Source organism: Cyrtonyx montezumae, unplaced genomic scaffold, assembly GCF_038088225.1.
Source record: "Cyrtonyx montezumae isolate F1298 unplaced genomic scaffold, pur_monq_1.0 scaffold_16, whole genome shotgun sequence".
NCBI lineage: Eukaryota > Metazoa > Chordata > Aves > Galliformes > Odontophoridae > Cyrtonyx > Cyrtonyx montezumae.
Window position 1 is genome coordinate 1,160,643 of NW_027071892.1, and position 141,577 is coordinate 1,302,219.

The following is a 141,577-nucleotide window of genomic DNA, read 5'->3' on the forward strand; positions in this document are numbered from 1 at the left end:
AATCCAAAGGCGGATCAGCTTATCTTCACTCTGAGAACATATATACAAGAGTACAGGTAAATACTGCTCCGGCAGGACGTGTTGGAAATGTTCACCTGAACCCTGCTACATCTCATACTGAACTTGGTGGGAATCTTTCAAGTCACTGGCACATGGCTCAGCATCTGCACACTTGACTTCATTTTTCTCGGCTGTATCAGACCTCCCCACTCCTGTGCATAAAGTGAAGAACAGCTCTTTCCAAGACGTGTCCTTTAGCCCTAGCCCTGCCTGAGCCTGTCACTGAATAGCTAGCAGTCATCTTGTTCTATTCCTGACCAAACACATTCCCCCAGTAGAAATACAGCTTTTAGTATTCCTAGAAATTCCCCAAATCCTCCATATCTGTCATTATACTTTTGAAGTGTTTGGCCCAAATTCTGGGCCAGCTTACTGTCATGCTTGCTGGCAAGTTCATCTACTTTAAAAGAAACACTGAGTCTTTTCCCATGCATCTGCAGTAGATTTTGTTTGAAAGTACAAGTGGCGGGACAGTTCAACTTGCCATACAGGCCGTAACAGATCAGCCTTGGACCTCTGGGCCACACATGTGAAGAATATGTGAGTCACACATGTGAACAAAAATTACAGCTGTTTCCCTCCATCAGAGACAGACAGAAAACATACAGCAAGACACTCAACTGCTATCTCGACAGTAAATGCAAATCAACTGAAATTGTAACTCACGTATTTGGGATGTTCCCTCTGCAATATTATAACTTACTTTTCCCCTGCCCTTTCCTACAGCAACATTTTGTTCCTACAGAACAATTTACTTGCAAATGAGTGCATGGACAGAGCATCACTCCTTTAACAACTCGGGAAAAATCTCAGAGATTAAAGATGTAATGGGATTTTGAAGGAGTTGGGAGAAAATTCTGAATTGCCATTTTGTAAATCTGCATTGTTGCTTGGACCATTAACTTACCCAACCTGAAGAGGGAAAAGAGAGACAATATAGGATCTGCAGGTAAGCTGCAGGAGAAAGCACGACAAAGGTGATGCAGGAAATGCACCAGATTACCTTAGAAAGACTGACTCAAAAAACCAGACAAATTCACAGCTGGCTCCAGCTCCACAGGTTTGCTTCTGTCTGATTTTTACCCCAGCACTGACACCGAAGGAGTACAAACAGGTCCATATTTTATGTCAGTATTTCCCTTTAAATTGACTGCTTTTAATGGGGAAACCTCAAATCTCCACCACAATATGGCCACTATCACCCAAATTTCAATTATATGAGCTCTGACATTCATGATACGGCACAGTAAAACTTTCCAAAGGCGACGACCTTCTCAGATTTCACCTAAAAGAATTCAGATTATATACTACGGAATGTTAAAAAGTCAGCAGTGTCACAATAGTTATTTTAACAAAGCCTCCTCAGAGTGCACTCAGACGTATGAGAATGTCCATAGAGGCGAAGTTCTGCAGTGGTGTAGCTGTAGCTATAGTAAGGCTCCCCATTAGAAAATGCCACATCCCTCACAGCAATTGGCAGGAATCACAGCTTTCTGAGCAACATGCCTGCAGGCGAGTGCAGGCAGCACATCTCAGCGCGAGGTGGAAGTTCAGATGAGAACCGGTAGTGTAGCCAGAGAGTGCTGTCAGGAAGATCTGTTCTCTTCCCTTTCCAAAGAGGGAAAAGTGGGAAAGGTGCTGATTTCTCAAAGTTTAGCATCATTTATTTCCTAATGTTGACTGAATTCATCCTGGAATAGGGACAGTTTTGACCTTGAGCGTACATACTTGTATTTGGAGCAACCAAGTGATAGATAAATGTAGAATCTGTCATCAGCAAGATGACAGCTGCCTCTTAACTTCAGCCAATTAGATAAGAACAGATGACAGGATGAGGGGAAATGGCCTTCAGTTGCGCCAGAGTGAGTTTAGGTTGGATATCAGGAAACACTTCTTTACAGAGAGTTTTAAGCACTGGAACGGGCTCCCATGGAGGTGGTACAGTCACCATCCCTGGATGTGTTTAAAAACCATTTGGATGTGGTGCTCAGGGCCATGATTTAGCGGAGGGTCATTACAGTAGGGCGGTATGGTTAGGTCGTGGTTGGACTTGAGGATCTTTGAGGTCTTTTTCAACCTGAGTGATTCTATGATTCTAACTCTCCAATGCGATATATTTTTTCCTCATGCACATGTAGGCTGTGTACTACACTTGGTAGATTTCCTACCTGAGATATCATTCCTGCCTCCCCCAGGCGGACCCATAGCTGACAGAAGCAGCATGTCCAGGATATTGATCTTGGATGCATCTTTGTGGTCGTACCAGTGACCGTGATCAACCCGCTGCCTCAGAAGCTCGATGGGTGGCGGGGCTCCTTGGCTGGCATGTTGAGGTCATCTGTGGAAAGCACAGGTACTAAGGAAAAACGCCTCCATGTTTAGGAATCTGATCTTTTTTATGAAGCCAAGAACAGAAAACAATGGAAATAGCAGTAGAAAAAAGGTTGCATGTTGTTATTTTCATTTTGTATTAAGACCAGAATCAAACGACATTATTCTGTGCAGGCGTTACACTGATGGTTAATTTAGCATGGTTAGTGATTTTATATTGCATCACGTTGCAAACACATTTAAAATGAGTCATTTAACTATTCTGAAGACAAGTAGCACTTCAACAGCTAGAAACCCTTCAGCAGCGGCAGTGCTAATCTTCCTTTGGGTGCCTGAAAAGACAAGGAGCACTGTGGCAAACCACGGCTCATCTCTGTGAATTCCTTGGCCTAAAGCCAGAATTTAAACGATAATAAGAACATGAGAAATATGTCTTACCTACAAATATTACAGCCCTTGTCCCCAAAGGTGGCCCAAATAATCCTTTTCTTCTTCTGTCCAGCTTGGACATGATAATGTCCTGGGTTTGGTTGGCTGAGGTCCTTGCAGAGAAGTTGATGAAAACTGGGATATATGTTGTCTTGGGAAGTCGTAGTAGGAAATTGTTATAGCTGATTTTCCAGTACCAGTTGGACCCACAAAAAGCAAAGGGATGTTATGTTCCACGTATGTTTTAAGAAAGAACACCTGTCTGGCAGTTTCCATTGTAGGAGTGATTAGTTCTGACACCTGTTGCATGGGAAAGGAAAACGGCTCATGAAAATCAAACACTGCTGCCACCGACGCGAACGCTTTCACACGGCTACAAGGCGCCTATAGCACAAATGTGTGTCGATGAAGTTCTCCTCTCTGAAAACCCAGGTTACAATGAGAGCTGCCACACAGTGTGAATGGCACCGCTTTTGCAGCGTTCATAGAGCACACGGCCCAAGTGGAGTTTACCTGCTACACGGCTCATAGGCACTGTGTGAAGCCGGAGAGCTGTGTGCCTAAGCACGGCTCACTTCTGTCCCCTACTGTGCAAATAGGAAGGGACAGTGCTGGAAGAATTTCCCCCTAATAAAAGCTGAACAAACATCAATTATTTTGAAATTACACCCGCAGAATAGGTACTCGTTTCTCTAATTAACGCATACTGATACTGTACGGTGACATCAGTAACACCAGAACTAATACACAGGGGCCTACAGTGATTAAACGTTGCAGTTGAAACATTAAACATAGCAGGAGTTAGCAAAGGTAACTAATCTATACCTCTAAATCTTTTAACCAAACCACTGTTTTCTGTAAGGAAAGGTATCAGTGTAAACCTTAGCGCCTGTGGAGCTCTTCTTGTGTGATGTAATCTGTCCACAGGTTCCGCTGCCCACTTCCACGCTTGTAAAAATAAAAGTCATAAACAGTCCCTGTTAATTAAAAAAAACAGAACATGAGAAAACACACTGATTAGAATAAACCTCTACGGTGTAAGTGAGAAGCCCGATGTGTTGAGACAACGAAGGCCTTTCTTTGTCAGGGGAGAGCCCTGTCCCCGCTCTGCTGTGGTCAGCACGCAGCCATTCAGGTCATTCAGTGCTGGAGCCCACGGGGCGCACGCTGCTCCGTGCCAAAGCAGCACGAGGGCACTGCGCACACCTCGCGCCGGACACCCCCTGCTCCCGCAGGGTGCTGAGCGCACTCAGTGCCTTACAGAAAGCCAGCCGAGCACAGCTGCTCAGTACCTTTTTCTGGGAAGATATTGTTTCTGGTAATGTTCACATTTTTAGGGCGTGGGTTTCCATCATCAGTTCCCGTTAACAAGTGACGGTAAAACAGATCAAACTTCTTTCTGCTGTCTGCATCGATGGTCCCACCAATTGTCCAAACCACAGCCAAAAGGAAGGGCCCCTGCAGCCACAAGATGGTCTGCTGACTGGACACGCTTTCCTGCCCCTCTTCCTCAGGTCGCTTCACTTCATCTAAAACACACTGTGAATTCCAGTTAACTACTAACAACAACCGATAACCCCAACTCAAAACCTATTTTTGCAAAACGTATTCTGAGACAAATTAGAGCACCCACATGGGGAAGAGCCTGTCTGTAACGTACTACAAATAATTAGAGATGGAAATGAATGAGAAGCAGCTTTCACAAAGGTCCATTTTTCCATATGTTCCTTCATAGTGACACCAATGCCCCGCAGGGAAGCTCGGTGTGCCAGCCAAGCACTGCCATTCATACTGACCTGTGAGAAAGGACTTCTGTCGCAGGAGCTGAAGCAGCAAGGAAACTGCTTGCAGCTCACAGCCTCCATCTTGCTACGGAACAAAGGGGAATAAAAAGGAATAAAAAGATTGAGGTTTAGGGAACTTACCAAGCAGACAAGTGTAGAGTTTCATCAAGCTGTGAGTCAGATGCATAGAGGACGTTTGTACTATGGCTTTGCAATGATGGTGAATAAAATCTAAACAGGGATCAACTAGCCACATAAACATGTCGTTGATCTGCCAGGAAAAAGGAAAACGGCTTTGTAACAATGCAGCAGTCGCCACACTTCCCACTGTCTCCAATTCTCCGTCAATAAAACATAGCCAAAATTGTCCAAGGTGGCAGAAGGAAGATCAGGAAATGACCCCTGTGAGGCAGCAGATGTTTTCACAAAGTCACACTGTCATTGCCTGATGGCGAAAACAAGCTGCCTCTGACACACAGAAGTTTTTACCCTTTAGAAATCCCAACCACGGAGCAATGGCTCAGCCTAGGGAGGCTGCTGCTTTGTTCAGGCAACAAAAAAATTATTCCAAAGTGAACAAAGAAAAGGGCCTCAACCTCCCTTGAAAAAGACTGGCTTCTATGGAGGACCCAGCAGAGATACTGTGCCACAGCAGGAGCTCCAGGAAGCAGAGGCTGGTAACTGTGGGAGCACTAGGGCATGCAGGAAGGCTGGCAGGATCTGCCCCACGAACTCAAGAGGGAAAAAAGAAGTGGAATCATGACCTAGACTCTTCTCAAGGAATTGTACACTAAAGGGCCAAGCCAGCTGCTGACTCAGATATAACTACTTCGTTCTGATGAACTAAGAGGTTTGTGTCAATAAAGAGCTCTGTCATGGTTTTATGATTTTTGGTACTGGTATTCCACATCATAACATCATGTAGTGCATTTAGAGTTAAAGAGTTAACTCTTAATCATCGATAGTTCCAGGTATGCCTGTCTCAGAAGAGAAGAAGAACTCCATTCCCCAGAGGACTTTGCGATGCTTTGCGTTCTTACGTGTTTACGCTCAGAGGGAAAGATAAAAACTGTCTGCGGTCACGGGACACTCTCTTTCCTTTGGGATCCACTCAGCAGTGGGTGCTCGCTGCCATCCGCCTTCAGCGTTAGCGTAAGGCCTTTGGTTTATTGGACACTCTCTCTTGCTCATTTTATTTGATTTATTAGCCTCAATTCCAATTATATTGTATTATATTGTGTTATTTTGCTTTCTGATATCTTATTTAGTAAATTAGCTTTCCTCCTCAGATCGTTGCCGCTGTTTTGTTCCTAGGCCCATCTCCCTTTTCCCTTTTCCTTTTCCCCCTTCCCCTTTCTTGGGGCGTGGGTCTGTGGGTCCCCCACACCAATCGTCACAGAACCGGGCCGAACCTGCCCGTAAACCGTTGACAACCATTGACAAACCGTTCCATGGTCATGACATCTCGCTTTCTGTAGCTTTCCACTTGTCTATCGTAACCTTCCAGAGCTGCCTCAAACTGCAAGCACCTGAGGAAAACACAGCCGAGGTGATGCGCTGCTCCACTCCGCTCCTCCTCAGCTTTCAGTTATTTTGGGAATTATGACAATCACTGTTGGACAAGATGTGCTCCCCGTGGTGGGACGAAGGCGTTGCAGTCAGCGCCCACTCCTCGTGTTGCAGCAGTACTGTGTGCTGCAATCCCAGGCTCATTCTCAGACCTCCCAGCTGATGCAGCTCACCTACATCTGCCACCTCTACCACTGAAAGGAGACGAAGCAGCAGTGCAGAAAGAGGCACAACGTGGGAAGCGATGCGGAGCATTGGAGGCGGTGAGCAGCATGCTCTGCGCGGGGCTCAGCACACAGAGTTCCCACGGAGAGATGAGAGCTGAGCTGTACCTCCCTCACCTGCTCCGCGTGCCACCACCAGCTGTGTGCAGCTCCTGGGAGGGGCGAAGCCAGCCCAGCCGCAAAACCCTGCTGTCCCCTCGGCCAAAGCTTCAGGGGATGAGCGCATCCCGAGCACACACGGCAGCACTCAGCAGGACCTGCCTCTGCACCCCACGGTGCAAAACAACGGGCACAAGGAGCGGCACCGAGCCCACTCACCGGGTCCGGGTCCGGGGGGGCTGCGCTCGGCAGTGCCGGACCGTGGGTCAGGGCTCCCAGCCGCAGGCCCCGCGCTGTGGGGCTGTAGCTGTTGGCGATGGAGTCGCTGGGGCTGCGGTGGTAACGCTGCTCTCTGAACGGAGCTGCCAAGGTCCGCGATGCATCCCGCACCAACTGCAGGATGCAACGGGCAGGAAAGGCCACGGTGACACAGCACTGATGGGCAGCAGTGCCACCCAGAGCCATCCCAACACCGATTTCATTTCAATCCCAATGCTCTGCGCACGGAAACAACACTCGGCAGCTCTTCAGTGGGGGACAGGAGGGAGCTGGAAGGCAGCGGGGTCGGGGCAGCAGCCTCGTCCTCCCCTCTCGTCCTCCCCTCTCGCCATTCTCGAGCGACCTGCCCGCACTCGCCGCTCGTAACCGTGGCACGCAACGCACAGCCGCAGCTCCGCGCTGCGCACAGCAGCTCCGTGCCCGCGGTTCCCCGCCGTTGCCGTGCGGCGGTGCCACGGCCGCGCAGGAGGGACTCACCGTCTCTGTCCTTCGCCTCTGCTCCGCTCCGCGGCGATGTTCTGCTGCTCCTGGGATCGCTCCACGCGCTGAGAGCACGCGCACACGCACACGGACACGCACACGCAGGAGGAGGGGAGCGTCGGGTCGCGGCAGACGGTGTCACCGCCATCAGCTGCGCGCAGCGACCGCGTCCGTCCCCGCACCGCTCTGCACCGCTGTCCCCGACCCCGCGCTGCCCCTCCCTCCGCCGTCCCCAGCCCCGCATCGCAGCCGAAGCCCCCGGACCCCCACGGGTGTCACGCAGCCCCCGCCGCACCTCCGCCCGCCCCCAGACCCACGTTCCCCCCCCGCCCCCCCCCAGCGCTCCGTCAGTTCCGCGGCACCGGGGAGCGCGGCCCGAGGAGCCGCGATGCGCGTCCCCGCTCACCGACCGGCCCGGCCCGGGGCCGCGGGGCCGCGCTCCGCCACCGCGGCCACGGAACCGCTCAGAGCGCTCCGCAACGAAGGACTCCGCACCGCCGCTGCGCTCCGGCGATGCGGTGCCGCCCCGCGCAGGAGCACTTTGCGGTCCCGTTCTCTCCGCCGTCGGAGCCGTTCCCGTACGCACCAAATCCGCCCTCGGGCGGCACCGCGTGGGAACGGCCCCACAGGTGGGCCCAGTGGGAGGTTGTGGGGAGGAAGTGGACAGCCCCACACGTGTGCGATTCAGTGGCAGCTGACGGGGCGGCCCCACACGTGGTCCCCAAGGGAGGATGTGGGGCAGCCCTAGTGTGGGTCCCCACGGGGAAGTTGTGGGCCACCGAATTGCTGAGGTTTTGGATTCCTCTAGGGGGCCAAGTTCCCCTATGGGGCTGGAACTGGAACCCTCTATGAGTCCTGGGTTCCTCTATGGGGCTGGGTTCCTCTTGCTGTGAGTGCAGGCTCCTCTATGGGTCCCACTATGGGTCTGGGGGTGTGCTGTAGGTCTGGTGTTTCAGGTTTCCCTATGGGGCTGGAGATCTACTATGGGGCTGGGGCTCCGTGGTAGAACCCAGACCCACTGTGGGACCCATATGGGGCCCTGACCCATTGTGGGGTCTGACCAATAAGCAGGACCCATAACAGGATCCGACCCATTGTGAGACCCATAGAGGGAGGGACTCAGACCCACAGTGGGTATGACCCACAGGGGGGCCCATACAGTGAACCTGCCGCATAGCAGGACACAACCCACGGGGGAGGTGTGACCCATAGCGGGACACCCAGACCCACGGGGAGCCCCGATCCATGGCGGCTCCCCCTGCTGCCCCCCTTCCCCCACTCCCCAGTCCCATAGAAGTCCTCAACCTCGTAGTGCTGTGGGGCAGTGACATTTATTACTGACAGAGCAATAGGGTGGCCCCACAGCAAGACCCACAACGGCCCCATATCCACCCACATCAGCTCCACAATGCTCCCAGCACCAAAGCAATCCCAAGCCCCATAGCAGCCCCAGCCCCACAGCACACCCAGCCTCATTGCTGCCCCACATCTCCTCGTAACAGTCCCATTGGATTCCATAGCCCTATAGCAACTCCACAGCAGCCCTGCAGCACTTCCAGCCCCAGAGCTGCCCCATACTCGCCCCATAGTGCTCCTCGACACCATGTCTCCCCATATCAGCCCCATAGCATCCTCCAGCTCCACAGCTACCCCACATCTCCCCACAGCAACCCCATAATATTCACCAGCCCTACGGCTTATCCCACATCTCCCCATAGCATGCAACAGCCCCACAGCAGCCCCATAGCGTTCTCCAGCCCGGCAGCTCCCTACAGCACACCTCAGCCCCATTGCAGCCCTATGGCTGTCCCGTAGCAGTACCCCACACCCCTCAGCCCTTCTGCGTCTCCCCAACGCCCTCCATGGCCCCGCCCCCATCCTCGGTCCCGGCCCCGCCCCCATCCTCGGCCCCGGCCCCGCCCCCATCCTCGGCCCCGCCCTCACGCATCTCTTTGTAGCGCCGCCGGAAGAAGCCGACCTGAACGGGAGAGGGCGGGGTCAGCACCTGGAGGGGGGGAGGGGCCTCCGGGAAGTCCCGCCCCCTCCGGAACTCCCGCCCCTCCCGTTCGACCCGCCGTCTCAGCCCGCCCTCACCTGGCGCAGCGCCACCCCCGCCGCGGCCGCCAGCAGAATTCCCGCGAGAACTGCGCCCAACGCGGGACCCCACGGCACTGCGGGCGCTGCGGGGCGGAGCTCCGTGCGGACCTGCGGGACGTGGGATCTGCGGGCTCTGCGGGGCCTGTGGGGCTCGGAGCAGGGGCCTATGGGATCTGTGGGGCTCTATGGGGCTCTGGGTTCTGTGAGTTCTGTGGTGGATCTGTGGGGCTCTGTAGGATCTATGGGGTCTGCGGGGCTCTGAGCGGGGTGCCTATGGGATCTGTGGTGCCTATGGGGCCGTGTGGGATCTATGGGCTGTGTGGAACTCTGTGGAATCGATGAGGTCTGTGGGGCTCTCAGCAGCGGTCTATGGGTTCTATGGGGTCTGTGGTGACTGGGGCTCTGAACCGGGGTCTATGGGGTATGTGGGGATCTGTGGGGTTGTTGCTATGGGGCCGCCCACCTGCGCTCGGTCCCGCCCCACGTTGCGGTAGCGCCCATTGATGCGCAGCTCCGCGGAGCTCTGCAGTTCCACGTGGGGGAGGGGCAGCTGTGGGAGCAAAGCAGACGTGTGGGGCACTGCGCGCGGCCCCGCCCCATAAGCCGCCCACACCACAACCCCGCGGCCCCACAGTGCCCCCCATAGCGGCCCCCGGAAGATTTTCTGCCCCCTCACGTCTCCCCATAGCGAGCCCACCCCGCAGCACCCCGGCCCTATAGCAGCCCCATAGACTTCCCCAGCCCCACTGCGTTCCCGTGCCCCACGCCCCCCAGGGCCCCATAAGCCCCACAGATCCCAACAGCGGTGCCCACAGCACCACGCAGCCCCTTTAACCCCGCCCCCACCTGCTGCACCCACTCGCGCCGCAGCCGCCCCGCAATGCTGAACTCGGCGCCCTCGCGCGGCAGCGCGCCGTCCCACGCACAGCGCCACTCCCAGCACACGGCCACGGTGCAATCCTATTGGTGGAGAGCAGCGGGGGGCGGGGTTATTTGGGAAGGGGCGGAGCTACCGGGAAGAGTGAAGATCGGAACGAGTGCGTGGTTATAAGGGGCGGGGCTATTTGGAAAGGGGGCGGGGTCAGAGAGTGCTGGGGAAAGAGGCGGTGCAAGCGGGGTGGGCGGGGTTACATGGCCATGAGGGCGGGGCTATAGTGAAAGGGCGGGGCTACAGGTAAAGAACGGAGGATCTAGAAGGGGCGTGGTTATAGAGCAATGGGCGGGGCTAAGTGGAGCAGGTGGTGCTCTGGGCGTGGCTAAAAGGAGGGGGCGGGGCTGCAGGCACTCACCACCACCGGGTTCTGCTCCTTGAGAGCGGTGCGCTCCGGGACGGACGGGGAATGCTGTGTGCAGTTACAGCACTGGGGGATGGGGCACAGTGGGGTCAGGGGGTTGTGGGGCACAGCTCCCATCGCTGGAGAGCCCTAGACCCCATAGCAAAACCCCAGCCCTGTGGGAACCCCACACCCAGAGCAAACCCCCAGCCCTATAGCAGATCCCACACACACTTGGCCTCGTAGCGGCTCCAGCCCCAAAGGGAGCCCCCAGCCCCATAGAGAACCCGGAGACACACAGCTGACCCCAAGACCCATCGGGAAACCCCAGGCATAGAGGAATCTAGCCCTATAGAAGGACCCATACCCATAAGGGAGCCCCAAACCCCATAGAAAAACCCCATCCCCATGTGTCATGCCCCCTGACGATCCATAGGAGATCTCCAGCTCCATAGCAGAATCCAAACCTGTAGCAGAACCTGGCCTGGTAGTGGGACCCACTCCCAAAAACAACTGCCAGCCCCATAGCAAACCCTCAGGGGATCCCCCGGCCCCATAGCGGGACCCAACCCCATAGGGAACCCCAAACCTGATCTCGGGGGCTGGGGGGGTTGGGACCTCCGCAGAGTGGGGGCAGAGCTGTGCTGGGGGAGATGGCAGGCATGCGGAGCTGAGGGCGCTATGGGGCAGCAGCTCTGCGGGGCAGGGCGGACACTGTTCGGGGACCTATGGGGTCTGCGTGGTCCATGTGGTCTGTGGGGCAGCGGATGGGATACAAGTCTCCACGGGCTCTATGGGGCGCAGCGGCACGTTATGGGGCCCTGAAGGTTCCGGGGGGCTGACGCGCACTTCCGGTTCCCACCGCCCCCCGCCCCCACCTGCGATCCGCGCACGCGCAGTTCCTCCCACAGCTCGGCCCCGCCCATCTCGGCGGGCACGCGGATGATGACGTCACCGGGGGGGCGGCGCGCGCCTCGCGCGGTCACGTGGTACCGGTGGGACAGCGCCGCTTCTCCCGCGGGAACCGCGCGCGTGGACGACGGAGAACTGCGGGGACAGCGCGGGGACGTCGGGGGGGGGAGGGGAGGGAGTGGGGGGGAGGGGCGGGGAGGGGAGCGCACCTACTGAGCACCAACACCGCGGTGTACAGCACCGGCAGCCGAGCGGCGCTGCGCGGGGACACGGCGGGGGGGGGCACGCTGCGGGGACACAAAGCAGTGTCACGTGGTGTCATACTGCGTCACGCGGCGTCACACAGTGCCGTCCCCACCTGCTGGCCGACACCTCCACCTCCACGCCGTCCCCCAGCTCGGCGTCGTGGGGCACGTCCATGGTGACAGCCAACACCAGCTGGGGACACAGCGCGTGGGGCTCAGCCCCATAGCACCCCACAGAGCTCCACGGGGTCTCACAAAGCTCCATGGAGTCCCACGCAGCCCCACATCACCCCACAGAGTCCCACAGCACCCCACAGAGACCCATGGTGTCCCATAGATCCCACAGGATCCCAGAGCACCCCATAGAGCCCCACAGTGTCCCATAGATCACAGAGAATCCCATAGCACCAACAGAGCCCACAGAACCCCAGAACGCCCCATAGCACCGCATAGAGCCCCAGCGCCCCACAAATCCCACAGAACCCCAGAATGCCCCACAGCGCCCCATAGAACCCGACAGAGCCCCGCAGCATCCCACTGAGTCCTTAGAGACTCAACAACCCCCATAGAGCCCCACAGCGTCCCATAGCAGCCCATACATCCCACAAACCCCACAGCATCCTGAAGAGCCCCGCAGACCCCGCAGACCCACAGACCCCGCAGACCCGCAGACCCCACAGACCCCGCAGACCCACAGACCCCGCAGACCCGCAGACCCCGCAGACCCGCAGACCCACAGACCCGCAGACCCGCAGCACAGCACCTGCTGTCCCGCCCACAGCACGGGGTGGCTGACGTTGCAGCGGAGGTGTCCGCCGCGCGGTGACGCTGCGCTGCAGTGCTGCGCCAGGGATCTGCGCTGGGGCTGTGGGGTACGCGGTCAGCTGTGGGACGGGTGCGCGTGGGGGACACGGAGTGGGGTCTGGGGGCGGGGGTGGAGGGCTTTGGGGTCATCTGAGTGGGGCTTAGCATTATCGGGACACATGGGATTGCGTGGTCTTGGGGGTGTTTGGAGGAACTTTCGGGGTCAAATGGATGCAGAGGGCACCTGCAGCAGGTCTGGGGTGTGGGGACGTATGGGATCCTATGGGATCTTGAGGGGATTTGGGGTCCTGGGGGCGTCTGGAGGGGAATCTGGGGACCTCGAGTGTGTCCAGATGAAGTTTCAGATGCCATAATGACATCTGTGGGGCCTCGAGAACATCTGGGGTGGGATTTTGGGGTCCTGAGAGCATCTGGAGGGGCTGTGTGGGGTGGGACCCCGCTCCCCGTGGGCACCTGCAGCACGGTGGCCTTGCGGTACGACAGCACCCCGGGGTGCCACAGCTCCACGTGGGCCCCGTACGCATCCTCCCCAGCGTTGTGGACGGTGATGGTGACGGTGAGCTCCTCGGTGGTGCCCACCACCAGCTCCTGCAGCCTGTGGGGCGTGGCCGTGGGTGTGGGGCAGGGATCCGGGGCGCCCCTTGTGGGGTGGGGCCGTGGGGAGGGACGTACCCCGAGAAGCTGAGCGCCACGTGCAGGTCGGGCACGCACTGATTGTCCTCACCGCAGTTCCTCTCGAAGGGCAGCTGCATCCCAACCCAATGGCCCCACTCTGCTCCACCCCACAGCCCTCCACCCCACACGTTTCCATCCCCTCTCCATCCACCCCATGGTTCCAACTTTTACATCTCTACTGTATCTCCAACCACCCCGAAGTCCATCCCACCTTCGCCCACTCCATCCCTCCATTGCCCCCAAATGTTTCACCCCAAATCCCCATCTCATTGCCCATCCTCCACATTCCTCCAGCCCAACTCCCATCCCACCACATCTACCCATGCCATGCCATGCCATCTCATCCCATCCCATTCCATCCCATGCCATGCCATGCCATCCCATGCCATCCCATCCCATCCCATCCCATCCCATCCCATCCCATCCCATCCCATCCCATCCCATCCCCATCTCCATCCCATTCCCTGCCCATCCCATCCCATCCCATCCCATCTTCTCCATGCCATCCCATCCCATTATCCCATCCTATCCCATCTCATTGATCCCATCCCACTGATCCCATTCATCCCATCCCAACATCCCCATCCCATCCCATCCCATCCCATCTCCCCGCCCCATCCCTCTGTCCACCTGTGTTGCTCCCACATCTCCATCCCACGCTCCCCACACACCCACCCCACGTCTCCCACTCAACGCTTCCCGTTGCACCCCATCTGTCCCAATCTCCCACCCGTGTCCCCACCTCTGTCCCTCACCCCACCCACCCACGCCGCCCCAAACTCCGCCCCGTTCCCCCGCGGTACCGCAGCGGTGACGGAGCGCGGTGAATCGGCGCTGAGTGCCACGCGCAGTCCGTCCGCGCCGCGCACGGCGTCGCCCCGCGGCTCCAAGGCGGCGCGCAGCAGCACGGGGCTCACGGTGTCCGCGGGGCAGCCCTGCGGGGCCACGCGCCGCGTCCGGACCTGCCGCGGCTCCGCAGCTCGGGCCCCGCGCCCGCCCGGTACGCACGGTCAGAACGATGGGGAAGCGGAGGCAGCTGCGCCCCACGGTCACGCGCGCGGTGCCGTTCGTGGCGGAGCCGCCCGATGAGAACGCGGCGCGCGCGGCCCGGCCCGGATCCAACTGCAGCGCCAAGTGCAGCGCGGCCCCGACGGACGGACCTGCGGGCGGCGCCGGGCGGCTGCGTGAGGCGCGTGGGGCTGCGTGAGGCGCGTGGGGCTGCGCGGGGCTGCGCGGGGCCCCGTGGGCCGGCCCGGCTCACCGTAGCGGTCGCGGCTCCTCTTGCTGCCCACGAAGCACAGCTCCGCTGTGGACACCGCCGCGGCGCCGCTCCGCCGCTCCTCCTCCGCGCACTGCGCCGCCCACGAACGGATCACCGCGGGAACGAACGACAGCGCCGCGTCCACCGCCAACAGAGGGGGGGATCTGCGGGAACGGAGCGGGGGACACGGGTGGGGTGGGGTCAGTATGGGATGGGATGGGGGATGGGATCAGTGGGATGGGATCAGTGAGATGAGTGGGATCTATGGGATGGGAGAGGATGGGATCAATGGGATGGGATGGATCAGTGGGATCTATGGGATGGGATCAATGGGGTGGGACAGGATGGAATGGGATGGGGATGGAATAGGGTGAGATGGGGATGGGATCAGTGGGATGCGATGAGATGGGATCCATGGGACGGGACAAAGGGATGGGATCAATGGGGTGGGGATGGGAATGGGGATGGGAATGGAATAGGATGAGATGGGGATGGGATGGGAGCAATGGGATGGGATGGGAATGGGATGGGGATGCAACAAGGTTGGCGCTGAGATGGGACTGGGGTTGGGCTGGGGATGGAATGGGGTTGGGTGAGTTGAGTTGGGTGTGGGGTCGCGTTGGCCATGGGGCTGCGGTGCGGTGCTCCCACCTGAGCACCACGAGCTGTCCCTGTGCCCCCACGGCCACGTCCGGCAGCCCATCCCCCGTCACATCGCGGCCCCCGCTCAGCGCCCACCCGAAGTGCTGTGGGGCGCTGCGGAATAGAGTGCCCACGATGCGCTGTGGGGCAGAGCGACACGAGTGGGACCTCCGCAGCACCGGGACCGAGTGCGCTATGGGGTCTGCGGGACATGGGGGCTCCATGGGGCTCTGAAGGGGTCTTTGGGATCTATGGGGTCTACGAGGACCCTACAGAGATCTATGAGGCTCTGTGGGGTTCTGTGCAGCTCAATGGCATCTGTGGGCCCTACGGTGTCATGAGGTTCTGTGGGGCTCCGCGGGGTTCTATGGGGTCCCGGAGGGCTGTGTGGGGCGGCCCTACCTGGCTGTAGTGCTCACTGACACTGCCCTTCTCCCCACGGAAGACATAAACGGCGCCGCGCTGCTCATCCTCCATGGGGGCCCCCACGGCCACGTCCTGCAGTCCGTCCCCGTCCGTGTCCCCGAGCCGCGCCACGCTGGCCCCAAAGCGCCCCAGGGGGTGCCCGGCCTGGCCCCGCAGTGTCCGATGGCACTGCAGTGTGCGGCCCTACAGCGGGAAGTGCAGGGGGGGCAGGATGGGGGGCGGCGGGGGGTGGGGTGGGATACGGAGCGGAATGGATATGGAGTGAAAATGGGAAGGGGTGGATATGGGATGGGGCGGTTATGGGGTGGTTATGGGATCGGAAGGGATGGGGATGGGTGGGGATGGGGTGGGGATGGGGTCGGGGTTGCAGTGGGGTGCGCTGTTGGGGTGGGGCCGCGCTGACTGTACCTGTGGCTGCACCGCACAGAGCTCCACGCGCCCCCCAGCGCCGTCCCCATAGAACATGGGGGCCCCCACCAGCAGCACCGCGCCGTGCCCCACCGCCTCCAGCGCACACAGTGCTGCCCCGAAGTAGGAGCCCACCTGTGGGGAGGACATCAGCTCCGGCCGCTCCCGCCCCACACCGCACCCCACACGTGCCCCCATCACCTGCCGCCCCACGGCGTCGTTGCGCAGCTGCCACGTCCCGCGGTGCAGCACGAAGAGGAGCACACGGCCCACGTGGCGGTGCCGTGGGGCCCCCAGCGCCAGCGCCCGCAGCCCCCCCACGGACAGCGACTCCGCGGCGTAACCTGCGGGGGGGGGGGTGGGGGGCACGGCCCCGCGGACCCTCGTGGGGCGGCTCCGGGACCCCCATGGGAACGCCGCCATCCCCACGCGGGGACCGCTGCGTCTCCACGGGGATCCCATCACCTCCCGGAGCGCGCCCCCACGGAGAGTGCCCCCACCCCCCCACGGCGGTCACGAGGACCCCGACGTCCCCGCGGGGCCGCCCCCCTCCGCAGCTCCGCCGTGGGGCCGGACCCCGCCCCTCACCCAGGTACGCGTCGCTCACGCCCCCGTCCCCCTCAGACGCGTTGACGAAGGTGACGCCGCCGTCGGCCCCGTGGACGAAGACCCCCCCGGCCCAATCGTAGGCGCCCACCGCCCCCAGCACCGCGCCGTCCTGCGGGGGGAGGGGGATGAGCCGGGGGGGGAGGTCCTGGGGGTCTCAGATGGGTTTGGGGGTACACGGGGAGGGGTCCCGGGGGGCTCTGCTGGGTGGGACTCTGCTGTTCTGTGGGGGTCTGTGTGGGGCTCCGTGGGCCCTATGGGGTTATGTGGGGTGACGTGGGGCTCTGTGAGCTCTGTGGGGATCTATGGGGTGATGTGGGACTCCATGGGTTCTGTGGGATGCTGTGGGGCTCCGTGGGCTCCATGGGGCCCTGTGGGTCTGTACGGGGCTCTGTGGGTCGCAGTGGGGTCGCAGTGGGTCACTCACGGGGCCGAGCAGAGCGCTGAATCCCCTCTGTGCCATCTCCGTGTGGAAGGAGCTCCCGAAGGCCGCGTGTGTCCCTGGGGCGGTGTGGGGTGAGCGGCGTCCCCGTCCCGCCCCGCCCCACATGGGGCCGCCCCACGGCCGTACCCTCGATGGCGAAGATCTTCTCTTGCAGCTGCTCCTGGATCCCGCGCAGCGCCTCGAAATTGTCCACGCGGAACACGTGGGCGTCCGAGGGGGGGGACGCGATGGTGTGCAGCTCCTGAGCGGCATCGGGGCTGCGGAACGCCGAGCCCACCTGGGGGCGGCACGGCCGCGCTGACACTGTGCCCCCGGCGCCCCCAATGTCCCCGCGGCGTCCCCACCCCCACTCTGTGTCCCCGGGTGCACTCTGTGGGGTGCGGCGTTTCGGGGACCGCGTGTGGGAATGGGGCGGAACGGGCTCTTCGGGGTCAGCGGGGGCGGCCGCAGCACCGTGGGGCTGTGGTGGGTGGGGGGGGCGGATTGGGGTGGGATTGGGGTTCGGGGCTCCGTGACGGGGGGGGTGGAGGCGGGGGTTGGGTGGGACTGGGCTTTGGGGTCTTGTTGTGTTTGGGGGAGGAGGACTGAGGGGCTCGGAGGGGCGGACGTGGGGGAACTCGGAGCGATGTGGGGGAAGGGTTTGGGGACCGCTGTGGGGCGCTGTGGGGCGCGGTCCCGTCTCACCCCTATGGCGTAGCGGATGACGCCGTCGCGCTCCGCCGCGGGGATGATGTCCCCATAGCGCAGAGTGTCCCCGTACATCCGCCCGTCCGTCACCACCAGCAGCACTTTGTGCGCGCCCGCGCGGCTCCGCGGGAACACCTCCGTCCTGGGAGCGCAGCGCCGTCAGCGTCGTGTGGGGCGCTGCGGGGCGGCGCTGTGGGGCGCAGTGGGGCGCAGTGGGGCACGCACAGGACGTAGCGGATGGCGGTGGCCGTCTGCGTGATGCCGCCGCTCTGCTCCACCCCGAGCACCGTCCGCTGCAGCGCCGCTTCCGACAGACGGTCGAAGTCGGAGAAGGACACGTGGAGCTGCACGCCCGTGGAGAACTGCACCACTGCGAACTGTGGGGCGGCCACGCTGACCCACAGCGCCCCACTGAGCGCCGCGGAGCCCCATAGAGCCCACAAACCTCCTAGAGCCCCACAGCGCCCATAGAGCTCCACAGAACCCATAGAGCCCCATGTCGCCCCATAGAACCCAGCTTAGAACACAGCTCCTCCCAGCATCCGAGTGTGCCCCACAGAGCTCCACAGAACCCATAGAGCCCCCAAGTCCCCCAGCACCCCATACATTACACCAAGTGCCCACATGTTATGTGGGGCAGCCACAGATTCGGTGGCGCACCCCACAGACTCAGCGAGATGCCCATAAATCCCACGGGGCAGCCATAGAGTCTGGGGTCGCCGGCCTCACAGCACAGCCCCATAGCGCCGTGGGTCACGCACGCGGGTGTCGGTCCCACGGAAGCGCGTGATGACTTCCATAATGAATATCTTCATCCGCTGGAAATCGAACGGCGCAACGCTGCCAGAGCCGTCCATCAGGAACACGATGTCGGATGCCGATGTGGGGCACGCTGTGGGGCAGCAGTGGGGGGGGGGCTTCAGTGCGCCCTATCTGACCCACATCCACCCACAGACCCCACTGAGCCCCAACATTGGGCCTCCTGCGCCCCATGGATCCCGGTGACAATGACATTGGGACTTCCGTGCCCTATAGTGACCCAAGGAACCCATTGACAATGCCTCTGGGTCTTCTCTGCCCCATAGAGCCCCTCTGCCCCACTGCTCCCCCCCAGGTGCCCCATACCTTGCAGAGTGGTCGTTTCAGAGCGCCCCGAGAACAGGAGGAAGCAGAACCCCGGAACCTCTGCGTTCACCCCACACGTCCGCTGTGCTGCTGGGCCACAGGCCTGCACCCCACAGAGCCCCATAGTGATCCACAGTGACCCACAGAGTCCCACAGAGCCCCATAGAGACTCATAGAGCCCAACAGACCCCATACAGCCGTTAGAGCCCCACAGCACCCCACAGCACCCACCAGGAGCTGGGATCCGTTGGCGGCCACAGACATTCCCAGAGCCATGGGACCCATATCCGAGCGGTCTGTGGGGCAGGAAACCCCATAGCACCCACACTTGTGGAGCAGCCCCAAAACTTGCCGTAGGACTCCCATGCGGGGCTGCCCCACACCACCCCATGTGCCCCCATAGCTCTCACCACCGACGCCTGCGTCGCTGCAGCTGCTCTCCCCCACACGGCATCGATAGATGCGGCCTCGGCCCTCCAAGTCCAGGGGAGCCCCGACCAGCACCCTGCAATGGGGGATGTGGGGTTCAGCCCCATAGATCCGGTGCAGTGATCACTTAGGTACCCCATCGATTATGTGGGGTGCCCCAGAGATTCTGTAGTGCCCTGTAGACACCATGGGGGCCCCCACAGGTCCTGTGAGCCACACTATACATAAGTTCATAAGTTCATAAGGTTGGAAAGGACCTATAAGATCATCTAGTCCAACCATCCTCCTATCCCAAGAGCCACCCCAAATATTCTACAGGGTGCCTCATAGGTCCTGTGGGGTTGCCCACGGAATCCATGGGGCGCCCCACAAGTTGTGAGGCAGCTCCGTACCCATCGTCGCTCTGTGCCACACTGATGCCGAAGGAACCGGGACCCTGAAATGTCACAGCGGAGTCCACGTCGAGGGCAGAGCTGCAGCTGTGGGGCAGAGCTGTGGGGCAGGGACACCCATGGGGACACCTAGATCCCATAGACTCAGCAGAGACCGTACTGCCTCAAAGAGCCCCACAGAGCCCCACAGACCCCATAGAGCCACTCAGAGCTCCACAGGGACCCACACATCCCACCCTGTCCCTCTATCTCCATACGTCCCCACGTCCCCCCACCCCTCAATGCCCCCATGTGCCCCACGTCCTCAGTGTCCCCAACCCCTCCCCCCGCAGCCTCATCCCATCCGACGCCCCCTTCCCCAACGGGGCTCTCTTGCCCCACACCCCCGCTCCCCCCCCCGGCGCCAAAAGCACCACAGCCCCATGGTGAGGAATGGGGGCTGCCCCACCCCCACACCCCACGCGCGGCCGTGGGGAGAGGAAGTGGGGAGAGAGGGCGGGGAAGGGCCGAGAGAGACAAAAAAGGGCAAAAGCCAAATGGGGCTGCCCCATAGCGCTGCCCCACATCCCCACTTCTGCCCCCCGTGCCCCAATGTCCCCATGGGCAGAAGCACTGAGGGAACAGACCCCTTGAACTCAGAGCTCCACTGCCCCGAGAGGGTCGGGGGGGGGGGGGGGAAGGGGCAGAAATGGGGAGAGGGGAAAGGGATGGGGGGAAATGGAGGAAAGGAACGGGAGAGGGAACAGCGGCGGGAGGGAGCGGGAATGAGGTGTGAAAGGCGGCGGGATGGAAATGGGTGGACGTGGAGGCGCAGAAGGGCGCGGGTCGGGTGAGCATCGAAAGCAGAAGTGGGCGCAGTGTGGAATGGAACCGGGAAGAAATGGGCGAACACAACAGAGCCGCCGCAGTGTGGCCCCGCAGCGCTGCCCCATAGCACTGCCCCACGGCTGCCCCACAGCTGCCCCGTGTCCCCACTGTCCCCCGGGACCTCTCCACGTCCCCGTGTCCCCAAAACGCTTCCCTTCCCCACGTGCCCCCAACGGCCCCGATATCTCCGTGGGGCTGTGGGGCTTTTTGCCCCCTCCCCCCGCAGCCTCATCCCGCCCGATCCCCCCTCCCCCGCCGGGCTCTCACGCCCCACACCCCCGCTGCCCCCCGGCCCCAAAAGCGCCGCGTTCGGCCCCAGACCTGCACCGAGCAACAGCAGCAGGCACGGCCCCATGGCGAGGAATGGGGGCTGCCCCACCCCACACCCCACGCGCGGCCGTGGGGAGAGGAAGTGGGGAGAGAGGGCGGGGAAGGGCCGAGAGAGCCAAAAAAGGGCAAAAGCCAAATAGGGCTGCCCCATAGCGCTGCCCCACAGCACTGCCCCGCATCTCCAGTTCTGCCCCCCCCACCCCCCCCCGTGTCCCCAATGTCCCCGTGGGCAGAAGTGGACCCAAAGTGACAGAAACGGCCCCAAACCGAGAGAGCTCAGAGCCGGAGGAGCGGGGACGGACCCCAATGGGAAATGGGACAAAAGCGGCGGAGCGGACAACGGCGGGGGGCCCCGCTCTGCCCCACACCGCCCCACACCGCCCCACACCGCCCCGGGGGGCGGGAATGGGGCAAACGGGGAAACGCGGGGAAATGGGGCAAAAAGAGCGGGGAGGGGGAAAAACGGGAGCGGTGAAGGAGGGAAAACGGAGCGGGGAAACGGGAAACAGGATACGGGAAACGGGCGGAGAAATGGGCTCAGGTGGAGAGAACGGGAGCGGGACGGAAAGAGGGAACGGGAAGGAAACGAGTGGGAAAGGAAGGGAAAAAGGGGAAACGGGAAAAGGGGAAACGGGGAACGGGTAAAGCGATCGGGAAGGAGCAAGGGGAGATGAAGAGAGAACAGGAAGAGCGGTTATAACGGTGGGGAACGGACACGCGTGGGAACCGCAGGTCTGGAGGGGAGGATGGGCGGAGCTCAAACCGTCCCGCGGGGCGCGGACACGGAGCGCTGACCGGGGCTGACCGGGGCTGACCGGGGCTGATGACCGGGGCTGATGACCGGGGCTGATCAGCCGCTCGGGGCTGCACCGCACTGAGGTTTCGGTGTCGGTTTCGCTGCGGTTCGGTCCACGCGGCGCAGATCGGATAGGGTCCGCTCGGTCCCGTGGGCCCCGGGACACCTCGAGGAGGGATCGCGGCCCCGCTGCTCCCGGTCCGGCGATGGGAGGGACGGGCGGGGGAAGGCCCGGGGCGGTGCAGCGCCGGTGGAGCTCCGCGTACAGCAGCGATCCCCCCGGCTCCGCCGGGGGAGGGGACCCTCAGCCCCATCCGCTCCGCGGGCGCGGAGCCCGACCCACGGCGGCCGGAGGGACGGAGGAGATCGTCCGAAGCTCCGGAGCCGCTCCGCAGTGCGGAGCTGCGCTGACACTGCGGCACTGAGAGCGGCGGCAGGGAGAGCAGGACGCGCTGAGACCCCATCGCCCTTCCAGGACCCGAAGGGCAGGAAAGCGGGGGAGGGACATCTGTAGCGACAGGACAGAGGGAAACGGCCTTAACCTGGAAGAGGGTCGGCTTAGGGCAGATGTCAGGAAGAAATTCCTTCCTGCGAGGGCAGCGAGGCACTGGCACAGGCTGCACAGCGAGGTTCTGGGTGTCCCTCCCTGGGAGCGCTGCAGGCCGGGCTGGATGTGAGCAGGGGGGGCTGGGGGGACGTGTCCCTGCCTGCAGCGCGGGGTGGGGTCGGGTGGTCTTTAAGGTCCCTCCCACCCCGAAGCGTCCTATCGTTCCGTGCAGCGGTTCCAACTCATCTTCAGAACCACTGGAGCCCGCAGCCTCCGCAATCAGGCGCATTCATGGGGCGGCTCCGGGAAGCTCTGCACCTCTGGGCAGTGCCAGCGGTGCCCCTCCAGCACAGAGCGCTGAGGATGAGGATGGCAGTGGTGTTACGGCCGGGGCAGCGCTCGGGGGAAGGAAAGCGGCACGGAGCACGGGAACGCAGGGCTTTATTGCTCGGCAGGAGCCCCCCGCTGTTCTCCCCGTGGACCGAACTCATAAATAACATAAATCGCCGATCCCTGGTTGGGTGGCGTGGCCGCAGCCGGGCCCGGCGCTGCTCTCACAGCTCGTCAAGGAACGGGGTGCTCCCCAGGTCCCCGCTCACCGCCATCGATTTCCTCCCGCTCACGAACTTCTTCGCAGCCTGAAAGTACGGCAGAGAAATCGGCGTAAGGGAAGCCCTGCAGCACCGCAGCACCGCGCGCGCGGGGACGCACTCACGTTCACTACGTCGGCGCTGCTCACGGAGTCGATCTTCTGAGCCGCGGCAGCCGGCGCCGTGTGTGTGCCGCGCAGCAGCGACTCGGAGCCCACCTCGCTGAGCAGCCCCGCCGCCGTCTCCACCGCCATGAGGTGTGCGGCCTGCAGCTGCTGCCTGCGGGCACCGCACGGACACGTGGGCTCACGGCCACGCGGTGCCACGAGCCGCGCTGGGCTGAGGGAGGCACAGAGCACCACAGCGCGGGACGGCTCCCCACATCACAGAGCCCCACAGGGAACGCATGTATGGACACAGCCCCGCTGCTGCATGTCTGCACAGCCCCGTGGTCACTGTCCCTCCCAGGCTCAGAAAAGCACAGCTGCTCAGCACAGCCGTGGTAGGAGTGCTGCACCGACTGCAGAGGGGACCGGTGGCCGTGCAGAGCTGCGCTGTGCTGAGAGCACAGCCAAAGCGACCTGCCAGGACCTGCTGCCTTCTGAGGGCACCTGACAGCACCAGCACGCACCAAACACGTTCCTGCGGGGAACACTGCCAGCAGAAAGCACGCACGGCTTCTCAAGCATCACTCAGCTGAAGCACACCGCTGGTGCTCTCACTACACCCCATGAGCACAGCACTGCACACAGCAGCTGCAGCCCCACGCAGCCCCACTCACTTCGCCCTTGCGATGTCCTCCTCGGTGACAGCGCCCTGAGCAGCCGCCTTCAGTTGGTTCAGCGCAGCCCTGAGGACCTGAGGACAATGGGAGCACATCACACATCTTCCAGCCCTCAATGGAATGCAGGGCAGAGCTCAGCAGGGCAGGGCATGGCACGGCGTCGCACAGCCCTCGTGCCCTGCCCGCGTCTGTGTGAGTGTGGCACTGCCCCAGGTCCTGCTCCCCGCACACACACGGATCCGGCCGTGCCCCGCTGCTGTCACTGCCGCACGCTGCAGCTCACCTCCCCAGTGTGCGCAGCCTGCGAGATGGTGTAGAACCCGAAGAGCCCGGAGTCGGAGTAATTCACGTTGAACGCAGCAGCCTGCAACAGAAACACCATCACTGAGTGCAGCGCAGCAACGCAGAGCTGAATGGGCCGAACCCTCCCACTGCGGCACAGCAGCACGCTGCCACAGCGCTGTCTGACGGGGAAATGCTCGTGCTGGCTGCAGTGCAGCCGGGCTCGGCTCTCCCCAACACTGCCACTGTGCACCCAACGTCATCTCCACGCAACGAAGAGGCAGCGTTTCCCTCAGCACAGCCCCGTAGCCATCTGTGATCCCAGGTGGGAATGGCAGCATCGCAAAGGACAGCACGGCCCTCACTCAGCCCACAGCCCTCCCCACTCACATCGAACGGAGCAGAGGTTGCTTTGGCAATGCCCTGGTACAGCTTGCTGCTCACGTTGCTGCCCCTCTTGATAAGTGGCCCGGCACCCAGAACGTGCTGAAGGACACTGAAAGCATTTGCTTCTGCACTTCCAGCAGCAGCTCCTTCAGACACAATTGCGGCATGGACAAGGCTGTGGCTGTTCTGCTCTCGGATTTCTCCTGAAAGTACAACAGGAGAAAAAAAGCAATGCATTATTCCGTGAAAAACTCCCGTGCATTCAGAGGAATGAAGCATCTGCAGCCAAGAGGTTCTTCAGAGGGGAACCAAGGTGCGGATTTCTACATCTCCACTCTTTTTACCTTAGACTCATTCCTCCATGTCCTATCACTGTCTGTGCACATAAAGTCAGTCCCTCTCCTGTGTGTAATCTCTCTTTGAGTACTGGAAGGCCACAATGAGGTCTCCCTGATCCTGCTCTTCTCCAGGCTGCACATCCCGGCTCCTCAGCCTGTATCCACAGCAGAGGAGCTCCAACCCCCGAGCATCCCTGTGCCCTCTGGCCCTGCTCCAACAGCTCCCATCCTTCCCGTGCTGGGACTGAGCACAGCCACATCCAAGCAGTTCCTTACCCACCAAGCAGTGCACCCTTCACACCCATCTCTCTCCCACTCAGAGATGAGGATGTGGTGCAGGACCACGTTGGAGGCCTGGCACACGTCCAGGCGGGTGACACCCGTTGCCCCTCCTTTGCCCACTTCGTTCCACAGCAGAAGGCCACCGGATGGGTCAGGCACGACCTTCCCTTGGTGAAGCCGTGCTGGCTGTCTCAGATCACCTGCTCATCCCTCACGTGCCTCCGCATCTCTTCCAGGAGGATCTGCTCCACGGTCTTCCCAGGCACAGAGGTGATGCTCACCAGCCTGTAGTTCCCCAGGTCCCTTTCTTGTACGTGGCAGAGCTGTTCCTTTTTTTCCTGCCCCCACAAACTTCCCCTGGCAGCCACAACTTTTCAAACACAATGGAGAGCAGCACGGCAGCCTCAGCCAGCTCCCTTGGCTCCCTGAGACACCTCACCCAGCCCCACATCTGCTGGGGGGAGTTCTCCCTTTTCATTTACCAGAGAGGGAACACTGTCCCTCGTCTGCCCCTTCTGAGCAGTGCACCTACAGAGCCGTTGTGTACGTGGGGGGGGACATCACAGCCCTCACCACGCTCAGCTCCAGCACTCTCAGCTTTCCTAATCCCACCTGTGCAAGGCTGGACAGAAGCCCACGGCCCTCAGCATCCTCCCGAGGTACAACATGTCTCACCACTCTGCAGAGTCACTGCAGCCTCCTCCATCCCAGTGGAAGGAGGAGCTCCTCTGGCTCGCAGTGAGGCTCCGCAGACAGCCACAGCACTGCCCTGGAGCCATCAGTGTGCAGGTGAGGGGCATTTTGCTGCCCCCCAGTTGCTCGCCTACAAGCACTGTGAGCTCCCACCCGCTCTCTGGGGCCTCCTCCACTTCCAGAGCTGCGTGTCGTGCCATCCCCGGCCGCACTGCAGAACGTGCTGTGCTGGAGGTGATGCCTTGGGGAAACGTGCCATGTTTGTCCTATTTATCATAAAAACGTTTACCTTGCTTTTCTAGAAACTGAAGTTATCCCAATCAAACAGCAAAAATCTCCTATTTTCCCATCTGAACGATCTGCCACCCCAGCTGAGGAGCAGCCTGCAGTGCTGCGCAGTGCAGCACAGCTGTGCCACGAGCAGCTCCAGGCAGTGCCCAGCAGTTCCCCGCTGTGTAAGAGAACCCTCCCAACCTCGCTGTGCTCGAGCAGATGCACCCCACGTTCCCTTTCACATATGAGTGTGTGGGTCAACTGCTGCTGAACATCTGGGTTTTGTTTTACCTCAGAACAGTGGGGGAAAGGAAATCCTCAGCCCACACAGAAGGAGACCCCTGCGAAGGCTCACGTGCCACGCAGAGCACCCAGCAGTGGTGCGCAGCCCTGAGCAGCACAGCACCGTCCCAGCACTGAACGGCCCAGGGAGCGCGGTGCGGACGCACTCACCCCCGCGGTACACGGCCCTGGGGCCGGAGCTGCCGGAGCCACTTCGGATGTTCAGGAACTGCTCTGCGACTCGCTTCAGGTCGGAGTGCCTCACACCTGCAGGGCAGTGGTTTGCAACAAGAAATATCACATCGACAAAAACTGCCCGGTGCAAAAGATTCCTGAATGCACCGTAACAGAAATCCTACAGAGTTCTGTGCTGTGCCACAGAGCCACACTGTGACATACCCACCTATCCCCACGAGAGCCATCCGCCCACTGGTGAAGTTGTTCTGCACGAAGTGGTGAAGCTGCAACAGCAAATCACAGCTTCACATGTCAGAACAGAGAACAGAAGCAGCAAAACAGCATTTCTGACATCACACATCTGCAGTGACCAGCGGGCGTGCAAGCAGCAGGAACAGCCCCACAGCAGCACCACAAACACCCTGCTCTGCTCCTGCAGGCACACCCTGCTCTGCTCCCGATGTGAACCCCATGCAGCCGCACAGCAGCTGTCTCCTGTGTGTGAACAGGAGCTCTGTGCTCACCACCAAAAGCCCTACCGAGGTGAGATAACGCAGCCAACAGCGACCGTGCATTCACTGAATTCATTTTCTCTGTCAAGTGTTTGTCAAATGTTCCCTATCCTCAGCAAGGAAGCAGAGAGACGAACAGCGGGAGAACCATACCTGCTCAGATGTGATTTTCCCAATCCTGTAGTCCGGGCAATACAAGGGGTTTGCCAGAGCAGTCTTGTAGGCTGCAGCATGCAAGTTTTCCAGCACTCCTAGGAGGAACAAGGTTTCAGTACTGATGCTCCAGTGACAACAGTCAGCAGTGAATCGAAATGCAATGCTGCCCAAGCAGAGCTGTGCTGCACCTTAAAGCACCTGTCCTCGAGACCTGGACACGTGGCACTGCAACAGCCCCGCACTACCGACCTGCACCTAAATCCCCAGGGAACAACTCTGCTCTGACCTTATAAAAGCTGGCAGAGCTGCAGGGCAGCGCTCTGTGCTCAGCAACAAGGCGTAACACAGCCTCGGTTTTGTTCATTCCTGGGGGAGGGGGGGCAGCTGCAGTAAAAACCTGTAACCTTGTCAACGTGGGCTGCAAGAGCTGCTGGGTTTATGGGGTAAGTCGGGCAATGACAGAACGAGCGCGCCTACTGCTGGGGGAAGCTGGAGAACAGCACGCCGGGGACAGAGCAAAAGCTTCCCGAAGCTCTTCACGTGTGACACGCACCTGTGACAGCGGATCAGAAATGTACGCACCGACTTGAGGGCTCTGAAACGCCACTGCTTTGTCGACTTTTAACTGCGGCTGAAGGTCGGTGACCTCCCACGGCCTGAACTCCGGGGCCGTGGTGACGTTAAGCAGGTACTCCATCACGGTGTCACTGCAGAGAAGCAGGGAAGGCACTGAGTGCGGTGCAACCAGCAGGTGATTCTGTGGAAGCTGGAAGCAGCTGCAGCCAACCCACGGGCAGCACACCCACATCGGAGCACGGCCCCGGCCCCCGGCACTAACTAGCACTGTGCGCGGGGCACTGCAGCTCCCTTCTCTTCCGCAGCACTCAGGTGCTCGGCAAGGCAGGGTTTCTTTGTCGCCAAGCCATGACAGCTGGCTCTGCACCCGCAGCTGAGCACTGCCCCGCGTCCGAGCAGAGCCACACGAGCGCAGCACGTAGGAACACCTACACGTCATCACGCAGGCACTCCACGCAGTACATCATCTTCTCTCTCGTCGAGTGCACGCTGGAAGAGAATGCACACAGAGGGTGATTCAGCAGAGTACACACAGACGTGGATTCCCACGCGTGTTCCCCAGAGACTGAAGTTTTCAGTGGGGTGCCGGGGGAGAACCGGCTGAAAGGAGCGGGAGCAGCTGAGCGCACACAGCCCTGCTGTACACACCGGGATCCACCTGGAACGTAAGGTTCCCTCATGGGAAACATGGGACTGTGAGAGCCCGTGGGAAAACAACAGAGCACTGCAGAGCAAAACCTGAACGCTGCAGAGGTCGCTCTCTGTGGCAGAAAGCTGTCCGTCTTTTCCTCTCGAAGATTAAAAATCCCCAGTTGGGAAACTCACCTACTGCCCACATTGCTCTCAACATCGCAGCAGGAGTGTTATCTACTTCACAAGGAAGAGAAAAACAACACCTGCAGAGCTCAGGAGGTCTCATGTTCAGGACGAGGAGGGCAGGAGGCGCACGGATGTGCCCTGTATGAGTTGTGCTTTTTCCAGGCTCACTCCCACCCTCGCTGTAATAATGCTTACGGTTCCCCCAGGAACACAGCTCACGTTACTCTTCCCAGGCCATCACAAACCTGAGGCTGCCCCCAACAGCTTCGATGCCACGAGTAATCCTGAAGGAGGACGCTCCCTTCGTGGTCTATGAAAAAGAGAAATAATAACAATAAAGAAGAGGTGCTTACGAGGACAGCTATCTGAAGAACAATCAGAGAGACCTGTGCAATCTGTGCTCTGTCCAATCTGAGATCAGGAGGGGACCCGCGAGGCCCATGGAGCACAGGTTAGGAGGAAGGCAGTGAGCAGCAGGCTGTTATCTTTATGCCTGGAAGCACTACAGAGCCACGCTGGCCACTCCGCTCCAACGTGCCTCATCCCGGCTGGAACGTGAGCAGCCACAGCCACACAGCACAGAGCACGCGAGGCAGCACCACAGTGCGGCACCCAGAGCACCCAGCACTGTTCTTGCACAGCCTACAGCACCACGCTGGGCACGGCGCTGCCTGTCCCCTCCAGGGCTGCTTTAGCACTGCTGGCAGTGAACATGCCCGAATCCTTCTGGGACCCGCTGGTACACACCACCGCCCCACGTCCTCCGTCCTCCTCCACCCCACCCTCCAGAGCAGTGCTGCACACCACTGCGTACCAGCGGGGACGCGAGGCGAAGCAGGTGGGCAGTGCCCAAGTTGCCGGTGGTTTCATATCTGCTGCCCGCCTTAATGAACACGCCGATCCGCGAGGCCGGGGAGAAGTTCTCCAGCGATGCGATAATTAATCCGTTCGGTAACTTGGTGATCTGCATTCAGAACAACACGTGTGCGGTCATGGAGCCACCGCCGCTCCGCCCGACTCAGAAACCGAACAGAAAAGAAATATCCACACTGCACCGACCTCCAGATCCTCGGACTCCGGGGACAGCTTCACCCGCTCTGCAGCTGCTGGCACTGCAACTTTAGGTGCGACTTTAAGCGAGTACAGCCTCTGTTGGGGGACAGAGCAGAAGAGAAAGGGCTGCTGGCTAGCTGCTGGTCAGCGCAGTGACTCCAGTGATGGCGCTGGAAGTTGACAGAGCAGCAGCTCAGGACAGCTCGCGCGGTTTGCTTTTGTGTGGCATCCACCTCCGCAGCACAGTCTGCGGGAGCACCGTGCAGGGGTTAAAGGAATGAGCTCCTGCATCGATTCTGCAGGGAACCGCTCCCATCGGGTGCAGCAGCTCAGCCCTGAGCCGGGACATCTCCGGATCTGCACAGCAATGCTGAGCGACACCTTCCAGCTGAGAACAATTTGGGTTGGGAAAGACCTTAAAGACGACCCAACCCCACCCCGCGCTGCAGGCAGGGACACGTCCCCCCAGCCCCCCCTGTTCACATCCAGCCCGGCCTGCAGCGCTCCCAGGGAGGGACACCCAGAACCTCGCTGTGCAGCCTGTGCCAGTGCCTCGCTGCCCTCGCAGGAAGGAATTTCTTCCTGACATCTGCCCTAAGCCGACCCTCTTCCAGTTGAAGGCCGTTTCCCTCTGTCCTGTTGCTAAGCGCCCTCCTCAGAATCCCTCCCTCGCTTTCCTGCCGGCCCCTTCGGGTCCTGGAAGGGCTATAAGGTCACCCCAGAGCGTTCTGTTCTCCCGGCTCTGCCCCGCGGGGTTGTGCTCCGTGCTCCGTGCCCCGACCCCCTCCGGGCCCGCTCCGACAGCTCCCCGTCAGTGCGGTGCTGGGAGCTGCTCCTCGGCGGGCACGGGGCGGGGCCGCGCACCCCGCACCCACCCCAACCGTCAGCATCGCTACTCGGCCCCGCGACCCAAAACCGCCTCACGCATCGCATCGCATCGCATCGCGTCCCGTCCCGTCCCGTACCGCAGCGCCGCTGACCGCGATGGCTGTGGCGCGCAGCAGGAAGGGCCGCATGGCTCCGCGCGTGGCGAGGACGGCGGACGAACGTTCGCAGGGAGGACTGCGCCGTCCCGGCGTGCCCCGCGCCGCGCGGCGCTCTGGTACCGCAGCCAGAACTCTACTGCTCTCGGGGCGGCGCTGCGGGGGGGGGCGGGGCGGGGCGGGGCGGCGCGGCCGCGCGCTCCTTAGAGGCGGGTTGGGGCCGCGCGGTCCGCGCCGCTATGGGCTCCGCACCGCCCGTCTTCATCGGCCCCGCGGAGGTGGAGCGGCTGCTGCCCCGCGCCAGCATGCTGCTGCCGGGCCTGGAGGCCGCGCTGCGCGACTTCTCCGCGGGCGGAGTGGTGCAGCCCCTGCGCGCCGTGCTGCCCGTGCGGCCGCACGGAGGGTGAGGGGCTGCGGGCGGCCCCGCCGCCGCGGGCTGGGGGTGCTCCGCCCCGCGCCGCCGCTCAGAGCCGCCGTTGTCTCCGAAGGTACCTGGGGGTGATGCCCGCGTACAGCGCCGCGGAGGACGCGCTGAGCACCAAGCTGGTCACGTTCTACGAGCGCCGCGGGGACTCCGCGCCGTCGCACCGGGCCACCGTGCTGCTGCTCGACCCCGCCAGCGGCGCGCTGCGAGCGGTGCGTCCGCGCGTGCCCGCGGTTCCTCACGGAGCTGCGCAGCGCTGCCGCGGTGCTGCTTAATGAGTGACGGTAGAGCGGCGTTGCACTCCCGAAATGCCTCTCCTTTTATTTTTATAGCCGAGCCCCTCGCCGCGCGGCCCCGTTGCGCGGCCCCCTGCGTTGCTGCCCGCTCAGTCCCCTGCGCGGTGTGCTCCGGGCCCCAGCGCTGCCCGCGCCCGTTGTGCCCCCTGGGCGGGTTGGGCGCGTGCTGTGCGTGTCTCAGTCCGGTGGTGGTTTTCTGTTGTTTCGGAAGGTTCTGGATGGCACCGTCATCACGGCGAAGCGCACGGCGGCGGTTTCTGCAATAGCCACCAAGGTCAGTGCCCGAATCGGGGCGCAGTCCCACGTGTCCCCGTGGACGGTAATGCTGGGGCTCGCCGGGCTTGGGGCGGAAAGGGTTCGTTTCGTGTGGGTGCTCCCAGTGATGGCAGAGGTGGCTGTGGGGCAGCCGTGGGGCAGCCGCGGTGATGTGGGCCTCCATGTGCGTTGCCCTGTGTTGTTCTACTCGGATGCGGCAGTTTCAGGTGCTTGTAGGACACGCTGTGCTGAGCTGTGGGGGTGTGGGGGCAGCGCACTGCTTTCCATCCCACGGCATTGCTTCTGCTCCCCCTGACAGCAAGGCAGGAGGAAGGGGGATTGGCCCCCTCGGCCTGGTGCCCAGGTGGGGCTGGTGGTCACACGGAGCAGAGCTGTGAGGGCTCAGCCTCTGGAAGTGACTGCGTTGGTTAGGAGATGTGCGGGATGGGGTCGGGGTGGGTGAGGAAGGGCTGTGGCCCATAGGAATGCTGCAGGATAACGACAGCCAATGCTGCTGGGACCGGGATCTAAGGGAGCTGTGCTTTGCTGGGTGTGGCAGGCCCCTTGGCATGCTGGATCAAGGCATTGATGTGCAACCCGTAGGGCACTGAGATCTCTCGGCCTGCGTTCTTTGAACAGGCCTGCAAAGCCTTTCATGTTCTGATAGCAGTTCTGTGAAATGTGCCTTCTAATTCTCCCCAGATATCACACTAAATCCATTTCACTTCCTGGTTTCTGTATAGAAGTGCAGTAACCCCCATCCGTTTTCCACGCTTGCAGCAATCTTCGTGCCAGACTTTGTGTCTGAGGCACCAGAGCAGAACCAGCACGAAGCCAGGCTGAGGAGCGTGCCCAGGAGCTGCTCCCAGGGCAGGGCTTGCAGCAGCACAAGGCTGCTGGTGTGCTCCCTGCCGTGCTGCACGTGGGCAGGTCTGGGCCCTGTGGGCTCGGAGGAGCTTGGCTGTCGGAGGGGCCTCGTGCTTGGACCCCTCGCTGCTGTCTCTGCTCTGGGAAGCTCAGCTGAGCTTGGCTCGTGGCTGCTCCCTCTGCGGCACTCAGCGCTCAGGGACTCTGTGCTTTTATGTGAGCGGCCTTTGGGATCGGTGCTTCAGAGCCTTTGAAAGGAGCGCTGGGAAGAGCTGTTTGTTGCTACTGAAAAACACAGTCGTGGAGCGCTTTGCCTTCAGTTTTCTTGCACTGAGAGCCTGCACAGCTCAAGAGCTTTTCACACAGAAGTGAGCGGCTGTAGAGACAGCACAAACATGAGACAAAGGCAGCATGGGGCCGCGCTGCAGCAGCCTGCACCTCCTGCCAAGTGCTGGTGAATCGCAGCTGAGAGCTGAACCAGAAAGCCAACATCACCCCCAGAACGGGCTGTGGCAGTGCGCTCCTCGGGCACAGTGCTCTTACTGCTCGGCGCTGCCGGCGTCCGCAGCTCTGCCACCCCTGTTGGGTCTCGATCCCTTACGGAGGTTACTGGGTACAAATGCGCGGTGATACGGTGTCTGGGGAGCGGCCTTTTTCCTGATAGGTTAAATTGCACGGGCTGTGCATGTGGGGGGCAAATGCAGGCATAAGCAAAGCAGGAAAAAAGCCCCCCCAGAAATTGTGTCGTGACTGTGCTTCTGTTGGTGCCTAGCACGTAAACTTCAAGTCCATGCACCAGTCAGGTGTGGAAGCTGCCAGGGTACAAAGGCCCTGAAAGCTCCAGGAGCATCAGCAGCAGGGAAGGGGAAAGGGTTGTGCCAGATCCCTGTTGGGCAGGGAGCCTGGCTGTTGCCCGGCCTGCTGTGCTTGCTGTCCCACTGTGTCGTTATTGCCTTTGCTTTCTCAGCCCACCAGAAAAGGGGTGGGAGGATGCTGAAAGCACAGCGGGCTTGGTGCGTTGTGGGGGGCAGGAAAGGAGCAGGGGGCATTGCAGCAGAGAGCCAGGCTGAGGCGGGGGGTCATCCCTCCCAGGGGGGGCTCAGGGTTGCACTGTGGTCTGTGGCTGTATGGCTGCAGGAGGAGCTCCTCGTTGGGCTGCCCCGTTCTCAGCAGCACAGGATGGCGGTGTCACCGCTTTGCACCGCACTCCTCATGTGCTATAGCACTGCTGTGCTGCTCTGTGCTGTTGTACCTTAATTCTGTGGGCCGGGCATTGAGAGCCACTGAGCACTGCGGGCAGCCCCGGTGCTGTTGGCACGAGCTGTGTGTGCGCGCAGAGCTCTGCGTGAACCTGTGGCTCTTTTCCCTTTGGGGACCCCGAGGGCCGCTCGTTTTTGTGCTGTCTGCGATCCACTTGTTACAGCAGCTGGTGTATTTTGTGACGTGACTGCTTCCTTTGGTGCCATTTAGCTGTTCATGCCGAGATCTGCAGAGGTGCTGTGCATTTTGGGAGCTGGTGTTCAAGCACGCAGCCACTACGAGATCTTCACGGAGCTGTTCCCGTTCACAGAGGTAACGGGCGCTGCAGGGTGGGCTCGTTGCTGAGGGATGCAGCTCTGCAGGGGCTGTGCTCACGGCTGCAGTGATGGTGGCGGTGAAGGCGAACACCCAACGCCAGCTGCTGGGAGTGGAGCAGTTGTTAGCCCTGCTCCAGCGGCCCGGGCTGAGCTGCTCGTCCTCTTCCTGCAGGTCAGGGTGTGGAACCGCACGGAGGAGAACGCGGTGAAGCTGGCGAGCTCGGTGAGCGGCGCGGTGCGGGTGTGCGCCACGGCCCAGGAGGCGGTGGTTGGGGCCGATGTGATTGTAACAGTCACCATGGCAACGACACCGATTCTGTTTGGAGAATGGGTAAAGCCCGGCGCACACATCAATGGTACTGTACCACGTTCTGCTCCCCTGTGGGTGCAATTCCATGTGGCCTTGGTTCTGCACGGCTGCTTGCTGCACGCTGGTGCCCACCGCCTGCAGAGCGGCTCGAGCTGTTGCTTCCCTGGGCACTGCCATCCTTCCTTCTCCTTCCCCACGTCTCTGTTCCCTTCTGTGCTGTCCGTGTGGGTCTCCCTGGAGCCAGCAGCCAGGCGGGGCGGTGGCCGGGAGCTGCTGGATTGCACCTCCCGTCGTGGGAGGTTCAGAGGCCGTGGCTTTCCCTGCTGCACGGCGATGCTCTCCGCGTTGTGTGGGGGTGGGCAGGCTGAGCTGCTCACTGCTGGTCTGAGCAACCCATGCGATGGTGCTGAGACAAAGGGGATGATTGTCGGTGTGTGATGCGAGGCCGCTCCCACATTGGCAGCACCCCATGCTCCTCCTGGCTCCGCTCAGCGCCGTGCCCACGCTGCGGCGCTGCAGGGAGCACCACAAGTAATGAAGGCCCTCTGTCATTGGGGCCACATGGACACAAAGACCCGTCTTTCCTCCTTGCTCCTGCACCAAGGCACTCGGGCAGCGTGGAGCTTGTTACTCCACTGATGGGCACTCTTCAAAAGCATTCAACTACAGCCCCTTCTTAGTTAACCTAGAAGTTTTTGGTGATCTTTCCATGCTCAGAAGGTTAAACTCGTACATTTGTTCTTGCTGCACATAGGTACCCGTAACCTGCATGCTTTGCTCACGTGGTTACGCAGGAGCTGTAGGTCCGAGCAGCCCTACAGGTGACACTGAGCTCTTCCTGCACGTGGGTCCTGGCAGTAAGATCTGCTCAGGATAACTGCATAGGCCTTCGGGGCTTCTGCTCCTTCGTAGGCACAGTGCGTCACGGGAAAGGATGACAAGATTCAGGTGCTTTGGTGCTGGTGTGATGAAAGAGGAGGTGGGGGAATGATTGCCATGGCCTCAGCCCTCTTGGATTTGCTGGCAGCATACATTTCAGAGGGGGCACGTTGATTAGCTCTGCTTGAGAGCAAAAGCCACCAAAAACACAAGTTGTTCTGGCTCACGTTGCTCTGGTTTTGCTTACGAAGAACACTTGAGCTCTGCCAGCAGCAGCCTGGTGCCTGGGGTGGGTTCCTGTTCGCAGCACGAGCGCCGTGCCGCGCTCCCATGCCCGCGTCTGCTGTCGCTGCGCTGTGTCTGGCAACGCGTGCTTTGAGTTTGCTGTGAGTTTCTCCCAGGTTCATCGCTTGTCTTGTCTTAGCCGTGGGAGCAAGCAGGCCGGACTGGAGGGAGCTGGACGATGTGCTGATGAAGAGCTCTGTTCTGGTCGTGGACTCCAGGGAGGCAGCGCTTGCGGAGTCGGGGGATGTCATCCTGTCCGGGGTGAGTCCCCTGGTGCCCACTCTCTTTGAGATGAGGCAGCCTGGAGCGCAGGCTGTGCTGGAGCTGCTGGAGCATCGGGTGGGCTTGCAGCCAGGCTGGGGCTGTGAGGCGGGTGGGTTTCAGGTGAGGAATTAAGTGGAGGTGTCTGTGTGGAGCCACGTGACTTCACATCAGCTGTCCCAGTACTGTGCCTTCAGTGCTGCCCCAGTGTTCAGTAACCAAGTGCTGCTTTGGAAGGTGTACGTTTCTCGCGCTCTTTTTTAACTGCTGTAAGCATTTCACGTCTGGATCAAACCCATCCCTCTGTTCCTGTGAGATCTCAGTGGAAGCCGTGTGAACCATTGCTTGGGATGAGGACGAGCTGTAACTCCGCAGTGCTCCGCGGGCGCTGCAGTGCAGCTCTGTCCGAACAGGAACGGTTTCCCCCTCTGATGTTGGACTCAGTGGTTTGGATGCAGTGTGGGTGTGGGGCACCGTGGCTTTGCATTCCTCGTGGGTGCAGCTGCCCGTGGCAGTGTGCTCTTTCCCTCTGGCAGCTCTGGGTGCTGACTCCTTTCACCACAGGGAAGAGTCCATTATAGGATAGCAGAACTGGAAGAGCTGCACTGATAACTGCTTAGGATAGAGGTGCTGATGTAAGCATGGATGTTACATCTGAGTTGCTGCTTCACAGGCGGAGATTTTTGCGGAGCTGGGCGAGGTGCTGGAGGGCACAAAACCAGCGCTGCCCGACAAAACCACAGTCTTCAAATCTCTGGGTAAGAGCAGCCCCTGGGCCGTGTGGGAGCGCTGCTGAGCGGGATCTGCTGCGATTGGTGTGGGGGGACTGTGCAAGGGGGGGTGATAAGAAAGCAAAGCAGCAGTGGGGAGAACCCAGGGGTGCTGGGGCTGCCGGGTGGTCGCTCTCCAGAGCTAACCGTGGTTCTGTTTCAGGGATGGCAGTTGAAGATACTGTAGCTGCGAAGTTTGTGTACGATGCATGGTCAGCTGGTAACTGAAGAGCGGAGTCTGCGTGCCAGCGAGGCCGTGGAGTACCAGCATACTGCTGCACTCGGTGCCCTGGTGTTTCTGGTTATCAGCACGGGCAGCGATCTCGTCTGGATTCAGCCCTTTCAAGAGTGAAAACTAACGCTTCCCCGGGACTTGGTGCTGCATCTGTATGTGTTATGTTCCTGCGGCACTGCTAGCAGCCATCCCACACGTGCGTGGATGGGTGTCGGCACTTACACTAACAAGGATGTTCTCCACGCTGTGCTTTGTTGTCCCTAATTATTCCTGGCGGGGCTGTCCAGGGGTGGACCCCATGCTTCAGGGGCTGAGTTCCCACTGGGGTATGTGGAGCTGTGGTGGCACTCCCAATCCAGCAGTGGTCTCTGCAGTGTTGGCCGCGAGCAGCTCGGCCCTTCTGGGATCAGGCCGTGCAGGGGTTGGGCAGCAGGGGAAAACTGCACTGCGTCCACGCGTGGCAGCTCTGCTCCTGCTGGGCTGCTGCTCCCTGTGCCTTGCTGCGCTTGGGGAGGAGTGGGTGGGGGTCCTCTGTGGCGTGGCGGCCCTGAAGGGCTCAGGGGGAGGGGAAGGAGGTTGGGAAGCGCCGCATGTGGATGCGTGGGGCAAGTAGATATGTGAGGAAGGGGTTAATGAGGGCAGTGAGAGCTGTAGCTGCAGGTGGAAGGGTGGTGGGCAGCACGGGGCGGGTTTGGTGCTGGGAAAGCCAGGGGGGAAGGATGTGTTGGTGTGGGGGGAAAGCTGCAATGGGGCTGCTCGTGCTGCTGTCAGTGGGAGGGACAGCAGACGTTTCTCTCCCAGGTTCTGTTACCCTTGTGCTTTTAGAGCACTTTGTTCTTTGTGTCGTTGGTGAAGTGCTGAGGAATGCCTCTTTGTGGCTGTTACTGCAGTGCTGGGAGATGCAGTGGTGTCTGAGAGCCCACATCTGTGGGGCAGATGTGAGGAGTGCTGCTTGTGGCACTTCATTTGCACGCAGGCTCTTCTGCAGAGCGCTCTCAGCCCATCAGCAATGGGAGCTGCTGCCAGCCCAGCCCTGTGCTGAGCTCCTGCTGCCCAGGGGAGCTGCTCTTTGCCGTGGGGTGACTTGGATGTCCTTTCCAGGTCCCTGCAGGGCTTTAATTGCTCTGCTTATTCTCTTGCCAACTAAAAGTCTTGACACTTGTAGCGCTCATTTATGTTAACATTAAATAGCTCCTGTTTGACTTGCACTCTTTCGTCCCCTTCTGTTCTGGAGCGGGTTTGTTCTCCGTTCCTCCGGACCAGGAGCGCAGCGTTGCCGCTGTTCTGGTAGATGTGATCACGGAGTGTAAGGGGGAACTGGGAGCTGCTGGGCAGGGATGCTCGCATCCGCAGCCACTGTCCCATGCTGCACATTCCCTCCTTTTGCTGTCTGTCCCCATAAATCCATGAGAAAATGGCACTGAGGTGTTCTGAGCTCTGCTCCTGTGGGATCCTATGGCTCTGAATTTGGGTGGGATTGTAGGACTGTGCTGTGTGCACAGTGCAAGTGTTGCTCAGGAGCTGCGTCTATGATTTCCTAAAGAAAAGCATTGAGAAGCTGTGGAGAAATGGCAAAACACAAATGGGGGAAAAGGAATGGGATGTGGCTCGTCTCACTGATTGCCCCCTGTTGTTCCATGGCTGTTTTATAGCAGTGCTCCATTTCCAGGAATGCCTGCAGGAAAAGGGGCTGTCTTCTTTTCTCCCCATCAGGAAATGCTGAAGTGCAGATGGGGGGGCTGACTCACCTGCCTGAAAGCCAAAGCCATGTGTACTTCTGTGGAGGGTCTCCCTTCTTTTCCTTTGAGGTCTTTTCCCCTGCTCCTGTCGCTGCTGCTGCAGTCAGTCCCTCTCCTGTGTGTAATCTCTCTGAGTACTGGAAGGCCACAATGAGGTCTCCCTGATCCTGCTCTTCTCCAGGCTGCACATCCCGGCCCCTCCGCCTGTATCCACAGCAGAGGAGCTCCAACCCCCGAGCATCCCTGTGCCCTCTGGCCCCGCTGCAACAGCTCCCATCCTTCCTGTGCTGGTGCTCCAGGTCTGGATGCAGTGCTGCAGGTGGGGGCTCCCAAGGGCAGAGCAGAGGGGGATGATCCCGGGCTGCTCTCAATGAGTTGTTCTCAGTCTGTACACATCTGGGATTGCCCCAGCTCAAGTACAGTGTCCCGCACTGGGCCTTGCTGGACCTTGTGGGGAGAGGGTGAACTCTGGGGGATGCCCAAGTGGCACTGCAGAAGAAATGGCAGTGGGGCTTCAGCAGGCAGGGGTGGGGCTGGTGGCTTCATCCTGCACTGCACCTCTGCATCAGCGGTGTGGCAAACAAGGAGCAGATTGAGCCCTTCAAATCCACTTGTATACCTCCATGTGTATAATGCTCATCATTTGCTTCTTGCTTTGTTAGCTGTTGACTGCCAGCCAATGCTGGTGCTGGGCAGTGCTGCCCATCCCCGTGCTCATGGCGTCAGCTGATGCTGTGCAGTGTGGGATGGCTCTGCTCAGCACTGGGACCAACAGCAGCCCACAGGGCAAAACCAGCGTGAAGCACTGCCAAGGAAAGCAACCCTGAGCAAATCAGAGAAGAGGAACAGGTAGGAAGAGGGCAGCATGGCAAATGGATCATTAACAAGGATTCGTGTCACAAACACTGCGTACTCCAAAGGAGAAAGCCCGTGCTCACTGCGTGCCCGTCTCCTTGTGAGCTGGGTGCGGTGCTCCCGCGCTGAGGCTGGCAGCCAGCAGCAAGCACCGGCTGCAGGGTTCTGGATCCTGACCCTGTGCAGAAATGTGTGGGAAACAGAACCTCAGCTTGCTGTCGTTGCAGGGATTGCCTCTCAGTGCTGCTCAGGAGCAGCAGTGAAGCACAGAGAAGCATGAGCGACAGCACAGAGCTGTGAAATACTCTATTTACTGAGTTCAGACACCACCGGAGGCAATGAGCTGCAGCTGGAACCAAGGCTTGGATTTTATTTCTAGCAGAGCAGCAGTACCAAAAAGAGCAGTTCATCTGTGAATATCTGAGGAGTGGAGTGCAAAGGGACAAGGCTGGACTCTTCTCAGCAGTGTGTGCTGATAGGATGAGGGGAAATGGCCGTGAACTGAAGCATAGGAAGTTCTGTACCAGTGTGTGTGGGAACTTCTTCACAGTGCAGTGACGGAGCACTGGAGCTGTACACAGAGGTGGTGGGGTCTTCCTCTCTGGAGATGTTCAGGACCCACCTGGGTGCCTACCTGTGCAACCTGGGCTGGGAGCTGCTTTGGCAGGGGGTTGGACTCAATGATCTCTAGAGGTCCCTTCCAATCCCTACAATTCAGTGTTTCTGGGAATCCCTGGAACCCGTGTGCTCTGGGAGCACTCAGTGTGCTTTCATAGAAGGATGGAGTGGATCGTAAAGCCGGGCAGAGCACCCAGCACTCAGCGAGTCGTGCCCAGAAACCACACTCCCCATAAGCAGAGAGAGCAAGCTCTGGATCTAGGGCTCTAGGTTCTTGCTGTCGCATTCTCTCTTTCTGGTAGAATGTGCTTGAATCTGCACCCTGAGCACCACAGCCACCTGCAGCAAGAAGCCCTGGCCTTGCTGCACGTCCCAGAGCGATCGGTGAGCTCCTTCCCCTTTGCACTGCAATGAGCTCTTCCCCTTTGCATTAGTAGTGCTCTGAGAAGAGTTGCGTGCTGTTTTGAAGCAGGAAAAGATGACCAGTGAGCAGATGGCAGCGTTGGGGCCACTGGTTTACAAGCAGGTATCTGCAGTGGTTCCGGGATTCTGGAATGCCTGTTTCCTTTTACTCACAGCATTCAGGACCTTCTTTCTTGGCCCCAGCTCCACCTGAATGCTCTGTAGATCTTCATCAGAACACAGCATCAGGGCATCTAAATCCATTTTTTCCCTCATGAAGACTGGTAGAAACTCGTCCAGCATCTGTGAGGCCAGAAACACCTCGAGGGGCGTGCTCTCCGCTTCCTCATCATCCCAGAGCAGCTCCTCGTCCTGCCAGGGAACCTCAGCACCGCTCCCGGCTTCGCCTTCCCCATTGCCCTCAGCGCTCTCATTCTGGAAGAGCTCGCTGGACATTTTAAAGCTGATGCTTTCCTTCTCAGAAGACACGGTTCCAGGATCTATACCCGCAGCCAAATTCCTCCCAAACACAATCTTGCCAAGACCTGGCCGTGTGAAAATGGAGAGCTGGCTGTCATCGGTTGGTATGTCGTCCTCCTCTTTCTCATCAAACAGGTGCATCACACTTGCCCTGTCCCTGCTGTCTGCCTGGCCGTTGCTGTGTGGCTCCTGGCTTCTCGCACTGCCAGACGTCTGTTTTGCCTTCAGTTTGAAGGTATCTTTCAGATTTTTGGAAAAAGGAGCTGTTGCATTTGAAGTGAAGAGGGTCGACACCTTCACCCTGGAGTGAGTCCCTCTGGAGGAGGAGGACACCGAGCTGATCTTCTCCTTCATGTAGCTCCTGTTCATTTCATGCTGGTGTTTCTCTTGTCGCCTCTCGCACTCCTTGATCTGTTTCTCCACGTTCCTCTGAGCCTGGGCCTTCTGCTTGGAGACCTTCCTGGGGTTAGCCACGTTCTGCTCTGTGGCAGCTCTGTCCAGGAGTCTGACGCACTCGTGGCGATCTCTGCTGGCAGCCACATCCAGGGCCGTGCGGAGCTCGTTGTCCAGAGCGAATATGTTGGCGCCGAAGTTGACCAGAAAGGAGACGCAGTGGATGTACCCATTGCACGCGGCGTGGTGCAGGGGGGTGTTCCCCCAGATGTCGCATTTGTCCGGATCACCTCTGTGGAGGAAAATGGCACAGAGTGAGTGGGATCCTGAGGACAACACCACAGCAGAACGCAGCGGGTACCAAACTCAGGCTGTGCCCTGAGGAGCACGGCCTGAGGGCAGCAGGTTGGCCCTGCTCCATCCTGGAGCACGCAGTGTGGGCACGCTCTGCTTTCTGCTCACGCACAAGTTAGACCACTGCTGTGTGCTGGGATGGGCCCAGATCCGGGTGTGGGCTCACAGAATGGCCTGGGTTTGTTGGGATCATCAGCTTCCACCCCCAGCTGCAGGAGGGGCTGCCAGCCATGGGGTCAGTACTACACCAGGTTGCCCAGGGCCCCATCCAGCCTGGCCATGAGCACCTCCAGGGACAGGACATCCTCAGCCTCTCGAGGCAGCAGTGCCAGCACCTCACCACTCTGCCACTGAAAAACTTCCCCTGACGCCCAGTCTAACTCTCCCCTCCTTTATAATCATAGGATTACAAGATGGTTTGGGTTGGAAGGGACCTTAAGAACCATGTAGTTCCAGCCCTGCTATAGGCAGGGACTCCTCCCTCCAGACCAGGTGGATCCTCCTGTGTATTATCTCTCTTTGAGTACTGGAAGGCCATAATGAGGTCTCCCTGGATCCTGCTCTTCTCCAGGCTGCACATCTCCGTCCCCTCAGCCTGTATCCATAGCAGAGGAGCTCCAACCTCCAAGCATCCCTGTGCCCTCCTCTGGCCCTGCTGCAACAGCTCCCATCCTTCCTGTGTTGGAGCCCCAGGCCTGGACGCAGTGCTGCAGGTGGGGGGCTCCTGAGGGCAGAGCAGAGGGGGATGATCCCCTCCCTGCCCACTGCTCCCCCTCTGCTGCTGGGATCTTGCATTCCTTTGGCCTTCCTGCATGAGCTGCTGGCTCATGTTCAGTTTTCCTTCTACCAGGACCACACATCCCCCTGCCGCAGTGCTGCTCTCGCACGTGGGACTGTGCCGACCTGAGCACAGCACACTGCTCTTTGTTGCGGTGAACCTCATCCTGTTCGCCTTTGAGCTCCTCAGGGTCATTCTGTTGGGTGGGACAGACTGAGCCCCGGCTCGGGTCCGAGCCAGAGTGGCTGTGGCCACACAGCGTGCAGCCTGGAAGCACCACCACCAGCAGCTGCCAGGCTCTCCTGGGATGCTCGTCATTTCCACGCCGTGGAGCAGTGCTCCATGGCAGCTGTACCGTGGATGGGCCACATGTCCCAGCATGAGGCATCCCCCCACCCTGAGCTCTGCCACAGATACCTCCGAGAGACAGGGCCATGTTTGGGGGGAGCCCCCTCGGCTGGGCACTGCAGGCAGGGCTGGGCTGAGCCGGCTGTGGGCAGCACGGCAGCATACAGGAACCACACGTGTGTGTTTGTGCTGCCATGGCCACGGCATGAACAAGACATCCCCCCGCCCAGTGCCCTGCAACCTTCAGCCCCAGCAGGGGGCTGTGCTCCGCTGCTCTGTCAGGAAAGCTCCTTTGCTTCAAGGGAAGGATGAATTCATAAGAAAAATTAAAAAAAGGAAAAAAAAGAATTTCCTAAGAAAGTGTGGGCTGCCTGCAGAGCAGATTGAGCACGTCCTGAACTCAGCTGCCCCCAAGAGAAGGGCCGTGTGCTGCTGGCACTGTCCCCCGCCACACTGGGATGGCACAGCACGGGGCAGAGGCTGTGCAGCCCCAGAGCTGTGCCCAGGGAGCAGGAGCATGGCACAAATGCATGCGGCTCTTCTGCCCTTCGTGCCGCCTGCCGTGACCTCTTGGGTTCAGTTGGAATCGTGGCAGAAGACACATTCAGTGCTCACAGCTCCTGGTTACTCCTTTCCCTATGCAGCCGTTGTCTCCCAGGTGCTCTATGGACTCTGAGTGCCCCGTGGAGCTGCCTTTGTTGCATGAGTTAATTTTTGCTTTCCCTGCAGGCGCAGCCACAGCAATAGAGTCCAAAGGCCCTTTTTATGGTACTGCTGCAGCCACGCCTGTGCTGAGCCGGCTGTACCCTGGTCCTGAGACAATCCCATCTGCATCTGATGTCAAACCCATTTCTAGGAAAGAAGAAACAAACTCATCCAAGCAGGGAATCAGATGTTCTCCCCAATGTTCTTTAAGCCATTCAGACTGAAAATACAAACTATGGGACAACGTAACCTCCATCTCATCCCACGGTGAATGTTTTCTTTACTCTGTTTCCCCTCTACTAAATCTTGCAAGAGAACCACAGTGCACAATGTTGGCCCCGCAGTGAGCACGGTAGCCATGGGGACACATGGCCCCTTCCGAAATGCTTTGGGATGGAGCCCTTCCACCAAAACAGATTTCCACGGGGAAAGCAGGGGCAGCCCTGCTGCACCATGCCTGGCACTTTGTGGGTGCATGGGCTGATGGCACTGCCACAGCTCCAGCAGCTCCTTTGGAATCACCATGGCGGTGTAAAGAGGCACTAAGTGGGGTTCAGAGCTGCAGGCCCCATGGGCTGGAAGCTGATGCACTCACCCTCTGCGGCATATGATCTCCAGAGCCTCCAGGTGCCCGTGGTACGCCGCCAGCAGCGTGGGCGTCATCCCGTCTTCATCAGAAGCATTGAGGTCTTTCCGCGTGGCTTCTTTCAGGAGATCCAGGTTGCCATCAGCTGCTGCCTTGTGATACCTGCTCGACATCTTCGGTGCTGTCAGCAGCCTGCCAGCCGGGACGGCCCGCCCATGGCTGCGGCATCGCCCGGGGGAGGGTGGCCGAGAGGGGCAAAGTTCTCCCTCGCACACTGCAGACCAGTTTTCCTTTCCTTCTCTCTCTCTTCCTCCGTTCCACCCTCCCTCCGTTCCACCCTCCCTCCCTCCCTCCCTCCCTCCCTCCCTCCCTCCCTCCCTCCCTCCCTCCCTCCCTCCCTCCCTCCCTCCCTCCTTTCCTTTCTTCCACCTTTTCTCCCTCCCTTCCTCCCTCCCTCCCCTCCTTCCTTCCCTCCCTCCCTTCTTTTCCCTCTCCCTCCCTCCCTCCCTTCCTCCTTTCCCACCCGCCTTTACATATCAACAATATAACTTCCCCAAACAGTCCTTAACGGTGCATACAGGTGATGATCCAGTCAGGGCTGTGAATCTTCCCAAGCCCTGCACTCTTCCTCCAATTAGGGCCTGCCATCACACAGCTTACTTGAACTTGTTTTCCTCTTCTTCTGGAAGTGTCCTTGGTTCTCAGCCTTCCTTTCTCATGCTGTTTATCCTGTTCCACAGCTGCAGCTCTAAATATACTTTCTGTATTCCCACAATTCCCCCTTTTTTATTTATTAGCGAACTATTAACATACTATAAATTAATAACACTCTGTAACAGTATTTCTGAATGCATTTTGGCTATCACAATTTAATCAAGGCTTCAATTAATAAGACGCTGAATGTAAGGAAAGAGACAAGGTTATCATATCGTAAGGACAAGAAATATTCTTAAACTTAATAAGAAGTGAACAAACACACCTTTCACCCATGGCTTTAGGTTCCTGCAACCTGGAAAAGAATCCCTGAGGGTCCCATTCTTTGTGTACCAGTAACTGATTAGAAGATATAAAGTTGCATGTCAAATGGAATCAACATCAGTGGCTAGGCCTGCTAGAGTATCACTAGGGGTATTGCTTTCCTTTGCCAGCTAACATCCTAACTTGGTGATTGTGGCTGAAGCTTGAGCGGTGCTGTTTCACGGTATCCTGGATCTGAGAGACAAGACATCTCAAGAGCAGAAGCAAGCAAATTGTGCATTCAGAGCAACACAGAGGGTTAGGGTTTTAGCCAACATACACACACTTACACACATGCAGACATCCATTTTAGATTAGTGTGAGAAGCAGAAACTCCCTAAGCAAACGCATTATTAGCTATTGACCCTTGAGAAATGGCAAACCACCAGAAAGAAGAGAGAAAAGGAACATGCCAGTGGTGGACGCGATAGGCAGTGCCAGCAGGGCGTCCCCTGCTTCAAGGTGCACTTTTCCTCTCCCATCCACCACAGACTCCCCCCTGCTCCTACTCTTCTCAGGGTCTGCAGAGTTTTTTCCATTTGTACACCAAATCCGCGTGGCCAGTGCGTGATGTGGAGCCCAAGTGGAACACCTGCTTGAAAAACAGAATAAACTATCCAGGTTAGCTCTCTTAGCATATGCCTTTGTCTCAAATGATGCATGGTTATAAAAAACTATTTTGATTAGCGAATTGAAAGAGAGTTGATCATTCTAAAACACAAAATCATCCCTTTGCCTAGGATTCTTTTCCAGGTTTTTGTCTTTGCAAATTAGAAAAAAGGCTAATTGATGGGCTAATAACATCATAACTGCACATTAAAAGTGCTATTTCCATAAACTCCAGCGTTGGTAACATCAAATCCTGTCTAATTCACACTTGATCTACTACTGAAACAGAAGAAGCACACAACAACCTAGATAATGCCTAATAATTCTTCACACTCGATCTACCACTAAAATAGCAGAAGCACACAATCCCAGTAATCATAAAGGCTGGATGCTATTTTCTGCCTTGAGATGAGGCCGAACACATCATGCTGGAACCCATGTAGGACCAGTCCCTGTGGAAACACAAGCATATCCACGACCCCAAGTTATCAGTGGTAAGGGACCTTCCCAATGCCCTGTGGCCATATTCCGAACGTTAACCATTGGAAATTCCTTGAGCATTGGGAAGGCCCCAAAATGACGGTCCACAGGAGTTGTATCTGTATGATCACAATTCAAAAAATTCAGCACAAGCAAAGCCTTACATAATCTTTCTTGTGGTGGATCTCCCGTATTCCCCCTTTTTTGTTTATTAAGAATGGATTTCAGTGTTTGATGAGCACGCTCAATGATAGCTTGTCCGGTGAGAGAACGAGGAATGCCTGTAATATGTTTAATGCCCCATTCTTGGAGGAAAGTTCGAGTGGCCTTAGAAGTGTACGCAGGCCCATTATCTGTTTTTATAGTATGTGGGATCCCCATGGCAGCATAGGCAGATAACCAGTGTTTGCGGGCATCGCGACTGCGTTCACCTGTACGTGCTGTGCCAAATATGTATGAAGAATGAGTATCTATTGTTACATGGACAAATTTTAGACAGCCAAATTCGGGAACATGAGTAACATCTGTCTGCCACAGTTGAAGAGGCGCTGTGCCACGGGGATTTGTCCCAATTTGAGGCAAAGGGGCAATTGCCTGGCAGTCTGGGCATGTTAGAATAATGTTACGGGCCTGATCTGCTGTCAGTTGAAATTGTTTTTGTAAAGCTCTCCTATTCTGATGAAAAAAATGATGAGAGAGTCACGCTTGCTGGAACAATGGAGGTGTAGCAAAGGCGACAGTGATCAGCCTTACGGTTGCCCTCAGCTATAGGACCAGGCAACGTAGTGTGTGATTGAATATGCATAATAAAATAAGGGAGCGTACGGTGAGAGACATAATGTAAAACTCGATTGAGCTGCGCAAACAAAGCAGGGTTGTTAACTTCCTTAAGAAAAGATCCTTCAATCCACTGAATGATACCTGTAACGTACAAAGAATCAGTTATTATATTAAGCTTTTGATTTGAAAAAAGTTGAAAAGCTCGGGCTACGTCAGCGAGTTCTACAACTTGAGGTGATCCATTAACAACATGTACATCTGACTGCCACTGTGTAGCAGTCGCGCGCCAGAGAACCACTGCTCGATGTGTCTTGCTGGAGCCATCTGTAAATACAGTAACAGCATTACGTATTGGAACATGTGAAAGTAAAATATTAGGAGAAAGGGACAGATCACTCAAATTATGCAGTAACTGATGTTTGGGGGGATGGGTGGAGATCTGTCCTGTATAGCCTGCCATAGCAGTTTGTAAGGTGAGTGACTGTGCAAGCAACCAATCTAAATCTTTTTTAGTAGCAGGTATGTAGATGCAATCAGGGTCAAGAGTTCGTAAAATTTGTAAATGATGACGACCTCGCTGTATTAGCATTGCAAACATCTCCACTCGTGATGTAAAGGTTTTTTAAAAGGTATGTGGTAAGAATTTCCATTCCAGGATAATGAGAGGATCTTTTCTTGAGGTATCCCACTGACATAACAAGCTATATGGCTGATAGGTATTTGATATTACAAGAGATACTGGTAGTGATAAACAGACACGATGGCAATATCGATGTTGCAGTTATTACAGAGTCTAAGTACTGTAACGCTTGTGGTGTTAACTGTCTTTTAGAGGTTAAATCTGGGTCTCCTTTGAGTAGCTGGAACAGAGGGTGCAACTCTTGAGTAGTAATACCCAAAAGCGGTCGTAACCAGTTGATGGTTCCTGACAATTTTTGCAGATCATTCAATGTCTGTACGTGAGGTATTATTTTGAGGATTTGTGGCTGAATGGTGTGAGATGTAATTTTCCATCCTAAATATTTCCATGGAGAACTAAGTTGCACCTTTTCTTCTGCTATTTGTAAGCCAACAGATTGAACTGCCTGCCTTACGAGCATTAAAGTGTCCTTTAGACTCTCTTCTTGTTCTGCTGCTATTAATATATCGTCCATGTAATGATAAATAAGGACGTGGGGTCTAGCTTTTCGTACTGGTTGTAATGCATTTGCTACAGACAGTTGACATATCGTTGGATTATTAAGCATTCCTTGTGGTAACACAGTCCAGTGATAGCACTGAGCAGGGCTTTGTTGGTTGATGGAGGGCACTGAGAAAGCAAATCGTGGTGCGTCTTTTGGATGAAGCGAAATGGTAAAAAAAACAGTCTTTTAAATCAATGACTGCTATAGGCCAATTTGATGGTAACATTGGAGGCGAAGGGAGGCCAGGCTGCAATGCCCCCATGGGCTCAATTACTGCATTGACAGCACGCAGGTCCTGTAGAAGCCTCCATTTTCCACTCTTCTTGAGGATAACAAACACTGGAGTATTCCAAGGGCTGGTGGTAGGCATTATGTGACCAGCAGCCAGTTGTTCTTGAACTAGCTCATGTAAATGCAGCAACTTTTCCTTTGTTAAGGGCCATTGATCTACCCAGATTAGTTGTTCTGTTTTCCAAACTAGGGGTATAGGTTGCTGCCAATCAATGGCCCTTATTGAAAATTTGTTTGCAAAATCATGCCACATTGACTTAAAAGATCACGACCCCACAGAGTATAGGGAACTGGCAAGATGTAAGGAGCAGTGTGAGCAATGCGACCATCAGGCCCTTCAAAAGATAAAATTCGGGCACTTTGGGCTGCTGTAAGCCCCCAACTCCTACAATAGCAGAACTAGGGTATTTTAGCGGCCATTCAGAGGGCCAGTCGCTTGAATTAATGATGGTAATATCAGCTCCGGTATCCACTAGGCCTAATAACTGCCTGCCATTTACTAGACATGATAATAGTGGTTTGTCTTCTGATACTTCTGTAGTCCATAGCACGGCAGGCTTGTCTGTGCTTCCAAATCCCCCAGTTCGATCCCCAATACCAGGTTTAGTCATAGAATGAAAAGGGATTAATTGTGCTATTTTTTGGTCTTTGGGGATAAAGCAGGGGGGGGAGGGTGTCCATGCCATTATCTTAATTTCCCCAGTGTGGTCAGCATCTATAACTCCTGGTAAAACAAAAAGTCCCATCCGTGTAACAGAAGAACGTCCTATCAGGAGGGCACTGCGCCCGTCCCCAAGGGGGCCCATTACCCCTGTTGGAATAAGAGTTACGTCGGTATCAGTCAGCATCACTGACTGGGCAGTGGCCAAATCCACTCCTGCGCTGCCGGCAGTGGCTGGTCTGAGTGAGCTGGACAGGCAGCGGCCGGCTGATTCGGGACTGTATTTACTGTCATAGCGCGTGGGCTCACGCTCTTCTTCCCGTTTCCTGGGGCCGTGCAGCAACAGGGAGCTTAGACTGGCAGTGTCTTGCCCAGTGTAGCCCCTTCCCGCACCGGGGACAGGGTCGAGTAGGAAGAGCAGAAGCATTTTTATCTGCTTTTTTAGGCTTTTTACAGTCCCTCTGTACATGACCAGGTTCCCCACAGTTGTAGCACTTTATGTTTTGAGCTGTCCCTGCACCAAGTCGGGCTGCCAGGGTGTCTGCTAGCGAGGCCATTTTATGGCTTTCTGTCCCTACATCCTGACAGGCCTTAATCATGTCAGTAATGGATGGATCTGCATTCTTTAAGGATTGTAGGACCTTTCTACAGTCTGCATTTGCATTTTCTATCGCTAATTGCTTAAGCAAAGCCTCCCGGGCAGCCTGATTTTCGACTTGTCTCAATAGCATATTTTGTAAACGGTCAAGAAATTTAATGTAGGGCTCGGCAGCCTCCTGCCTAATTGATGTAAATGATGTGTTAGATGAATTAGTGTCGGGTATCCGACGGATAGCACGCAACACCAAAGTCTTAACTTGTTCAAAGCATTGCCTGTCCATCTGTGCCTGAGCATGAGGTATTGCCCGGACCCCCTCCCCCATGTGTTCCTCTATGCCAATGTGATTGAGGTTATTCAGATTATTCATAGCCTGGATGGTAGCCAGCTCCCCGTACTCAGTCATAAACACGGTGTATTGCATGGGAGACAGAATTGTTCGTAACAAAATTTTCCAATTGTGAGGGGTCATAACGTAACTGTCACCAATTGCAGCCAAAAGATGATATGTAAAGGGAGACTGAATTCCATAATCTCTCACTGACTTCCTTAGTTCCTTCACTGCCTCGTAAGGCAGGGAGTCCCACTGGGGGGGCTGATTTGCATGACAGAACACAGGAAAGGCTTGCAACTTATCAGCATCACCCTGTAATATTGCTTCTTTTCTGCACTGCTCTAAAGCACCATAGTATGCTGTAGAAAAAATTTTGTTTCCCACTCCCTTCAAGTTATCATCAGGGGGGAAAATGTTCGATTTGTCGTCCGTATCTACTGAACCAGGATCTGAAAGATCCTCTGGTTCTAGTTCGCTCTCATTTTTTTCCAGGTTACAGGCAGGCTGCGGAGCAGCAGCAGTAAGCGACGTAACCGGAGGGAAAGGCGGCAGGGGAGCGGCGACCATCGGGGGCGGAGCGGAGGGCGGAGCGGAGATGAACGACGGACGCGGAGGGGAGGGCGGGAGCGCGGGGGATTGCGATTTCTCTTCTCCCCGGTCGCGGGGGGGGTCGGAGCCGCGGATCGGGTCCGGGCAGGGGCTGCTTCCCGAATCGGAAGGCAGAGGCGGGGGTGGGAAGGAGGGCGATAGAGAATAGCCGGAAGAACTTCTTCCTTGTCGAATCTGTTTAAGCCTTTCCATTATTTGGTGCCAAGCAGATAGAAGTTTGGCAGCCGTTCTGTCTTTAGTAACAGAAGCCTCCCAGAGTTCTGTGCCAATTTTGTCCCAGAGTTCTCCATCAAGAGAGAACCCAGTTTTCGGAAATTCGGGGACATTTTTGCTTATCCATTTAAGAAAAGTAGCTAGTTCCGAATTAGATACAGGCTGATCCTGGAAGTTTAAAACTAACCGTAGTACTTCGAGATTTACTTGTTGCTCCTTCGTTAGTGAACTCCCCATGGTTCCCGACTGCTCACTTTCTGTGAGCTCAATTTCTGAAACATGGAAACTTTCTGAGGATCCTGGAGTCTCCTCCTCCAGGAGGAGGAGGGGGTAGGCCTCTTCTCCCTGATAAGTAATGACAGGACGAGAGGGAATGGCCACAAGTTGCGCCAGGGAAGATTTAGATTAGACCTCAGGAAGCATTTCTTTTCTGAAAGAGTGGTCAGGCACTGGAATGGCCTGCCTAGGGAGGTGGTTGAGGCACCATCCCTAGCGCTGTTCAAGAAGCGTTTAGATGAGGTGCTTAAGGACTTAATTTAGTAGTTGGGTAGAGATAGTGATAGGAGGATGGTTGGACTAGATGATCTTATAGGTCCTTTCCAATCTTATGAACTTATGAACTTATGAACTTATCCCTGGAGAGCCTGAAGAACCATGGAGATGTGGCACTGAGGGATGTGGGCAGTGGGCAGTATGGACACATCTTATGGGCCATGGAGATGATCAGAGGATGGAGCACCTCCCTACAGGGACAGAGTGACAGAGCTGGGAAGAGAAGGCTCTGAGGAGACCTTATAGCCCTTCCAGGACCTGAAGGACAGAAAAGCTGGGGGGAGACTTTTCATAGGGCATGTAGCGACAGGACAAAGAGAAATAGATTTAAACTAAAAGAGGGTTGGCTTAGACTAGATGTCAGAAATAAATTCTTCACTATGAGGGAGGTGAGACACCAGCACAGGCTGCTCAGAGAGGTTCTGGATGCTCCCCGTGCAGTGCTCTGCTGAGCTGTGCCCTGTGCTACCTGAGCTGTTCCCTATCCAGGGCGGTCATGTCGGCCCTCAGTAGGGGGGCTGCACTTCTCCCTGTGCCAGCCGTGCTCCCCATGCAGCCTGCGCAGCCCTCAGAGTGAGGGGGGCACGACAGCTGCCTCCAGGGTTTCTTCTGGGTACGGCTCCCGCTGCAGAAGTACGCTCATTCCCACGCACTCATGAGCGTTCTGCTAATTAGTTCAGTGCACAAAATGTTGATCTCACAGTGCTGGTTGTCATCTAAACATCCCAAAAGGTTTTTTTCAGAAGGAAGTTTTTGTATGATGCTAAGTGGAAAGCTATTGTTCCAAGTTTTAATTGGAGGCAAAGCAAAACCTGCTCCAGCTGGAGGGAAGCTCTGGGACCTCGCAAAGCTCTCCAATTCTTAACATCACCAAAGTGAAAGGAGGGAAAACACAGGAGGAAAGACTGAAAAACAACACACAAAAACAAAGGAGGAAAGACCAAACATCTCCATCTATTCCCAAGCTCCTGCTATTTGTTAGCTCTTGTCCCATCTGAAAACCTCAACTTAAAATGTGATACATGACTCAACAGTAAGTGAGTGAAGTTTCCCAGCCTGAATGCAGATGTTTCTTTTGAGAGCAATGCTCAAAAAAGAGAGCTTTTCCAAGTCCCGGAGCAGTTTGAATGAAGCTTTTCTTTTGGGGTTTGAAAGGAGCTTAAAACCATTGCTCTTGCAATGGAAATGTCCCACCAGGTTGGGGAGAAATGCTGTGGTAACGGTGCATGCTACTGGAAGCTAAGGGCTTACTGAGCCACCAGCTCACATTTCATCTTTGGTTTTTGCTGTGTCTTTGGTTATCACTCTGTTTCTTCCCAGGACTGTCCCAGAGACAGCAGCTCCACTCAAAGCAGTCAGTAGCTGGCTGCTCCCTTCTCAGCTGTGACAAACGCAGTGGTGCCGTTGCTCCTGCTCTGCACGGTGCATCCCCTGGGCCAGCATTTGCTCACTGCAAACTGGAGAGCAACAAACGCGGTGTGGTGAGGGCCGAGGGGCAGCAAGCACGTCCCCATTGGGCTCAGATAGCAAGGAGCGGGGGCACGCGGGGTGACGGCCGCTCTGCAGTGTGGATGATAGTGCACTGAAGACACCATAAAGGCTTCCTCCTCTCCTCCTCACAGCCACCACAGGCTCCTGCGGGGAAGAAATGCCATCCTGCTGTGGTGTGCAACCCAGCGCCAGGCACTGCGGGGCTGTGCTCAGATGTCTTCAGCACCTGCTGTCTTGGGCTGATCGGCACCGGCCTCGGGAAATGCCTTTTGTTTTCCAGAAGGCAGAAAACCAAAGAAAGAAAAGAAAAACAGAGAAACTGAAGAGGGGACCTGGCAGGGTTTTGCAGCACAGAAACAAGAGAGCTGAAGAGATGCTCTTATGTTCCAGGACACAGAGTGGCCATTCAGCAGCACTGTGCTGTGGGTATGAGCCACAGCACAGGCTGGGCATGCAGGCAGGGGGAGCAGAGCTTCTCAGGGTGGAACAACTGCGCTCAGAATCCAGGCACAGAAGGGAAGCAGCATGCTGGCACATGGGGGGGTGTGTGGTGGGAGAGTGGTGGCTGAATGGTGCCATCACACCGTGCAGTGCCATCACACCGTGCAGTGCCATCACACTGTGCAGTGCCACGCTGCCTGGCTCCATGCTGTGGCTGCAGTGCTGCCTCTGGGCCCACACCACGCAGAGGGCACCATGGTGCCGGCAAAACTAGAGAGATGATTGAATGCCTATAGGTCACATGCACGACGTTAACACAACGCTTTTATTCCCTGACAAATTTCTCATTTCCAGATGGGTGCCCGTATCACTTTTTCCCACTCCTGTGATCCGCCTTCTTGCTTTCTCACATCAGCAGAATTCAATTGCTTTAAAAAATATGGGTCTGTTGTTGCTGCTGCTTTTTCCTACTCTGTCTGACTTCCAAAGCATTGAGGCAGCTGGAACAGAGCGCAGCTCTGAGGTTCCTTCTCCCTGGGACTCTTCCTCACAGCTCTGAACAACAGAGCTGGGCAGAGCCCCCAGGCTCTCTCAGTCCTAAATTCTGATAGGGACATTTTGTTCTTTCAGTGCCCCTCGAGTTCTCCTGCCCGTCACCGCAGGGTTCCCAGGGAGAAGAATCAAACTCTCAGTTACATCCAGATCCCCCAGTGCACTTGTTCCAAATCATTGGGAAATCAAAGCAGCACAGAAATCTCCCTTTTAAATAATAGCTGTCAAAAAGCGTGCAAAGGAAGGAAGGAAATAAACTTGGAGCAAGAAAAAATGCCTTAAAATCATATCCAACAGCCCCACAGCAAAGACTTTGCATCAGCCAAGCATCCCCAGCATTGCTGCAATGAGGGGCAGGTGGCAGCCCGCCCCACATCAGAAAGGCTGCACCTGTGTGTGCCCCATATAAACGCAGCTGGGCAGCACCCTGCAGGCTTGTGGTGCCTGGTGGGAGATAGGGCTGTTAGTGGGGGCAGCAGTGCTGTGGTGCCTTCAGGATGGGGAGAGTGGGGCTGGGGGGAGCTGGGCCTTTTGGGCCCTTTTCCTTGCTGCCCTCTGATGTAGTTTTGCTTTGCTTGCAGGCTGCTGCTGTTCCTCCTGTTTGGATTTTTGCTGCCCTTGGCCCCTGGTGCCGTAGGGGATTGGGATCTCTTGGGTAACGAATGGGCCCAGTTTCTGCTGCTTCTGGTCTGGGGGGCTCTGCATTTGCTTGAAGCTGCTTCCTCCTGTGCTGGTGTGGAAGGGGCTCTGGGGCTGGGACTCATCCAGGGTTGGGGCTGAGCTGCTTGGCCTTCCCTTTGCAGTGAGCGTGACCTGTCTGTGGGACAGGCTGGAGCTGGAGCTTCCCAGAGAGCTTGGCAATCACATGTGGCGTGTGCATGCAGTGGGTAGGTACTGCTGCTGGCATGGCTTGGTCCTTCCTTCCATAGCTTGAAGTCTGTTGCTGCCTGCTGAGCTGGCCTTTCCCTTCTCCCTAGATGCGAGTGGGGAGGAGATGATGTCCTGTGACCACTCTGTGGATTATGAGAAGCTGCTGCTCAGTGCCCCGTTGGTGAACTGCACTAGCCTGGAGGTAAAGTGCGTTTCTGTTCTGGGAGTGTACTGTTGAACAGTGTCTGGGCTTTTCTGCTGCTGGGTTGGATTTAACAGGGTTTCTAGCTCAAACTTTTCTCAAGAGTAGAAATCTCTACTGCGGAGAGCTGCTTCTGTTCGGGTACAGATCCCTGAGTGCTGAGGTCTGGCTGCAGCCCTGCTGGTGCCAACTCTGGCTTTGGAGTCTTGTAGCGGAGGATTCTCTCTGATGAAGTTGTAATCACTGTCTGCTTCTGTGGTAACTCTTGCACTCTTTTTCCTCAGGTTACTCTCCCAGGACTGAACCTCCATGATGAGCACATGGTAGGTGCCTGCTGGCTGACAGAAGTGAGGCATGCCTTGGTTTTGGACCCAAGAGCAACCTGATGCCTTCAGGCTGGGGCAGCTACCTGTTGTTGGGAAGCCAGATGTGTAAACAGTACAGATGGCTTGAATGCACAACCTGCACCACGGAGAGACACAACTCACTGCTGCCATGGGGCTGTGCTTTCCATTCTGAAGGAACCCCTTTCTGCTCCACAGGTTCAGGCAGCTGCCATGACCGGGACACTGACCATTGATGATGGAATCAGGGTGCACCAGCTGAGCCTTGGGGAAGCCATGCAGCAAGGCTACAGCTTTCTGGCTGATAGCCACCGCCTGGTTTTTCAGGTGGCCTTCACTGCCACTGGAGTTGTCTCCTACAAGGTAGGAGTGCAGAGCTCGTGCTGAGGAGTTGACAAGGCTTTTTCAGGGGTTGAACACCTTCCTCCTGATGGAGGCGTTTGTGAGTTTGCCTAGAGTTGTTTTCATCTGAAGCTGTGCTTAATGGCATGAGCAAGCTGCTCCAGTTTGTGGGGCTTGCCTTGAGTCGTCTGGCCCTGCTCAGGGTGCACCTCCAGCAGCATGGCTCTGCTGGGGTTCTGGTGCAGCCTGTCCTGTGGGTGTGTGAGCAGTGTGGTGTATGGATGCTTTCCTAGACAGTGAGATGCGCAAAGCTCCAGGTCCTTCCAACCCACTTGAGGTGGGTGTATGTGGCTCTGCAGAGCTGGGCCTGTGCTGGCTCCTGCACTGAGTGCCTTGCTCTGTCTTGCCCTGCAGCACAACAACAAGGTGCTCCACACTGTGGCACTCAAGCTTGACGTATGGCCCTCCTGAATATACACTGACTATACAGTCAAGAATGCTTTGTGCTCCAGGTACTGTGTAGAGGAAGCTCTCTGTTGCCCTGGGGCAGGGGAAGATGTTTGTGCTTGTTTTCTTCAACAAGGATCTCGTTCCAGGCCCGGTGCTTTGTAAAGCAACACATATGACTGTCACCATCCCAGCCTTCCCAGGGACTCTTGTGGCTGTGGAGGATGAGACCATCCCTGTTGCAGTGACCCCAGGAGGATGAACCGCAGCCGTGCCGGAACGATCTTCTTAAGATGCCGATGCAAGGACTCAGAGACATCAATGTGATTATGCAGCTGAGCCAACTTTATTGCGCAGGTTACATACTTTTATACCCCTTGAACATATGCTATTTTTAGAATATTGTTAAGCAGTGGTTCTTGCTCTGTCCTTGCAAGATAAGTAGTGTCCAATTAATTCTTTTCCCACACATACCAGGGCCATCTGATTCCACCGCAAACTTACTCCCTCATCGTTGCCTGGTCAATGGTGCACTACTTCTCAAAATTCAGTGATCCGAACATGCTGTTTTGTTCACACTGCTACAAAGATAAGCACACACAACCTCCTTTCCCAAGCCAGTTCTCCACACATCCCAATGGGCCAGCTCCAGGACAATGGCATTACCCTCAACACAGCAAGAGGGGTCGAGCTGCACATCAGCAGGGCGGTCCTGAAGTCCACAGTGAGTTGAGGCTATGGGCTCGTGGGGCTGGGTGTGCTCACAGCTCTATGGCCTTTGCCTTTTACAGAGCACAGCACCTCTAACAGAAAGGCTGTTGGGTCAGCTGTGTGTGCTGGGGCTGGTGAAGAGAAATGTCAGCCCAGTAGCAGATAAGCACCAATATAAGAAGTAACTCAGGTTTCATGAACCCTCCTTGTGAGAGCAGGTGGGGGTTACATTGCTCCGGGACGGGCAATGTCTGAGGTGCCTGGGGCAATGCATGTCTTCTGCTCTTCACCCAGTGTGGCTGCAGGGTGGACTGAATTGTTCCACTGTGTGAGTTAAGGGCATCTGTTGCAGTCACACTCCAGGAGAGTAACTTGTCTTCCAGCCACGGGGGGAGAGCTGCCCAGGAGCTCAGTCCTACCTGTCCTTGAATCTGACTTCTCATTTCAATGGAGAGACTGTGGCAATAGTGATGTACCCGGAGTGCCCCTGCGACCAGCATGCACCAGTAGGTGAGTTCTGTCGTGGGATGGAGTTGGGCCAAGCTGCTGCTCAGCTGGCATGCCCCAACCCTGCTCATTCTTGGCCTACTCCTTCCTGGGAGGCTTTCTCTGGCCAAAATACAGCAGCTCTTCAGCAGACTGAGCTGTCCCTGTTTGGGCATGACTCTTGTACCTCTGTTCCAGCTGCTTTGTGCACCCAGGATGGGTACATGGATTTTGAAGTTCTTGCTGGCAGTACTACACCACCACTAGCCCTGGACACACTCAGGCTCAGAGATTCTGCATGCAAGCCTGCCTTCAGGTCCCCCATGAGCGACAGGGCCTGGTTCCATGTCCCACTGAGCAGGTGTGGGACCAGGTACTGGGTGAGTGCTCCCAGAGTCACTGGGGGGGCTTCATGTGGGGGGAGTGCTCTCACTAATGCTGCTCTCACTTCTTCTCAGCTTGATGGAGAGGATATAACATGAGAATGAGGTGAGGGCACTGCGGTCCGACCATCTGCTGCGCAGGATCTCAAGGGACAGTGAGTTCAGGTGTGTCAGGAAGCTTATTTGGTGAGTGTATGGGAACTGCTGAATCATGGCCTGAACCACTGATTGGTCACCTGAGGTGAGTACTAAGTCAGCCATGTGGGCACAGGTGAAGGTGATATACCTGTGTGAGTGGAAGGGGTGGAGCCTGGTTCCACCTCTCCCAAACCCCATTTAAGGGCTGACCACCAACAAGGGAAGGATCTCTCTTCTTGGAGATCCCTCCCACGTGGAGTCCCCTGTGAGCCTTGTCATCATAAAGGTGAGCCATCTTCTCTTTTGTATTATTTGTATACTGTTTATATAGAACTACTTAAAATATACCATCCCCTATACTATCTCCTTGTGGAGTACCATCATTGGGAGTTATTTACCTTACACTTGGCGAGCCAGGCAGCTCTAGCAATAATAAATCCATACTTATTCGGCATGTCCTTCATTTGGAATATGTTTAAATGGGCCAAGGGGGAGAACGTTACCCCCCTAGAACAGACAATCCCTGGTCTAATTCCAGGGTTCATGGGGTCACCCTACTATGGGTTGGCATCCATTATTGAGAAATGGGGACCCCTGCGGGTTCCGGGGAGGGAGAGGCAGTCCCTATCTTATTTGACTGACTACTTTCTAGGATTAGGTAAGGACATACTCGTTACCAAGGAGCGGCAGTTAGCCGCCTCTGCAGTAGACTGGCCTTTAGTAATGGCCATACTTAAATTAGATACTGCAAATGATAACATGGAGACTGAAAATCAATTATTAAGAAAGTGTATTGAGAAACTTGAGCAACAGCTGGGTACATTAACAACCAAAAAGCCTGGCCTAAATGTCCCCACGAGACAAATACGGAATATATTGGTAGAGGACATCCAAAAATCAGAGGAAGAAGACTCTGATATGACAGGAAAAAAGATCTCTAAGGCAGATCTCGAAACTCCATCTATGATGGACCCATTCGAGATTTGGCCTATCATAACTCAAAAAACAAAGGTACAGGATAGACCAGCAGGGGTGCCTCCTGACCAATGGCCCCCTGCAGAAACCTGCTTCCATGTAACTGCTCGTCTGTATACAGCTAATGAGCTGATGGACCTAGTACAACGGTTCCATCAAAAACCAAGGGAAAGCATACCATCATGGCTCTTAAGGTTATGGGATGCAGGAGCTGAAAGTGTTTTAGTGAATGGGACAGAAATGTCAAAATTAGCATCTATAACAATAAACTCGGCCTTAAGACAACGATTATATGCAGCCGTCCACTACAATGATGAAAACCATTCTATTATAGATTGGTTGATGGCTGCGTCCTGCTTAACATGGCCCAACAAAACCGATATCCCTCTTAATACTGCTTTGTGGTCCTCTATGGAGGACCTCCAAACCTACATCAAAGAACTAGGTATGAGGGAGGCTGTCATGGTGTTGTCTGTGACAGTGACCCAAGGGAAACCGAGAGGGGAGAGGAAAAAAAAGAAACTGCGTCAGTGGCTGTGCGGCCGCCCAAGCAGAGCCGCGCTCCAGGAGGGGGAAACAGCGGGAAGAGATGGGTCTACAAGAAAACAACGGCACGATCTGAGAAGGAACGGTAACTTTACTAAATCTAATAAAATTGAGCAATTGAGAGGGAGAGATAAAAATTTCCAACCCAAAAGCTGTGAGCTTACGTTAAGGAGGACCTCCAGGGGAAGCACACGTGCTGAACCTCCACGGCAGCCCAGAGCAACCCGCCCAGACTGAGCGCCGTCTCGCATCCGGTGCAGAGCTCCGCCCCTCCCCTCTGCTGCTCCCCCAGCATTAACTCCTTAACTGCTGCATGATGCTCTGATGTGGAATACCGGCATCAAAACCACAACATTCCACCCCTTATTCCACATCATCACATCATGCTTAACACACATCTATACATAACCAAACAGTAAAATCATAAGTTACATAGAAACATATATACATACATACACACATAATTACAGACTGCATTCCCCCAGCATCAAATTCCCTTGTGGGACACACTGGATGTCCCCATTTTTATCCTTTACCCACCAGGTGCACCCAGGTCCCTGTGCAAAAACGGTTCCACGGAGGGGTTTGCCCTTTCCAGAGGATGGAAGGACCCACACCGCTTTTCCCAACATGCTCCTCACATGTACCACAGGGACCTTATCTCCCTCTATGGTCTGTAGGGAGCTGGACTGTGTAGGACCCTCTTGGTTGACTGATCCCCTAGTGTTGACCAGCCAGGTGGCTTCTGCCAGATGCTTCTCCCAGTGCTTGAATGTCCCACCACCCATTGCTGTCAACGTGGTTTTTAACAACCTGCTGTAGCGCTCGATCTTACCAGCAGCTGGTGCATGGTAGGGGATATGGTAGATCCATTCAATGCTGTATTCTTTGGCCCAGATATCCACAAGTGTATTTCTGAAATGAGTCCCGTTATCGGACTCAATTCTTTCTGGAGTACCATGTCGCCATAGGACTTGTTTCTTGAGACCTAAGATAGTGTTTCGGGCGGTAGCATGGGGTACTACGTATGTCTCAAGCCACCCAGTGGTCGCCTCCACCATGGTGAGCACGTAACGCTTACCATCGCGAGTTCGTGGCAAGGTGATATAATCAACCTGCCACGCCTCCCCATATTTATACTTTTCCCATCGCCCTTCCTGCCAGAGGGGTTTCATCCTCTTGGCCTGTTTAATTATGGCACATGTGTCACAGTCATGGATAACCTGTGCAACGGCATCCATAGTTAAGTCCACCCCTCGGTCTCTAGCCCACTTATAGGTCGCATCCCTTCCTTGATGGCCTGAGGTCTCATGGGCCCATCGAGCTAAAAATAGCTCTCCTTTGTTCTGCCAGTCCAAATCGATCTGAGACACCTCAATTCTGGCAGCTCGATCTACCTGATGGTTATTTCTCTGCTCTTCAGTAGCTCGATTCTTGGGCACATGAGCATCTACATGGCGCACCTTTACACCCAACCTTTTTGTTCGGGCAGCAATGTCTTTCCACAGTTCAGCAGCCCAAATAGGTTTACCCTTCCGTTGCCAGTTGTCCTGTTCCCACTGCTGCAACCACCCCCATAAAGCATTTGCCACCATCCAAGAGTCAGTATAAAGATATAGCATGGGCCACCGCTCTCGTTCAGCCACATCTAAGGCCAGCTGGACAGCCTTTACCTCCGCAAATTGGCTTGACTCTCCTTCTCCTTCGGTGGCCTTTGCAACTCGTCGTGTGGGGCTCCACACAGCAGCCTTCCATCTGCGATGCTTCCCAACAATACGACACGATCCATCAGTGAAGAGGGCATACGTCTTTTCATTCTCTAGTACTTCGTTATATGGTGGGGCCTCTTTAGCACGTGGTATCTCCTCTGATGGGGGTGTTCCAAATTTCTTGCCTTCAGGCCAGTCCATGATCACCTCCAGGATTCCTGGACGGTTGAGGTTCCCCATCCGAGCTCGCTGTGTAATCAGTGCAATCCACTTACTCCAGGTGGCATCAGTAGCATGATGGGTGGGGGGAACCTTTCCTTTGAACATCCAATTCAGCACTGGCAGTCGAGGTGCCAGGAGGAGCTGTGTCTCAGTACCAATTACTTCAGAGGCAGCCCGAACCCCCTCGTATGCTGCCAAAATCTCCTTCTCAGTTGGAGTGTAGCACTCCTCTGAACCCCTGTATGCTCTGTTCCAAAATCCAAGGAGTCGGCCTCGGGTCTCCCCAGAGGCTCTTTGCCACAGACTCCAAGTGGGACCTTTCTCTCCAGCAGCAGTGTAGAGGATGTTTTTCACATCCTGTCCCAACCGTACTGGCCCCAGGGCCACAGCACGGGCTATCTCCTGCTTAATTTGCTTAAAGGCCTGCTGCTGTTCAGGACCCTATGCAAAATTATTCTTTTTCCGAGTCACTTGATAGAGGGGGCTTACTATGAGGCTGTAGTTTGGGATGTGCATCCTCCAAAAACCAACTACACCTAGAAAAGACTGTGTCTCTTTCTTGCTAGTGGGTGGTGACATACTGGTGATTTTGTCAATCACATCTCCTGGAATGTGACGACGTCCATCTTGCCATTTTACTCCCAGGAATTGAATTTCTTGGGCAGGTCCCTTCACTTTGTTCCGTTTAATAGCAAAACCAGCACCCAGAAGAATTTGGATTATTCGCTCTCCTTTTTTAAAAACTTCCTCTGCTGTATCACCCCACACAACAATGTCATCAACGTACTGGAGGTGCTCAGGTGCCCCACCCTGTTCCAGTGTGGTTTGAATCAGCCCATGGCAAATGGTTGGGCTGTGTTTCCACCCCTGGGGCAAACGGTTCCAGGTGTACTGAACGCCCCTCCAGGTGAAAGCAAACTGTGGTCTGCACTCTGTGGCCAAAGGAATAGAAAAGAATGCATTGGCAATGTCAATGGTGGCATACCACTTGGCTGCTTTTGACTCCAGTTCATACTGCAGCTCCAACATATCTGGCACAGCAGCACTCAGTGGGGGTGTGACTTCATTCAGGCCACGGTAATCTACCGTCAGCCTCCATTCTCCACTGGCTTTACGCACCGGCCATATGGGGCTGTTAAACGGTGAGTGAGTTTTGCTGATCACTCCCCGGCTCTCTAGCTGACGGATCAAGTTATGAATGGGGAGCAAGGAATCCCTGTTGGTGCGGTACTGCCGTCTGTGCACCGTTTTTGTAGCGACAGGTACCTGCTGCTCTTTTACTTTCAGTACCCCCACAACAGACGGATCTTCTGACAGGCCAGGTAAAACAGACAGCTGCTGAATGTTGTCTGCATCTACAGCAGCTATTCCAAAAGCCCATCGGTATCCTTTGGGATCCTTGAAATGTCCCCTTCTGAGATAGTCAATACCGAGTATGCATGGATCCCCCTGTCCAGTCACTATGGGATGCTTCTGCCAGGTTTTACCGGTGAGGCTTATTTCTGCCTCCAACACAGACAGTTCCTGAGAACCCCCAGTCACTCCAGAAATATGAATCAATTCTGTCCCTTTATAACTCGAGGGCATCAGAGTGCACTGTGCACCAGTGTCCACCAGTGCCTTATATCTTTGTGGCTCCAATGTGCCAGGCCATCTAATCCATACAGTCCAATACACTCTATTATCCCTTTCCCTCCCCTGGCTGAGGGCAATAACCCCTCTATTGGTTACCTGCAGTGACAGGAGCAATTTCATTGGTGGCTGATCTCTGTTGTAGTTCTCTCACCCGTGCTCACAGTGCAGGAGTGGGTTTTTTATGCCACTTCCTCATGTCCACTCCGTTTTCTCATAAGAAGCTCCACATGGCCACACGTGACATGATGTTACTGCCGTCATTTGCTCGTGCAGAGAGGCGGTTGCCTTTGGTGGCCGAGACTTTCAACAGTTTGATAAATTGCTTCATCAGATTCTTTGCGTCATGCTCGTCTTCATCAGGTGTTTCCAATACTGACACAGGTTCATCCCTATTCATCAGTAATGACAGTTCCTCCAGTATAGTTTTCTGTGTCTCCTTAATCTCACCTACTTCTTCTGCTACTATAGCTGCAATGGAAGCACGTGATGGTGGAAACTGCTGTTCAATGTTTTCGAGTGTAACAGTCAATTCATAAACTGGGAGTCTTCTGTCTTGACCCTCGAATCTATGGAACATTGCTACCAGTGTACTTGCGTACCTCTCTGGTGCTGTTTTTGAGAGCTTGCGATATACATCAGGTGTGCACCTTACTCTATCAGGATCACGGTCCTGGTGTGGATTGTTAGGGACGAAATTGGGATCATACAGCATCTCTACTACGGCTGTTTCTCTCAAAAATTGGATGCCTTTCTCCACGGTGTTCCATCTTTCCACCTTAGGCTGCAGATCATCTTTGTAAGGGTATCTATCCTTTACAGCCACTAGTACTCGTTCCCAGAGGGTAGCGACTCCATTCAGACATCTGCCAATTCCTCTGTCGATAGCTGGGTCTCGAGCAATGCTTCCCAGCTGGCGGGCTTCACTGCCATCTAGGGACACGCTGCTGGCACCGCTGTCCCAACACCGCAGCAACCAGGTGACAATAGATTCACCTGAGCGCCGTACAAACTCCTTTCTTGAACCTTGTATTTCAGTCATCTTTAGGGGCCGACGAGTAGTGGTAACAGTGACTCCATCATCATCGCGGTCTTCTCCATGTCTCTCACTTTTCTTAGTGGCCTTTTTAGGTGGTGGTGGTGGTGGTGATGGTGCTGAGGAGGGCCCCTCGCCTGGATCTTCCTTTTTTTTCTCTGCTTCTTCTTTCCGTTCTAGGCGCGAGGACGGCCGTGTCCATTTCTGGCCTTCCACAGGGGCAACCGACACTGATACCGGTGCTTCCTGTGACTGGTCAGGTCTAACTTCGAGGTTTTCATTTTTGCTTTGGACCTTGGTTTGGAAACCATTTCTCTCCAGAATATCAATTATAGCTCGATAAGCACAAGCCAGACCCCAAACAATACATTCCTTCTCAGATCGTCCTGAGTTCCATGACTGCTTACCTAAACACTCACTGAATTTCTCAGGATCCCACAGGTGCTCAAGATCAAAATTGCATAACACCGGGGGTCCCCACGCTTCTAATTTCTTTCCTAATTTTTTCCACCTTCCCTGCCATTCAACACTCTCTGGTTTTGAGGAAGGCTTCCTCTACATGATATAAATTGCCAAGAGAGCATTCAGGAAAATAAATAACACAGTTGTCAGGTTGACATCTTGAATATAGGTAAAGACCTGAAAAGAGTAACTGGAAACCATTCCAAATGCTGCATAATCTGTCACGTTAGCCAGGGTGTCTAGGCAGGAGGCATGTAACCCCCTCAGCACACTAAAGTAGCTGTATATACACACTGCTCCGGTGCTGAACACAAGGAGCTTAAAAAGACGCCAGCATGCTATAAGGTACATGGAAAACCTTAGTCCACTCTGCACCAGATTTACAATGGAGTGCCAATACTGCACTGCCCGCATTCTCCACCAATAATTGTCACGGTGTTGTCCGTGACAGTGACCCAAGGGAAACCGAGAAGGGAGAGGGGAGAGAAAAAAAAGAAACTGCGTCAGTGGCTGCGCGGCCGCCCAAGCAGAGCCGCGCTCTGGGAGGGGGAGGGGGAAACAGCGGGAAGAGATGGGTCTACAAGAAAAAAACGGCACGATCTGAGAAGGAACGGTAACTTTACTAAATCTAATAAAATTGAACAATTGAGAGGGAGAGATAAAAATTTCCAACCCAAAAGCTGTGAGCTTACGTTAAGGAGGACCTCCAGGGGAAGCACACGTGCTGAACCTCCACGGCAGCCCAGAGCAAAGTGCCCAGACCGAGCACCGCCTGCATCCGGTGCGGAGCTCCGCCCCTCCCCTCTGCTGCTCCCCCAGCATTAACTCCTTAACTGCTGCATGATGCTCTGATGTGGAATACCGGCATCAAAACCACAAAACCACAACAGAGGCTCTGTACGCAGACACTTTTGAAAGCCCTGATATGGAGAAATTTACAGCGGGCATGAGAGATCTGATACTACAGCAGACCCCCTCCCACCTATATGGGATGTTGGTTTCCATATTAAATCCGTTGGTGGCATCAGAAGCCATCGTACAGCAGGCAGCCCAGTTAGTAGCAGACTTAGGGGAGACGGAGCGCGTAAGAACCAGGTGCAATGTTCGTATAGTGGAAGACGCTGAGGCCTTCCCTATTAAAACTAAAAAGCCTGCTCCACGGATGCCCCGATCAGGCCCCATACGGGTATCTCGGAGGACTATGTTTAATGATCTCATACGGGCTGGGGTTGCGTTTACCAAAATTGATGGGCAACCCAACCATGTCTTGTTGCAGCTGTGGAAACAGCTTAGAAATGATCAAAAATTTCAGAGTGCTCCCAGAAAATCGTGAGTACGAATTTACAAAAAACACCGACAACAACCTGGAATTTGGCTGACTTTATAATACCCAACAGAAGAAAAAAACATCCGCAGGTGTCACGGGCTACAGTGCCTGAGCCACCTGTGGCAAAAGATTTAGATCTGGCAAAATTCATGGATTAACGGAAAACTCTGGTCCCCATAGGGCCTCCAGATGTGACCGGAGGCCCTATGTAGAATTAACAATATTCTGGTCCAGGACAAATGTGCAGAAGGTGATGGCTCTAGTGGATACCGGCGCAGAAACATCAATTATATATGGAGACCCAACAAAATTTAAGGGTAATAGAGTGATGATTGGTGGGTTTGGGGGACAGACTATTCCAGTCACCCAGACGTGGTTGAAATTGGGGGTTGGGCGTCTCCCGCCCCGGGAGTATAAGGTGTCGATTGCTCCAATTCCAGAATACATCTTGAGCATAGACATTCTATGGGGTCTTGCTCTCCAGACGGCTGTTGGAGAGTTCAGACTACAGCAGAGGTACATTAGTATCCGGGCAATATGGACAATATTGAGGGGCCATGCGAAACATGAGCCCATTTGTTTGCCGAAACCACGCCGGATTACTAATGTAAGACAGTACAGACTCCCGGGTGGGCAAGAAGAAATATCAAAGACAGTGCGGGAATTAGAGAAAGTAGGTATTATAAGAGCTGCACACAGCCCATATAATTCCCCCATATGGCCAGTACGGAAGTTGGATGAAACATGGAGAATGACGGTGGATTATAGGGAACTAAATAAGGTCACGCCGCCCAACCATGCGGCCATACCCAATATTGCCTCCTTAATGGACACTCTTAGTAGGGAAATTAAAACCTACCATTGTGTCCTGGATTTAGTGAATGCATTTTTTAGCATACCTATTGCTGAAGAATCACAAGATCAATTTGCATTTACGTGGGGAGGCAGGCAGTGGACCTTTCAGGTCTTGCCACGGGGGTACGTGCACTCACCAACATACTGTCATAATGTGGTGGCACGTGACCTGGCTGATTGGAGAAAACCAAACAATGTGAACCTATACCACTATATTGATGACCTCCTGTTAACATCTGACTCACTGGAAGCAGTAGGGGAGGCAGCAGATTCATTAACTGCCTACCTAAGTGAAAGAGGATGGGCTATCAATCCTCAAAAAGTGCAAGGTCCAGGACTGTCCATAAAATTTCTAGGGGTAGTCTGGTCAGGAAAGACCAAAGTGTTACCTGATGCCATCGTAGGTAAGGTTCAGGCATTTCCAGTCCTTACAACACCAAAGCAGCTGCAGGAATTCCTGGGTATATTGGGATATTGGCGTTCCTTTATACCTCATTTGGCGCAGCTGCTGAGACCTTTATATAGACTTACCAAAAAGGATCAATTATGGGATTGGGGGAGAACTGAACAGGATGCTTTCCAACAGGCGAAACAGGCGGTTAAACAAGCCCAGGTACTGGGTATATTTGATCCTACCCTCCCAGCTGAGCTAGATGTTCACGTAACTCAAGATGGCTTTGGCTGGGGCCTGTGGCAACGTCAGAGTTCTGTTCGGACCCCCATTGGATTTTGGTCTCAGGTGTGGCATGGAGCAGAGGAAAGATACAGTATGATTGAAAAACAGTTATTGGCTGCCTATTCGGCATTACAAGCGGTAGAGCCAATAACCCAAACGGCCGAAGTTATAGTCAAGACTACATTGCCAATCCAGGGGTGGGTAAGAGATCTGACCCACCTTCCTAAGACGGGGGTGGCCCAGGCGCAGATGGTGGCACGATGGGTCGCCTATCTCAGTCAGAGGAGTAGTCTGTCTTCCTCACCGTTGAAAGAAGAGCTTCAGAAGATTCTTGGCCCAGTAACGTATCATAGTGATGCACCGAAACAAACTTCGGTTGCTCCACCACAGAAGAGTCCCGTCCAGGAAGGAAAATATCCTATTCCTGAAGATGCCTGGTACACGGATGGGTCCAGCAAGGGCAACCCAAGTAAGTGGAGAGCAGTAGCGTACCATCCTGCCACAGACACAATATGGTTCGAAGAGGGGGATGGTCAAAGCAGCCAGTGGGCAGAGCTGCAGGCGGTGTGGATGGTTATAACCAAAGAACCTGGTGATGGTATCCTGAATATTTGCACAGATAGTTGGACTGTGTATCGGGGGCTCACTCTTTGGATCGCACAGTGGGCCACCCAGGAGTGGACTATCCACTCCCGACTGATCTGGGGCAAAGATATGTGGTTAGACATATGGAATGCAGTCAAACACAGAACTGTACGTGTCTACCATGTTTCTGGTCATCAACCCCTACAGTCACCAGGAAATGATGAAGCCGACACACTGGCCCGAGTTAGATGGGTTGAGAACTCGCCATCTGAGAATATCGCTTACTGGCTATATCAAAAGCTGCAGCATGCTGGGCAGAAGACCATGTGGGCAGCCGCTAAAGCGTGGGGACTGCCCATACAGCTATCGGACATCGCTCAAGCATGCCGAGACTGTGACGCCTGCTCTAAGATAAGACCGAAGTCGTTGCCTGAAACTACAGCCCATCTTGCTAGAGGACGCAATCCTCTACAGAGGTGGCAGGTTGATTATATTGGGCCCCTCCCTCGGTCTGAGGGGGCGAGATATGCCCTAACCTGTGTCGACACCGCGAGTGGGCTAATGCAGGCCTATCCAGTACCAAAAGCCAACCAGGCATATGCTATAAAGGCACTCACAAGGTTGATGGCTGCCTACGGGACACCGCAAGTCATCGAGAGCGACCAAGGAAGTCATTTCACGGGTGCAGTGATACAACGCTGGGCAGAAGAAAAAATATTGAGTGGCGATTCCACCTGCCATATAATCCAACGGGGGCAGGCCTTATTGAATGTTACAATGGTATTCTCAAGGCTGCCCTGAAGACAGACTCTCAGTCCCTGCAGGGGTGGACAAAGAGACTCCACGAGACCCTGCGGTACCTGAATGAAAGACCTAGAGATGGCAGACCCAGTGCCTTGAAAATGTTACAGACAGGGCGTCCCCACTTAGGATCCAAATTACGGGCACCGATAATGAAGTGAGACCTCAGATTGGCCGTGAGAACAATCTTCTGCTCCCTGCCCCTGAAGACCTAAAACCAGGTACCAATAAAATAAAATGGCCCTGGAAGGTGCAGGTAGGACCACGATGGTGCGGCCTACTTGCACCTTGGGGGAGATTATTGGAGGTGGGGGTTCGGTAGCCCCTCTGGTAATGGGTACATGGCCTACTGAAATAATGGTTAACACTCCAGTCTTCATTGCTAAGGGGACCCCTATCATGTCTCTGTGGCAGATCAGGACACCCCCTTTGGTGCCTGATATAGTCGTACAGCCACAGACATCGGGTCAAAGGGTTTGGTACAGGCGGCCAGGGCATGCCCCTGTACAAGCTGAAGTGTTAACCCAAGACAGGAATACGGCCTGTATCTTACCTTGGAGAGCGGATCTTCCCCTCTTGGTACCTCTAAAACACTTATATTACTCCCCATAAGTCTATGAGTCACCAGAAGGAACCAAACAATACTGCAGTGTTCCAGAGTTGTTATAAGACAATGTGCAGCATCTGGTGATGGTCTAACCAGGACTGATGACATATAAGACGGACCTGCACTGTGTGATTACATGCTTCCAGTAGATACCACCGAGCACTGGCCCAAAGAAAAGTTCAACTGATGTGCCAATCATCACTCATCTCGGATTACATCAACATGTGTTGCGACGGGCAATTATGTAAGCGTCGTGATGTATTAGGTCTCTGTATCAAGGGGAGCTCACCTTATGGTTACTTGATCAGTGGTTCATGTCGTGATGGGGTGGAGTGTATGGGAACTGTTGAATCATGGCCTGAACCACTGATTGGTCACCTGAGGTGAGCACTGAGTCAGCCATGTGGGCACAGGTGAAGGTGATATACCTGTGTGAGTGGAAGGGGTGGAGCCTGGTTCCACCTCTCCCAAACCCCATTTAAGGGCTGACCACCACCAGGGAAGGATCTCTTGTTGGAGATCCCTCCCATGTGGAGTCCCCTGTGAGCCTTGTCATCATAAAGGTGAGCCATCTTCTCTTTTGTATTATTTGTATACTGTTTATATAGAACTACTTAAAATATACCATCCCCTATACTATCTCTTTGCGGAGTACCATCCTTGGCAGTTATTTACCCCACAGTCAGCTACCCCAATTATCGTCAGAGGCCGGAAGTGAAGGCTTTTGCTTTTGTATCTGGTGACAAGACTCTCCCCAGCCTAGTGAGTATTGCCTCTTGCTTCCTTCCCCTCACTCCCAGAAAGACACTGAGGATGAGGGGTAATGGCCACAAGTTGTGCCAGAGAAGATTTAGATGGGATATGAGGAAAAACCTTTCCTCTAAAAGAGCAGTCAGATGCTGGAATGGCCTGCCTAGGGAAGGGGGCTTACAGATCTTGTACGACTGATCTTGTAGGACCGTTCTTACCTAGTGCTTCTATGTAAGTAAAAGGCCATGTTTGTCTTGTGTCCAGTTGTATTTCCACTGCAGCATCCTGATGTGTAACCGCTTCCAGCTGGACTCCCCTCTGTGTATGGTGAGGTGCCCCAGACCACCTAGGAGCAAGCGAGGTAGTGCCCGAGCGGGTGCTGGGTCACATGGCAGTGCCAATGAACACTCCGCATTGCACTGCTCACCTGTGCCATGTGCTGTTGCAGGCAGTGGGATGCTGGGTGCCAGCTCTGTGGTCAGCCTGTGGGGTCCTGTGCTCCTAGTGCGCGATGGATGGCCAGCAGTAAGAGGTGAGGAGCAGCACGGTGCTGGTGTTCACTGCCCAGCTGCGGGATGCAGCCCCTCACTGCAGTGTGTCTCCGCTCCCTTTGTAGGGAGCACTCTGCTGAGCGAGGTGTGGGCTGTGCTTACGATGGCTGCTGTCGGTGTTCTCTCTCTGGTGGCCACAATGCTGCTGTTCCGGGCTCTTCTTAAATGCCTGAAGAAAAGAGCATTCATGGAAAATGTGGTATGTTAATGCAATTGTTAACAAACAAACTCTGATTAAAAATGTGGCTTTTCAGGTAAGAGATGTTGCTCTGGAGTTGGTTGTCTAGTTCCTTGAAGGTAAAAACATGGGTCTCACTTGCTGAGCATAGGCAGTCATCATCCCCCTCCCCTGTTAAGGCCTTTGGTCAGAGGAACCAAGCTGAAAACAGGAGAGGATCTCCTGGAGGCTTTAGCTTTCAGTAAAGCTCATGTAGGTGCACAAAAAAGAAAGCTGGGCCTGGGGGAGGAGGGTGCAAGTGAGAAACAAGGATGTAACAGAAAGCAGGACATGAGTGAATGTGGCGTGCTCAGCTGGAAGATAAAGTGCACGTTGGCTTCCTTTCTTCCCCCATTAAAAAGAGTTCTTAGGAGGAAGCTCAGGGCAGTGACTCCTGTCGGCTTCCCAGCACTCCTGTCAGTGTGCCATGCACCTCGGTGAAGGCTCCCGCAGTCCCTTTGGGTGTTCCTTGGAGTATTATACCTTCCCATCAAATAAGGCTTCAGGGAGCAGGTGGGCTGCTCCTCCTCTCTCTGAAGAAACACTTCTCAAAGTGAGGGAATCTTGAGGAGGATCAGGTTTCATTGCAGATTAACCTAGGGCTGCCTGCAAGCAAGGAGGGCGAGCACAGATGCTGCCTGTGCCTCCTTGGAAGACCAGCATGCCCGCACTGATTTCACTGCGCTGTGTTTGATGTGAGGGCTGCTCTGGCCCCAGGCAGGCAACCTGCTGTCAGCACAGAGGTCATGTTGTGAGTGGAGCTTTCATTTGTACGGTTTCCTTGCTTTCACCTTTGATACCAATGCACTGATCTCCAGAAGGAACTCCTGCTTCTGGAGTTCACAGGTGGAGAACATGAGCTCTTTCCCCAGTAAGCTGAATGGTCCCAATGGCTTTGGATTAATGAGATTCATCTTAAAACTGAGCATGGAGATGGTACTTGCTTTTAATCCCATATTAGACTGGAGAGAAGAGTGAAGTGCTACGAGTGATGGGGTTGGTGTGTTCAGTGTTGGATGTACATAGTGTTTAGATGCTCCTAAGGAACCAGGACCTTCCAAGTGGAGCTTACAGGAACTTTCCCCTGGCTCTCTCATGTCAGGATTTGAGGTGCTATCCTTGGACCTCCAAGTTTGTGCACATAATTTTCCCTACCTTATGTGTGTTTGCTCAGAAGTTGCTGGAACAGCTTTGGTTTTGAGATTTGTAACCCTTAATCTCATGAAACCGCTTAGCAAAAAGAAATCGGCTTGGGAACAAAGAGAAGAGTGGGAATATGGATGTAATCAAGCCTCTTTCAAGGAAACTGTTCAATTGGGAAGCAGTGTAAGGTTAAGCTTTTCTCAAAAACACAGCTGTGCTGTCCTACACCTGCTGCTGCTTTGGCAGGGGGTTGGACTGGATGATCTCTAGAGATCACTTCCACCCCCTACAGTTCTATGAGAGCATGCAGAGCTTTGCTGTGGCAAGAAGTAGTAAAGCTGTTCTTGACAGTTAAGCTTGCTTTTTATTTTTAATGTCACCACAGAATTATTCATCAGTGATTTCATCTTCTTGTGAATGGGGCAAAGGGGCATCGTGGGGGATGTGGGTCGGTGGGCACCTCTGTGATGCTGCTGCAGGGCCAGGGGAGAGGGCTGGGGCTCAGCTCCCGCTGCCTTATTTCACACGGATTGAGATAACTCAGCTGGTGATGGATGGTAAACTCGCCCAGGCAGAGTGCCCGCCTGGCATCCGGTGCGGAGCTCCGCCCCTCTGCTGCTCCCAGCAGCATTAACTCCTTCACTGCTGCATGATGCTCTGATGTGGAATACCGGCATCAAAACCACAACATTCCACCCCTTATTCCACATCATCACATCATGCTTAACACACATCTATACGCAACCAAAACAGTAAAAACATAAGTTACATAGAAACATATATACATACATGTAATTACAGACTACATTTCCCCCAATATCAAATTCCCTTGTGGGACACACTGGATGTCCCCAGTTTTATCCATTACCCACCAGGTGCACCCAGGTCCCTGTGCAAAAATGGTTCCACGGAGGGGTTTGCCCTTTCCAGAGGATGGAAGGACCCACACCGCTTTTCCCAACATGCTCCTTACATGTACCACAGGGACCTTATCTCCCTCTATGGTCTGTAGGGAGCTGGACTGTGTAGGACCCTCTTGGTTGACTGATCCCCTAGTGTTGACCAACCAGGTGGCTTCTGCCAGATGCTTCTCCCAGTGCTTGAATGTCCCACCACCCATTGCTCTCAACGTGGTTTTTAACAACCTGCTGTAGCGCTCGATCTTACCAGCAGCTGGTACATGGTAGGGGATATGGTAGATCCATTCAATGCTGTGTTCTTTGGCCCAGATATCCACAAGTGTATTTCTGAAATGAGTCCCGTTATCGGACTCAATTCTCTCTGGAGTGCCATGTCGCCATAGGACTTGTTTCTTGAGACCTAAGATGGTGTTTCGGGTGGTAGCATGGGGTACTGCATATGTCTCAAGCCACCCAGTGGTCGCCTCCACCATGGTGAGCACATAATGCTTACCATCGCGAGTTCGTGGCAAGGTGATATAATCAACCTGCCACGCCTCCCCATATTTATACTTTTGCCATTGCTCTTCTTCCCAAAGAGGTTTCGTTCTCTTGGCTTGTTTAATTGTGGTGCATGTATCACAGTCATGGATAACCTGTGCTATAGCATCCATAGTAAAGTCCACCCCTCGGTCTCTAGCCCACTTACATGTTGCATCCCTTCCTTCATGGCCTGAGGTCTCATGGGCTCATCGAGCTAAAAATAGCTCTCCTTTGTTCTGCCAGTCCAAGTCTACTTGAGCCACCTTAACTTTGGAAGCTCGATCTATCTGATGGTTGTTTTGTTGTTCTTCAGTTGCCCGGCTCTTAGGAACATGAGCATCTACATGGCACACCTTTACAACCATATTCTTTATTTGGGCAGCAGTGGCTCTCCACAGTTCAGCAGCCCAAATAGGTTTACCCCTCCGTTGCCAATCATTTTGTTCCCATTGCTGTAACCACCCCCATAAAGCATTTGCCACCATCAATGAGACAGTGTAAAGATAAAGCACTGGCCACCTCTCTCGTTCAGCAATATCTAGGGCCAGCTGGACAGCCTTTACCTCTGCAAATTGACTGGATTCTCCTTTTACTTCAGTGGCCTCTGCAACTCGTCGTGTGGGGCTCCACACAGCAGATTTCCATCTGCGGTGCTTACCCAAAATGCGACACGATCCATCAGTGAACAGGGCATATCTCTTTTCATTGTCTGGTAGTTCAGTATGTGGTGGGGACTCTTTGGCATGTGATACCTCCTCTGCTGGTGTTCCAAACTTTTTACCTTCAGGCCAGTCCATGATCACCTCCAGGATTCCTGGATGACTGAGGTTCCCCATCCGAGCTTGCTGTATAATCAGTGCAATCCACTTACTCCAAGTGGCATCAGTAGCATGATGGGTAGAGGGAGCTGTCCCTTTGAACATGAAGTTCAGCACTGGCAGTCGAGGTGCCAGGAGGAGCTGCGTTTCAGTATCAATTACTTCAGAAGCAGCTCAAACCCCCTCGTACGTGGCTGAGATCTCCTTCTCAGTTGGACTGTAGCGCTCCTCAGACCCCCTGTACGCCCGACTCCAGAATCCAAGGGGTCGGCCTCGAGTCTCTCCAGGAGCTCTTTGCCACAAACTTCAAGTGGGACCTTCCTTTCCAGCAGCAGTGTAGAGGATGTTCTTTACATCCTGTCCCGTCTGCACTGGCCCCAGGGCCACGGCACGGGCTATCTCCTGCTTAATTTGCTCAAAAGCCTGCTGCTGCTCTGGGCCCCACACAAAATCATTCTTCTTCCGCGTCACCCGATAGAGAGGGCTCACAATGAGACTGTAGTTTGGAACATGCGTTCTCCAAAAGCCCACTACACCCAAAAAAGCTTGGGCCTCTGTGCTACTGGTGGGTGGCGATATGGCAGTGATTTTGTTAATCACATCTGTAGGGATGTGACGACGTCCATCTTGCCACTTTATACGTAGGAACTCAATTTCCTGTGCAGGCCCTTTCACTTTGCTTCGCTTGATAGCAAAGCCAGCTCACAGAAGGATCTGGATTATTCTTTCTCCTTTCTCAAAAACTTCCCCTGCTGTATTGCCCCACACAGTGATATCATCAATGTATTGTAAATGCTCAGGGGCGCTGCCCTGTTCCAATGCAGTTTGGACCAACCCATGGCAAATAGTTGAACTGTTCTTCCACCCTGTGGCAAACAGTTCCAGGTGTATTGGACGCCCCTCCAGGTAAAAGCAAACTATGGCCTGCATTCTGTGGACAATGGAATTGAGAATAAAGCATTGGCAATGTCAGTGGTGGCATACCACTTGGCTGCTTTTGACTCCAGTTCGTACTGGAGTTGTAGCATGTCTGGCACAGCAGCACTCAGTGGGGGTGTGACTTCATTCAGGCCACGGTAATCTACCGTCAGCCTCCATTCTCCACTGGCTTTACGCACCGGCCATATGGGGCTGTTAAAAGGTGAGTGAGTCTTGCTGATCACTCCCTGGCTCTCTAGCTGACGGATCAGGTTGTGAATGGGGAGCAAGGAATCCCTGTTGGTTCGGTACTGCTGTCTGTGCACCGTTTTTGTAGCGATAGGTACCTGCTGCTCTTTTACTTTCAGTACCCCCACAACAGATGGATCTTCTGATAGGCCAGAAGACCTGAGCACCTGACAGAGCTGTGCACATCCGTGTTCACTGCAGGGAGACAGCGATGGCCTTCAGAAGTCCCTTCCAACTCGGAGGGTTCTGTGGCCATACAGCACTGCACTGCACAGCTCAGCTCAGCACAGCTCAGCACCACACTGCACAGCTCAGCTCAGCAGCACAATGCACTGCACAGCTCAGCTCAGCACCGCACAGATCAGCTCAGCTCTGCACCCAGCGCGTCCCCTCATCGCCGAGTGCGACAGTGTCGGGGCAGCAGCAGCCGCCGAACCATTCTTCCCACCCCTGCAGACGTCATCTGTAGTCGCTGGATTCCATCGCCCGCATCACGTCACGCTTTCCTTCTGTTTCTGAACATGTAACCGTCAGCGTTTCTGACCAAACTTGGCCGCCTCCACCCCTTCCCGGGCACTGCGGCACAGAACCGCGGCACTGAGCACAGCCCCCACGGCCCCACCGCCTGGATGTTCTCCCGGAGGGAACCTGGAGGCCTCGACCTCCAGGCCTCGCCGCGGGGCGTTACACGGGCGGCCCCGAGACCCGGACCCGGAGCGGCGTGCCCCGTCCGCACAGGGCCGGCCCCGCTCACCTCCCGCCGGCCGCTGTCGCTCGGTGTCCCGCGGCGCGGGCCGGAGCTCCTGGAGCGCGGACGGAGCGCGGAGCCGCCCTCTCGTTACCGTCTCCGCCCCGCGGAAGGATGGAGGAGGGGATGGGGATGGGGATGGGGATGGGGATGGGGATGGGGATGGGGAAAGGGGGGTGGGGGCGGGGCGGGGGCGGGCCCCCGCCCAGCAGCGCTCTGCTGTTCGGCCTGGGGGGCGCCCGTTGCTCCGCGTCCCGGAGCCTTCTGTTTATGTCAGTTTCTTTTACGGCTGGAACTAGGGACGGAAAACACAGGGGCAGCTCCAGGACGTCCCACGCGCGGCTCCGAGCCGCGGCCATGCCCCGCAGGAGCCGACGGTTCCGAAGTGCGGGCAGCCGCCCCGCGCGGCGCCGGGACCTGCAGCCCACTCGTGCGGGAATCCTGCCCGGGCGGTGCCGCGTGGGAGCTCACGCCGTAGGGAACCGCCCCGGCCGGGGCTGTGTGCTGCTCCCGGTGCCGTCGGGGCCGCTGCTGAGGGCTCCCTGCTCCGGCGGCCCTTAGCTGTGCCGGTCAGAAATCGGCAAAATGTTCCTTCGCATTTCTGCTTTAACGACTGGTTTTGGTCACCGTGGCAGCGTTGAGAAGCCGAGTATTAAATGCGTCAGGGTTGTTTTTAATGTCAGTAAAGCGCCAGGAAAAAGAGAGCAGTGGAAACCAGAGAACAGGCAGAAGGGAGAAGGAGGGTGGGAATGCAGGAAAAGAGTGGAAAAATGGGGGAAATAGTTAAAAGTGAGGTGTACCGGGGAACACAAGGTCAAGCAAGAAAAACAAAGCAAGGAAAACGTTTCAGTGGGAAAATGGAAAAACTGGGGACAAGAGGGGAGGAGAAGGGAAAAGGCAGGGGGAGCAGGAGAATGCGGGGGGAATGAGTGAAGCCGGGGGAAAAATGGAAAGGGGCAGAAAAAGCTGGAGAAGCCGGCACAGCGGGCGGGGAGAGCAGGTCCGAGCTGCGTCCTGCAGGCAGCACCGCACCGCACCGCACCGCACCGCACCGCACCGCTCCCTGCCCCTTCCCTGTGCTGGGGGGAGAGGAGCAAAAAAAACCCAACGCAGAACGCGTGGGTTGAGAGAAAACGGAGAGAAATGGAAAAGGACAACGATGTCTAATGTATGTATCTGTGCGTATGTAAGAAGCGATGCAGAAGGGGTCTCTCGCCGCCCCCAGCTGAGCACAGCCTCGGCTCCGCACCGCACTGCGTCGCTGCAGCTGCACGCATCGGTGTTACGGACGTTCCTCTCCTGGGACCTCACCCACAGCATCGCACCAGAGACGCCGGAAACCATTCCGTCCCAGCTGGAAATGAGACAAATCCATGCAGCCCTCTGCCACTGAGCGTCAGAGCGGCGCGGATCTGTCACCAGCGCTCCTCCCCTCGGAACGCCCTTTGGAAAGCAGCGGTGCGACGCTCATCTTCCAGATGTCTGTCACCAAGGAAAATGCCTCATTTGTTATCGGCTCTAGAACAGCATCCTTTAAATTAAACACCGCAACTCGTGGAAACACTTGGCGTTGTCGGATCGACTTAATTCGGACATGAAAGGTTCTTGCCGTGTTCAGAAATCTCTTTTTCACAGCTTTAGAATAGACGTCAACGCGGAACAAGCAGAGCTTCATTCTGCAGCCCTTTCTCTTTTCCCTCAGCAGGAATCGGTCTGGGAGGGGACTCAGGGACATGGGGAACCTTCTGCCTCTCGAGAAAGAGCACAACTTTGGATTACTGCTGTCCAGGGAGTGCTGCTTTTTGCCAGGCTGGAGTATCTTTAAGATAGCACACTTCTGGTGGTCTATCCTCCAGGTGAAAAGTTTCAAGATGAATTTTTGACTGCTTTGCAAGTACGGTCTTTAAGTGGGAATGTGCTGCAGAGTGTTCCTCATGTCAGCAGTGAAAATGGGCCCAGGGTCCCGTGCTTGCTGTGCTCCATGCACCTTTCATTTACCATACATATGTGCCACGGTGTTGTCCAGGACAGTAACCCAAGGGAAAACCGAGAAGGGAGAGGGGAGAGAAAAAGAAACTGTGTCAGTGGCCGCGCGGCCGCCCGAGCAGAGCCGCGCTCCGGGAGGGGGAGGGGGAGGGGGAAACAGCGGGAAGAGATGGGTCTACAAGAAAACAACGGCACGATCTGAGAAGGAACGGTAACTTTACTAAATCTAATAAAATTGAACAATTGAGAGAGAAATAAAAATTTCCAAACCAAAGGCTGTGAGCTTACGTTAAGGAGGACCTGCAGGGGAAGCACACGTGCTGAACCTCCACGGCAGCCCAGAGCAAAGCGCCCAGACCGAGCGCCGCCTGCATCCGGTGCGGAGCTCCGCCCCTCTGCTGCTCCCCCAGCATTAACTCCTTAACTGCTGCATGATGCTCTGATGTGGAATACCGGCATCAAAAACACAAAACCACAACAGCTGCGCACAGCTCTTCTCTGGGATCCGCGTGGCCACTGACGGTGCAGTTTTTTTCATTCCTTTTTCTCTCCCTTCTCGGTTTCCCTTGGGTCACTGTTACAGATAACACCGTGACACCTTCCTGCACGCAGACATACATGCAAACAAAAGCTTGCATTCTTCCTTTGCCACAGGAGCAGTAAGATATACTTTGTTTCTATGTTGTACTAAGGGACATAGTCCAGCGGTGAAAAAAAATGAACAACACCCTCAAACCCCAACAGTCTTATCTCCCTGTAGGTCGTATATCCTTGAGAGGCAGAGAGAGGCCTTGCCAGAGTCCTTGGCAGTGGTGAGTGTGCCCTGATTCAGGGCAGTAGCTCTTTAGAGCTCAAGGACAGCTCTTCACATATCAAGCCTCCCCAGCACTTCCCAGTTGTGCTGGGAGCTTTGGTGACCGTCCACTTAGACAAGCAAGCTGAGGCAGGGACCAAGGAAGCTCTCCCCGGCGTGCAGTTCTCCCACTGCTTCCATGGCACCAAGTGTTGGCCCCAGCCCAACCTATACTCTATCCCAGTGGAAATGTGCACAGCAGCAGCTTTTGGAAAGAATGTTTTCTTGGTCAAAAGCTGGGTCTTTCCAAAGAACGCCAGCCTTGCTGGCACCGGTTACAGGAGCACTGGGTGGCTTAGGGGAATCCTGAGAACTTGTCAACATTTTATGGGTCAGTTCAGCTCAGTTCTGCGACTTAAGGGATGGGGGACACACAGACCCCCATCCCAGGAAAGAAAAGGGGGAAAGGGCAGGTAGACAGATGGGCGTAAAAACATAACAGTGACAACGATCTGAGGGGGAAAGCTAATTTATTAGCTTATATAAATAGGACATTGGAATGCAAAATAACAAAATAATACAATATAATTGGAAATGAGGCTAATCAATCAAATAATATGAGAGAGAGAGAGAGAGAGAGAGAGCGTCCGGAATCCAAAGGCCTAACATGCTGCTGTGATGATCCAAACAGGAATGAGAGGGCTCTTTTTACTTGCCACCTGTTTCATCTTTCCCTCTGAATGGAAAAGGCAGAAACAAACATAATGAAAAGTCCTCTTGGATACATAGTTCTTCTTCCCTTCTGAGAAATGGATGCCTGGAACTATTCAAAAATCCGTGGAACTGCAACATTAACCCTTTATATCGCAGTGCCCTACATGACTACATGATATTATGATATGGAATATGGATAACAAAAATTGGGAACCCATGTCAGAACTTGAGGTAGAGAAGGAAGAGTCGCTGACAGTGGAAGAGCTGCTGGAAATCATGGGCAGAAGGGTGGGGTCTTCCCTCATTCAGCTGATCAGTGATTCAAGATGTTCCAAAGGCTGAGGAGATTGGCTTGGAATTGTCACTTTCATTCATGACAACTACATCCTCCCTTGTAGACTCTCCCAGCTCCCATCTTCCTTCGTTTCCAGTTGGATCTCTCTTCCAGTTGTTGTCCGCATGATCCAGACCTTCTGCTGCTGCCTATTCTCTCTTGCACACTCTGTGGGAATGAGTTTGCAGTACTCACTGAGAGGAATCAAGGGGACACTAAAAAGACCTTGCAACATAAGGCCTGGCAGTGTACTGCCAGCAGCTGATTTGGCTGTCCAGGATCCTGGCAGCACAAATGCTTTTTTACCAAATACAGTGATAGTGTTTTAGAGAAAAAGCAACTCACTGGTTTGTTTTCCACAAGGATAGCATAAGAATACAGGACATCACCAGCTCAAACAGCAGCATAGCTAAGAGCAAACTAATCAGAAGGATGTCCAGTTTTGGCAGCTCTCTGCCAACAGGAGACTTTGTGGTGGCATTCCCAGCATCCGCACCTGGAATAAGAGAGACAGTGTTGCAGGTTACCATCATCTGCGCTGCAGATAATCTCTCAGTGTGATTCATGGACCCAAGAGTCATCCTTTTTCATCAGTGGGTAGCTCTTTCTCTCTTGCCTGGCCACCAGAGGACAAGGATGATTGCTTCCACTTCTCACTGGGGGGGAAAGGATACGCCAGTGCTGCCCGTGTCTTACTCAGTGTCAAGGGCTGGGGCTCTGCTCTGGGCTTGCACTGCTAGGAGCACTGAAGGTCAGGAACCCTCATACACTCCCAGTCTCGCAAGCCCTGATATCTCCCTCAGATGATATCCCCCAGGCTCAAGGTTGAGCTCCAGCCAGCACAAGGCAAAGCTGGAGCCAGCCCTGGGGAGAAACACTCCTGCAGGCTCCTGCCACACAGGGCCCGGCTCCTCGCCTGAGGGAGCCTTCTTTTATAGCACGTGCTCTGTGCCAACATGCTCAGGTTTGGCTGCTGGTCTGCTGTGCGAGAGCAGGCAGGAAGAGCCTGTTGGCACACAGTGATTCTGCTACGTGACAACGGATGACCACTGGAAAGAAATTACCTGGCCAACCAGTTCCTTTCACTGCCTGTGTTTCGTTGCCAGAGACTGCCTGTGTGTCACCAATGCCTTCCTGCAATGGCTCCTGCTGTGCAGTCTCTTCCTCACCATGCTCTGCCTTCAAAATTTTCCGCAACAGTTTTCTTATGATCTGAGAGGACCTCTGGAAATATTCCTCTTTTGTAGAGGTATCCTTTCCTCTTTCTAGACCTTAACAGAATGTATGAGGGTAAATCTCCTGTGCCTGAAGTGTTGAATACCAGTGGGGAGTCAGTGGAATCCCAAACACAAACTACTCACCCACGGGATTCCAGCTGGGCTCCGGCGCAGGAAGGAACCAAGGCCTCGGATAAGCCCTCGCTGGAGGCACTTCTGCAACCAAAGACACACGAAAAGTTTTCCTCACACAACACAGCATCACTGAATAGCAGAGCAAACCCTGAGACTGTGAGAACAAAGGGCATACACGCACATAAAGTACAACGCTCTCACAATTGCATGCAGAAATGACTGACACTAGGGCTTTGAGCTGGCAGCTCTCAAAGGAAGTGAAAAGCCATGACGTACCCACGCGACCTGTCAGAGCTTCAGTCCCAGAACTCAGAGGGGAAGCTAGATCACCTTCGCCTCCAGGCATATCTGCACACAAACAGCACAGAACGATGCTCTGTCAGTGATCTTCCCTTACAGAAGTATCAGCACCAAGGATGAACACATGTCAGTGAAATGAAGACTGGTGACTTACCTGTGGCATCCAATCCAGGCTTTGGGACAGGATTCGGCTCCGCAAATTGACCAAGAGGGCCTGCAAGGACAAGTGTGATCAGGCAGTGGTGAGGAGAGCTTCCTTTGCGTGTCGAGACCCACTTTTTCCTCAGTGAGCTGTGGGGTCTGGTGGCGGATCAGGGAAGAACATGGCCCAAATGCAAAGGCGTGGGTTCTCTCAGCTGAACAGGGGCAGGGGTAACCTTCCCACTGAAACTCGGCAGCTCTCCAAGTACCCAAATACTCACGACTGACCTGTGCAATGCCTCCAAGGTACAAGCAGAATTCTCACAACTTACCTTTGTGCTGACCCCAGGACACAAAGCCTGGATCCTGACCATCATCTGGATAAGGCACACCAATGCCATCATCTAGAATCAAGACGAGCAGATTAGAGTACTTCCCTTTGCATGTGGTGATCTTCTCCCTTAGTAAGTGGAGTTGGGTCAGGAAATGGGACGGGAGAAAGACTCGGGTGATGATTGGCACAGTTGCAGAGCAGACATGATGAGCTGTTGTCTGCCACCTGGCAGCTTACAGAATACTCTCCACACCATGCGCTACACCCCTCACGGACCGCAAGGCAGAAGATACACCGCCTTGGGACCTTCTTCTGGGGACATCTCCAGTGCACAAAAAAGGAAGGTCACACTGAAGCACCAGAGGAAAACACGCCCTTCTCTTCCTGTGGGCTGGGGCTCTGTGTTGGAAACTGGGACTCATGTATGGGGAGTACCACGAGGCTGGAGAAGAAAAGCTCATGCTTTTCCCAGCACACATCTTCTGAGCTCTCTCCAGGGACATGTCCCAGAATGAAGGCAGTGCTCCAGCCAGCAAGCAGCAGAACCATGGTCTGTTTCTGCCCTGGGAAGCCGTGCTGTCACAGGCTGTTGCCTGGCTCCTGTGATGCTGCCTGTCATCCCCTGCCTAACACCCACCATGGAAGGCATCCCAAGGGAAGGCTGACGCACGGCCATGGTCACAGCCTGACTTCTTGCCCCCAGTGGCGCTCAGTTTTGGACCCGTCTCTGCCCACTCACCTGCTCCCTGTGCTTGCCATGGAGCAGCACCAATCTCCTGTGTAAGCATAGCCATCAGCAGGAGGAGGAGGACAAGGTGGGTAGGGGCCATGTCCCCCCACAATCGTGCCATGCTGCCACTACTGTTGCTGCAGCCACAGCAAGTGCTGCTGTTGGGGCAGGCACAGGGCAATGCCCGTGTCATGAAACAGCTGTCACAGTTGGACCTTGTGACATCATGACTCAGCGCAGGCATACAGTGGGGCATTGTGACCTCTCGGTACCATGATTCCAGGTGGAGGCTCGATGCAGGCTGCTCCTCTCGTAATGCGCTTCACCAGGGATGCCTGGGGCTGCTGCTTCCATCATAGAATCACAGAATCCTGGGATGCCTTGGGTTGGAAGGGACATTAAAGAACTTATACCTCCAACCCCACTGCCGTGAGCAGGGACACCACCCACTGGTTCAGCCTGTCCAGGGCTCCATCCAGCCATCTCTGTGGCCCTCCTTCCAGGAGGTCCCTGTCTGATTTGGAACTGGGGAGCCTATAACTAGACAATGCAGTCTAAATGTGGCCTCAGCAGAGCAGATCACTTCCCTCGACCTGCCAGACACGCTGTGCTTAACGTCCCCCAGGATACCTCTGGCCTTCTTTGTCACAAGGGCACCTTGCTTGCTCATGGCCAGCCTGTTGTCCACCAGAACACCCAGGTCCTTCTCCGCAGACATCCTATTCTCCAAGCTGAACTATCAAAATGACCTCCTATGTGTTGCCCTCAAGATTTTCCATCATCTATTGTGCCCTCCTTTGGACACTCTCTACAAGTTTTAAGTCTTTCCTATATCGTGGCACCCAAAAGTGCACACGGTCGTTGAGCTGAGGTCGCCCAGCATAGAGCACAGCAAGGGAGTTTCTTCTGCTGATCAGCTAGCAATGCTGGGCCTTATGCCCAACAGAAGACAGTTGGCCTGTCTGATTACCAGGGCATACAGTTGGCTCACATTCAACTTGTCACCAGCCAGAACCCCCAGATCCCCTTCCACAGAGCTCTTCTGCAGCCACTCTTCCCTGAGTCTGTAACTTATATCCAGGGTTGCTGCATCCCAGGTGCAGAATCCATCAGTTGGTCTTGCTAAATTTCATACGGTCGGTGATTGCCCAGCCCTCTTACTTGCCGAGCTCTCTCTACAAGACCTTTGTCCTCAAGGGAATCAGCTGCTCCTCCCAATTGGGTACCATCTGCAAACTTACTTCCTACACCTTCCAGTCCTGCATTCAATACTGAAGAGATCTGTACCTACTACAGAGTTGTGCAGCACTGAGTTTTTCTGAAGAAAGGTCATTAAAAGGGATAGCTTGTGTTTGGTTATGCCGGCAGTGTTTGCAGGCCCCAAAAGAAATCCCCGCATTCCAGAAAGAACAGCCAAGAAGATGGAAAGAGACAGGCCCAAGAGTGACTCTAATATCTTTGAACTGATGGGAACCTCGACAGGAAGTGTTGTGGCAATTAGGTGGGGTTAAGGGAGCATCCCTGTACCCCTGAGGTGTCTAGAAATTTTGATCAGGAAGGATGCAGCACTGTTAATTTGCTTCGTCCTGGGATTTCGAATGCATCTGTTAGCAGTAGCGGGAAGCAAGGCATCAGAGTGACTATATGTGTGTAAACGTCTCTGCTGGCCACCGCATCAGGGCTGAAATAGTTTTAAGCAAACACCACGGGATTTTAGCAGTTGAAGCTAGGTCTCAGGATTGACAGTATAAGTCAGATGAAATATATTTTTTCTTCAGCAGAGCAAACCCAAGAGCACCCTGGAGTTGCTCCACTAGGATAAGTGCTAGGCCCCATCCCTGCTGGCCACCATCCGTCAGCATTTTAACTTCAAGCTTTCAAGCACAGTTCTCTGTGATCCCTATGAAGGTCACTGAGATGTAGCAGTGCAGCTGAGCCTCACGCCTTCTGGGATTAAGAATGCCATCAGCATCTGCAGCTGAGGATTGCCCTTGTCAGTGCCTGGTAAGGATATTCTGCGGTGCATCTGCAGGCTTTTGTCACGGCAGGACGCTTTGATCTGGAAATGACTCATTCCCATCTGCTGTACGGAACGCACCTTTTCTTCTGGAGACTCTTCAGTTCTGCTGCGTTCTCAGATACTGCTAGTTATAGGCCTCTTTATACACTGGGTATTTTTCCTCAGAATTAATAGATGCCTGGGGATGTTTTGCAGATTAATTGAAGAGAAAAAGAAAACAAAGAATACACAAGTAATATTTCATCTGAAGGGAAAGTGAACGTTCTGCAAGTGGCAGTGCATTGTTGAGACCCAGAGCACAAGGTGTCCTGAAGATTAAAGCCTGTGAAATAAAGAAGACTTCTGTCATCCTTCTTTCATACACATATTAGCCAACTGCAGTTCCAACCAGGTGGACCTACCGTGTCTAGCAATGGGAACTGGAAAGCAGGTGCAGACAGGAGGCACAGCAATGGGCAGCAGCAGGACTGGATCAACCACACACCAAATCAACTAGAGACAAAGGCAGAGCAGAGTTGGGAGAGGCTATAAAGGAGAACATACTTGCCCAGGAAAGAAACAGCAGCTCCAGGCCATCCTCTGCTGCACAATTTGACTCACTGTGCAGCAGAACCAGGACAGACCCCTCCCACCAGTCCACGGATCGCAGGAGTTCTCCCACTGACAGTGCCTCTTCCACCAGCAACCACAATTCTAGGGATTCCCCTGAGCCATCCAGTGACCCTGTAGCCATTGGAAGCAAGGCTCAGGTTCATTGGAAAGGCCCACTTTTTGACTAATTATTGGAAAGAAGCACTTTTTGACCAATAAAGACCCTCTGTCCAAAAGCTGCTGCTGTGACCATTTCCACTGGGATAGAGTGCGTAGGGCTGGGGCCAGCACTTTGGGCCAGAGAAGCAGTGGGAGAGCTGCACGCCGGGGAGGGCCTCCTTGGTCCCAGCCTCAGCTTGCTTGTCTAAGTGGACGGTCACCAAAGCTCCCAGCACAACTGGGAAGTGCTGGGGAGGCATGATACGTGAAGGGGTGACCTTGAGCTCTGCTGAGCTACTGCCCTGAATCAGGGCACCTCTCTCTCATTTCCAAATTGCTCAAACAAACTCGACAAGGAAGGGCAAATTCTTCCGACTGTTCCCCGCCCCGCAATCCTCTCCGCCACCCCTCAGCACAGGAAGCAGCTCCAGCCCGGGCTCGATCTGTGATTCCAAACCCAGCCCCACCCGGGGAGCAGGAAGATGGCAAACACCTGCCGCGCTGCCTCCCTCTGCACCACCCACATCTCTTGCTGCTCTGCCTTTGGAGCGTGTCGTTTGGATAAGGATGAGGATGGAGCCGAAATGCAGGGTCTGTTTGATCCTGGTCCAGTAAATTCGGCGGACGAGCTGAACTCTGTCCTTCCTGACAATAGTTTGAAGGGAACGGGATGGACAAAGGTTGTTGCTCCCACAGAGCATTATGGTGCTTTAAAGCAGTGCAGGAAAGGACTGCTAGCATGGAATGATGCTGATATGTTGCAAGCCCTTCCTGTGAAATGTGGTGCACATCAGCCCCCCTGCTGGGAACCCCTGCATAGGTTCATCGGTTCATAAGGTTGGAAAGGACCTACAAGATCATCTAGTCCAACCATCCTCCTATCACTATCCCTACCCAAATACTAAATCAAATCCCTTAGCACCTCATCTAAATGCTTCAACCACCTCGCCAGGCAGGCCATTCCAGTGCCTGCCCACTCTTTCAGAAAAAAGATGTTTTCTCAGGTCTAATCTAAATCTTCCCCGTCGCAACTTCTGGCCATTCTCTCTCGTCCTGTCATTATTTATCAGGGAGAAGAGGCCCATCCCCTCCTCACCACAACCTCCCTTCAGGAAGTGGTAGAGTGCAATAAGGTCTCCTCTGAGCCTCCTCTTCTCCAGACTAAACAATCCCAGCTCCCTCAGCCGCTCCTCATAAGACTTGTGCTCCAGACCCCTCACCAGTTTTGTTGCCCTTCTCTGAACACGCTCCAGGGCCTCAATGTCCTTCTTGTAGTGAGGGGATGCCTTATGAAATGGTGAAGGAAATGAGGAATTTGATGAAAGATTAAGGAATGCAGTCCACTTCTACGTATAAGCTTTCAGCTGCCCTTGCTGAAAGCTATCATCCAGGTTATGAATAATTTTAAATCACATTGGCGTGGAGGAGCTCGTGGGGGAGCTCACGGGGGAGGGGTTCTGAGCAACACCTCAAGCCCAGGTGCAGATGAATAGGCAATGCCTTGAACAAGTTAAGACTTTGATGTTGCACACTATCCATCAAATACCTGATATAGATTCATAGATACATTAGGTTGGAAAGGACCTACAAGATCATCTAGTCCAACCATCCTCCTATCACCTTCCCTACCCACTGAACTACTAAATCAAATCCCTCAGCACCTCATCTAAATGCTTCTTGAACAGCGCTAGGGATGGTGCCTCCACCACCTCCCTAGGCAGGCCATTCCAGTGCCTGACCACTCTTTCAGAAAAAAAATGTTTTCTCAGGTCTAATATAAATCTTCCCTGGTGCAACTTGTGGCCATTCATTCTCATCCTATCATTAGTTATCTGGGAGAAGTGAACGACCCTCTCCTCACTACAACCTCCCTTCAGGAAGTGGTAAAGTGCGATAAGGTCTCCTCTGAGCCTCCTTTTCTCCAGACTTAACAATCCTAGCTCCCTCAACCGCTCCTCATAAGACTTGTGCTCCAGACCCCTCACCAGTTTTGTTGCCCTTCTCTGAACACGCTCCAGGGCCTCAATGTCCTTCTTGTAGTGAGGGGCCCAAAACTGAACACAGTACTCAAGGTGCGGCCGTACCAGAGCTGAGTACAGGGGGATGATCACTTCCCTGCTCCTGCTGGCTACACTATTTCTAATACAGGCCAGGATGCTGTTGGCCTTCTTGCCTGCCTGGGAACACTGCCGGCTCTTTTTAAGCCAAGCATCAACCAATACCCCCAGGTCCTTTTCCTCTCCACATTCTTCAAGCCATTCTGCCCCAAGCCTATAGCATTGCATGGGGTTATTGTGGCCAAAGTGCAGGACCTGGCACTTGGCCTTATTGAACATCATCCCATTGAGCTCAGCCCTGCTATTCAGCCTATCCACATCTCTCTGAAGGGCCTCCCTACCCTCAGGCAGTTTGACACATCCTCCCAACGTGGTGTCATCTGCAAACTTACTGAGGGTACACTCAATCCCCTCTTCTAGGTCATCAATAAAGATATTAAACAAGATGGGCTCCAGTACTGACCCTTGGGGGACACAACTCGTAACAGGATGCCAGCTGGACTTAACTCCATTAACCACTACCCTCTGGGCACAGCCCTCCAGCCAGTTCTCCACCCAGAGAAGGGTGAACTTTTCCACACCACAGGCTGCCAGTTTCCCCAGGAGAATACTGTGGGAGGCTGTGTCAAAGGCCTTGCTGAAGTCCAGGTAGACTACGTCAACAGCCTTTCCCTCATCTACCAGTCTGGTCACCCAGTCATAGAAGGAGATGAGGTAGGACCAGCATGACCTGCCCTTTATGAACCTGTGCTAGCTGGGTCTGATCCCCTGGTTGCCATGCACGTGCCGCGTGATATCCCTCAAGATCATCTGTTCCATAACTTTCCCTGATACCGAGGTCAGGCTGACAGGCCTGTAGTTCTCCGAGTCTTCCTTATGGCCATTCTTGTAGATGAGAGTCACATCGGCAAGCCTCCAATCTTGTGGGACATCTCCAGATACCCAGGAATGCTGAGAGATGGTAGTAAGCAGCTTGGCAATCACCTCTGCCATCTCTCTCAGTACCCTTGGGTGGATCCCATCTGGTCCCATGGACTTGTGACAGTTCAGATGGAAGAGCAGGTCTCTGACTGTCTCTGCTTGGATCACAGGGGCTGTATTATGTGCTCCGCCCCAGACTTCCAGGTCAGGGCGAAAAGTACCCTGAGGATAACTGCTCTGTCTATTAAAGACAGATGTGAAGAAGGCACTGAGAACCTCAGCCTTTTCCTTATCCTCCGTGGTTACATTCCCTGCCGCATCAAGTAAAGGAGAGAAATTTTCCTTACTTTTTCTCTTGCTGATAATATATTGGTAAAAGGATTTTCTGTACTCCTTTACTGCAGTAGCCAGTCTAAGTTCAAGCTGGGCTTTTGTATTTCTATCTTCCTGCCTACAAATCTTGTCAAGTTCTCTGTAGTCTCCCCAAGTAGCCTGTCCCATCTTCCAGAGGACACAGACTCTCCTTTTCTCCCAGAGTCTCAGCAAAAGTTCCCGGTTCATCCACACTGGTCTTCTTCCCCTCTGGCTTGACTTACGGGACTCAGGGACAGCCTGCTCCTGTGCCTTTAAGATTTCCATCTTGAGGAGCATCCAGGCTTCCTGGACCCCTTTACCCCTCAGGAGCAAGTCCCAAGGGACCCTTGCAACAAGTGTCCTGAACAGGTCAAAGTCTGCCCTCCGGAAGTCCAAGGTAGCAGTTTTGCTAGTCACCCTCTTGACGTCACCCAGAATAGCAAACTCCACCATTTCATGGTCACTCTGGCCAAGACAATCTCTACCTTCACATCTCCTACTAGTCCTTCTCTGTTAGTGAAGAGCAGGTCTAGCAAGGCACCTCCCCTAGTAGGTTCTTGCACCAGCTGTGTCAGGAAGCAATCTTCCACACATCCTAGAAATCTCATGGACTTCTTCCTCTGCGCAGTATTATATTTACAGCATATATCAGGGAAGTTGAAGTCCCCCATGAGAACAAGTGCTGGCCATCGTGCAACATCTACTAGTTGCTTGTAGAACACCTCATCTATCTCTTCATCCTGACTAGGCGGTCTATAACAGACCCCCACCACGATGTCGCCCCTAAAGACCATCCCCATGATCCTTATCCATAGACACTCTACTTTATCATTTCCAACCTCAAGCTCTTCAACATCAAAACACTCTTTGATATAGAGAGCTATGCCACCACCTTTATTTACCTGTCTATCCCTTCTGAAGAGCTTGCAGCCATCAATCCCAGTACTCCAGTCATGGGAGGGGTCCCACTGTGTTTCTGTAATAGCCACAAGGTCATAGTTAGCCTGCCTCACAATGGCTTCAAGCTCCTCTTGTTTGTTGCCCGTGCTGCGGGCATTGGTGTAGATGCACTTCAGCTGAGGCATCTGCCTCACCCCTTTCTTCAGCAAAGCCCTCTTAGGCTCTTTACTGGTGAGCCCTGTTTCATCCCCTTCCCCCGTCAAAGCTAGTTTAGAGCTCTCTCAATTAGTCCAGCTAGCTCCTGTGCTAGGATTCGTTTCCCCCTTTGAGACAGGTGCATTCTATCAACAGATAACAGGCCAGGAGCTGAGTAAACTGCCCCATGGTCAAAAAACCCAAAGTGTCTGTCTCTATACCAGCCTCTCAGTCAATTATTCATCACCCGTGTTTTCCTAGCCCATTCTGTGTCCTTCACTGCCCCAGAAGGTACGGAAGCAAACACCACTTGTGCTCCCACCCCTTGAACTAATCACCCTTGAACCTTGAAATCTGTTTTTATAGTTTGCAGGCTTCTCTGAGTTATTTCTCTGAGTTATTTCTCTGAAAATAACTCAGAGAAGCCGAACTATGAGTAACGGATAGTAGTCAGTGGGGCGTATCAAATCTGGGAGTCTTTTAACTATGTCCCTGACTTGGCCCCAGAGAGACAGCACACTTCCCTATAGTTTGGGTCTGGTCTGCAAGTGGGGCCCTGAGTTCCCTTGAGAAGGGAGCCGCCCACTATGATCACCTTCCTTTCTTTCTTGTCAGCAGCAGTCTCAATGCGTAGAGTCGACTGCCTTGCCATTGGTGACCTTCTTGGAGAATCTTCCTGCACCTCCCCCCTTATCTCCTCTTCAACGTCCAACGCTGCAAACCTATTACTTAGGGGGACCTGGGGACACGAGATAGGCAGAGGGGATTGCCCACGGTACCGAGCAGGAACTCTCTGCCAGCCCTCCTCATTCATCAGATATTGTCCCCCTTTTGCCCAACGGGGACAGGTCAGGGAGTCCACCACCAATTGTGGGGGATCTTCCCGGCGCCTTTCTCTCTGTCACTCAATGGAGCTACTCCACCAGTCAATCTCCCGCTCGCAGTCCCTGATGGCCCTCAGCCTCTCAACTTCCTCTTTAAGCTCTGTCACCATGCTAAGCAGATCTTCCACCTGCTCACACCTCGCACAGGAGAACTGCTTGCCACCCTCCTCCAGCAGCAGCAGGCTCTGGCACTCCCTGCAGCCAGAGACCTGTGTAGCCATGTTTCTAGGCAGACCTTCTGTTTGGGTTGCCACAGCCTTTTTAATGCAAACCCTCTGTCTAGTAGAGAGCATGGCTCCAAAAATAAAGGTATAAAAATAAATAAATATGTAAAATTAAAAATAAATCAATAAAAATTATTTAAAATTATAATTTTATATATATAAATAATGATAGTAAAAAATAAAAATAAATATATCTTAAGAAACAAACAAACAATAAAACCTGACACAGAGACCGGCAATAAATAGGATGAACCCTGCCACACGAGCTCCCACACCTACAGCAGCACAGTGGTACTCACAGGTGGTACTCACGTGTACATCACTCCTCCCTATGCCTGGTGACCTGTCACTGCCCTCCCTGAGGCCTTTTCAGAGCTGAGGGTGTGGGCAAGGGCGCCATTGCCCTGGCAACGCCTACGCCACATCAGCCTCTTGTGAGAGAGCTGCCGGGAGCTGAAAGGGACTAGTCACTCTCATTCGGTTCCCGTGAGACAGGAACCACCCAAAAAGCCCCCTGCACCACAAAACCTGCCACTGCAGCTCTGCCTGTGCTCATTCCAAGGCAGTTGATTTTGAGGACAATATCAATTCTCCCAATGCCTCATTCACATCATATAAGCAGGGGACAGACGAGCCCTACATTGAATTCCTTGACCATTTACAAAATACATTAGACAAGTGCACCTAGGGAGGAATAATTGCATGCAACAGTACAGGCTGGAGGATGACCTGCTGGAGAGGAGTGTCCTGGTGGACGACAGGTTGACCATGAGCCAGCAGCATGCTCTCATGGCCAAGAGGGCCAATGGCATTCTGGGATGCATTAAGAAGAGCGTGGCCAGCAGGTCAAGGGAGGTGATCCTCCCGCTCTACTCTGGTCTGGTGAGGCCTCATCTGGAGTACTGTGTCCAGTTCTGGGCTCCCAAGTATAAAAAAGACAGCGATCTCTTAGAAAGAGTCCAGCGGAGGGCTACAAAAATGGTGAAGGACCTGGAGGATCTCCCCTATAAAGAAAGGCTAAGTGAACTGGATCTGTTTGCCTTGAGAAAAGAAGGCTGAGAGGGGACCTGATCCAGGCTTATAAATATCTGAGGTGTGGGGGACAAAGTAGTGAGGCCAGACACTTCTCAGCAGTGTGTGGAGACAGGACAAGGGGAAATGGCCAGGAACTGCAGCACAGGACATTCCACACGACTGTGAAAAAAACTTCTTTATGGTGAGGGTGACGGAGCACTGACAGAGGCTGCCCAGGGGGGTTGTGGATGCCCTGTGCGGCCTGGTGTAGGGAACCTGCTTTGGCAGGGTGGTTGGACTCCATGATATCTTGAAGTCCCTTCCAACCACTATGATTCTATGATTCTATGATATAAAATGCTAATGCAGACTGTCAAAAGGCTTTATGATGCATAAAGAATGCAGGGCCATCCATAACTGACCTGATTAAAGCCTGTCAAGATATAGGCAGAGAAAGTCATAAAATGACTCAGTGTAGGGGTAGCTCAAAAAATGAAGTGTTACAATTGTGGGTAGGGGCTACACTGGGCTAGAAAATGCCAGTCTAAATTTCCTGTTGCTTCATGGCCCTCTGATCTGCCAGGAAACGGGAAGAAGAGCATGTAACAGCGCGCTATGACAACAAATACGGTCCCGAATTGGTTGGCCCCTGCCTTGCTGTCATGGTTTTATGATTTTTGGTACTGGTATTCCACATCATAACTTCATGTAGTGCATTTAGAGTTAAAGAGTTAATGCTCCAGCTCCGTGGATCGATAGTTCCAGGTATACCTGTGTCAGAAGAGAAGAAGTACTACAGTCCCCAGAGGATTTTGCGATGCTTTGCGTTCTTAGGTGTTTCCGCTCAGAGGGAAAGATAAAAACTGTCTGCGGTCACGGGACGGGCTCTTTTTCCTTTGGGATCAACTCAGCAGTGGGTGCTCGCTGCTGTCTCGCCTTCAGCATTAGCGTAAGGCCTTTGGTTTATCGGACACTCTCTCTTGCTAATTTTATTTTATTTATAAGCTTTAATTCCAATTATATTGTATTATATTGTGGTATTTTTCTTTCCGATATCTTATTTAGTAAATTAGCTTTCCTCCTCAGATCGTTGCCGCTGTTGTGTTCCTAGGCCCATCTCCCTTTTCTCTTTCCCCCTTCCCCTTTCCTGGGGCGTGGGTCCGTGGGTCCCCCGCATCAATTGTCACGGAACCAGGCCAAACCTGCCCATAAACCGTTTGACATTTTTGGCGCCCAACATGGGGCAAAACCAGCTGCCTTAGCCGGGCAGAGACATACTTTTAGAACGAATCTCTCTTTGCTCTCAGAGAGAGAGCTTTGTTAGGAAGCTTATCTGTACTGCATGTGCTGTACGGCAAAACACGACCTTGAAGTCTGAGCGTACTGCTAGTTGTCCTGGGATATTTGTAAACTTTCTGAGTGCTGCCAGCTATTTTTTGTAAAGAAAAAAAAAAAGAGAGAGAAAAAAATGCTTTCTCTTTTTAAACTGGTCTTAAAGGGACTGCGTTTCATCGTTTTTTCCCTTGTAATGCTCAGAACCTACTGGGACTTAATTAAGTTTGCCTGTCTGATCCATGGAGCTTGGTCTCTATATGATAAACTAAATACACTGATGGAAATACCTTCCTGGCTTTTGCACACGATGTGGCATTCAGTTCTGGAGGGAGTAACTCCAGATGGAGTTGCTAACTCTATGGAACTTGTGATTTTTAAACAGACTCCTGGCCTCTCCTTTGAATTCATTATGCATTTTCTGAATGCTCATCCAATGCTCATCCAATGCTCGTAATGATTGTGGTGTCAGTCTCCCTGAATGTACTCTTCATCATTTTACTCAGTATTTGTATTTATAATATTATGAGAAAACCCTCTGTCACGGTATTGTCCGTGACAGTGACCCAAGGGAAACCGAGAAGGGAGAGGGGAGAGAAAAAGAAACTGCGTCAGTGGCCGCGCGGCCGCCCGAGCAGAGCCGCGCTCCGGGAGGGGGAGGGGGAAACGGCGGGAAGAGATGGGTCTACAAGAAAACAACGGCACGATCTGAGAAGGAACGGTAACTTTACTAAATCTAATAAAATTGAACAATTGAGAGAGAGATAAAAATTTCCAAACCAAAAGCTGTGAGCTTACGTTAAGGAGGACCTGCTGGGGAAGCACACGTGCTGAACCTCCACGGCAGCCCAGAGCAACGCGCCCAGACCGAGCGCCGCCTGCATCCGGTGCGGAGCTCCGCCCCTCTGCTGCTCCCCCAGCATTAACTCCTTAACTGCTGCATGATGCTCTGATGTGGAATACCGGCATCAAAACCACAAAACCACAACACCCTCCCCAGAGCCAGAGAATAGTGACTGGCAGGGAGTTTGGAGGGACTTAGGAGAGACTTTAGAGAAATGGGCATCACCAGTGTCATGGAACTTTTCTCCTGAACACCTGCAAGATCCTGAGAACTTAAGCAGATATTTGAGACAGGGATGTTGCGGCTCAAACAGATCTGAGGAGGCCCAAATTATTTGGAGTTTGGCTTATGCTTTCCAGGCCTTATTCAATACTATCCCAGAGAGGTATAGAGTTTTTGAAATAGAGCGAGAGAGTCTCCGAGCCTAAAGGAACTGTCTCCTGATCCAGAAAGAGAGTCTTTTAGCTGACAATCAGACTCTCCAGTCCAATCTAGATACTCTCCAGGCTGAGAAAGACGCCCTCCAACCCGAGAGAGACACCCTCCAGGCTGAGAGAGACACCCGCCAGACCGAGAGAGACACCCTTCAGTACGAGAGAGACGCCCTCCAGTCTCAACAAGAAGCTCTCCAATCCAACATGGACACATTCCAATCCAAGACAGACTCCATCCAGACTGAGAGAGACTCCCTCCAGACTGAGAGAAACGCCCTTCAGACTGAGAGAGACGTTCTCCCGACTGAGAGAGACACCCTCAAGACTGAGAAAGATGACCTCCAGACTGAGAGAGACAACCTCCGGTTTCAGCAAGATGCTTTCCGATGTGGATGCTTTCCAGTCCCAGCGAGATGCCCTCCAATCTGAATTAGACGCCCTTCAATCTGACCAAAAACTCCTCAAAGCTGAGTATATTTCCTGCCAAGGTACATTATTCCATTACGAAAATGAACTGACCCATGTTCGGGCTCAACAAGACAAGCTCCAAGGTGAACTAAATTCCCTCATAGCTCAGCGAGATGAACTTCGAGCCAAGCTAGAGAGAATGATCATTAATACTAACCAATATGATCAACCACAGGTGACACCAGAATCGATGTCAGTTGCCCCTGTAAGAGGATGGAGAATGAAAAAAGTCTCAACTCCCTTAGAAGAGAAGAAGAGGAGCTGAGAGTGGAAGAAGCAGACTCTGAAAGAGAAGAAGAGAAAGTAGAGGAATCAGACACTGTAAGAGAAGAGGAGAAAGGAGGTCCAGAGGAGTGGTTCAGAACTCTAGATTTTCCAGTAGGAGGGCTGAGTCACCCAACAAGATCATGGTCACCAACGCCTAGAAGGGCAATGAGTCCTGATAGAGTAGGAGATGAAAGAGAAATTGTTACCGATGTTACTCGACCTCTGAAAATGAATGAAATCCGAAGTTTGAGAAAAGACTTTACATGCCACACAAGTGAACCTATTGTCACCTGGTTACTACGCTGTTGGGACAGTGGGGCCAATACTGTGTGGCTAGATGGTAACGAAGCTCGCCAATTGGGTAGCATTGCCAGGGACTCTGCCATTGATAGAGGCATTAGTACATGCCACAATAGACCCTTCACTCTCTGGAAGCGGATGCTGATAGCCGTGAAAGAAAAATATCCCTTCACAGATGATCTGTTGCCTGAGAAGAAGAAATGGTCTGATATGGAAAAGGGCATACATTATTTGAGAGAATATCCTGTGTTGGAAATGTTACATGACCCTGCATTCATTCATGATGAACCAAACCAAGAGCATGACCCTGAGACAATAAGATGTACACCAATTATGTGGCGTATATTCACGAGGACTGCACCAGACAGGTATGCCAGTACATTAGCAGCAATGTATGGCAGAAGACAAAGAAGACCCCTTATAAATGACCTGATTAACAAACTTCAAGACACTGAGTTACATTTAACCCCTCTACGAGCTTATGTTTCAACCTTGGTAAAGGTAACTGAAAGAGTGGACAGACAAGAGAGCAATCAAGAAGATATAATGGACGAACTGATTACTGTGCTTGATTCTGACAAAACTGATGGATGTGATGGGAACCAGGATTCCCAAAACAGTAACGTCTCAGCTATCAAAAGAGGATGTTCGCCTGCTCGAGGAAGTGACAACAGTAAGACTATGTCATGTATTGCCTTGTGGCGTTACCTACGTGACCAGGGGGAAGATAAGAAGAAGTGGCATAAAAAACCCACATCTGCACTTCAGGCACGGGTAAAAGAGTTACGAAATAGATCAACCATCAGGGTGAACTTCTCCAAGAGGGTGACTGCTCCAGTGACTGACAGACAAGGCAGTAGCCATAAAAATAACAGAGGTAACAAAAAGAGGGGCCCTGGCCCCAGCCAGGGTGGGGAAAGGGATAATAGAATGTATTGGACTGCGTGGATTCGATGGCCTGGCACATCAGAACCACAAAAATATGAGGCATTGGTGGACACTGGTTCTCAGTGCACTCTAATGGCCTCGAGTCACCAAGAGACAGACTTAAACTATATTTCTGGGGTGACTGGGGGTTCCCAAGAGTTAACCATGTTGGAGGCTGAAATAAGCCTAACTTGTAAAGACTGGCAAAAGCATTCTATTGTGACTGGCCCAGGGGCCAGTATACTTGGTATTGATTACCTAAAAAGGGGATATTTTAAGGATCCCAAAAGGTATCTAAGGGCCTTTGGAATAGCTGCTGTGGACGCAGACAATGTTAAGCAGCTGTCTGCTTTGCCTGGCCAGAAGATCCGTCAGCTGATCAGACGATCCGTCTGTTGTGGGGTTGCTACAAGTGGAGGAGCAACAGGTACCGATTGCTATAAAAACGGTGCACAGACGGCAGTATCGCACCAACAGGGATTCCTTGCACCCCATTCATAACCTGATCCATCAGCTAGAGAGCCAGGGAGTGATCAGCAAAACTCACTCACCTTTTAACAGCCCCATATGTGCGGTGCGTAAAGCCAGTGGAGAATGGAGGCTGACGGTAGATTACCGTGGCCTGAATGAAGTCACACCCCCACTGAGTGCTGCTGTGCCAGACATGCTACAACTCCAGTACGAACTGGAGTCAAAAGCAGCCAAGTGGTATGCCACCATTGACATTGCCAATGCTTTATTCTCAATTCCGTTGTCCAAAGAATGCAGGCCACAGTTTGCCTTCACCTGGAGGGGCATCCAGTACACCTAGAACCGTTTGCCCCAGGGGTGGAAGAACAGTTCAACTATTTGCCATTGGTTAGTCCAAACTGCATTGGAACAGGGCTGTGCCTCTGTGCCCTTACAGTACATTGATGATATCATTGTGTGGGGCAATACAGCAGAGGAAGTCTTTGAGAAAGGAGAGAGAATAATCCAGATCCTTCTGCGAGCTGGTATCGCCATTAAGCGAAGCAAAGTGAAAGGGCCTGCACAGGAAATTCAGTTCCTAGGTATAAAGTGGCAAGATGGACATCGTCACATCCCTAGAGATGTGATTAACAAAATCACTGCCATGTCTCCACCCACAAGTAAGACAGAGACCCAAGCTTTTTTGGGTGTAGTGGGCTTTTGGAGAATGCATGTTCAAAACTACAGTCTCATTGTGAGCCCACACTATCGGGTGATGCGGAAGAAGAATGATTTTGTGTGGGGCCCTGAGCAGCAGCAGGCCTTTGAGCAAATTAAGCAGGAGATAGCCCGTGCCGTGGCCCTGGGGCCAGTGTGGACGGGACAGGATGTAAAGAACATCCTCTACACTGCTGCTGGAAAGGAAGGTCCCACTTGAAGTTTGTGGCAAAGAGCTCCTGGAGAGACTCGAGGCCGACCCCTTGGATTCTGGAGTCGGGCGTACAGGGGGTCTGAGGAGCGCTACAGTCCAACTGAGAAGGAGATCTTAGCCATGTACGAGGGGGTTCGAGCTGCTTCTGAAGTAATTGATACTGAAACGCAGCTCCTCCTGGCACCTCGACTGCCAGTGCTGAACTTCATGTTCAAAGGGACAGCTCCCTCTACCCATCATGCTACTGATGCCACTTGGAGTAAATGGACTGCACTGATTACACAGAGGGCTCGGATGAGGAACCTCAACCGTCCAGGAATCCTGGAGGTGATCATGGACTGGCCTGAAGGTAAAAAGTTTGGAACACCAGCAGAGGAGGTATCACATGCCAAAGAGTCCCCACCACATACTGAACTACCAGACAATGAAAAGAGATATGCCCTGTTCACTGATGAATCGTGTCACATTGTGGGTAAGCACCGCAGATGGAAATCTGCTGTGTGGAGCCCCACACGACGAGTTGCAAAGGCCACCGAAGGAGAAGGAGAGTCAAATCAATTTGCAGAGGTAAAGGCTGTCCAGCTGGCCTTAGATGTGGCTGAACAAGAGAGGTGGCCAGTGCTTTATCTTTACACTGTCTCATTGATGGTGGCATATGCTTTATGGGGGTGGTTACAGCAATGGGAACAAAATGGTTTGCAACGGACGGGTAAACCTATTTGGGCTGCTGAACTGTGGAGAAACATTGCTGCCCGAATAAATAATATGGTATTAAAGGTGCGACATGTAGATGCTTATGTTCCTAAGAGCTGGGCCAATCATAAAACCATGACACTTGCCAACTCACTGAGACCAGCTACTGCTGTGGCCATTGCCCAGTCAGTGATGCTGACCGATACCAGCGTGACTCCTAGCCCAGCAGCTGTCATTTGAACTCTCGGGAACTGACGCAGTGCTCTCTTGTTAAGTTGTTGTTATGGTTTTATGATTTTTGTTGTATTACTGATATTCCACATCATGACATCGTGTGGTGTATTGGGAGTTAAGGAGTTAATGCTCCAGCTCTGTGGATCGTCGATAGTTCTGGGTTTACCTGTCTCAGAAGAGAAGAACTACATTCCCCAGAGGACTTTGCAATGCTTTGCATTTTTACATATTTACGCCCAGAGGGAAAGATAAAAACTGTCTGCAGACACGGGACTCTCTCTTCCATTCAGGACTGAGCTCGGCAGTGGGTTTTTGTTGCAGCCGTCCTCCTTCAGCATTAGTGTAAGGCCTTCGGTTTATCGGTCACTCTCTCTCTCTATCTCTTGTTCATTTTGTTTGATTCATTTGCGACAGTTCCAATTATATTATATTATATTGTGTTATTTTCCTTCTGATATCTTATTTAGTAAATTAGCATTCCTCCTCAGATCGTTGCCGCTGTTTTGTTCTTAGGCCCATCTCCCTTCTTCTTTTTCCCTTTTCCCCTTCCCCGGGGTGTGGGCCTGTGGGTCCCCTGCCTCAATTGTCATGGTACCTGGTCAAACTGTCCCACAAACCAGTTACAGATGTTCTTCTGTTACACGAATGGGACTTTTTCTTTTACCAGGAGTTATAGATGCTGACATTAACCAACAAAGCCCTGCTCTGAGGTATCATTGGACTGTTTTAACACAAGGAATGTTTAATAGCCCAACAGTATGCCAATTGACTGTGGCAAATGAATTACAACCGGTTCGAAAGTCTAGGCCTCACCTCCTTATTTGTCCTTATATGTCATCAATTATCCCAAAGCCTCATTCACATAATATCAACAGGGGGCCAACGAGTCCTACATTAAATTCCTTGACCATTTAAAAAATACGTCAGACAAGTAGAAAATCAAGCTGCCCCAAATGCTTTCTTAAAGTAATTAGCAATATAAACCGGATGAAATTTAACAAAAGTAAGTGTAGAGTCGTGCACCTAGGGAGAAATGATTGCATGCACCAGTGCAGGCTGGGGGATGACCTGCTGGAGAGGAGCTCTGAAGAGAGGGACCTGGGTGTCTGTGGGAATACAAAACGCATATTTAGAGCTGCAGCTGTGGAACAGGATAAACAGCATGAGAAAGGAAGGCTGAGAACCAAGGACACTTCCAGAAGAAGAGGAAAACAAGTTCAAGTAAGCTGTGTGATGGCAGGCCCTAATTGGAGGAAGAGATTCAAAGCCCTGATTGGATCATCACCAGTATGCATCGTTAAGGACTGTTTTGGGAAGTTATACTGTTGATAAGTTCATAAGTTCATAAGTTCATAAGGTTGGAAAGGATCTATAAGATCATCTAGTCCAACCATCCTCCTATCACTATCCCTACCCAACTATATGTAAAGGCAGGTAGGAAAGTTACAAGAGAGAAATTGTGAAAGTATATAAGGGATGTTAAAACCTGTAATAAACGATTTGGATCGTTCGCATCTGAGTCCGTGCCCGAGACACTGCAAATGGCACCCACTGCATGGTGCAAATCAAGCTGCGGCTGAGCGAGCCCGGTCCGGCAGTGTCGCCCGACTGAACATCAGAGAGATTGTTTCGCGTGCGCCCGCACCGTTCTGCAGGACAGAAGGTGAGCAGTCGGGAACCATGGGGAGTTCACTAACGAAGGAGCAACAAGTAAATCTCGAAGTACTACGGTTAGTTTTAAACTTCCAGGATCAGCCTGTATCTAATTCGGAACTAGCTACTTTTCTTAAATGGATAAGCAAAAATGTCCCCGAATTTCCGAAAACTGGGTTCTCTCTTGATGGAGAACTCTGGGACAAAATTGGCACAGAACTCTGGGAGGCTTCTATTACTAAAGACAGAACAGCTGCCAAACTTCTACCTGCTTGGCACCAAATAATGGAAAGGCTTAAACAGATTCGACAAGGAAGAAGTTCTTCCGGCTATTCTCTATCACCCTCCTTCCCACCCCCGCCTCTGCCTTCCGATTCAGGAAGCAGCCCCTGCCCGGACCCAATCCGCGGCTCCGACCCCCCCCCCGCGACCGGGGAGAAGAGAAATCGCAGCCCCCCACGCGCTCCCACCCTCCCCCACGCGTCCGTCGTTCATCTCCGCTCCGCCCTCCGCTCCGCCCCCGATGGTCGCCGCTCCCCTGCCGCCTTCCGTTCCGGTTATGTGGCTTACTGCTGCTGCTCCGCAGCCTGCCTGTAACTTGATAAAAAATGAGGGTGAACCAGAACCAGAGGATCTTTCAGATCCTGGTTCAGTAGATACGAACGACAAATCAAACATTTTCCCCCCTGATGATAACTTGAAGGGAGTGGGAAACAAAATTTTTTCTACAGCATACTATGGTGCTTTAGAGCAGTGCAGAAAAGAAGCAATATTACAGGGTGATGCTGATACGTTGCAAGCCTTTCCTGTGTTCTATCATGCAAATCAGCCCCCCGGGGGGAATCCCTGCCTTACGAGGCAGTGAAGGTGTTGTGGTTTTGTGGTTTTGATGCCGGTATTCCACATCAGAGCATCATGCAGCAGTTAAGGAGTTAATGCTGGGGGAGCAGCAGAGGGGAGGGGCGGAGCTCCGCACCGGATGCAGGCGGCGCTCGGTCTGGGCGCGTTGCTCTGGGCTGCCGTGGAGGTTCAGCACGTGTGCTTCCCCCGCAGTTTCCTCCTTAACGTAAGCTCACAGCTTTTGGTTTGGAAATTTTTATCTCTCTCTCAATTGTTCAATTTTATTAGATTTAGTAAAGTTACCGTTCCTTCTCAGATCGTGCCGTTATTTTCTTGTAGACCCATCTCTTCCCGCTGTTTCCCCCTCCCCCTCCCGGAGCGCGGCTCTGCTCGGGTGGCCGCGCGGCCACTGACGCAGTTTCTTTTTCTCTCCCCTCTCCCTTCTCGGTTTCCCTTGGGTCACTGTCACGGACAACACCGTGACAATTATTGGTGGAGAATGCGGGCAGTGCAGTATTGGCACTCCATTGTAAATCTGGTGCTAAGTGGACTAAGGTTTTTCATGTACCTTATAGCATGCTGGCGTCTTTTTAAGCTCCTCGTGTTCAGCACCGGAGTAATGTGTATATACAGCTACTTTAGTGTGCTGAGGGGGTTACATGCCTCCTGCCTAGACACCCTGGCTAACGTGACAGATTATGCAGCATTTGGATTGGTTTCCAGTTACTCTTTTCAGGTCTTTACCTATATTCAGGATGTCAGCCTGGCAGTTGTGGCAGCTGTGTTATCTATTTTTCTGAATGCTCTCTTGGCAATTTATATCATGTGAAGGAAGCCTTCCTCAAAACCAGAGAGTGTTGAATGGCAGGGAAGGTGGAAAAAATTAGGAAAGAAATTAGAAGCGTGGGGACCCCCGGTGTTATGCAATTTTGATCTTGAGCACCTGTGAGATCCTGAGAAATTCAGTGAGTGTTTAGGTAAGGAGTCATGTGACTCAGGATGATCTGAGAAGGAATGTATTGTTTGGGGTCTGGCTTGTGCTTATCGAGCTATAATTGATATTCTGGAGAGAAATGGTTTCCAAACCAAGGTCCAAAGCAAAAATGAAAACCTCGAAGTTAGACCTGACCAATCACAGGAAGCACCGGTATCAGTGTCGGTTGCCCCTGTGGAAGGCCAGAAATGGACACGGCCGTCTTCGCGCCTAGAACGGAAAGAAGAAGAAGCAGAGAAAAAAAAGGAAGATCCAGGAGCGGGGCCCTCCTCAGCACCAACACCACCACCACCACCTAAAAAGGCCACTAAGAAAAGTGAGAGACATGGAGAAGACAGCGATGATGATGGAGTCACTGTTACCACTACTCGTCGGCCCCTAAAGATGACTGAAATACAAAGTTCAAGAAAGGAGTTTGTACGGCGCTCAGGTGAATCTATTGTCACCTGGTTGCTGCGGTGTTGGGACAGTGGTGCCAACAGCGTGTCCCTAGATGGCAGCAAAGCCCGCCAACTGGGAAGCATTGCCCGAGACCCAGCTATCGACAGAGGAATTGGCAGATGTCTGAATGGAGTCGCTACCCTCTGGGAACAAGTACTAGTGGCTTTAAAGGATAGATACCCCTACAAAGATGATCTGCAGCCTAAGGTGGAAAGATGGAACACCGTGGAGAAAGGCATCCAATTTTTGAGAGAAACAGCCGTAGTAGAGATGCTGTATGATCCCAATTTCGTCCCTAACAATCCACACCAGGACCGTGATCCTGATAGAGTAAGGTGCACACCTGATGTATATCGCAAGCTCTCAAAAACAGCACCAGAGAGGTACGCAAGTACACTGGTAGCAATGTTCCATAGATTCGAGGGTCAAGACAGAAGACTCCCAGTTTATGAATTGACTGTTACACTCGAAAACATTGAACAGCAGTTTCCACCATCACGTGCTTCCATTGCAGCTATAGTAGCAGAAGAAGTAGGTGAGATAAAGAAAACTATACTGGAGGAACTGTCATTACTGATGAATAGGGATGAAACTGTGTCAGTATTGGAAACACCTGATGAAGACGAGCATGACGCAAAGAATCTGATGAAGCAATTTATCAAACTGTTGAAAGTCTCGGCCACCAAAGGCAACCGCCTCTCTGCACGAGCAAATGACGGCAGTAACATCATGTCACGTGTGGCCATGTGGAGCTTCCTACGAGAAAACGGAGAGGACATGAGGAAGTGGCATAAAAAACCCACTCCTGCACTGCAAGCACGGGTGAGAGAACTACAACAGAGATCAGCCACCAATGAAATTGCTCCCGATACTGCAGGTAACCAATAGAGGGGCCCTGCCCTCAGCCAGGGGAGGGAAAGGGATAATAGACTGTATTGGACTGTGTGGATTAGATGGCCTGGCACATTAGAGCCACAAAGATATAAGGCACTGGTGGACACTGGTGCACAGTGCACTCTGATGCCCTCGAGTTATAAAGGGACAGAATTGATTCATATTTCTGGAGTGACTGGGGGTTCTCAGGAACTGTCTGTGTTGGAGGCAGAAATAAGCCTCACCGGTAAAACCTGGCAGAAGCATCCCATAGTGAATGGACAGGGGGCTCCATGCATACTCGGTATTGACTATCTCAGAAGGGGACATTTCAAGGATCCCAAGGGGTACCGATGGGCTTTTGGAATAGCTGTTGTAGATGCAGACAACATTCAGCAGCTGTCTATTTTACCTGGCCAGTCAGAAGATCCGTCTGTTGTGGGGGTACTGAAAGTGAAAGAGCAGCAGGTACCTGTCGCTACAAAAACGGTGCACAGACGGCAGTACCGCACCAACAGGGATTCCTTGCTCCCCATTCATAACTTGATCCATCAGCTAGAGAGCCAGGGAGTGATCAGCAAGACTCACTCACCTTTTAACAGCCCCATATGGCTGGTGCGTAAAGCCAGTGGAGAATGGAGGCTGACGGTAGATTACCGTGGCCTGAATGAAGTCACACCCCCACTGAGTGCTGCTGTGCCAGATATGTTGGAGCTGCAGTATGAACGGGAGTCAAAAGCAGCCAAGTGGTTTGCCACCATTGACATTGCCAATGCATTCTTTTCTATTCCTTTGGCCACAGAGTGCAGACCACAGTTTGCTTTCACCTGGAGGGGCGTTCAGTACACCTGGAACCGTTTGCCCCAGGGGTGGAAACACAGCCCAACCATCTGCCATGGGCTGATTCAAACCACACTGGAACAGGGTGGGGCACCTGAGCACCTCCAGTATATTGATGACATTGTTGTGTGGGGTGATACAGCAGAGGAAGTTTTTAAAAAAGGAGAGCGAATAATCCAAATTCTTCTGGGTGCTGGTTTTGCTATTAAATGGAACAAAGTGAAGAGACCTGCCCAAGAAATTCAGTTCCTGGGAGTAAAATGGCAAGATGGACGTCGTCATATTCCAGGAGATGTGATTGACAAAATCACCAGTATGTCACCACCCACTAGCAAGAAAGAGACACAGTCTTTTCTAGGTGTAGTAGGTTTTTGGAGGATGCACATCCCAAACTACAGCCTCATAGTAAGCCCCCTCTATCAAGTGACTCGAAAAAAGAATAATTTTGCATGGGGTCCTGAACAGCAGCAGGCCTTTGAGCAAATTAAGCAGGAGATAGCCCGTGCTGTGGCCCTGGGGCCAGTGCAGATGAGACAGGATGTGAAAAACATCCTCTACACTGCTGCTGGAGAGAAAGGTCCCACTTGGAGTCTGTGGCAAAGAGCCTCTGGGGAGACCCGAGGCCGACCCCTTGGATTTTGGAGCAGAGCGTACAGGGGTTCAGAGGAGTGCTACACTCCAACTGAGAAGGAGATTTTGGCAGCATACAAGGGGGTTCGGTCTGCCTCTGAAGTAATTGGTACTGAGACACAGCTCCTCCTGGCACCTCGACTGCCAGTGCTGAATTGGATGTTCAAAGGAAAGGTTCCCCCCACCCATCATGCTACCGATGTCACCTGGAGTAAGTGGATTGCACTGATTACACAGCGAGCTCAGATGGGGAACCTCAACCGTCCAGGAATCCTGGAGGTGATCATGGACTGGCCTGAAGGTAAAAAGTTTGCAACAACACCAGCAGAGGAGGTATCACATGCCAAAGAGTCCCCACCACATAATGAACTACCAGACAATGAAAAGAGATATGCCCTGTTCACAGATGGATCATGTTGCATTGTGGGTAAGCACCGCAGATGGAAATCTGCTCTGTGGAGCCCCACACGACGAGTTGCAAAGGCCACCAAAGGAGAAGGAGAGTCAAGCCAATTTGCGGAGGTAAAGGCTGTCCAGCTGGCCTTAGATGTGGCTGAACGAGAGCGGTGGCCCATGCTATATCTTTATACTGACTCTTGGATGGTGGCAAATGCTTTATGGGAGTGGTTGCAGCAGTTGGAACAAAACAACTGGCAAGTGAAAGGGTAAAACTATCAGGGCTGCTGAACTGTGGAAAGACATTGCTGCCCGAACAAAAAGGTTGGGTGTAAAGGTGCGCCATGTAGATGCTCATGTGCCCAAGAATCGAGCTACTGAAGAGCAGAGAAATAACCATCAGGTAGATCGAGCTCCCAGAATTGAGGCGTCTCAGATCGATTTGGACTGGCAGAACAAAGGAGAGCTATTTTTAGCTCGGTGGGCCCATGAGACCTCAGGCCATCAAGGAAGGGATGTGACCTATAAGTGGGCTAGAGACCGAGGGGTGGACTTAACTATGGATGCCGTTGCACAGGTTATCCATGAATGTGACACGTGCCATAATTAAACAGGCCAAGAGGATGAAACCCCTCTGGCAGGAAGGGTGATGGGAAAAGTATAAATATGGGGAGGCATGGCAGGTTGATTGTATCACCTTGCCACGAACTCGCGATGGTAAGCGTTACGTGCTCACCATGGTGGAGGAGACCACTGGGTGGCTTGAGACATATGCAGTACCCCATGCTACCGCCCGAAACACCATCTTAGGTCTCAAGAAACAAGTCCTATGGCGACATGGCACTCCAGAGAGAATTGAGTCCGATAATGGGACTCATTTCAAAAATTCTCTTGTGGATATCTGGAGCAAAGAACACGGCATTGAATGGATCTACCATATCCCCTACCATGCACCAGCTGCTGGTAAGATCGAGCGCTACAACGGGTTGTTAAAAACCACGTTGAGAGCAATGGGTGGTGGGACATTCAAGCACTGGGAGAAGCATCTGGCAGAAGCCACCTGGCTGGTCAACACTAGGGGATCAGTCAACCGAGAGGGTCCTACACAGTCCAGCTCCCTACAGACCATAGAGGGAGATAAGGTCCCTGTGGTACATGTGAGGAGCATGTTGGGAAAAGCGGTGTGGGTCCTTCCATCCTCTGGAAAGGGCAAACCCCTCCATGGAACGGTTTTTGCGCAGGGACCTGGGTGCACCTGGTGGGTAATGGATAAAAATGGGGACGTCCAGTGTGTCCCACAAGGGAATTTGATGCTGGGGGAATGCAGTCTGTAATTACATGTATATGTATGTATATATATATATATGTTTCTATGTAACTTATGTTATTACTCTTTGGTTATGTATAGATGTGTGTTAAGCATGATGTGATGATGTGGAATAAGGGGTGGAATGTTGTGGTTTTGTGGTTTTGATGCCGGTATTCCACATCAGAGCATCATGCAGCAGTTAAGGAGTTAATGCTGGGGGAGCAGCAGAGGGGAGGGGCGGAGCTCCGCACCGGATGCGAGACGGCGCTCGGTCTGGGCGCGTTCCTCTGGGCTGACATGGAGGTTCAGCACGTGTGCTTCCCCCGCAGTTTCCTCCTTAACGTAAGCTCACAGCTTTTGGTTTGGAAATTTTTATCTCTCTCTCAATTGTTCAATTTTATTAGATTTAGTAAAGTTACCGTTCCTTCTCAGATCGTGCCGTTGTTTTCTTGTAGACCCATCTCTTCCCGCAGTTTCCCCCTCCCCCTCCCGGAGCGCGGCTCTGCTCGGGCGGCCGCGCGGCCACTGACGCAGTTTCTTTTTCTCTCCCCTCTCCCTTCTCGGTTTCCCTTGGGTCACTGTCACGGACAACACCGTCACAGAAGAAGCTAAGGAAGTCAGTGAGAGATTATGGAATTCAGTCTCCCTTTACATATCATCTTTTGGCTGCAATTGGTGACAGTTACATTATGACCCCTCACGATTGGAAAATTTTGTTACGAACAATTCTGTCTCCCATGCAATACACCGTGTTTATGACTGAGTACGGGGAGCTGGCTACCATCCAGGCTATGAATAATCTGAATAACCTCAATCACATTGGCATAGAGGAACTCATGGGGGCGGGGGTCCGGGCAATACCTCAGGCTCAGGCACAGATGGACAGGCAATGCTTTGAACAAGTTAAGACTTTGGTGTTGCGTGCTATCCGTCGGATACCCAACACTAATTCATCTAACACATCATTTACATCAATTAGGCAGGAGGCTGCCAAGCCCTACATTAAATTTCTTGACCGTTTACAAAATACGCTAGAGAGACAAGTAGAAAATCAAGCTGCCTGGGAGGCTTTGCTTAAGCAATTAGCAATAGAAAATGCAAATGCAGACTGTAGAAAGGTCCTACAATCCTTAAAGAATGCAGATCCATCCATTACTGACATGATTAAGGCCTGTCAAGATGTAGGGACAGAAAGCCATAAAATGGCCTTGCTAGCAGACACCCTGGCAGCCCGACTTGGTGCAGGGACAGCTCAAAAAATAAAGTGCTACAACTGTGGGGAACCTGGTCATGTACAAAGGGACTGTAAAAAGCCTAAAAAAGCAGATAAAAATGCTTCTGCTCTTCCTACTTGACCCTGTCCCCGGTGCGGGAAGGGGCTACACTGGGCGAGACACTGCCGATCTAAGCTCCCTGTTGCTGCACGGCCCCAGGAAACGGGAAGAAGAGCACGAGCCCACGCGCTATGACAGTAAATACAGTCCCGAATCAGCCGGCCGCTGCCTGTCCAGCGCACTCAGACCAGCCACTGCCGGCAGCGCAGGAGTGGATTTGGCCACCGCCCAGTCAGTGATGCTGACTGATACTGACGTAACCCTTATTCCAACAGGAATAATGGGCCCCCTTGGGGACGGGCGCAGTGCCCTCCTGATAGGACATTCTTCTGTTACACGGATGGGACTTTTTGTTTTACCAGGAGTTATAGATGCTGACCACGCTGGGGAAATTAAGATAATGGCATGGACACCCTCCCCCCCCTGCTTCATCCTCACAGGCCAAAAAATAGCACAATTAATCCCTTTTCATTCTATGACTAAACCTGGTATTGGGGATCGAACTGGGGGATTTGAAAGCACGGACAAGCCTGCCGTGCTATGGACTACAGAAGTATCAGAAGACAAACCACTATTATCATGTCTAGTAAATGGCAGGCAGTTATTAGGCCTAGTGGATACCGGAGCTGATGTTACCATCATTAAGTCAAGCGACTGGCCCTCTGAATGGCCACTAAAATACCCTAGTTCTGCTATTGTAGGAGTTGGGGGCTTACAGCAGCCCAAAGTGCCCGAATTTTATCTTTTGAAGGGCCTGATGGTCGCATTGCTCACACTGCTCCTTACATCTTGCCAGTTCCCTATACTCTGTGGGGTAGTGATCTTTTAAGTCAATGGGGCATGATTTTGCAAACAAATTTTCAATAAGGGCCATTGATTGGCAGCAACCTATACCCCTAGTTTGGAAAACAGAGCAACCAATCTGGGTAGATCAATGGCTCTTAACAAAGGAAAAGTTGCTGCATTTACATGAGCTAGTTCAAGAACAACTGGCTGCTGGTCACATAGTGCCTACCACCAGCCCTTGGAATACTCCAGTGTTTGTTATCCTCAAGAAGAGTGGAAAATGGAGGCTTCTACAGGACCTGCGTGCTGTCAATGCAGTAATTGAGCCCATGGGGGCATTGCAGCCTGGCCTCCCTTCGCCTTTAATGTTACCATCAAATTGGCCTATAGCAGTCATTGATTTAAAAGGCTGTTTTTTTTACCATTTTGCTTCATCCAAAAGACACACCACGATTTGCTTTCTCAGTGCCCTCCATCAACCAACAAAGCCCTGCTCAGCGCTATCACTGGACTGTGTTACCACAAGGAATGCTTAATAGTCCAACGATATGTCAACTGTCTGTAGCAAATGCATTACAACCACTACAAAAAGCTAGACCCCACGTCCTTATTTGTCATTACATGGACGATATATTAATAGCAGCAGAACGAGAAGAGAGTCTAAAGGACACTTTAATGCTCGTAAGGCAGGCAGTTCAATCTGTTGGCTTACAAATAGCAGAAGAAAAGGTGCAACTTAGTTCTCCATGGAAATATTTAGGATGGAAAATTACATCTCACACCATTCAGCCACAAATCCTCAAAATAATACCTCACGTACAGACATTGAATGATCTGCAAAAATTGTCAGGAACCATCAACTGGTTACGACCGCTTTTGGGTATTACTACTCAAGAGTTGCACCCTCTGTTCCAGCTACTCAAAGGAGACCCGGATTTAACCTCTAAAAGACAGTTAACACCACAAGCGTTACAGTGCTTAGACTCTGTAATAACATCACTGCAACATCGATATTGCCATCGTGTCTGTTTATCACTACCAGTATCTCTTGTAATATCAAATACCTATCAGCCATATAGCTTGTTATGTCAGTGGGATACCTCAAGAAAAGATCCTCTCATTATCCTGGAATGGAAATTCTTACCACATACCTTTTAAAAAACCTTTACATCACGAGTGGAGATGTTTGCAATGCTAATACAGCGAGGTCGTCATCATTTACAAATTTTACGAACTCTTGACCCTGATTGCATCTACATACCTGCTACTAAAAAAGATTTAGATTGGTTGCTTGCACAGTCACTGTATGGGAACTGCTGAATCACGGCCTGAACCACTGATTGGTCACCTGAGGTGAGCACCAAGTCAGCCATGGGGGCACAGGTGAAGGTGATATACCTGTGTGGGTGGAAGGGGTGGAGCCTAGTTCCTCCTCTCTCAAACCCCATTTAAGGGCTGACCACCACCAGGGAAGGATCTCTTCTTGGAGATCCCTCCCATGTGGAGTCCTCTGCGAGCCTTGTCATCACAAAGGTGAGCCATCTTCTCTTTTGTATTATCTGTATAACTGTTTATATAGAACTACTTAAAATATACCATCTTCTATACTATTCCCTGGTGGAGTATTGTCATTAGGAGTTATTTACCTTACATTTGGCGAGCCAGGCAGCTCTAACTAAATCCATAATGTCCTTTATTTGGAGTATGTTTAAATGGGCCAAGGGGGAGAACGTTACCCCCCTAGAACAGACAATCCCTGGTCTAATTCCAGGATTCATGGGGTCACCCTACTATGGATTGGCATCCGTTATTGAGAAATGGGGACCCATGCGGGTTCCAGGGACTGCCTCTCCTTCTCCATCTTATTTGACTGACTACTTCGTAGGATTAGATAAAGACATACTTGTTACCAAGGAGCGGCGGTTAGCTGCCTCTGCAGTAGCCTGGCCATTAGTAATGGCCATACTCAAGTTAGATGTTGCAAATGTTAATATGGAGACTGAAAATCAGTTATTACGAGACCGTATTGAGAAACTGGAACAACAGCTGGGTACATTAACAACCAAAAAGCCTGGCCTAAATGTCCCCACAAGACAAATACGGAATATATTGGTAGAAGACACCCCAAAATCAGAGGAAGAAGACTCTGATATAACAGGGGAAAAGATCTCTAAGGCAGATCTCGAAACTCCATCTATGATGGACCCATTCGAGATTCGGCCTATTATAACTCAAAAAACAAAAAAGGTACAGGATAGACCAGCAGGGGTGCCTCCTGACCAATGGCCCCCTGCAGAAACCTGCCTCCATGTGACCGCTCGTCCGTATGCAGCTAATGAGTTGATGGACCTAGTACAACGGTTCCATCAGAAACCAAGGGAAAGCATACCATCATGGCTCCTAAGGTTATGGGATGCAGGAGCTGAAAGTGTTTTAGTAAATGGAACAGAAATGTCAAAATTAGCATCTATAACGATAAACCCGGCCTTAAGACAAAGATTATATGCAGCTGTCCATTATAATGAGGAAAACCATTCTATTATAGATTGGTTGATGGCTGCATGCCGCTTAACATGGCCCAACAAAACCGATATCCCTCTTAATACTGGTTTGTGGTCCTCTATGGAGGACCTCCAGACCTATATCAGAGAACTAGGTATGAGGGAGGCTCTGTATGCGGACACTTTTGAAAGCCCCGATACGGAAAAATTTACAGCGGGCATGAGAGATCTGATACTACAGCAGGCCCCCTCCCACCTATATGGGATGTTGGTTTCCATATTAAATCCGTTGGTGGCATCAGAAGCCATCGTACAGCAGGCAGCCCAGTTAGTAGCAGACTTAGGGGAGACGGAGCGCGTAAGAACCAGGCGTAATGTTCGTATAGTGGAAGATGCTGAGGCCTTCCCTATTAGAACTAAAAAGCCTGCTCCACGGATGCCCCGATCAGGCCCCGTACGGGTATCCCGGAGGACTATGTTTAATGATCTCATACGGGCTGGGGTTGCATTTACCAAAATTGATGGGCAACCCAACCATGTTTTGTTACAGCTGTGGAAACAGCTTAGAAATGATCAGAAATTTCAGAGTGCTCCCAGAAAATCGGGAGTACGAATTATAGAAAAAACACCAACAACAACCTGGAATTTGGCTGACTTTATAATACCGAACAGAAGGAAAAAATATCCGCAGGTGTCACAGGCTACAGTGCCTGAGCCACCTGTGGCAAAAGATTTAGATCTGGCAAAATTCATGGATTAACGGAAAATTCTGGTCCCAATAGGGCCTCTAGCTGTGACCGGAGGCCCTATGTAGAACTAACAATATTCTGGTCCAGGACAAATGTGCAGAAGGTGATGGCTCTAGTGGATACTGGCGCAGAAACATCGATTATATATGGAGACCCAACGAAATTTAAGGGTAATAGAGTGATGATTGGTGGGTTTGGGGGACAGACTATTCCAGTCACCCAGACGTGGTTGAAATTGGGGGTTGGGCGTCTCCCGCCCCGGGAGTATAAGGTGTCGATTGCCCCAATTCCAGAATATATCTTGGGCATAGACATTCTATGGGGTCTGGCTCTCCAGACAACTGTGGGAGAGTTCAGACTACGGCAGAGGTACATTAGTATCCGGGCAATACGGACAATATTGAGGGGCCATGCGAAACATGAGCCCATTTGTTTGCCAAAACCACGCCGGATTACTAATGTAAGACAGTACAGACTCCCGGGTGGGCAAGAAGAAATATCAAAAACAGTGCAGGAATTAGAGAAAGTAGGTATTATAAGGCCTGCACACAGCCCATATAATTCCCCCATATGGCCAGTACGGAAGTCGGATGGAACATGGAGAATGACAGTGGATTATAGGGAACTGAATAAGGTCACGCCGCCCATCCATGCGGCCGTACCCAATATTGCCTCCTTAATGGACACTCTTAGTAGGGAAATTAAAACCTACCATTGTGTCCTGGATTTAGCGAATGCGTTTTTTAGCATACCTATTGCTAAAGAATCACAAGATCAATTTGCATTTACGTGGGGAGGCAGGCAGTGGACCTTTCAGGTCTTGCCACAGGGGTACGTGCACTCACCAACATACTGTCATAATTTGGTGGCACGTGACCTGGCTGATTGGAGGAAACCAAACAGTGTGAACCTATACCACTATATTGATGACCTCCTGTTAACATCCGACTCACTGGAAGCAGTAGGGGAGGCAGCAGATTCATTAACTGCCTACCTAAGTGAAAGAGGATGGGCTATCAATCCTCAAAAAGTGCAAGGTCCAGGACTGTCCGTAAAATTTCTAGGGGTAGTCTGGTCAGGAAAGACCAAAGTATTACCTGATGCTGTCATAGATAAGGTTCAGGCATTTCCAGTCCCTACAACACCAAAGCAGCTGCAGGAATTCCTGGGTATATTGGGATATTGGCGTTCCTTTATACCTCATTTGGTGCAGCTGCTGAAACCTTTATATAGACTTACCAAAAAGGGCCAATTATGGGACTGGGGGAGAACAGAACAGGATGCTTTTCAACAGGTGAAACAGGCAGTTAAACAAGCCCAGGCACTGGGTATATTTGATCCTACCCTTCCACCTGAGCTAGATGTTCACGTAACTCAAGATGGCTTTGGCTGGGGCCTGTGGCAACGTCAGAGTTCTGTTCGGACCCCCATTGGATTTTGGTCTCAGGTGTGGCATGGAGCAGAGGAAAGATATAGTATGATTGAAAAACAGTTATTGGCTGCCTATTCTGCATTACAAGCGGTAGAGCCAATAACCCAAACGGCCGAAGTTATAGTCAAGACTACATTGCCAATCCAGGGGTGGGTAAGAGATCTGACCCACCTTCCTAAGACGGGGGTGGCCCAGGCGCAGACGGTGGCACGATGGGTTGCCTATCTCAGTCAGAGGAGTAGTCTATCTTCCTCACCGTTGAAAGAAGAGCTTCAGAAGATTCTTGGCCCAGTAACGTATCATAGTGATGCACCAAAACAAACTTCGGTTGCTCCACCACAGAAGAGTCCCGTCCAGGAAGGAAAATATCCTATTCCTGAAGATGCCTGGTACACGGATGGGTCCAGCAAGGGCAACCCAAGTAAGTGGAGAGCAGTAGCGTACCATCCTGCCACAGACACAATATGGTTCGAAGAGGGGGATGGTCAAAGCAGCCAGTGGGCAGAGCTGCGGGCGGTGTGGATGGTTATAACCAAAGAACCTGGTGATGGTATCCTGAATATTTGCACAGATAGTTGGGCTGTGTATCGGGGGCTCACTCTTTGGATCGCACATTGGGCCACCCTGGAGTGGACTATCCACTCCCGACCGATCTGTGGCAAAGATATGTGGTTAGACATATGGAATGCAGTCAAACACAGAACTGTACGTGTCTACCATGTTTCTGGTCATCAACCCCTACAGTCACCAGGAAATGATGAAGCCGACACACTGGCCCGAGTTAGATGGGTTGAGAACTCTCCATCTGAGAATATCGCTTACTGGCTACATCAAAAGCTGCGGCATGCTGGGCAGAAGACCATGTGGGCAGCCGCTAAAGCGTGGGGACTGCCCGTACAACTATTGGACATCGCTCAAGCATGCCGAGACTGTGACGCCTGCTCTAAGATAAGACCGAGGTCGTTGCCTGAAACTACAGCCCATCTTGCTAGAGGACACAATCCTCTACAGAGGTGGCAGGTTGATTATATTGGGCCCCTCCCTCGGTCTGAGGGGGCGAGATATGCCCTAACCTGTGTCGACACCGCGAGTGGGCTAATGCAGGCCTATCCAGTACCAAAAGTCAACCAGGCATACGCTATAAAGGCACTCACAAGGTTGATGACTGCCTACGGGACACCGCAAGTCATCGAGAGTGACCAAGGAAGTCATTTCACGGGTGCAGTGATACAACACTGGGCAGAAGAAAATAATATTGAGTGGCGATTCCACCTGCCATATAATCCAACGGGGGCAGGCCTTATCGAACGTTACAATGGTATTCTCAAGGCTGCCCTGAAGACAGACTCTCAGTCCCTGCAGGGGTGGACAAAGAGACTCCATGAGACCCTGCGGGACCTGAATGAAAGACCTAGAGATGGCAGACCCAGTGCCTTGAAAATGTTACAAACAATATGGGCCTCCCCACTTAGGATCCAAATTACGGGCACCGATAATGAAGTGAAACCTCAGATTGGCAATGAGAACAACCTTCTGCTCCCTGCCCCTGAGGACCTAGAACCAGGTACCAATAGAATAAAATGGCCCTGGAAGGTGCAGGTAGGACCACGATGGTGTGGCCTACTTGCACCTTGGGGGAGATTATTGGAGGTGGGGGGTTCGGTAGCTCCTCCGGTTATAGGTACATGGCCTACTGAAATAATGGTTAACACTCCAGTCTTCATTGCTAAGGGGACCCCTATCATGTCTTTGTGGCAGATCAGGACACCCCCTTTGGTGCCTGATATAGTCGTACAGCCACAGACATCGGGTCAAAGGGTTTGGTACAGGCGACCAGGGCGTGCCCCTGTACAAGCTGAAGTGTTAACCCAAGACAGGAATACGGCCTGTATCTTGCCCTGGAAAGCAGATCTTCCCCTCTTGGTACCTCTAAAACACTTGTATTACTCCCCATAAGTCTATGAATCACCAGAAGGAATCAAAACAATACTGCAGTGTTCCAGAGTTGTTATAAGACCATGTGAAGCATCTGGTGATGGTCTAACCGGGACTGATGACACGTAAGATGGACCTGCACTGTGTGATTACATGCTTCCAGTAGATACCACCGAGCACTGGCCCAAAGAAGAGTTCGACGGATGCGCCGATCATCACTCATATCAGATTACATCAGCATGCGTTGCGACGGGCAATTATGTAAGCGTCGCGATGTATTGGGTCTCTGTATCAAGGGGAACTCACCTTATGGTTACTTGATCAGTGGTTCATGTTGTGAAAGGGTGGAGTGTATGGGAACTGCTGAATCACGGCCTGAACCACTGATTGGTCACCTGAGGTGAGCACCAAGTCAGCCATGGGGGCACAGGTGAAGGTGATATACCTGTGTGGGTGGAAGGGGTGGAGCCTAGTTCCTCCTCTCTCAAACCCCATTTAAGGGCTGACCACCACCAGGGAAGGATCTCTTCTTGGAGATCCCTCCCATGTGGAGTCCTCTGCGAGCCTTGTCATCACAAAGGTGAGCCATCTTCTCTTTTGTATTATCTGTATAACTGTTTATATAGAACTACTTAAAATATACCATCTTCTATACTATTCCCTGGTGGAGTATTGTCATTAGGAGTTATTTACCTTACAGTCACTCACCTTACAAACTGCTATGGCAGGCTATACAGGACAGATCTCCACCCATCCCCCCAAACATCAGTTACTGCATAATTTGAGTGATCTGTCCCTTTCTCCTAATATTTTACTTTCACATGTTCCAATACGTAATGCTGTTACTGTATTTACAGATGGCTCCAGCAAGACACATGGAGCAGTGGTTCTCTGGCGCGTGACTGCTACACAATGGCAGTCAGATGTACATGTTGTGGACGGATCACCTCAAGTTGTAGAACTCGCTGACGTAGCCCGAGCTTTTCAACTTTTTTCAAATCAAAAGCTTAATATAATAACTGATTCTTTGTACGTTACAGGTATCATTCAGTGGATTGAAGGATTTTTTCTTAAGGAAGTTAACAACCCTGCTTTGTTTGCGCAGCTCAAGCGAGTTTTCCATTATGTCTCTCACCGTACGCTCCCTTATTTTATTATGCATATTCAATCACACACTACGTTGCCTGGTCCTATAGCTGAGGGCAACCGTAAGGCTGATCAAGCCACTGTCGCCTTTGCTACACCTCCATTGTTCCAGCAAGCGCAACTCTCTCATCAATTTTTTCATCAGAATAGGAGAGCTTTACAAAAACAATTTCAACTGACAGCAGATCAGGCCCGTAACATTATTCTAACATGCCCAGACTGCCAGGCAATTGCCCCTTTGCCTCAAACTGGGACAAATCCCTGTGGCACAGCGCCTCTTCAACTGTGGCAGACAGATGTTACTCATGTTCCCGAATTTGGCCGTCTAAAATTTGTCCATGTAACAATAGATACTCATTCTTCATACATATTTGGCACAGCACGTACAGGTGAACGCAGTCGCGACGCCCGCAAACACTGGTTATCTGCCTATGCTGCTATGGGGATCCCACATACTATAAAAACAGATAATGGGCCTGTGTACACTTCTAAGGCCACTCGAACTTTCCTCCAAGAATGGGGCATTAAACATATTACAGGCATTCCTCGTTCTCTCACCGGACAAGCTATCATTGAGCGTGCTCATCAAACACTGAAATCCATTCTTAATAAACAAAAAAAGGGGAATACGGGAGATCCACCACAAGAAAGATTATGTAAGGCTTTGCTTGTGCTGAATTTTTTGAATTGTGATCATACAGATACAACTCCTGTGGACCGTCATTTTGGGGTCTCCCCAATGCTCAAGGAATTTCCAATGGTTAACGTTCGGAATATGGCCACAGGGCATTGGGAAGGTCCCTTACCACTGATAACTTGGGGTCGTGGATATGCTTGTGTTTCCACAGGGACTGGTCCTACATGGGTTCCAGCATGATATGTTCGACCTCATCTCAAGGCAGAAAATAGCATCCAGCCTTTATGATTACTGGGATTGTGTGCTTCAGCTATTTTAGTGGTAGATCGAGTGTGAAGAATTATTAGGCATTATCTAGGTTGTTGTGTGCTTCTTCTGTTTCAGTAGTAGATCAAGTGTGAATTAGACAGGATTTGATGTTACCAACGCTGGAGTTTATGGAAATAGCACTTTTAATGTGCAGTTATGATGTTATTAGCCCATCAATTAGCCTTTTTTCTAATTTGCAAAGACAAAAACCTGGAAAAGAATCCTAGGCAAAGGGATGATTTTGTGTTTTAGAATGATCAACTCTCTTTCAATTCGCTAATCAAAATAGTTTTTTATAACCATGCATCATTTGAGACAAAGGCATATGCTAAGAGAGCTAACCTGGATAGTTTATTCTGTTTTTCAAGCAGGTGTTCCACTTGGGCTCCACATCACGCACTGGCCACGCGGATTTGGTGTACAAATGGAAAAAACTCTGCAGACCCTGAGAAGAGTAGGAGCAGGGGGGAGTCTGTGGTGGATGGGAGAGGAAAAGTGCACCTTGAAGCAGGGGACGCCCTGCTGGCACTGCCTATCGCGTCCACCGCTGGCATGTTTTTTTTCTCTCTTCTTTCTGGTGGTTTGCCATTTCTCAAGGATCAATAGCTAATAATGCGTTTGCTTAGGGAGTTTCTGCTTCTTGCTTATCTAAAATGAATGTCTGCATGTGTGTAAGTGTGTGTATGTTGGCTAAAACCCTAACCATCTGTGTTGCTCTGAATACACAATTTCCTTGCTTCTGCTCTTGAGATGTCTTGTCTCTCAGATCCAGGATACCCTGAAACAGCACCACTCAAGCTTCAGATGGTGACAAAGATGGTGAAGGGCCTGGAGAATCTCCCCTATGAAGGAAGGCTAAGTGAACTGGGTCTGTTTAGCTTTGAGAAAAGAAGACTGAGAGGGGACCTGATCCAGACATAAATATCTGAGTTGTGGGGGACAAAGTTGTGAGAGCAGACACTTCTCAGCAGTGTGTGGATACAGGACAAGGGGAAATGGCCAGAAGCTACAGCACAGGATGTTTGGCAATAATGTGCGCAAGAACTTCTTTATGGTGAGGGTGACAGAGCACTGGCACAGGCTGCCAAGGGAGGTTGTAAAATCTCCTTCACTGGAAATATTCAAGACTCGCCTGGATGCCTACCTGTGCGACATGGTGTAGGGAACCTGCTTTGGCAGGGTGGTTGGACTCCATGATATCTTGAAGTCCCTTCCAACCCCTATGTTTCTATGATTCTATGATATAAAATATTAATGCAGATTGTCAAAAGGCTTTACGACACATAAAGAATTCAGAGCCATCCATTACTGACCTGATTAAAGCCTGTCAAGATATAGGCAGAGAAAGTCATAAAATGACTCAGTGTAGGGGTAGCTCAAAAAAATGAAGTGTTACAATTGTGGGAAGGGGCTACACTGGACTAGAGAATGCCAGTCTAAATTCCCTATTGCCGCATGGCCCACTGATCTGCTAGGAAACGGGAAGAAGAGCGCGTGACTGCTCGCTATGACAACAAATACAGTCCCGAATTGGCTGGCCTCTGCCTTGCCAACTCACTGAGACCAGCTACACCAGCAGCACAGGAGTGGATGTGGCCACGGCCCAGTCAGTGATGCTGACTGATACCAACGTGACTCCTATCCCAGCAGCTGTCATGGGTCCTCTCAGGAACGGGCACAGTGCTCTCTTAGGTTGATTTTCCGTTACACGGACGGGACTTTTTCTTTTACCGGGAATTATAGATGCTGACATTAACCAACAAAGCCCTGCTCTGAGGTATCATTGGACTGTTTTAAAACAAGGAATGTTTAATAGCCCAACAGTATGCCAATTGACTATGGCAAATGCATTACAACTGGTACGAAAGGCTAGGCCTCACCTCCTTATTTATCATTACATGAATGATAGATTTATAGCAGCAGAACAAGAAGAGAGACTAAAGGACGCTTTACTGCTCATCCGGCAGGCAGTCCAATCTGTTGGTTTACAAATAGCTGAAGAAGAGGTGCAACTCAGGTCCCCATGGAAATATTTAGGATGGAAAATTACATCTCAAAGCATTCAGCCTCAAACCCTCAAAAGAGTACCTCACATGCAGACATTATAGGAGCTTAAACAGTTGTTAGGGATCATCAATTGGTTGTGACCGCTTTGGGGTATCACTACTCAATAGCTACACCTTCTATTCCAGCTACTCAAAGGAGACCCAGATTTAACCTCTAAAAGATAATTAACACCAAAAGCACTACAGTGCTTAGACTCTGTAATAACATCGTCGCAACACCAATACACCCATCGCTTTTGTTTGTCACTTCCAGTATCACTTATAATAATATCAAATTCCTATCAACCATATGGCTTGTTCTGTCAGTGGGATACCTTAAGAAAAGATCCTCTCATCACCCTTGAATGCATATTTGTAACACATACCTTTGCAAAAACTCTTACATCACGAGTAGAGATGTTTACAGTGCTCATACAGCAAGGCTGACATTGTTTACAGATTTTACAAGCTTCTGATCCTGATTGCATCTACATACCTGCTACTTAAGCAGATGTAAAGTGGATACTCGCTCGTTATGCGAACTGCTATGGCTGATCATACTGGACACGTCTTCACTCATCCCCCTAAACATCAGTTATTGCATAATTTAAGCAATCTGTTCCTTACTAGAAATGTTTGCCTTTCACATGTTCCAATACCAAGAGAAAACTTGTGAAAGTATATAAGGGATGTTAAAACCTGTAATAAGGGATTTGAATCGTTCACATCTGAGTCCATGCCTGAGACGCTACGTCCACCCACTAGTAAGACAGACACGCCAGCTTTTTTGTGCGTAATGAGCTTTTGGAGAATGCATATTATAAAATATAGCCTCATTGTGAGCCCCCTTTATCGGGTGACGCAGACGAAAAATTACCAGAAATGGGAAGTAAATTTGCCCTGTTCACAGATGGATCATGCTGTATTGCGGAAATTTGTTGTGTGTGGAGCCCTACAAAACAAGCTGCAGAGGCCACTGAAGGAGAAGGAGAATCAAGCCAATTTGCAGAGGTAAAGGCTGTCCAACTGGCTTTAGATGTGGCTGAATGGGAGAGGTTGCCAGTGCTTTATCTTTATACTGACTCTTGGATGGTGGCAAATGCTTTATGGGAGTGGTTGCAGCAGTGGGAACAAAACAACTGGCAGCAGAAGGGTAAAGCTATCTGGGCTGATGAACTGTAGAAAGGCACCACTGCCCAAACAAAAAATATGGTTGTAAAGGTGCGTCATGTAGATGATTATGTGCCCAAGAGTCAGGCTACTGAAGAACGGAAAAGTAACCATCAGGTAGATTGAGCTGACAAAGCTAAGGTGGCTCAAATAGACTTGGACTAGAAGAACAAATGAGTGTTATTTTTAGCTCGGTGGGCCCATGAGACCTCAGGCCACCAAGGAAGAGATGTAACATATAAGTGGTCTAGAGACTAAGGGGTGACTTCAGAACAGATGTTATTGCACAAGTTATCCATGACTGTATGTCATGTTGAAATGACTAATATTTATTATGACTAATATTTATCTAATGACTGATATTTTATATCATAGAATCATAGGGGTTGGAAGGGACTTCAAGATATCATGGAGTCCAACCACTCTGCCAAAGCAGGTTCCCTACACCATGTCGCACAGGTAGGCATCCAGGTGGGTCTTGAATATTTCCAGAGAAGGAGATTTTACAACCTCCCTGGGCAGCCTGTTCCAGTGCTCCGTCACCCTCACCATAAAGAAGTTCTTGCGCACATTATTGCCAAACATCCTGTGCTGTAGCTTCTGGCCATTTCCCCTTGTCCTGTCTCCACACACTGCTAAGAAGTGTCTGCTCTCACAACTTTGTCCCCCACAACTCAGATGTCTGGATCAGGTCCCCTCTCAGTCTTCTTTTCTCAAAGCTAAACAGACCCAGTTCACTTAGCCTTCCTTCATAGGGGAGATTCTCCAGGCCCTTCACCATCTTTGTGGCCTTCCGCTGGACTCTTTCTAAGAGATCCCTGTCTTTTTTATACTGGGAAGCCCAGAACTGGACACAGTACTCCAGATGAGGCCTCACCAGACCAGAGTAGAGCGGGAGGATCACCTCCCTTGACCTGCTGGCCACGATCTTCTTAATGCATCCCAGAATGCCATTGGCCCTCTTGGCCACAAGAGCACGCTGCTGGCTCAAGGTCAACCTGTCGTCCACCAGGACACCTGCAGTGTCTCGGGCACGGACTCAGAAGCGAATGATCCAAATCGTTTATTACAGGTTTTAACATCCCTTATATTCTTTCACAATTTCTCTCTTGTAACTTTCCCACCCGCCTTTACATATCAACAATATAACTTCCCCAAACAGTCCTTAACGGTGCATACAGGCGATGATCCAATCAGGGCTGTGAATCTTCCCAAGCCATGCACTCTTCCTCCAATTAGGGCCTGCCATCACACAGCTTACTTGAATTTGTTTTCCTCTTCTTCTGGAAGTGTCCTTGGTTCTCAGCCTTCCTTTCTCATGCTGTTCATCCTGTTCCACAGCTGCAGCTCTAAATATACTTTTTGTATTCCCACTATTCCCCTTTTTTTATTTATTAGCAAACTATTAACATACTACAAATGAATAACACTCTCTAACAGTATTTCTGAATGCATTTTGGCTATCACAATTTAATCAAGGCTTCAATTAATAAGACGCTGAATGTAAGGAAAGAGACAAGGTTATCATATTGTAAGGACAAGAAATATTCTTAAACTTAATAAGAAGTGAACAAACACACCTTTCACCCATGGCTTTAGGTTCCTGCAACCTGGAAAAGAATCCCTGAGGGTTCCATTCTTTGTGTACCAGTAACTGATTGGAAGATATAAAGTTGCATGTCAAATGGAATCAACATCAGTGGATTTCAGTTTTGGGACCCTCACTACAAGAAGGACATTGAGGCCCTGGAGCGTTTTCAGAGAAGGGCAACAAAACTGGTGAGGGGTCTGGAGCACAAGTCTTATGAGGAGCGGCTGAGGAAGCTGGGATTGTTTAGTCTGGAGAAGAGGAGGCTCAGAGGAGACCTTATTGCACTCTACCACTTCCTGAAGGGAGGTTGTGGTGAGGAGGGGATGGGCCTCTTCTCCCTGATAAATAATGACAGGACGAGAGGGAATGGCCACAAGTTGCGCCGGGGAAGATTTAGATTAGACCTGAGGAAACATTTTTTCTCTGAAAGAGTGGTCAGGCACTGGAATGGCCTGCCTAGGGAGGTGGTGGAGGCACCATCCCTAGCGCTGTTCAATAAGCATTTAGATGAGGTGCTAAGGGATTTGATTTAGTAGTTGGGTAGGGATAGTGATAGGAGGATGGTTGGACTAGATGATCTTATAGGTCCTTTCCAACCTTATGAACCTATGAACCTGTGATGATTATACCACCTTGTCATGAACTGGCGATGGTAAGCGTTATGTGCTTACCATGGTGGAGGAGACCACTGGGTGGCTTGAAACAAACGCAGTGATAGTGACTTGGGAAAAAGACAACTCACTGAACTTTTTTCCGCATCCATAGCATACAAATACAGCAGCACATCAAGGATCACTTCCAGCAGATGGTTGTAGAGTATTCGCAGCTCTTTGCCAACAGGAGCCTTGGTGGTATTCGGAGACAATGCCTCAGGTTACCATAATCTGCACTGAAGATAATCTCTCAGTGTACTTCATTGGACCCAAGAGACATCCCTTTTTATCAGTGGGTAAAAACTTCAACAAGTTTTCTCTTTGAACTCTCCCACCTGCATTTACATGTCCGGGTACATCCTTCTCAGAAGAGAAGAATATTTTCATACCCCCAGAGGACTTTGCATTGCTTTGCATTTTTCCATTTTGCGCTTAGAGTGAAAGATAAAAACCTGTTTGCGTGTCATGAGACAATCTCTTTCCTTTGAGATCGACTCAGCAGCAGGTGCTTGCTGCCATCTCGCCTTCACTGTTTTGCATAAAACCTTCAGTTTATCAGGCACTCTCTCTTGCTCATTTTTTTTATTTATTTATTAGCTTTGATTCCGATTATAATGTATTAAATTGTGTTACTTTGCTTTCCAATATCTTATTTAGTAGATTAGATTTCCACCTCATATCATTGCCTCTGTTTTGTTCCTAGGCCCATCTCCCTTTTCTCTTTTCCCTTTCCCCCTTTATCCATCTTGGGGCCTGGGTCTGTGGGTACCCCACACCAGTCGTCAGAGAACCAGGGTGAACCAGCCTGTAAACCGTTGTCAGCTTCCTGTCTGTACCTGCTTCCTAGTTCTCGTAGCTAGATACAGTAGGTCCACCTTGCTGGAACTGCATTCAGTTAACATGTAGGAAAGGACGACATTAGCCTTCTTTATTTCACTGGCTTTAATCTTCATTACACCTTGTTCCACTGTGGTTTGGGTCTCAACATTGCGATGTCACTTGCAGAATATTCACTTTCCCTTCGGGTGAAGTATTACCAGGGTATTCTTTTTAATTAATCTGTGAAACATCCTCAGACATCTATTATGACTGTCGTAAAATACCCAATGTAAAAAGAAGCCCATAATAAGCAATATCTGGGAACGCTGCAAAACTAAAGGGCCTCCAGAAAAAAAAGGAGTATTCTGTACAGCAGAAAGAGATGAGTCATTTCCAGATCAAAGACTCCTTCCGTGACAAAAGGCTGCAGATGCTCTGCAGAATATTCTAACCAGGCACTGACAAGGACAATCCTCAGCTCTGGATGTTGATGGCATTCTTAACCTCAGAAGTCATGAGTCTGAGCTGCACTGCTGCATCCCAGTCAGCTTCATAGGGATCACAGAGAACTGTACTTGAAAACTTGAAGTTACAACACCAATGGGGCCTAGCACGTGTCCTATTGGAGCAATTCCAGGGTGCCCGTGGGTTTGCTCTACTGAACTAATAATTATTTCATCTCAGCAATACAGTGAATCATATGACCTAATCATACTCCCCTACCTCCTACAGCCCTCAAGTATATCACATCCCTGAGCATCACATCCAATTGGTTTTTAAGCATCTCCAGGGAGCATGACTCAATCACCTCCCTGGGAGCCTATTCCATTGATTAACAGCCCTTTCTGAAAAAAACATTTCTTGATATCCAACCTAAACTTACCCTGCTGTATCTTATGACCATTTCCCCTCGTCCTGTCACTCTCACCAGTGAGAAGAGTCCAAGCCCGCTCTCGCTGTAAGCACCTTTCAGATATTAGAAGAGAGCAATAAGGTCTCCTCACAGCATCCTATTCCCCAGACTAAACAGCTGCAGTTCCTTTAGTCTTTCCTCGTAGGGCGTATTCTCCAAGCCCTTCCCCAGCTTTGCTGCCCTTCTCAGGATCTGCTCCAAGACCTCAGTGTCCTTTGTGTACCAAGGTGCCCAACACTGAACACAGTACTCGAGGTGAGGCCTCACCAGTGCCAAGTACAGGGGCAGGATGACTTCCCTAGTCCTGCTCACCATACCATTGCTGATACAAGCCAGGATGTCATTGGCCTTCTTGGCCACTTGCGCACACTGCTGGCTCATATTCAGCCCACTGTCTAGCACACCAAGGTCACTTTCCATCAGGCGGCTTTCCTACCTCTCTCCTCCCCAGTCCTGTAGGATTGCCTGGGGTGGTTGTGACCGAAGCGCAGGACAGGATCTACCATTCATAAACCCAAGCTGACTGGGCCTGAACCCATGGTCGACCTTTCAACTGGTTGCTGTGGTTTTGTGGATCTGATGCTGGTTTTCCACATCACAACATCATGCTGGGAGTTAAAGAGTGAATGCTCTGGCAGAAGGGGAGCAGAAGGGGAGTGGAGCCACTCTCTAGCATGCTTTTTGCTCTCTTGGCCTGCCGCAGAGAGAAAGCATATGTGCATCCCCTGCAGTTTTACTATGGTAAGATTCTCAGATTTTGGATATTTTTTTGTCTCTCCCAGATTGTTTGCTTGTGTTAGATTTAGTAAAACACTGTTCCTCTTCACATCACTTGCACTGTTTTTTATTCTAGACCCATGTGTTCATCCCATTAGTGTGGCCACGTTGCTACCAATGGTGCGGTTTATTTTATTTCTTCCTTCCCTCTCTCCCTCTTTTATTCCATGTCACCTTGCCATGGGCAGCACTGTGAAAATTATTGGCGGAGGATTCAGGCTCTCAAGAATCTGTACTCCATTGTAATGCTTTTGCATAGAGGACTAAGGTTCGATTATGTACCTTAGAACACTGAGGCTTATTTCCAAGTTCTTGATGTTTGATATCAGAGTTGTATACAAAGCACTCCATGCACATCAGTCAGCACGACCCTGACCCTCCCTTCTCTTCTGCACAGGAAGGAGGAAATTGCATTTCACTGCCATTTCATTGCCAGCCTAGGGACTGTGTTGTCAGTCTTCCTGAATGTATTCCTTGCCAAAGGATTTTACATCATACGAGGAAGCCTTTCTCAAAACTCGAGAATGTTGAACGGCGGGGAATGTGAAGAGATTTAGGAAAAAGATTTAGAAGTGTGGGGCCCCCGTTGTCATGGGATTTTACTCTTGAACACTTGTGGGATCCCGAGAAACTAAACGACTATTTGGGTAAGGGATGGCTCACAAGATCTGAGGAGGAATGGTGTCTCTGGGGCTTGGTTTGTGCTTACCGAGCTCTATAAAATACTATTCTGAAGACAGAGAGTGTCACCTGTTTGCGGGACGGTTTGACCAGGTACCGTGACAATTGAGGCAGGGGACTCACGGGACCACACCCCAGGGAAGGGGAAAAGGAAAAAAGAAGAAAGGAGATGCGCCTAAGAACAAAACAGCAGCAATGATCTGAGTAGGAAAGCTAATTTACTAAATAAGATATCAGAAGGAAAATAACACAATATAATATAATATAATTGGAACTGAGGCAAATAAATCAAACAAAATGAACGAGAGATAGAGAGAGAGTGTCCGATAAACTGAAGGCCTTACACTAATGCTGAAGGCAGACGGCTGCAACAAACACCCACTGCCGAGCTCGGTCCCAAAGGGAAGAGAGAGTCCCGTGTCTGCAGACAGTTTTTATCTTTCCCTCTGGCGGAAATATGTAAAAATACAAAGCATCGCAAAGTCCTCTGGGGAATGTAGTTCTTCTCTTCTGAGACAGGTACACCCAGAGCTATCGATGATCCACGGAGCTGGAGCATTAACTCCTTAACTCCCAATACACCACACGATGTTATGATGTGGAATATCAGTAATACAACAAAAATCATAAAACCATAACATTCCACCCCTTATTCAACATCATTACATCATGCTTAATATACATATACATAAACAAACAATGATTAACAAGCATTAAATACAAACACATACAACAGACATATATACATACTAATAGAATTACTGAGGGCGCTCTCCCCACATCAATTTCCCTTGTTGTACACATTGAACATCCCAATTCTTCTGCATCACCCACCAGGTAGACCCAGGTCCCTGAGCAAAAGCATTTCCACAGAGAGGTTTGACCTCTCCAGAAGCTGGAAGAACCCAAACTGCTTTTCCCAACATGTTCTTCACATGTACTACAGGGACCATATCTCCCTGTACAGTAGGTAGAGAGCTGGATTGGGCAGGACCATTGCGATGGATGGATCCTCTGGTGTTGACCAACCAGGTAGCTTCTGACAAATTCTTCTCCCAGTGCTTATATGTCCCACCACACATTGCTTTCAACATGGTTTTTACCCATTGTACCTTTCAATTTTACCAGAAGCTGGTGCGTGATAGGGGATATGATAAATCCACTCGATGCCATGATCTTTGGCCCAAGTATCCACAAGAGAATTTTTGAAATGAGTTCCATTATCTGACTCAATTCTTTCTGCAGTGCCATGTCGCCATAGGACTTGTTTCTCGAGCCCTAAGATGGTGTTTCGGGCGGTAGCATGGGGTACTGCATATGTTTAAACCACCCAGTAGTTCCCTCTACCACTGTGAGCACATAACTCTTACCATTGCAAGATCTTGGCAAGGTGATATAATCAACCTGCCACGACTCCCCGTATTTATACTTTTGCCATTGTCCTTCCTCCCAAAGAGGTTTCATTCTCTTGGCTTGTTTAATTGTGGTGCATGTATCACAGTCATGGATATCCTGTGCAATGGCATCCATAGTTAAGTCCACCCCTCGATCTCTAGCCCACTAATATGTTGCATCTCTTCCTTGATGGCCCGAGGTCTCATGGGCCCACCGAGCTAGAAATAGTTCACTCTTGTGTTGCCAGTCCAAGTCTACTTGAGCCTCCTTTACTTTGGCAGCTTGATCTACTTGATGGTTATTTTGTTGTTCTTCAGTTGCCCGGCTCTTAGGAACATGAGCATCTACATGGCACACCTTTACAACCATATTCTTTATTCGGGCAGCAATGTTTTTCCACAGTTCAGCAGCCCAAATAGGTTTACCCCTCCGTTGTCAACTATTTTGTTCCCACTGCTGTACCACCCCCATAAAGCATTTGCCACCATCCTTGAGTCAGTGTAAAGATAAAGCACTGGCCACCTCTCTCGTTCAGCAATATCTAAGGCCAGCTGGACAGCCTTTACCTCTGCAAATTGACTTGATTCTCCTTTTCCTTCAGTGGCCTCTGCAACTCTTCGTGTGGGGCTCCACACAGCAGATTTCCATCTGCAGTGCTTACCCACAATGTGACACGATCCATCAGTGAACAGGGCATATCTCTTTTCGTTGTCTGGTAGATCATTATATGGTGGGGCTTCTTTAGCACATGACACCTCCTCTGCTGGCGTTCTTCCAAACTTTTTACCTTCAGGCCAGTCCATGATCACCTCCAGGATTCCTGGACGGTTGAGGTTCCCCATCCGAGCTCGCTGTGTAATCAGTGCAGTCCATTTACTCCAAGTGGCATCAGTAGCATGATGGGTAGAGGGAGCTGTCCCTTTGAGCATCCAATTCAGCACTGGCAGTCGAGGTGCCAGGAGGAGCTGCGTTTCAGTACTGACTACTTCAGAAGCAGCTCGAACCCCCTCAAACGCGGCTAAGATCTCCTTCTCAGTTGGAGTGTAGCGCTCCTCAGACCCCCTGTACGCCCGACTCCAGAATCCAAGGAGTCTGCCTGAGGTCTCTCCAGGAGCTTTTTGCCACAAACTCCAAGGGGGACCTTCCTTTCCAGCAGCATTGTAGAGGATGTTCTTTACATCCTGTCCCGTCCACACTGGCCTCAGGGCCACGGCACGGGCTATCTCCTGCTTGATTTGCTCAAAAGCCTGCTCCTGCTCAGGGCCCCACACAAAATCATTCTTCTTCCGTGTCACCCAATAGAGAGGTCTCACAATGAGACTGTAGTTTTGAACATGCGTTCTCCAAAAGCCCACTACACCCAAAAAAGCTTGGGTCTCTGTCTTACTGGTGGGTGGAGACATGGCAGTAATTTTGTCAATTACATCTGTTGAGATGTGATGACGTCCATCTTGCCACTTTATACCTAGGAACTGATTTTCTTGTGCAGGCCCTTTCACTTTGCTTCGCTTCATAGCAAAACCAGCACCCAGAAGAATTTGGATTATTCGCTCTCCTTTTTTAAAAACTTCCTCTGCTGTATCACCCCACACAACAATGTCATCAATATACTGGAGGTGCTCAGGTGCCCCACCCTGTTCCAGTGTGGTTTGAATCAGCCCATGGCAGATGGTTGGGCTGTGTTTCCACCCCTGGGGCAAACGGTTCCAGGTGTACTGAACGCCCCTCCAGGTGAAAGCAAACTGTGGTCTGCACTCTGTGGCCAAAGGAATAGAAAAGAATGCATTGGCAATGTCAATGGTGGCAAACCACTTGGCTGCTTTTGACTCCAGTTCATACTGCAGCTCCAACATATCTGGCACAGCAGCACTCAGTGGGGGTGTGACTTCATTCAGGCCATGGTAATCTACCGTCAGTCTCCATTCTCCACTGGCTTTACGCACCGGCCATATTGGGCTGTTAAAAGGTGAGTGAGTCTTGCTGATTACTCCCTGGCTCTCTAGCTGACGAATCAGGTTATGAATGGGGAGCAAGGAATCCCTGTTGGTGCGGTACTGCCGTCTGTGCACCGTTTTTGTAGCGATAGGTACCTGTTGCTCCTCCACTTGTAGCAAGCCCACAGCAGACCGATCTTCTGACTGGCCAGGTAAAACAAATAGCTGCTTAATGTTGTCTGTGTCCACAGCAGCTATTTCAAAAGCCCATCGGTACCCCTTGGGATCCTTGAAATGTCCCCTTCTGAGATAGTCAATACCGAGTATGCATGGAGCCCCCTGTCCAGTCACTATGGGATGCTTCTGCCAGGTTTTACCGGTGAGGCTTATTTCTGCCTCCAACACAGACAATTCCTGAGAACCCCCAGTCACTGCAGAAATATGAATCAATTCTGTCCCTTTATAACTCAAGGACATTAGAGTGTACTGTGCACCAGTATCCACCAGTGCCTCATATTTTTGTGGCTCTGATGTGCCAGGCCACTGAATCCACACAGTCCAATACACTCTATTATCCCTCTCCCTTCTCTGGCTGAGGGCAGGGCCCCTCTATTGGTTACCTGTAGTGACAGGAACAACTTCACTGGTCGTTGGTCTGTGTTGTAATTCTCTCACCTGTGCTCGCAGTGCAGGGATGGGTTTTTGATGCCATTCCTTCATATCTTCTCCATTTTCACTTAAGTAACTCCACAGAGCCGCGCGTGACATGAAGTTAGTGAAGTGAGTGCTGTCATTTGCTTGAGCAGGACGGCGTTTGCTTCCGATAGCTGCTATCATTTCAACCCTATCAATCAGTTGGTATACTTTCTCTAACACATCTCCCATCTGTCCTTCTAACCTTGATATGGCTGTAATGGAAGCATGTGATGGTGGAAATTTTTGTTCAAAGTTTTGAAGTGTAAGAATCAGTTCAAAAACTGGGGGTTTTCTGTCTTGGTCCTCATATCTGTTGAACGTTGTCACTAGTGTACCGGCGTACCTTTCTGGTGCTGATTTTGAAAGCTTCTGACATATTTCGGGTGTACTCCTTACTTTCTCCGGATCATGGTCCCGATCTTCAGGATCAAACGTGGGATCATACAGCATTTCCACCACAGCCGTTTCTCACAAATACTGGATGCCTTCCTCAATAGTTTTCCATCTTTTCACTTTAGGTGCCAGGTCACTCTTGTAGGGATATCTTTCCCTCACAGCTACTAACATTCGTTGCCAGGGGCTGGCAATTCCATCCATATACCTGCTGATCCCTCTGTCGACAGCCGGATCACGGGCAATGTTTCCTAGCTGGCGAGCTTCGTTACGATCAAGGGACACGCTGTTGGCCCCGTTGTCCCAACACCGAAGCAACCAAGTAACAGTACTCTAATCCGGACGTCAAATAAACTCCTTTCTTGAGCCTTGGATCTCAGACATTTTCATGGGTCCATTAAACGTGGTAACTTTGATTCTCTCATCATCCTCATCATCACTATGTCCATGCCTCTCACTTTTCTTTGTTGCCTTTCTTGGTGGTGGTGGTGTTGAGGCCTCCCCCTCGCCTGTATCTTCCTCTTCTTTCGCCACCTCTTCTTTGCGTTCTAGGCGTGAGGACACACATTTCCATTTCTGGCCTTCCACCGGGGCAACTGACTTTGATACCGGTGCTTCCTTTGGCTGGTCAGATGTGCCTGGGAGGTTTTCCTCTTTGGTCTGAGCCTCAGTTTGGACACTCTCTCTCTCCAGAACAGTATATATACCTCGGTAAGCATAAGCCAAGCCCCAGATAAGCTGTTCCACCTCAGATCTTTCTGAGCTGCAACACCCATTCCTCAGATACAGGCCTAGCTCCTCAGGATCCTGCAAGTGTTCAGGATTAAAATCCCATGGCACCGGGGGAACCCCATGCTTCTAATTTCTTTCCTAAAACTCTCCACTTTCCCTGCCATTCAACGTTCTCTGTTTCTGGGAAAAGCTTCCTCCACATGGTGTAAAGTGCTATTATAAGGGATATATTCAAAAGGACCAATATCCCAAATGCTAACATAGTTCCTAAGCAGTAATCTTGAAAATTCATAAGGAACTGAGAGGAGAACCTGGACATCCATTCAAATATTGTTTGGTTTGTTAACATGGTATCATTTGTTACATTAGCCGGGGTGCCCAGTTATCTGGCAGGTGCCTCCATCACAGCTTTTAGTTTACCATATAGAGACCAGACTCCATGAATCAGAATGGCAAGCTTAACCAAGTTCCAGTACGTTTTGAGCACTAAAAGGGAAAAAGCAATGCAATACAATCCCTGTAAGGGCAGTTTTAACAGAAACAGTAAAAACATTTTTTTTTCTTATACTCAAACAAGCTGGGAACACCCAAAAAGTTTACAAATATCCCAGAAGAACTGGCAGTACGCCTGGACTTCAAGGTCGTGTTTTGCCTTACAGTACCTGCAGTACAGATAAGCTTCCTAACAAAAGACAGAGATTCACTCTAAAAGTATGTCTCTGCCCAGCTAAGGCAGCTAGTCATGCCCCACGTTGGGTGCCAAAAATGTCACCGGTTTGCGGGACAGTTTGACCCGGTACCATGACAATTGAGGCAGGGGACCCATGGGCCTCTCTAGGCCTGCCACAGAGAGAAAGCACATGTGCTTCCCGTGCAGTTTTACTATGGTAAGATTCTCAGATATTGGATATTTTTTGTCTCTCCCAGATTGTTTGCTTGTGTTAGATTTAGTAAAACACCATTCCTCTTCACATCGTTGCCACTGTTTTTTTTTCTAGACCCACGTGTTATATTCATCCCATTAGTGTGTCTGCGTTGCCACCAATGGTGTGGTTTGTTTTATTTCTTCCTTCCCTCTCTCCCTCTTTTATTCCATGTCACCCTGCCATGGTCAACACCGTGACAATTACTGGTGGAGGATGCGGGCCCACAAGAATCTGTACTCCATTGTAATGCTATTGCATAGAGGACTAAGGGTCGATTATGTACCTTAGAACACTGAGGCTTATTTCCAAGTTCTTGATGTTTGATATCAGAGTTGTATACAAAGCACTCCATGCACATCAGTCAGCACGACCCTGACCCTCCCTTCTCTTCTGCACAGGAAGGAGGAAATTGCATTTCACTGCCATTTCATTGCCAGCCTAGGGACTGTGTTGTCAGTCTTCCTGAATGTATTCCTTGCCAAAGGATTTTACATCATACGAGGAAGCCTTTCTCAAAACTCGAGAATGTTGAACGGCGGGGAATGTGAAGAGATTTAGGAAAAAGATTTAGAAGTGTGGGGCCCCTGTTGTCATGGGATTTTACTCTTGAACACTTGTGGGATCCCGAGAAACTAAACGACTATTTGGGTAAGGGATGGCTCACAAGATCTGAGGAGGAATGGTGTCTCTGGGGCTTGGTTTGTGCTTACCGAGCTCTATAAAATAGTATTCTGAAAAGAGAGAGTTTCCAAAGTGAGGTCCAAAACACAAAGGGAAACCCCCAAGTCAAACCTGTCGAATCACAGGAAGCTGTGAGAGAAGTTTGTGGGGAGTAGTATGAGAAGTGCTGAGCAGTTGCTGTCCTGGCTGGGAAGGACACAGCTGCCAGCCCATGGCTGGAGATGGGAGAGCAGGGCCCATGTCTGGTGCAGCAGTGGAGCACAGGCAGTAGCTGCCACTTCCCATGCATGCAAGGAAGCATTTCTCTCCTTGGGAGCTCTGCTGCTTTTGCTGCTGCACCTTTACCTGTGCTGCTCATTCCTGGTTCTTCTTTGGCCTTTCTTCATCCGGATACATGGAAGCTCCCCCTTCCCAACAGTGACTCAGCAAGCAGCCAGTGCTCCTGGAGCCCTGTTCTGTACAGCTGTCTGTGCCATGGGTGCACCGAGCACCGCTCTGAATGGGAATGTGTAGAGCTCAGTTTCCTTCTGCTGTGGTTTTGTGGTTTTGATGCCAGTATTCCACATCAGAACATCATGCAGGCAGTTAAGGAGTTAATGCTGTTGGGGAGCAGCAGAGGGGTGGAGCTCCACAGTAGATGCCAGGCCCTGCTCCTACTCTCGGAGCACTCTCTTGGCTGCACCTGTGTTTCTCCAGCAGTTCCTCCCCAACCTTTTGTTTGGAAACTTTCTTTCTCCCTCAATTGTTCAATTTTATTAGATTTAGTAAAGTTACCATTCCTTCTCAAATTGTGCCGCAGCTCTTTTTTGTAGACCCATCTATTCCCTTTTTCCCCCTCCCTCTGGAGCTCACGGCTCTGCTCGGGTGGCTTCGTGGCCACTGACAGTGCAGATTTTTTCTTTCCTTTTTCTCTCCCTTCTCGGTTTCCCTTGGGTCACTGTCATGGATATCACCGTGACAAATTATTGGTGCAGAATGCGGGCAAAGCTGTATTTATTACTTCATTGTAAAATGGTGCTTGGTGGACGAAGGGTTTTCATGTACCTTAGAACATGTTGGCGTCTTAAACTCCTCGTGTTCAGCACCAGAGTCATATCTGTGTACAGCTATTTTAGTGTGCTAATGGGGTTACCTGCCTCCTGCCTAAACACCCTGGCTACTGTGACAGATCATACGGCATTTGGATTGGTTTCCAGGTACTCTTTTCAGGTCTTTATCTATATTCAGGATGCCAGCCTGGCAACTGTGTTACCTGTTTTTCTGCATGCACTCTTGACAACAGTAATTTACATCATGCAGAGGAAGCCTTCTTCAAAACCAGAGAGAGTTGAATGGCAGGGAAGATGAAAAAAATTAGGAAAGAAATTATAAGTGTGGGGACCCCTGGGGTTATGCAGTTTTGATCTTGCACACTTGTTTTGGTAAGGAGTCATATGACTCAGGAAGATCTGAGAAGGAACGGATTGTTTGGGGTTTGGCTTGTGCTTATTGAGTTATAATTGTTATTCTGGAGAGAAATGGTTTCCAAACCGAGGTCCAAAGCAAAAATAGAAACCTCGAAGTTTGACCTGACCACTGACAGGAAGCACTGGCATCAGTGTCAGTTGCCCCTGTAGAAGGCCAGAAAAGGAAACGGGTTTCCTCGCGCCTAGAATGGAAAGAAGAAGAAGCAGAGAAAGAAGAGGAAGATCCAGGCGAGGGACCCTCCTCAGCAGCACCACCACCTAAAAAGGCCACTAAGAAAAGTGAGAGACATGGAGAGGACAGTGATGATGAAGAAGTCACTGTTACCACTATTTGTCAGCCTCTAAAGATGACCGAAATCTAAAGTTCAAGTAGGGAGTTTTTATGGTGCTCGGATGAACCTTTTGTCACCTGGTTGCTGCGGTGCTGGGTGTCACGCTCCAATATAAAGGAGGGCGACGAAGGTTCTTTGATTATGTATATACCCAGTGTGAGATTAAGAAACAACGGTTCAAATGTTGGTCTGACCAGTTTATTTCCAATATTGACCAGGGAGATGGGGAAGGCGGACACTGTTAGGGTGATGGGAAGGGAAGGCGAGCGATAGGGAAGACAGGAAAGAAGCAAAGATTTGTACAACTCGGGGAAAGTCACCAGCCAGGATCCTAGGGGCGGTCCGGTGGCAAGCGGCTCTTACAGTCCAAGGCAGAAGAGCAGGGGAGGCAGAAGCAGGGAGAACAGCAGCAGCGACGGGCAGCCTTGAGCAGCAAGCAGCTGTCCTGGAGAAGCAGCACCGGGTCAGCACAGGAGAAGCAGCGTGTGGAAAGTACAGGAACAGCATCAGTCAGCACCGGAGAAGCAGCAAACAGTGATCAGCTCGTGAGGGTTCAGATGGTAGAACACCTCGAAGGAGCGGCAAGGTCCAGGAGAAAGCAGCATGTCTCAGGCAGCGGGCCCAGGAGGGAGTTAAGCAGCTGGGAATCAGCTCTTGAGGTTTCCGATGGAAGAACACCAACACAGCAACACCAACAAAACCACAACTCTCTCATGGTGGTCGATCCCTCTTTTATCCTTCATTTCTCTTGCCTACGTGACAAATCCCGTGCTAGCCTGCCAGGCAAGCTTCTCCTGAGATGGCTATCTCCCCACGGAGATGAGTACCACACAAAAGAGTGTTCAGCGGTCACTGAGCTGCAACTTATCTCTCTTTCGTTGCCCCAGAACATGCCCATCTGCTTGTCCCTTAGACAAAGGATTTCACAACCTTTTCCCAGGACTAGCTTGGACAAGTTCGGACATGTTCATCAGCAAACTTTGAGGCAATGATATAAAATATTAGTCTCCTACACTGGGACAACGGTGCCAACAGTGTGTCCCTTGATGGCAACGAAGCCCGCCAACTGGGAAACATTGCTCGAGACCCAGCTATCGACAGAGGGATTAGTAGATGTCTGAATGGAGTTGCTACCCTCTGGGAACGAGTACTAGTGATTGTAAAGGAGGGACATCCTTACAAAGACGATCTGGTTCCTAAGGTGTAAAAATGGAATACTATGGAGACAGGCATCCAATTTTTGAGAGAAATGGCTGTAGTAGAGATGCTGTATGATCCTAATTTCATCCCTAATGATCCATGCCAGGACGGTGATCCTGAGAAAGTAAGGTGTACACCCGATGTGTATCAGAAGCTGTCAAAAACAGCACCAGAAAGGTACGCAAGTACACTGGTAGCAACGTTCTATAGATACGAGGGCCAAGACAGACAACTCCCCATTTATTAATTGATTATTACACTTCAAAACTTTGAACAACAGCTTCCGCCATCACATGTTACCATTGCAGCTGTATAAACGGTAGCAGAAGAAGTCGGTGAAATTAAGACGCAGAAAATTATACTGGAGGAATTGTCCTTACTGATTAATAGAGATGAACCTGTGTCAGTATCGGAAACACCTGATGAAGACGAGCATGATCCAAAGAATCTGATGAAGCAATTGATGAAACTAATGAAAGTCTCAGCCATCAAAGGCAACCGCCTCTCAGCTCAAGCAAATGACAGCAGTAACTCCATGTCATGTGTGGCCATGTGGAGCTTCTTATGAGAAAACGGAGAGGACATGAGGAAGTGGCATAAAAAACCCACCCCTGCACTGCGAGCACGGGTGAGAGAATTACAGCAGAGATCAGCCACCAACAAAATTGCTCCGGTCAGTGCGGGTAACCAATAGAGGAGCCCTGCCCTCAGCCAGAGAAGGGAGAGGGATAATAGAGTGTATTGGACTGTGTGGATTCAGTGGCCTGGCACATCAGAGCCACAAAAATATGAGGCACTGGTGGATACTGGTGCACAGTACACTCTAATGTCCTTGAGTTATAAAGGGACAGAATTGATTCATATTTCTGCAGTGACTGGGGGTTCTCAGGAATTGTCTGTGTTGGAGGCAGAAATAAGCCTCACCGGTAAAACCTGGCAGAAGCATCCCATAGTGACTGGACAGGGGGCTCCATGCATACTCGGTATTGACTATCTCAGAAGGGGACATTTCAAGGATCCCAAGGGGTACCGATGGGCTTTTGAAATAGCTGCTGTGGACACAGACAACATTAAGCAGCTATTTGTTTTACCTGGCCAGTCAGTAGATCGGTCTGCTGTGGGCTTGCTACAAGTGGAGGAGCAACAGGTACCTATCGCTACAAAAACGGTGCACAGACGGCAGTACCGCACCAACAGGGATTCCTTGCTCCCCATTCATAACCTGATTCGTCAGCTAGAGAGCCAGGGAGTAATCAGCAAGACTCACTCACCTTTTAACAGCCCAATATGGCCGGTGCGTAAAGCCAGTGGAGAATGGAGACTGACGGTAGATTACCATGGCCTGAATGAAGTCACTCCCCCACTGCGTGCTGCTGTGCCAGATATGTTGGAGCTGCAGTATGAACTGGAGTCAAAAGCAGCCAAGTGGTTTGCCACCATTGACATTGCCAATGCATTCTTTTCTATTCCTTTGGCCACAGAGTGCAGACCACAGTTTGCTTTCACCTGGAGGGGCGTTCAGTACACCTGGAACCGTTTGCCCCAGAGGTGGAAACACAGCCCAACCATCTGCCATGGGCTGATTCAAACCACACTGGAACAGGGTGGGGCACCTGAGCACCTCCAGTATATTGATGACATTGTTGTGTGGGGTGATACAGCAGAGGAAGTTTTTAAAAAAGGAGAGCGAATAATCCAAATTCTTCTGGGTGCTGGTTTTGCTATGAAGCGAAGCAAAGTGAAAGGGCCTGCACAAGAAAATCAGTTCCTAGGTATAAAGTGGCAAGATGGACGTCATCACATCTCAACAGATGTAATTGACAAAATTACTGCCATGTCTCCACCCACCAGTAAGACAGAGACCCAAGCTTTTTTGGGTGTAGTGGGCTTTTGGAGAACGCATGTTCAAAACTACAGTCTCATTGTGAGACCTCTCTATTGGGTGACACGGAAGAAGAATGATTTTGTGTGGGGCCCTGAGCAGGAGCAGGCTTTTGAGCAAATCAAGCAGGAGATAGCCCGTGCCGTGGCCCTGAGGCCAGTGTGGACGGGACAGGATGTAAAGAACATCCTCTACAATGCTGCTGGAAAGGAAGGTCCCCCTTGGAGTTTGTGGCAAAAAGCTCCTGGAGAGACCTCAGGCAGACTCCTTGGATTCTGGAGTCGGGCGTACAGGGGGTCTGAGGAGCGCTACACTCCAACTGAGAAGGAGATCTTAGCCGCGTTTGAGGGGGTTCGAGCTGCTTCTGAAGTAGTCAGTACTGAAACGCAGCTCCTCCTGGCACCTCGACTGCCAGTGCTGAACTGGATGCTCAAAGGGACAGCTCCCTCTACCCATCATGCTACTGATGCCACTTGGAGTAAATGGACTGCACTGATTACACAGCGAGCTCGGATGGGGAACCTCAACCGTCCAGGAATCCTGGAGGTGATCATGGACTGGCCTGAAGGTAAAAAGTTTGGAAGAACGCCAGCAGAGGAGGTGTCATGTGCTAAAGAAGCCCCACCATATAATGATCTACCAGACAACGAAAAGAGATATGCCCTGTTCACTGATGGATCGTGTCACATTGTGGGTAAGCACTGCAGATGGAAATCTGCTGTGTGGAGCCCCACACGAAGAGTTGCAGAGGCCACTGAAGGAAAAGGAGAATCAAGTCAATTTGCAGAGGTAAAGGCTGTCCAGCTGGCCTTAGATATTGCTGAACGAGAGAGGTGGCCAGTGCTTTATCTTTACACTGACTCAAGGATGGTGGCAAATGCTTTATGGGGGTGGTACAGCAGTGGGAACAAAATAGTTGACAACGGAGGGGTAAACCTATTTGGGCTGCTGAACTGTGGAAAAACATTGCTGCCCGAATAAAGAATATGGTTGTAAAGGTGTGCCATGTAGATGCTCATGTTCCTAAGAGCCGGGCAACTGAAGAACAACAAAATAACCATCAAGTAGATCAAGCTGCCAAAGTAAAGGAGGCTCAAGTAGACTTGGACTGGCAACACAAGAGTGAACTATTTCTAGCTCGGTGGGCCCATGAGACCTCGGGCCATCAAGGAAGAGATGCAACATATTAGTGGGCTAGAGATCGAGGGGTGGACTTAACTATGGATGCCATTGCACAGGATATCCATGACTGTGATACATGCACCACAATTAAACAAGCCAAGAGAATGAAACCTCTTTGGGAGGAAGGACAATGGCAAAAGTATAAATACGGGGAGTCGTGGCAGGTTGATTATATCACCTTGCCAAGATCTTGCAATGGTAAGAGTTATGTGCTCACAGTGGTAGAGGGAACTACTGGGTGGTTTAAACATATGCAGTACCCCATGCTACCGCCCGAAACACCATCTTAGGGCTCGAGAAACAAGTCCTATGGCGACATGGCACTGCAGAAAGAATTGAGTCAGATAATGGAACTCATTTCAAAAATTCTCTTGTGGATACTTGGGCCAAAGATCATGGCATCGAGTGGATTTATCATATCCCCTATCACGCACCAGCTTCTGGTAAAATTGAAAGGTACAATGGGTAAAAACCATGTTGAAAGCAATGTGTGGTGGGACATATAAGCACTGGGAGAAGAATTTGTCAGAAGCTACCTGGTTGGTCAACACCAGAGGATCCATCCATCGCAATGGTCCTGCCCAATCCAGCTCTCTACCTACTGTACAGGGAGATATGGTCCCTGTAGTACATGTGAAGAACATGTTGGGAAAAGCAGTTTGGGTTCTTCCAGCTTCTGGAGAGGTCAAACCTCTCTGTGGAAATGCTTTTGCTCAGGGACCTGGGTCTACCTGGTGGGTGATGCAGAAGAATTGGGATGTTCAATGTGTACAACAAGGGAAATTGATGTGGGGAGAGCGCCCTCAGTAATTCTATTAGTATGTATATATGTCTGTTGTATGTGTTTGTATTTAATGCTTGTTAATCATTGTTTGTTTATGTATATGTATATTAAGCATGATGTAATGATGTTGAATAAGGGGTGGAATGTTATGGTTTTATGATTTTTGTTGTATTACTGATATTCCACATCATAACATCGTGTGGTGTATTGGGAGTTAAGGAGTTAATGCTCCAGCTCCGTGGATCATCGATAGCTCTGGGTGTACCTGTCTCAGAAGAGAAGAACTACATTCCCCAGAGGACTTTGCGATGCTTTGTATTTTTACATATTTCCGCCAGAGGGAAAGATAAAAACTGTCTGCAGACACGGGACTCTCTCTTCCCTTTGGGACCGAGCTCGGCAGTGGGTGTTTGTTGCAGCCGTCTGCCTTCAGCATTAGTGTAAGGCCTTCAGTTTATCGGACACTCTCTCTCTATCTCTCGTTCATTTTGTTTGATTTATTTGCCTCAGTTCCAATTATATTATATTATATTGTGTTATTTTCCTTCTGATATCTTATTTAGTAAATTAGCTTTCCTACTCAGATCATTGCTGCTGTTTTGTTCTTAGGCGCATCTCCTTTCTTCTTTTTTCCTTTTCCCCTTCCCTGGGGTGTGGTCCCGTGAGTCCCCTGCCTCAATTGTCACGGTACCTGGTCAAACCGTCCCGCAAACAGGTGACACTCTCTGTCTTCAGAATAGTATTTTATAGAGCTCGGTAAGCACAAACCAAGCCCCAGAGACACCATTCCTCCTCAGATCTTGTAAGCCATCCCTTACCCAAATAGTCGTTTAGTTTCTCGGGATCCCACAAGTGTTCAAGAGTAAAATCCCATGACAACGGGGGCCCCACACTTCTAAATCTTTTTCCTAAATCTCTTCACATTCCCCGCCGTTCAACATTCTCGAGTTTTGAGAAAGGCTTCCTCGTATGATGTAAAATCCTTTGGCAAGGAATACATTCAGGAAGACTGACAACACAGTCCCTAGGCTGGCAATGAAATGGCAGTGAAATGCAATTTCCTCCTTCCTGTGCAGAAGAGAAGGGAGGGTCAGGGTCGTGCTGACTGATGTGCATGGAGTGCTTTGTATACAACTCTGATATCAAACATCAAGAACTTGGAAATAAGCCTCAGTGTTCTAAGGTACATAATCGAACCTTAGTCCTCTATGCAAAAGCATTACAATGGAGTACAGATTCTTGAGAGCCTGAATCCTCCGCCAATAATTTTCACAGTGCTGCCCATGGCAAGGTGACATGGAATAAAAGAGGGAGAGAGGGAAGGAAGAAATAAAATAAACCGCACCATTGGTAGCAACGTGGCCACACTAATGGGATGAACACATGGGTCTAGAATAAAAAACAGTGCAAGTGATGTGAAGAGGAACAGTGTTTTACTAAATCTAACACAAGCAAACAATCTGGGAGAGACAAAAAAATATCCAAAATCTGAGAATCTTACCATAGTAAAACTGCAGGGGATGCACATATGCTTTCTCTCTGCGGCAGGCCAAGAGAGCAAAAAGCATGCTAGAGAGTGGCTCCACTCCCCTTCTGCTCCCCTTCTGCCAGAGCATTCACTCTTTAACTCCCAGCATGATGTTGTGATGTGGAAAACCAGCATCAGATCCACAAAACCACAGCAACCAGTTGAAAGGTCGACCATGGGTTCAGGCCCAGTCAGCTTGGGTTTATGAATGGTAGATCCTGTCCTGCGCTTCGGTCACAACCACCCCAGGCAATCCT

The 141,577-nt window shown here is 52.0% G+C and overlaps 5 protein-coding genes across 5 annotated transcripts; 2 read left to right on the forward strand and 3 right to left on the reverse strand.

Moving 5' to 3' along the window:
* Positions 1-9,086: 9,086 nt before the first annotated feature.
* LOC136046416 (integrin alpha-D-like) lies at positions 9,087-20,972 on the reverse strand. Its single transcript, XM_065733004.1, has 29 exons — positions 20,893-20,972; positions 19,705-19,804; positions 19,294-19,388; positions 19,115-19,179; positions 18,884-18,986; positions 18,520-18,650; positions 17,984-18,135; positions 17,756-17,900; positions 17,198-17,348; positions 17,054-17,127; positions 16,609-16,738; positions 16,222-16,364; positions 16,021-16,155; positions 15,589-15,795; positions 15,196-15,326; positions 14,545-14,708; positions 14,292-14,443; positions 14,087-14,218; positions 13,281-13,354; positions 13,062-13,203; positions 12,547-12,648; positions 11,897-11,976; positions 11,748-11,825; positions 11,505-11,673; positions 10,642-10,713; positions 10,199-10,312; positions 9,816-9,902; positions 9,350-9,460; positions 9,087-9,233 (listed from the first exon to the last, which is right to left on the reverse strand). Exons 1-29 carry the CDS (start codon positions 20,924-20,926, stop codon positions 9,087-9,089), a joined length of 3,420 nt encoding a protein of 1,139 aa, XP_065589076.1. The 5' UTR covers positions 20,927-20,972.
* Positions 20,973-22,792: 1,820 nt separating this feature from the next.
* LOC136046045 (cytochrome b-c1 complex subunit 2, mitochondrial) lies at positions 22,793-30,521 on the reverse strand. The gene is made up of 14 exons (XM_065732307.1): positions 30,429-30,521; positions 29,455-29,544; positions 29,210-29,359; positions 28,641-28,705; positions 28,009-28,065; positions 27,583-27,707; positions 26,998-27,095; positions 26,559-26,616; positions 26,327-26,422; positions 24,291-24,490; positions 23,902-23,982; positions 23,616-23,692; positions 22,960-23,113; positions 22,793-22,882 (listed from the first exon to the last, which is right to left on the reverse strand). Exons 1-14 carry the CDS (start codon positions 30,462-30,464, stop codon positions 22,799-22,801), a joined length of 1,371 nt encoding a protein of 456 aa, XP_065588379.1. The 5' UTR covers positions 30,465-30,521; the 3' UTR covers positions 22,793-22,798.
* A 149-nt stretch (positions 30,522-30,670) lies between these two features.
* On the forward strand, positions 30,671-36,870 carry CRYM (crystallin mu). Its single transcript, XM_065733006.1, has 8 exons — positions 30,671-30,834; positions 30,920-31,067; positions 31,363-31,425; positions 33,744-33,845; positions 34,023-34,206; positions 35,464-35,585; positions 36,259-36,343; positions 36,519-36,870. The coding sequence occupies exons 1-8, from the start codon at positions 30,671-30,673 to the stop codon at positions 36,581-36,583; spliced, it is 933 nt and encodes a 310-aa protein (XP_065589078.1). The 3' UTR covers positions 36,584-36,870.
* A 3,349-nt stretch (positions 36,871-40,219) lies between these two features.
* On the reverse strand, positions 40,220-44,155 carry ANKS4B (ankyrin repeat and sterile alpha motif domain containing 4B). The gene is made up of 2 exons (XM_065732308.1): positions 43,858-44,155; positions 40,220-41,369 (listed from the first exon to the last, which is right to left on the reverse strand). The coding sequence occupies exons 1-2, from the start codon at positions 44,019-44,021 to the stop codon at positions 40,319-40,321; spliced, it is 1,215 nt and encodes a 404-aa protein (XP_065588380.1). The 5' UTR covers positions 44,022-44,155; the 3' UTR covers positions 40,220-40,318.
* Positions 44,156-45,518: 1,363 nt separating this feature from the next.
* Positions 45,519-76,413, forward strand: LOC136046417 (zona pellucida sperm-binding protein 2-like). Its single transcript, XM_065733005.1, is given in 20 exon segments — positions 45,519-45,528; positions 50,318-50,331; positions 52,421-52,539; positions 52,541-52,657; positions 53,882-53,892; positions 53,895-53,999; positions 54,002-54,017; positions 54,242-54,315; positions 54,464-54,547; positions 54,638-54,732; positions 55,017-55,055; positions 55,275-55,439; positions 55,833-55,868; positions 55,870-55,930; positions 56,015-56,097; positions 56,497-56,589; positions 56,960-57,086; positions 57,261-57,457; positions 57,531-57,631; positions 76,152-76,413. Coding segments are annotated over 20 exon segments (1,809 nt in total).
* Positions 76,414-141,577: the final 65,164 nt, after the last annotated feature.

Excerpts from the sequence above, each read along its gene's own strand:
- ANKS4B (XM_065732308.1), bottom strand. The coding sequence starts at position 44,021 with ATGTCGAGCAGGTATCACAAGGCAGCAGCTGATGGCAACCTGGATCTC. Across the intron at positions 41,370-43,857 it reads GAGATCATATGCCGCAGAGG|AGGTGATCCGGACAAATGCG; the intron begins GTGAGTGCATCA and ends TTTCCTCCACAG.
- LOC136046045 (XM_065732307.1), bottom strand. The coding sequence starts at position 30,464 with ATGCGGCCCTTCCTGCTGCGCGCCACAGCCATCGCG. Across the intron at positions 27,708-28,008 it reads GAGTGCCTGCGTGATGACGT|TGACACCGTGATGGAGTACC; the intron begins GTAGGTGTTCCT and ends GCTTCTCTGCAG. Across the intron at positions 23,983-24,290 it reads CAACCTCTGCTCCGTTCGAT|GCTGCTGCGTTCAACGTGAA; the intron begins GTGAGTGGGGAG and ends TTTCTGTTGCAG.
- CRYM (XM_065733006.1), top strand. The coding sequence starts at position 30,671 with ATGGGCTCCGCACCGCCCGTCTTCATCGGCCCCGCGGAGGTGGAGCGG. Across the intron at positions 31,426-33,743 it reads TTTCTGCAATAGCCACCAAG|CTGTTCATGCCGAGATCTGC; the intron begins GTCAGTGCCCGA and ends GGTGCCATTTAG. Across the intron at positions 34,207-35,463 it reads GCCCGGCGCACACATCAATG|CCGTGGGAGCAAGCAGGCCG; the intron begins GTACTGTACCAC and ends GTCTTGTCTTAG.
- LOC136046416 (XM_065733004.1), bottom strand. The coding sequence starts at position 20,926 with ATGGGGCCGTGCCTGCTGCTGTTGCTCGGTGCAG. Across the intron at positions 10,714-11,504 it reads TGCGCGTGCGCGGATCGCAG|TGCTGTAACTGCACACAGCA; the intron begins GTGGGGGCGGGG and ends CCCATCCCCCAG. Across the intron at positions 9,461-9,815 it reads TGGGGCGGGACCGAGCGCAG|GTCCGCACGGAGCTCCGCCC; the intron begins GTGGGCGGCCCC and ends CACGTCCCGCAG.